The sequence below is a fragment of the Rhyacophila brunnea genome, unplaced genomic scaffold (assembly GCF_057557595.1).
Source record: "Rhyacophila brunnea isolate RB1 unplaced genomic scaffold, BYU_Rbru_1.0 scaffold_20, whole genome shotgun sequence".
In the NCBI taxonomy this organism is placed as follows: domain Eukaryota; kingdom Metazoa; phylum Arthropoda; class Insecta; order Trichoptera; family Rhyacophilidae; genus Rhyacophila; species Rhyacophila brunnea.
Genome location: NW_028232860.1, coordinates 4,451,407 through 4,595,585, shown reverse-complemented (window position 1 = coordinate 4,595,585; position 144,179 = coordinate 4,451,407). Strand labels below are relative to the sequence as shown.

The window sequence follows — 144,179 nt, the reverse complement described above, 5'->3', positions numbered from 1 at the left end:
AAAAAGACAATTTATGACATGTATGATAATATATCATATTTGTTCAGCATTTTTGTAATTCCCAATTTGGCAGAATACGATATGTCTCTAAGCCTGTACTCACTACCCTGTAAAGCTACGCACTGCGAAAGAGGCTCCAGAGTTTAACGAGTTAGAAGATTTAGATCCAACCAGTGGTGATGTTTAATGTAAAACAATTGTAAACTTTGTGTCTTTCGCGTTATACAATGTGATTTTTTTAATACAATAAAATTAAATGTTTGTCAGAACATGCAGTCTTCTTTCTTTTAAAAAAAACCTTAAAAAACAACTTAAAAAATACAATAAACAACTAAGTAATTTGATCAATTGCCAGGACATATCATGTTTTGCCTCCTGTATTAGATGGTAAAATACAATGTCATGGAAGCCTGGAGATATTTGACAATTTCAGCATTTTGTCTACAGATACCTTAATTTAAAAAATATTCCTCCATTAACAATTATTTTATACACATTTAACAATAAAGTAAGGCTTTCAAAATTAAAACTCTGATTTTTCCGAGTCCGTCAAAGTTTAAAATTGCTCTCCTGAACAATTTAGAAAAAGGGACATATTGGGGATTGCCATCTTACTACAGAATTATAGTTTGTGAGACGCAGGACCGATAATAAGTCCGATTGAAGAATGAACGTGATGCCCTTATAACGCAACTCGATAAGCATTGCATGTAATAAGTGCTAGCTAAAATTGTCGTGATTCAATAATACTCCCATAGCTTAATTGGTAAAGCATATTGGCGCGAATTCAGCAGATACAGATTCAAGTCCCGTCGGGAGTCGTATTTTTTTTCTACAAAATGATTTTTCTAGTGTGTATATGCATGAGATGTTTTCAAATTATGTATATTCAGTAAATATTTTACATTACAACACAACAAAAACAAATTTATGACGTTACCTCTACAAAATCAAACATTCAACTAAATCCCATCACATTAATTGATGGTCAGTGTCTTTCTGCAGTGTTTTCCGCTAATTATGAATCTGCCAGATATCACTTTGGCACCCTTAAGGCTATACCTCAGTTGAGGCATGGTCTAAAAAGATCATGGCTAGGCGATGCGCGGATTGTGCAAATGACGCGTGCCGAACGAAATATAATTTGTCATATAAATCCAACATGCGTCCATTTAATGTTCTGTTTATTGTTCTATCAGTAACAATAATAATATATTCATTGACATTTACAAGTGTACAAGTACATGTACAAGTAAATGGATAACGTATTTTAGTAATCTTTACACGATTTAAGAATTAACACCCCCGTCGCTATCACGGAACAAATTGACGTGTTCACAGCTCGACGTTCGCTCTCCGATTTCCAGCGAGTCCAAAATTTCGTCTCACTTATAATTGAAAATTATTTGCCGTTTCACAGAAGTAGATACCGTTTTAAGCAAACACCACCATTTTCGAAAAATAGCTATATGATACCAATAGGCTTAAAATAATGGCTATTTTATGTTATAACTATGTTTATTATGACATTTCAATTATTTATTTTAATGACGAGAAAATATAGGACATCACAATGAGATAAATAAATATTTTAGTAAGTAATTACTTTTTTTATTCAACGAATAATTCATAAAATTGAAGAATGTAACATTCTAATTGTTGAACACAATTACTTTTTTTATTCAACGAATAATAAACAAGATTTAAGAGTGTATCATTCTTATATTATTGATCACATAATTATATTCAATAATTAGAATGTTACATTCTTAAATCTTGTGAATTATTCGTTGAAAAAAAAATATTTAAAAATTATTAACAAGTTCAAGGAAGCTACAATACTAAAATATCTTGGAGTGATCCGTGACGTCGGTTAGTAATTTAAGTAATAGGTACCTACTTTGATTTAAATTACAATAACCGATAGCCAATAGTAGCTCACTAATTTAGAAAGCACTTCAGTGAGTATTATAACAGCCATTAGTTAAAATTTGTCATAATTATGTTTGGTACCTTTAGCATAGTGGTCCATGTGCGTGGGCGCGACACCCGAGTGATGCAGGTTCGATCCTGCGGGGTGTCTTGGTGTCTTACTTTATTAATTTTTTCTATTGGTTATAATATATTTTTAATAGTGTTTTCAAAATTATGTATGTTCTATATTTTAGTAAGTTTACAGGATTACGCTTTGGATACATTCCTCGATTAACCCTAGAATAAAATATTAAAATGTCGTTATTATTATCTGTAGTATATTTTTTGTAGTTATTCGTTGTTTATAAAATTGTTTATATTATGTCCTTACATTATTTAAAAGAGATTAAAGGTTGCATAAGTTTCTCTTTCTACATAGAGCTTTTCTTGAAGACATTATACCCGTGCAAGCAATTAGCCACAGCTGAAAGCCAGAAAAGTTTCAAGTGCTTCCAGCTATAAAATTAAGTACAAATGATACCAATATTGTAAACAAAGAACGCATAATATTTTAATCTCTTAAGATAAATAATGAATTGCCGACTCAAACAAAAAGTCACGCAATTAAATATATTTGACTACCCGTACATTGCATTTTTAATGATACAAATGTGATACCTATATAAAATATTTAACTATTTGACAATGTCTCTTTGAAACGAACGAAACTGTTCCTGATTAAAATAGTAATATTGACAGTCTTCTAACTTCTGCAACCACACAAAAGGAATGTACAATTTAAAAGTCATCGACGATGCAGACTACGATTTTTCGGTGAAAAACCTGATGGAACTTGTAAATAAACCGAAAGAATAACTGAGATAAAAGCTTTTGACATCAATTCTTAGTGTAATTTTTCTACGGAGAGAAAATTGAAGTAAAACTTAAATAATTACAAGATACAAAGAACTTTTTATATACAACATTTTTAAATTTTCTATTGAATTATTATGCTCAATATGCTCAAACTTGTAGGTACTTGATAAGAAGTAAATAAAAAACAAACAAACAAAAATATAGAATACTGAAATTTCATTTTAATTTCCATATAAACGCACGTATATATTAATAACTTAGTTGCTAGGACCACCCACTTAGCAACCAATAATAGTCTTTTACTTTTTACGGATTTTTCTGAAATAACTTTCCATACAAAACAGACGAAACTGAAAATGAATTCAATTCTGCTTAAAGATGGCTAAAAGTATTAAAAGAATGCATTGACATCGTGTTCTGATATATTCTAAAAGTTTCAAATGTCTAGTTAGTCGGGAAGTTAGTTAAAAACCGATTACAATATTTATACTGGACGAACAACCACCAGACAAACAACAAGAATACGAGCTAATAAAAACGTTGTAATAAAAAGGTTAAAAAGTTAAAGGGGTTTTGAATTTTTTTAGAAGGGAAAACTACAACGTATTTAACAGTTCAGGAAACATTAGTACAGTAAAACTACAAGAAAAATGTCAATATAGCAATAGCGAAGGGTGAAGGTAGGCTGTTAAGGTCCGCCATAAATAATGCACACTAAACTTTGTCAACCATACGTATTTGTTTTCATTGAAATAACACTACAATATAAAATTTATAGATGGTGTTGGTTAGTTTTTAAAATACAATTAAACGCTGCAAAAACCAAGCCATAATAGATAATACTTAGTCAAAAAATACACGTCTATCTATAAAATATGTAAAATTATACATAACTTTGGATATTTTATAGATGGAACAATATTTTTTATGTAATATACCTATTTGGTTTGGCAGGGCTTAAATGAACTTAAAAAAAATTAACCAACAATAATATACTATCTATTTTAAATCATACGGAATCAAATAAGTATGAATGAAGAACGTATGAGAAAGTATGAGTAAAGAAAGTATGTGTGCACAATTTTGTCATATCGCTCAAAATATACCAAAACTAATATGGTTTGGTTTAGCCAGGGTTTAATTGATTTTTAAAACTAACCAACACCGTCTGTAAATTGTAATCTTAGTTCAATAAAAACAAATACGTATGACTAACAAAGTTTAACGTACCCAATTTATGACGGATCTTAACAGCTTTCCTCCACCCTTCGCTACTGCAATATAGTTATACAACTTCCGTCGAGGAAATAATATATGGTCACCGTTTTCATAAACTATTATATATTTATTAAATAAAAATAATTCCAACAGATATTTTGCCACAATATTTTCCCCATTTAAACATACCTTGAATGTTCTATTTTTATGCACGACTCGAGACACGCTGCGCTGTTTTTCCCGCCAACAATTTTGGCGAAAGGGTCTTCCCGGAATATTTCCGATTCGTAAATTACGAGTCGAAACTGTTAACGATCGGGGGTTCCTCGTAAATTGCACGCTGAAAGATTTCTTTGTTAATTACACTAAGTGGTGGCCTTTCTTTTCTTTTTTTGGGCAACTTTACTTTTAAATGCTAATAAATGGATAAGGTTTCCAGACAATAGAATTCGGTACCTATATCATGAATCAACGTAAAATAGATTCATTTCTATTTTTTGTCAATTAAATTCCAATAAAATACTAAATTGAGGAACCCATGTGAAATTTATCTATTGGCCGGCTCTCATATCAAAACTCGCCACGCCTGCAACGTGTCCAATACGTCATCGTTATTCACAAAACACACATTGCCAAACGGAACGCCGCAGATTGGAAGCTAGAGGAGGCTAGAAATTAAAATCTAAGAAATTTTTCTAAGAAGGTGGCTGGAGAATAATTACAAATCATTTTTTTGCCGTGTTTTTATTTGTCTAAACTCAAGGTATAGTTTATTGCCTTTCAATTTCAATGTTTAAAATCATTCTGATAATTTTCATGTTTGGGGGGTGCTAGGGCCGTTTGCCACCCCTCTGGGTGCGCCAATGTTTTGAACTACTCAAATATCATCGTCTTTAGCAGCCCCAGAATGTCGCACTGTCTGGAGGCATCCAGAACATAAATGTCCCAACCCATGTCCGGAAATTTGTACGTATGCAGTTTGCTGTATCACGCTTCACCGTGAAATGTTGTATCGCAAATAAATGGTCGTACATTAAAGACCGTCCAACTTCTTTGGGTCGTATAGTACTGAGATAAAATTCATGTCTTAATGTCTTAAATAAAACACGGTTCTTGTCGGTTTTCAGGAAGCCAACGGCAAACAAATTTTGAAAATAGTCGATACTGGATTATTTGTTAGGTTAGGGTAGGTCAGGTTTTCATTCTTGAACTCGTGAATTTTGCTAAAATCGACCATGAAAATTGAATTACTGTTCATATTGAATCTATTAAAATTGGAGACCGTATATTATACAGTCATCTCTTTCCGATAGAAAGCTTACGGTGAAATGTTTGACGTACAATTTACATGTAACCGCCCCAACCAAGCGACATGTCTCTTCGTGATTACTTCAATCATTTTAGGTTTAATCAGGGAACTCAGAAATAATAACCGAAATACATAACGGGTGTGATGTAACACAAGCAACCAATCTCGAATGTGGAAAAATTTGAGATAAACTTAAACACGTGTGAATAATACTCTTGTCCTTTGTTCTGACAACTACTCTTGGTTTATACACTGACGCTCATTCAATATTGGTGTACCTACCTATATGAAGGTTGCAACACACACTATTTCACGTCTATAATGTATGGTTCATTTTCGTAGGACACTCACACATTCAAAACCCTGCGTCAAATGTATCATTAATCAGCTGTTCCGTGTGTTTAATTAATTTCAATAGGTTATTACCTAGTTAGGTATATAATCCGTATAGGTAAGTTGTATATTTATCAAATGTGAATAGAATCTGAAAATGCTGAAAGGCATATCTACGGTTACTACAACGATTCAAACAGAATAGTACAAAACTCGAATCAACCAGTTTTTTTAGCATATAACTATTATAGCAATCTAAGAAAAAGTCAGTAGGATAAAGCAACGCATAGTATTGATACGGTCTTTTCCTCAATATTGTATTTTTTTACCATATTCGGTCTAAAAAAGATCATTTTATGAGCCTTCACAGAGTAATGGTGGTTTTTACGAGAAATGAATGTTAGTCACTTGCTCTGATTCCAAACACGCAACGATATTATGTGCATTTACTAAACTCATTGAACCTGGCACTCAAGACATTATAAGCCGACGTGTTAGCCGCTCGATCATTGTGGGGGCAAATAAACACATAAATAATAGGTACCTATACATAGTATACAAATCACACTATGTTATTAAATGTCGACTACAATATTATTATATCTGTAAACGAATGACATATATTGTGAAGAAAATCTTTTGGCATATTTTATTGTTTCTGACTAGCTAATTATTTTGAAAAATTAACATCTTAATTTTACTATACAATTAAATTAGGTACAACTAGTATCAACAAACGGTTTAAAAGTACACATAATAATAATTAATTTCATGGCTCGTTTTACGCTCCGGGCATTAAATTTACACGTGGTTAATGGGCTTGTTATTTTATTTCCGTCTTGGAGTCAAATCATAACTTCCGGCCGCCATTAAAGTATAATTTAAACGTTCCAGCCATTTTAAATGAATGCAAGCCTTCCTCATGCGAGCGCCGTTTTCCCTAACCACGATGAAAATAAAGCTTTCCGATGTCACTTTTCTTGGAAATAAACTTCCTCCAAACTTATAATAATAATAATCATCATCTCTGTGCTGCAAATTAATACTTTCAACAAATTTAAATAATAAATGAAAACTTAAATATTATATTATTTAGAAGAACACTAACTGAGAGAGTATATCACAACCAATAGAAAAAATTTTTTTGAAAAAAGTAAGCCAACCGGTCGGGAATCGAACCCGGCATCTCCAACGGGTAAACGCCCCAAACTAGTCGCATTCAGCCATTATGCTACGGAAGACATACTAATGACGACAAATATTTAAGCTATTGGCTATTAAATACCTTCAAAAAAGTTTTTTCTATTGGTTGTGATATACTCTCTCAGTTAGTGTTCTTCTAAATAATATAATGTTCAATAATCAGAATGATATATTCTTAAATCTTGTGAATTATTCGTTTGAATAAAAGAAATAGTTAATTAAAAATTATTAGCAAGTACAAGAAGTTGCTTAAAAAATATTGGAGAAATTCCTAGACGTCGGTTAGTAATCGTTGTAATAGTAAAATAACTACCTACTTTGATTTAATAAACAAAAATCGATTGCCGAAGTAACATGATTTCGAAGAGCGCTGAGTGGTAGGTATTTAATAGCCAATAGCTTAAATATTTGTCGTCATTAGTATGTCTTCCGTAGCATAATGGCTGAATGCGACTAGTTTGGGGCGTTTACCCGTTGGAGATGCCGGGTTCGATTCCCGACCGGTTGGCTTACTTTTTTCAAAAAAGTTTTTTCTATTGGTTGTGATATACTCTCTCAGTTAGTGTTCTTCTAAATAATATAATGTTCAATAATCAGAATGATATATTCTTAAATCTTGTGAATTATTCGTTTGAATAAAAGAAATAGTTAATTAGAAAACTTAAATGCTTGTCGACCGCTGCGGTTTGGCCGATAGCTATTCATTCAACGAGAGCATTCAAACCGGTTAACCGGGTAATCACGCGTTTCTGAACTAAGTGAAAACCGGGTAATTTTACAAGGTTACCTGACCAAATTCTTAGTAAGTATCAACAATGCGAACTTTGACATGACAAAAAAATAAATATTACCTCCTTACCAAATTTGCTCACTATCCTACAATTAACGGACAATTCTAATTTCTTAGAGACAATTCAACCCGAGAGAGAAGTCACTAATAAAACTTTTTCGGAATACAAATGGAATTGCCAAAATCTTACCTCAGCATCATCATCATCAGGGACGCGACAACCCGATATGGGTCTTGGCCTCCTCCAACAGCTTTCTCCACCTGTCCCTATCTAGTGTGACCGCATTCCAATTCGGTATCCCCAGAATACAGCAGTCATCTTTGGCCTGCCTCTTCTTCTACGCCTTATTGGATTGCTGGACATCACTCTCTTTGCCAGTTCATTGTTACTCATACAGTGCACATGACCTAGACATTGCAGTCTCCCAATTTTAATTGATAGAACTGCGCTGCAATCTTCGTACAGCCCGTAGAGCTCAGCATTATAATATAATGCTATCTTCTCCTCCAATTGGTGCCGTCCCTGATCGGTTCATATATATGGCGGAGAATTTTTTTTTCAAAAATATTCAGGGCTCGGAAAAATCTTACCTACATCTAAAAAATATTTTTCAGTTTAACCGGTTACCGGTTTTTTTATGAATAACTAACCGGGTAACCACCCGGTTAGTTATTCATAAAAAAATCGGCTTACTAGGTGATATTTTCCTCCTGGTTAATTGGACGGCCTACACTGAACCTACATTATAATGAAAGCACATGGGCTTGATTTGCGTACAAATTAATCAGCTAACTATAATGTAACCAGTTATTCATGAGCACAATAATAATATGTTAATGGAAGAAATAGAAGCACGTAGACCAAATTTCAAAAATCATACATTAAGTGCGTTAAATGTAGGTATTTAATAAACCATTTCTTTTATTCAACGAATAATTCACAAGATTTAAGAATGTAACATTCCATATTCAACATACATAACTAATTAACACTTCAGATGATATACCCACTAGAAAAAATTCCATTTGACAAAAATACGATACTCGACGGATTTTAACTAGAGGTGGGAAAACTGGTCGATTTTTAAGACTAAGTATAATTACTACCAGTATAAAAATACTTAATATCAAAACTTGTTCAAAAATACTTACTAGTATTTAGGATATTATATAGAGCGTATGGCGTACCTACTTGACTTTTTAGAAGCCATTTTTACACAATTTTTCTATATAATTATTATCCATGTACACAATCACGCACAAAATTTGAATTCAGTCTATAAGTTCCAATTATAACACTAAAAAATCGAGAAACTCGACGTGACGAAACCATATAAACGTGTAAATGCGTATCAAAACTCGAGCACTAGTATCTATTCCGGGACTTGAGACTGACGTCAACTCGATATAAGTCTCATACTCAACTGGAACTAAAACTAACTCCATATAATTACTATAAGTATAAAACGACAATATCACCATTTCTTTCCTTCACTATACCAACTTTACAACTGGGGAGAAAGGGAGAGCAATGACAGTTGACTATATCATGGCTAGATATACGTGTATTATCTCGCTCGCACGCATTTAATGTCAATAGTATTGAATTATAGTCGCGGCGATGATCTCATCGCATGCGTTCGAACTTCTAACAAGTTTCTTGGAACAAGTTTATTGGGCCACACGTACTGAGTATGGGTGGTATATGCCGAGACTTGAGTACGCAAACTGGTGACAGTATTTCGAACTCACCTCTAATTTGAACCCGTAAATGATTATCAATTTTGATGACTGATGATTTTGAAAAAAATGACCTTTAGTAAATAAAAAACAATTATTCCTAAAAAGTCATTTTTGTCATCGTAAAATATATATTGAATATTATTTTATTTATGATTGTGTCTGTAGTATAATTATAATTTCTTTGTAAGTGTATTTTTTGAAAGATGTTCGAAATTCAAATAAAGTATTTGGAGAAAAATAATGAGGGGCAAAGTAGTTGCCATTTGAGAATTGAGCACATTACCCCGGGGTCGTTCATTGGCCGGCTCTCCCCCATCGCATTATTTGGCTGCCATTGGTCTATTACTCGGAAAATTCAATTGAGAATAATTTACTTTACAGCTAGCGATGAGTGAGTTGGGCCAGTGGAGGAAAATCCCGATTGAGAAAAACAGCACATTTCTTTCGAATAAATTTAATACTTAATAATAATTTGAAAAAGATTATCGTCATTGAAAACTTAGAAAGAGAGAAATTGACTGCACAGTAGTACCTTCAACTATGTGGACAACAAAGGCGGCTCTCGTGGTGCAGTGGGTAAGGCGCTGGCCTTCCGCCCGAGAGTTCTGGGTTCGATCCCGGTGAGGACACAATATTTATCTGTTTTTCTCAAAGCCTGAGTGTTTGTGATTGTCGAAAATTACTTACAACCACCTTGTACGAAAAAGCAAGGACATAGTTATTAATAATTAAAAAAAAAAAAACTATGTGGACAGCGGGACAGCGGGACAGCCATAATTGTAACATTTAAAATGAGGATCCTCAGCGTGAGGGACATAAAAATGAATAGATGTTAAAGGCTGATAAAAATCAGGTGGCAGAATATAGTATATTTCATATAAAAAACATACATTGGACTTTGATCTCATCCGCTTTAATTATATCATTCTTATCCATAAAGAATTTGTATGGCACATTGGACCTTTTCCAGGATATTGGCAATGGCACATACATTTTTTTTTTATTTGATATTTTGGTTAATTTGTATTAATTGTTTTATTCATTTTAGATATTAATTTATTCATATTTATCTGTCTATAAATATTTTCAAACTGAATTAAAAGATTCAAATTTAATATAATACACATTTTTTCTCATATTGCTATTGTTTGAGAATAAATTCTAAATGTTTTACAGCATATTTGACCTTTCATATCGTATTGTCAGATAGTAGTGGCAAAGACTCCATAATATGGTATGTATTTAAACTTTAAATAAAACCTACCTTCTTAATTAACGTATTTAAATAAAAACTTGATTATTTCATATTCTACAAAAATAATTTAATTTGCTAACGACACCATACAATTCTATCGTATATTATGTAGTAATACATTATTATAAAAATATATACAGAACCATCTGTCAAAGGTTAAAAAATGCCACAGCGCCATCTCTTTTCAACCATTGTATGTATCGGATTATTGTGCGATGAAAACCAGATTTTTTTGTATGGGCACTGGTCACTTCACGGACTTCAGCCTCGTCTACCGTAATGTATGCAGCACGGTGGACTCTAGAGGCGAAGCCTAAAATCTTTGCGGAAAATATTATCGTCCAAAATAATTAATAACAAGATAGTTTAATTAATCATATATAAATATATTTAGATTATTTTTGACGTGTATAAATGTGAATTAGAAAAATATATAAATTAAACCCAATCGCACAATTTTATATCGTCAGCAAGATATTGAAATTTTATCGATATAGTGTGTCATTGTCATTAATGTATACCCATGTATCAGTAGTCATTAAAAATATCGTATTTTCTTCTTATTTTCTGTAAGTATACCTTACAAGTGTGCTCTTTTTCTCTGATCTTCACAGCCTACCTCTTTCCAAAAATGAATCTTTACCACTGACAGATAGGGCCTTTAACAATTTAATTTTTGGCACTTACTGCTTTATTTAGTACAGGCATCCAGATAACAAAGGAAAATGTTTCGCGGAACTGCTGTAAGTCTTAGCTAGAAAATCAAGAAAAATACTATTGTCGTTTCCTTCCTTTTGGAAAATATAAGAGTTTTTTTTGGCAGCACCACTATTTTAGACGAAACGTAATATAATAAAAATATATCTTAACGTTAGGTTATCACCGATTATGAGTAAAATATTATTGGGCCTTCCTTTCATTCGTTGGCCATTACATAATATCGAATTATGTAGCGGGGAATCCACGCCGTAAATTAGTAGCGATATCTAATAACTAACAATATACAATTGCTGCCACACCATAAATAATAGAAGAAGCTATTTTTGCGATAAATAGGTAACAATATTAGATAATATAAGATAGTGGCGACGACTTATTAATTAATATAATATATTTAATCTACAATACTAAAATATCTTGGAGTGATTCATGACGTTGGTTAGTAATTAAATTAATACCTACATTGATTTAAAATACAAAAACTGATCGCCAATAGTAGCTTAATTTTAGAAAGCGCTTTGGAAAGTATTATACGAGCCATTCAGTGACGTCCCTAGATAAAATGCCGCCCCTAGGCAGCGACAAAATGCCGCTTTATTTGTTACATCCTTTCATAAATCCAATATCTAAAAAATGTGTTGTATTGATACATTAGGTACCAACAAAATATATACCTACCACTAAAACAAACAAAATTAAATTTATAAATATTTTTTTCCCCAAAAGTGGGATTTTTTTTGACGTTGGTAATACCTACATCGTGAACCCGTCAAAAAAATTACAGTCCTGTCAAACCTTTCATGTTAATTACCACATTTTATTTCCAACCAGTGAGCTGATTTTTCAATGGAAAGATATTTTTCGTTATTACTAAGTTTAGGTAGCTATTTCTATATGTACAAAATGATTATCCTCGATTTGCCGCCCTTTGAGTAACAGCCGGCCCCAAGCGACGCTCAATCTGCCTACCTCCACGGGACCTCAATGGAGCCATTAGTTTAAATTTTTCGTAATTAAGTATGGTACCTTTAGCATAGTGGTCCATGTGAGATGCAGGTTCGATTCTGCGGGGTGTCTTACTTTATTCATTTTTTTACTATTGGTTACAATATATTACACCCTACTTTTTTCAAAAAGATTTTTTCTCTTGGTTATACCTAATATATTTTCTCATAAATTATGTATGTTCAATAATTAGAATGACGCATTCTTAAATCTTGTGATTTATTCGTTGAATAAAAAAATTAATTAATTAAAAAATATATTTTAATCGCAGATTAAATTACCCAAAATCCATTAAAAATAAATAATTCTAATTATAAGCCATAATATAGTGACAATATTTAATTGGTGTACCTAAATATTAGGGATTGCAATACCAGTATCCCAGTATTTTTGATACCGAAATACCGGTTTTAAAAATCAGACAATACCAATATATTCGATATTTACAGTGGAAACAAAATTTATTAATTAAAATAAAAGGTTTACCAGGACTGTATTTTTTGTCGGGTTACGCGATTTCTGGCTTACTTCCGTGGTCCTTCGTCGTCTTTTGTGACCAGCAATGCCACATACTACAAAATAATAATATATTTTTTTTAATTTTATGAATACCGGTATTGGAATTTTCATTCGGTATTGCAATCCTTAATAAATAGAGAGCATTTTTTTAAAACCAGATCGAAAGATGTGACCAATTTTGACTTTTCAACACCATTTAACCTTTTCTTCCAATTTGTTTTTCTATCCTAGCGACTGTTCTTTTTAAAATATGTTTTTTTCTCTCTATATGACTTATTTTCTTTACAGATCACTTACCTAGATTTTTCTTACTTAGGTTCCATTTCCTGTCCATTGTATGCCCTTTCTTGCCAAATTTTGAAAGTAACAGAATCTGTATGAACAAAAGAAAGGTCAAACTCACTTTAATTTCCCAGTTATATAAAATATCATATTGCAATACTCGATAACGATTATTCGATATTTCTACAATGGTTGAATCGGTAGCTATAGAAAAGATAATATTCTATAAAATGGAGAAAAATATTTCCATTATAGCGACACCTTGACCAATTTTCATATTCCAGTAACATAATGCAATTATTATCACATAGTATTAATTTATATTGAAGTAAATGTTACTTAGTCTTATGATTAAATAATTACACCAAATTTGATCATAATTATCTTGATAACCCTTTCTTCAGTTTCATTTTCATATAATTAGGCTTCATCTACATATGTATAAAGAAGGCTTTCTTTAAAGTCTTTGATTCCTACGATCACTTTGGGTTACCATTTGGTTTGATCTGAAATTTTGAATCACTTAAATTAAGCACAAAATAAAAATTAAAATAAATTTTGACTTTTATTTAAATTTGTACATTTTTTCAAGCTGACAGATTGACAGACAAAATTTCCATCTGAGGCGGACGAAACCGGTCCAGATTTATTTATTAAAATTGGAATAAGTACTGAAAAAAAATTATGTTTTATTAAATTAAATCAATTATAGAATGCATTCCCACCATGAATTGACAGTTAACACAATGAAAAAAGAAGGAAAAAATAACAGTTGTTTCTTAATTCGGCTTTAATGCTCAACTGTGAATCGGCCTAATGCTTTCGGCTAATCTTCTTTCGTGCAAATCATTTTACACTTAATTACATTTAACCGTGGAAATTAGCATTTAGGACATGCGTTCAATAGTAATATTCCATCATATTATGAAACTTGTGTTATTTTTCACCGCCCACTTGTACAGATAGCATTTTTGAATTCTTTTAATATTATAAGACCATTCAAAAAATGCGTCATCATTCTTGTCACGTAAAAATCTTCTCTAATGGTAGTTTACAGCAGCGCTTCTCAAGCTTTATTAAGCTTGTTTTATCAAATAACTACGTTTTGAGACTTCCATTATAATTTTCATTAAACCAGTGACGACAGTGGGCAGGTCATGCGTTGCTTAGGGGCGACACACTATAATAAATGGTGGTGGTTGCGCCAAATTGTGGTGGTCGTAATTCTTACTTCCCACCTCCCTTAAATCCCAGAATTATTGTCACAAGACCAAGTGACCGGCAGTCACGGGTCATTATAGACCGTGATGCAAATAATATTTAGTTAGCCCAAGTAATATGCAACAAGCGGACGTGGGCAAGTTATTATACTTCACTATCGCTTCCTACCAACAGCGTGACTCAAAAAGAGTTAATTCAAAACCGCCGTCGCCCGTGGGTCGGCTCAAAAATATCACTGGTACGTGTTGCCGCACAGCGTTATTATACAGACTGATTCGGAAATAGTTTGTCAACCCCAGCCTGGTCAGCTTGATATAGTGTGACCGTTGTTCAAGCGATACTTCTGAATACCTGCCAAACCGTTATACCGGCTCTCATCATTCATATAATCAATCATCATCATTCATCGACCTCATTATCATCCATAAACAGTGTACCGTCAAGTGCCGCGAACCGGGTAACCTAAACAAACAAAACTGCGCGAGTGATAATACAATCAGATCACAGAGCCTTCATCAACATCATAAATCAGTCAGTGTCTGGCATTCTGTTAAATCGCCCCCACCCTGGAATCAATATCAACCTTCAAAATTATACAGTCCACTGCAAAAAACGCCACCAGGTGGCAAACGAAGGAACGGATACGAATATTATAACTTTTGAGAGCAATTGTGGTTTTCCGTAAAGCAGACAATGCAATCGATTCGTTGAAAAATGAAAGCATTCAAAATCCAGGTAACCTGTCATATGATTTCCATTTTTGTATTGTAATACCAGTAGCGGTTTATCGCAACGAAAAAAATGTTCATAGGAGGCGTTCAAACCAGTCAGAGCCTCAAACCTACACGTACCTAAAAACTCCGCTGCTTGAGACTACGTTTACTGGAAATTCTCTAACCCTCAGCAGATGATGACTAATAAATATGTCGATACCTACCGCAAATCCTGCCTGCAAATTTATTGAGTACCTACCCAATAACTTTGCATTCAATTGAGACTAAAAATGAAGAGGGATGGCATTCTAAGTATGCCAAAGGGCTGCACTTTGCCTATCACTACACCCGTCTGCATCTGCAACACTCATTTAGAATTAATTTACTCTTGTTGTCGTACTGGATCCGTTAGGATTGAGTACCTACATAAAAGTACCTACTTAGCGCTTGGCCACAGTGATAGGCGGGCAGCGTGACGGCAGTGGCGTTTACAGCTCAAACGTATAACCGTGTGTGATATACCTAAAAAAAAGACACTGTCCACGAACATTTCACACACGGTTATACGTTTGAGTTGCGCAGGTCACTGCCACGCCGCCGCCCGCTCAACCACTATGTTTTTGCACTTACGGTCTATCAGCTATCTAGAGTCCGTATTCTTTATGCTGGCGTGCGGTCCCCCCCCCCTTCTTCAGCATCTTAACACTGCATTCCTTCTCGTTCCCTTCCATTGAAAACTTGGAACAGTCGAACGCGATGACACAATGCTTTCCGTCCGCAAGCGACGTGACGTGAACGCCAGTATAAAGAATACGGACTCTAATTAAGTAAATATTGTAGTAGGTACAATACAAAAATAGGAATAATATGATAGGTTACCAGGATTTTGAATGCTTCCATTATATTTCTTAACTAAGATGTTGGCATTTTTTAACGAATCGATTGCATCGTCTGCTTCACGGTAAACCGCGACTACTCTCAAAAGTAGTAAAAATATTTGTATTCGTTCCTTTATTTGCCGCCTTTATGCATTGCATGATCTGCCTACCCCCACGGGAAGTCACTGACAACAAACGTTTTGATCAAACCAGTAAAGAGTGCTGGTTAGTTTATAAAGTGAAACTCGTACCATTCTTCTCTCTTCACTTATAACCATCTTTCTCTGCAAGGGCTTGCCGCGCACCAGAGCTTAGAAACCGCTGATTCACGTTGTTTTTCATATGTGAAAAAATAAAATCCAGTCTACACATTCCGTCGGCAAGAGAAAGTATGTATCAAAAGCTCTCATACATGTAAACAACTCACAAAGGAGATCGGTAAAAGCTCACAAGTACGTTTCAAAAGACCAAAAGCGTCTCTCCAAAGCTTTCTGCCATCCTCTATGCTCTGGTCCTTTTCAGCAACTTCACAGAGTAAAATATAACTGTCCATCCACTGGTCACTTTACCTTTACAATATATTTGTTGAAAATGTAACCATTTCGTATACAATGTTTATAATATATTTGACGGTTTACCTTGTCATGAGATTACAGTATTCAGATTAAATATACAACTAATATTTTTATTCAAATATTTTAACGAGAGTTCGATATTTCTAATACCATGGTTTTTTATCAATGATAAAAATGAATACCTACTTAACCAATTCACTGGGAAAACTTATCAGATGGTCAACATTCTTCTCGATGCGCTCAGTCATTGCCGACTCATGTAGAAAGCCGATACATTCACAACAACTGGTCCTACTTTTTCCACCCCTCCCGTAGTTGTCGATAAATGACCTGTCATTGCCTGCCTTTGTTCTATAGAGTGATCATACTGACGCGTCTGTCGTGTTCACACAGGGAATGGTTTGATTTGGATAGATGAGTTACATGATAAATAATATACTAGCATTAACAAATGTAATGCATAGCTCAATACTACATATTTTTTTGGAAATCGATATTACCACCGGTTTTTGTGTGAAGGACTAGTCTGACTTTGACAGCTGATGAATAACAGAAATGTATAATATTATTTATTAATAACACTGATAGTAAATAAATTTGATGTGAGAATTTTTTATAATTTAATTTGAAACGAGAAAGGGCGAATCAATATGTCAAGCAATCTGGGATCTGATTTTGACAGCTGAAAAGTGGACCACTCATTGCTTGTGAAAACTGTTATGCTCAGGCTTTATTGATCTAAAGATGCTGTGGCTCAGTACGTTCAATGCTCAGGGGCGTGTGCGTGTGTCTTCGTGTGCTGTGCCGTGTTGCGCCGTGCTGTAGGTACTGTGCATACCTTTGTCAGTCAAAGAGAGAATGTTTGTGTGTGCGCGCTGCGTTACAGACAGATAAATTAATACGAAAATATAACATTGTAATAATCGTTTATCTAAAAATTAAATAATAATCATAAAAAATATATGAAACTCGTAAACGTTACGGTTTTCAGTATCTTCATGCTCTCTATATGAGTATTATTACGCTTTCTCAAAATCAATTACATTACTCTCACAAATAAAATTATTATCCATATATTATCATATTATTGTTACCTATACTATATTTTTCATTCATATTGATAATAATTACAAGATAAAAATAACTTTTTATTTACGATGTTTTTAAATTTTTTGTTGAATTATTATGCTCAATATGCACAAACTTGTACTTGATATGAAGTAATTAAAAAACAAACAAACAAAATATAGAATACTGAAATGTCATTTTGACATTTCATTTTGATTTCCATAGTAACGCACGTATATATTAATAATTTACTTGCTAGGACCTCCCACTTAGCAACCAATAATAGTCTTTTACTTTTTACGGATTTTTCTGAAATAACTTTCCATACAAAACAGAATTAACTGAAAATGAATTCAATTCTGCTTAAAGATGGCTAAAAGTAGCATTGACATCGTGTTCTGATATATTCTAAAAGTTTCAAATGTCTAGCTAGTCGGGAAGTTAGTTAAAAATCGATTGCAAGATTTGTACTGGACAAACATCCACCGGACAAACAAGAATACGAGCTAATAAAAACGTTGTAAGTAAAATACATATATTTGTTTTTTTTGGAGAATTGTTATTTGGTATGCCATGAAACAAATTCATCTTACCCAGTGTGTCATCAGGTAAAAAAAAATGACAAAACTTCGTTAAAACGTACCCTCACCGTAACTTCATTCTCACTTGCAACTTGTTGCAACGTGTAAACCGCCCTACTCTTGTCCAATTAGAGTTTAGTGACAAATTCAAGAGTATGCGTATTTTTTTCTTTATTTGCTATAGTGCTACTAATATACGTTTACTTGTCAACTCATGTAAACTCTACTCAACGTTTTAAAAAGCTTAGTAGCTACCGCGACTAGCGAGTGCTATTTATTAGCCTTACCATTATAATGCCTCGGCTACGGATGTCATAACGGTGATCTGGGGAACTCTTTCAGGTATAAACCTACTCCCACGACCCCCGCTATAGTTCCTAACACTGCATATAGCACTATAACAACGTCACTTAGATAATGATGGTTATTTATACTATAATTATTAATACTAATTACATGTAAACTAGCGTTCAGTCGTGCATTTGTCATTGATCAGTGTGCATATTACCTGAGTTTCCGACAGCGAAATCTAGGCCGCAAAAATACTAATATGCATAATAATATATACAAAATTTAATTAATTATCAGAATTTATAATATTAATGCTCCCACTGTTTTTAATCACGGAGTCTGACAAAATCACGTGTTGTTTTTTCAACGTAAGGCGGCCAAGATCGACATCCGATTGTAAAGATAATTTTAAAAAACTCACCAATATTATAATAACTTCATAAACAATATTTCTTTTATTAGATGAATATCTCACAAGAATTTATAATGTAACATTCTATATTATATTGAACATACATTTTCTAGTGGGTATATTATATACGTTCATTGTAATTAGGGAATCCAATCCCGGATAATTTTCGAACCTATGAATCCCGGGATTAGTAAACATAATCCCGAAACCTTCGGGAGTGATTTTATTTATCAATCACATTCAATTAATATGTGTACAGATTTATGTTAGCGAAGTGTGTGTACCTGCACATATCACAAGGGGCATCGCCGATTGCTGACAGATAATAAATAACCATTTTTTGCTGTCACGTGCAATCGTAAGAACATCAGAAAAATAATAAATTCGTTCATTTAACCAGCTAGACGCCACTGACGTTTTGGCACGCGAACGACGTCTAACTGCCAGTGCCACGGACGTGCAGGCAGGCACTTGTTTCAACGCCGAATTTTATGAATGTTATCTTTTCTTAAATAAATAAAAACTTTACTTTCACATTATTATCTACTTATATTGCAATTTTACTTACTCTATTAAACCTGTGTATTTCCAAGATTGAACTTTTTTTTTTGACCATGTCCGATCCTAATGGGATCATATGGGCCTCCACAGAGTAGAGGTTTGTATTAACAGATTTTTGTATTTTTTACGAGAAATGAATGTCAGCCACTTTCTCAACCTATTAGGTCAATACCCTGACTCACACACAAATTGAAAAACATTATGTTGCCCACGGCGTTCTAGTCCAACGCTTAAGCCGCGGCCACCGTGGGTGTAGATTGAACATACACAATATTAACATTAAATGTCATAAATAGTATAAATTATACGAGACATTTTTTACCAATTTTATCATTGCTATTTGTATAAATAAAAAAATATATATTAACTATTGAAAGAAACGCGAATCCCGGGATCGTAAAATTGTAATCCCGAAATCCCGGGATCAAAATTTTGGCCCGGAATTGGATTCCCTAATTGAAATAACCAAGTTTTTACTAATTATGTAATGTGAAATTCTTTATTATTTTTATTTGGAATGAAACATCATTGTTGGTTATCTTTATAGGTTTTACTATTATAATATCGTGACGGTTTAATGCTATTTTTTTCTTTTATTAACATGTTTCAGAGAGAAGTATTACCCTAATAAAATATACTTGGTAATAATTAACGGTCGCGTGAGAATTTTCAGTGCTCGAATATAATGTTAAGAATTTGATTTAATATATTTTGTGTTTGTTTTATTATTTGAAAGCTTATTATTACGCGGGTAGATTTATTGCAATGTTTTTTATTAGTAACATGTTTACGTTTATACACAGAGCTACCCACTATCGCTAAAAATACAATCTTAAAATGCACGAATGCCTGTTTACTTAAAATGAATATTTAAATAATATTAAATTTTTCAGTTACGTTATTCTCACATGGAAAAATTATTTATAATAAATAATAAACATTACCGTAAAAAAAAGTCTAAATCAATTATCGCGCAAATCATTTCTTAAAATTCTCATCTTGCACCAGAGGCTAGGAGCATATCGGTATACCAGAGGTAAACTACGGTAAATCCAAAATGACAACTTCACAGGAGAGACGAATTTGTGATTTTTGGAAATTTCAACTTGTGGCATTCGTGAATGGGTAAAATTTATCTATTTATCAAAACCTTTTTGTTTGTTTACCGCTGTAGTTCGATTATAAGCTTCATTAAAAGAATTGTATGTTTTCTTACTGTTGTTTACCTCTAATAGTTATAGAGTTACAATGACATTTTTAATTTTTAACTTTTATAATAAGAGTAATATGAGTTACAGCTGTTTACCACGTATGCAGGATAAGTAATGAAGTAACAATATAACAATGACTCCATTTCACGATTTTTGGAGTTACAATAGTTTACCTCTGGTATACAGATATTATTATATACAGAGTCCTCGACGTTAAGTAGCCGTTCCAACAAGAATAATATTAAGGCCCTCCGCCGACGCAGCAACTGAAATCCAGCAAACTGGCTGGTGATGGAACTCATAAACTGGCCTGTGACTGGTACTTTGCACACAACGCTACTGGAACTCTAATCGCATAGCCTCAAACTGTCATACTGGGGCATCAGCTGTTTGTACACGATGCCGGTGTTGCGAATCGTACTAAAAATATGAAAACACGCACGCTGACGCAATTACTAGATTACATCACTCTCTTTAGTTTATTATCCTGTCCATCGAGTATTTATTAAATAATGTCTTCGAGCGGGTCAAGTGATGACGAGGCTTTGGTTCTATACCAACATTACAGATACAGGAGATAAAATAAAAGAAGATTTTGGATACATCCTTATATAGACAAAAATATAAACTGCAGGCTATTCGTTGCTGCACATGAACTACAAGAAACGGATTCCTGCCATGTATGTCCGCCGAACTTTACCAGTTCGTCAATCCAGCGGCTTTTAGGGTGACCCTGTAGTCGTTTTGTGCCCCTTGGGTACCACTGGATGACGGCATTTGTCCAGCGGCCATCCCTTCGGCAAACAATGTGCCCTGCCCATCTCCATTTCAGCTGTTTGGTAACGTCTATTACATTGCGTACTCCTATCTGCTTCCTAACCCATTCGTTTCTCTTACGATCCTTTCGCGTGATGCCCAACATACACCTCTCCATGCCTCGCTGTGCGACACGACTTTTAGCCTTTGGACATCTCTCGTGTTGAGGGTTCACGTCTCGCAGCGAGACGTGGAATAAAATAATAAATAAATATTATATAAAATAATAAGTAAATCAAATGTCCATAGTTTTTTTCACTTCCTGAACAATTTGATATTTGAGGGTTACGCTGCTTTGCCTGTACAGTGACGAATACACCAAATGCAATTTCATCAATCACAATCATTTAAACAAACTGCCTTTATTCTTGAATGATATTTCTTTACGTATATCTATGGATATTTCTCTGATCTCACTTTTTCAAGCTATTTTATGATATTACAATAAATCCTAAAGAAATTTTACTCTTTAAAAAAAACAAAGAAACGGTTTCATTTTTTTAAATCTCCAATCCGTAAGTTGTATACCTACGTCTTTATTTGCGCCGTCACTGCCATCTCTGTTGTAACCCAATAAGTGGGCCATGCAAATAGTAATCTCCATACGTGAATTGGGTAACTTCAGTTGGCTGGGCAAATACCCCGTCGTATCGGAATGAAATGAGAAGCAATATTGCTATTTAGATTAAACTCCTTACCCCGGTATTATTCCCAAATACTGTCTGCGTTTGCAACCCCTGCAGATTTTTGTTAGGTAGCTCATGACTCATTCACTTTTCTTCATTTCTCGTTGTTTTCGTGTTTCGTTTTAAATCATGACCTAATGATAATATGAAGATCTCGAAAAGTGTTGCTAAAGGTCAGTGGCGAAGGCTCCATACTAGAAGTCAACTTCAAGTATTTAATTTAAATTTAAATAAATAAATAAAATGTCCAAAATCTAAAACTATCGAGAGTCATCTATCGTCAGAATTTTAATTTAGAATTTCAAGTTTAGAATTAAAAACACATGATAAGCGCTATCTATTTTCAACTGAATGACTGAAATCTGAACGTGATAATCCAAAATCAATTTTCTATAGCTGTGACGTCACATCTCTTCTGGCAAGTCTACAAATTTGTTTTGGATTTATAAGCGCCTCAGAGTGAGCTTAAACTCTTTATGGAAATGTTTATTGTCGACGGTTGCCGCTTTAAGCAAAGAATAAGTAAATAAGATATATTTTTTAAATGGGATTCAACCACATATACCTAAATATTGATTGTTGTTAAAAATAAAAAATAGTTTATCTCGTGATTTTTATTTATCAGTTAGTTGAGTCATAGACTAAGATAATTTATTCAGTCAGCTATATCAGTTGAGATCTGATATTGTACCTAAGTCATTATTCAGTGTTTTAAATATAAAAGTATTTTAAAATGTTTAGTTTTATGGGAGTAATTATAAACTGTTGTGAAACAGCTGATACACAACCACTGATTTTTTTAAAGACAATATATGTTGAGCGTATGTTACGTTTGTACATGTTTAGAATAATACATAATTCAAACGGATTTTTTAATTTTATATCGTCAGTGAGTTTTTGAAATCTCATCGATTTAGTGTGTCGTTGTCATTTATCAGTAGTAATAGATTATCTTCTTATTTCCCATAAGTATTTTCCTGACAAGTGTGCTCTCTCCACAGCCTCCCTCTTTCCAAACGTCACCCTTCACCACTGTTAAAGGTACAGCGCAAGAATCCAGGATCCTCACATCAATATTTTTCTGTTTAAAATCTTTTTAACCCTTTATGGGCAAATTTATTTTTTTTGGCTTTCAGAAGTGAACCATAATATTTTGAAATACTTATGATATAAATGAAGTAAATTTGATAATAAAAATAAAAAATATTTATTAATAATTCAGAAAAACTAAAATTTCCATTGGTCAATAAATAAACCAATTGATATGTACGACAACAGCTTGTTCATCTATTATGCCATCAAACAATTCAAAAATATCATCTTGATTCATATTATCAAGTTCTTCAAAGGTATATGTATTTTTATTCATGTTTGCTGAAACAAAACAGAAGAAATTATAGCGACCTCTGAAATGGTTGAGGATTATTTCATGAAAAAAAGCAAAAATGTACTAAATAAATTGAAAAATTGCTAACATCCATTATTCGGCAAAACAAAAATCTGTTGATACAAAACCTCCACCCAGTGGAGGCCCATATTATGATCTTATTAGGATCGGTCATGGTTTAATAATAAATTATAGTTGTAATCAATCTGGGTGTGTTAATGTAGACCATTTACGCCATTTACGCCATTTACGGTGAAATTATCTGTATACCTACGTCTTTTCAATGAGGTTTTTTAATAACAGGTAGGTATGCAATTACAACGGCATTTCCAATTTACCACAATAAATAAGATCTTGCTCGATTAAAGCTCTTCCATGCCATTTCACGTCAAATAATTTGATTCCCAATTAAGCAAAATTCAGCCGGATTAATCCCGGTGAGCTGTTACGTCAAATTGTTACGGCGCCATTTTGTTCTAATTCAAAGCCAGCGCGCAAAATGGCGCCTTCTCGGAACGATTGCCGGGGTAAAATTAGCTTTTTGCGCGGGAACATTTAACCCGGACTAATTATGCTTTAAACTTGGAAAACGAACTGAAATTCGGTGTATATTATAAATGCCCCTCTTGCCGCCTAAAAGCAAAAATGTTGCCAGGATAAATAATGCCCGGATTTGGCCGGAAACCGCGCTCCGTAAATAACCGTTCGAGAATTTGTTTTGAAAATTATTTTCTTTTCTACGGACGGCACAGCCTTTTTCTTCCTTATTCAAATACGTATTTTGCCTCTTTAAATAAAAGCGAAATTTCCGGTTTTTGTTGACAAAAAAGTCTTCCACGAAAAGTTTGTTAAAATATCATCATACTGTGCCAAAAACAATGATTTACTGCGTAAATATGACATGTACAACAATCCTTGATCTAGTCATATATGGGTGGTTCAAAATAATCAAGTCCATTAAAATGGATAATGACTCCTGAAATATTTGGACCTAAAGCTGTTAAAACTCCTTTTGTAAAATTCAGGAATGTTTTCACTGTATCTACTTACCATATTTTGATAGTATGGATCAATTAAAATAAAAAATAGTCCAAACATAAAGTATATTCAGGCTTTATTAATATCAATAAATTAATGTTAGCAATAATACCTCTTTATACTGCTGAAGGAACTGTCAAAATGGACATGATTCACATTAAACTTGATGTCTTATCAATATTAGTATTGCCATTTATGCGGAAAATTGTAGAGATACGATTGTTATATTCACACAATATAGACATCTGTTTTAGCTGGACACTGAAACAAAAAAAAACGAATTTATGAAAATTATTGTGAACCACTCATATATTTTCTAACAATCAAACGATAGGTTAACTATCAGGAGTAATCACCGAAGTTTACAATATTAATGAATAATATATAATACAAAATCAATCTATAATTATTATTAACGATCTCCCAATAACAGGCAAAAAAAGGAAATCTTTATTAATAAATTAATACAAAAACAGATTCTAATGAATTTAAATTCGCGGTCGATAGTACAAAAACAGATAGTAGATAATACCTACCTATAACCTATCACTTTACAGGCGCATATACAGAAAATAGTTTGGAGGCGGTCAATTTCGAAAAAAAATCCATATTGAATTTTAAGGCAGTGAGAGGAGCGGAGTTAACAATGTCTAGCAGGTGCCACTGGCTTCCATATTTACCCCGCTTCTCATAGTATCAACTGCGAACCCCTTACTTTTAAGCGTACATTCCCCATACCCAGACACTCCATAATTTAATAAATCTAGCGATAAATACTTAGTCTGCGTGTACCCATCACTAAGGGCGCACGTATATGACTAAAATATTGCGAACTGTTCGTATCATAACGGTCATAACGATTAGGATCGTTAGTATTTTAGTGCTGTGTACTTACTTTTGTATTTTAAATTAATCAAAGTAGGTGTTACTTTAATTACAAGCCGATCGCCAACAGTAACTCAATTTCAAAAGCGCTTCAGAGAGCATCAAGAGACATTAGTTAAAATTTGCCACAATTAAGTATTGTGCCTATAGCATAGTGGTATATGTGCATGGGCGCAAAACTCGAGAATTCGATTCATTCTGAGTGTCTTACTTTTTTCCAAAAAAAAAAATTGTTTTCATTAGTTACAATATATTTTCTCAAAATTATTTATGTTTATTGCAATGACATTATTAATGGACAACGTACTCAATACATAAGCTAGCAAGTAAATTCGCGCATAGCGACATTTGCACATATCTAGGAAGACGTCACGCAATTTCCATTATGCGATATCACTCATCGGGAACTTATAACAATATAATCTTTATTATAATGGTGTTAGAACAGTGTTTCTAGTGTCAATGTTCATTTGAGCGAACCCGTTCGAACCAAACCATTCGGCAGATCCGACAAAAAGCATCGGGAATTTATAGCAATATCACCTTTATTGTAATGGCGTTGGAACAGATTATGCCATTCGGCAGACCAGACAAAAAAGTGAGTGTCATTTTTTTCCAGATGCTTCGTACATATTATTGTCATTGGTTTATTGGGATATTGTATTTTTCTGCTTTCTGCCAAGTGCTGATGCAAAATTAACTTAATTAATGTACCTACTCAGTTAAGGTATAATTCATAATTATCCCGGAAGCCGTAGTGATATACAGGACAGGTAGCAACAACCAATCTGGCCGACTACGATCCCCTGATGAGCACATAGCAAAATAATATTAACATTCTCAAACATACCCGCATAATTTAATTTTGCATAAACGTTATTTTAAAAACCAAGCGACACCGAAATGTTGCTCAAACTTTTTAACGAGTTTAAAACTTGTTTGTGGTTCATTTCTTGGGTAAGTAATTCAATGAATGGAATTCCCTTTCAAATGAATGAATATCGAACAGCCACTTTTAATATAATAAGCCTGGCAAATTATTTAATCAGTTTTCCGATTGCTTCATAAATATTTATGTTCCCGTTTAGACTACGTTTTACCCAAAAGCACACGAAAACTAATTATATAATTTTCAGCTATAGAGGTAGAGTTATTTCGTTCCATTTTCACATTAACTTCCTTTATGGTGCTTAACAAATGCTTGGTAAGTAGGTATATAATTCAACTGAAACTATGTATGCAAATTATTGTGTTATTATTTAATACAAATAATTAATTATTTACTTCATAAGCAATAATTTTGTTTTTAAACAGTCTAATTGAAGACCTGAGAATGAGAACTGAACAAAGACCAAATAATAGTGAATTTTACAGGAGAACCTATAAACTGATTTTAAAAATATGTGTGATTCTATCATTCAAAAAGTGAATGTAACATGATAGTTAAAGTGGTTTTAAACGGTGGTTTTTTTTAATATAAAATTACCGAAAAACCAAAGAGATTGGACTCTCTCTTTCCGAAAAACCATTTTTAGACTTTTTGGTTTTTGTCCTGTTCTCATTCTTAGGTCTTCAATTGTATTATAATAACAAACTAATTTAACATACATAACTTGAAAACACCTCAGATATATACCCACTAGAAAACAATATATTTGAAAAAAATACGAAACTCGACGGGATTTGAACCCGTATAACCATTGGTGTCACGCCAATCTGTGCATTAACTTTAGCATTAGTTATAACGTCGACTTGTTGGCGAGAGTCGGGCGTCGGGTGTCGGTTAGTCTTCTTCTTATTGTGCCATCCCCTAGCGGAGGTCGGCCACCATCAAGGCAATCTTATCTTTCTCGTCTGTTAACTTTGATTTTGATACTACGTAGAACTTCTTGGTCCTTCCCCAGCCGATTGAGAACTTCAACATTTGTCACCCGGTCAGTCGAAGGAATTTTGAGAATGCGTCTATATAGCCACATCTCGAAAACTTCAAGTCTCCGTGACATCTCTTGGTTTAGCGTCCATACTTCCATACCATAGAAAAGAATTGAGAGAACATAAAAACATACCATACGCAGTCTCAGACCTAGGTTAAGATCTCGATTGCTAAGGACGCATCTCATTTTGAGAAAGGCGCTCCTTGCGATCTCAATTCCAGTTTATATTTCCTGAGACTGGTCCCATTTCTCGGTTAGTAATTAAGTTAAATTAATATTCCTTGATTTAATACACAAAAACCGATAGTTAATAATAATGCAATTTGATAAGCATTTCATGTATCACCTACTAGTTTAAATTGTCGTCATTAGATAGGATGCTCGTAGCAAAATTGGTTAATGCACAGATTGGCGCGACACCAATGGTTATACGGGTTCAAATTCCGTTGAGTTTCGTATTTTTTTCAAATATTTTTTTTTAGTGGGTAATATATTATCTGAGGTGTTTTCAAGTTATGTATGTTCAATATAATATGGAATGTTACCATCTCAAAACCTTGTGAATTATTCATTTGAATAAAATAAATAGTTTATTAACACACTAATTATTGAAACCTCTCTTTTAACCCCTCTTCCTTCGTTGGGACAAAATTCGCATGCATCCATTCTTTCCACCAACCTCAAATCCCCAATTATTATCACAAAACCACCAGTCATGTGTCATGATCGAACGTAATGATAGTTAAGTTAAGTTACTACAAGACAGTCGAGCGCATAGGCTTGTTAAAGTTATCGCGCTCTATTTGATACGATACAAACGAGGCCGCGTTAACTACATAGTTCAAAACGTACCTGTTCGACCGTCGTTGCGCTAAATTTGATACGGTTTGAGCAAACGTCACTATCTATACTACGTCAATATCTACACGTCTATCATCCATCCTGAACTTATCATCATCATTCATTAACCTCATATGCATATCAGTGGATACCAGAAAACCTGGACTGGAATGAGGCTATAAAGAAAATGTGCCATAGTATGTGGATAGATTTTCACCATAGGGCATCATTAGAAAAGGGGAAATGGAGTAAGTCGATTCTACCAACACCACGAGAGGTGCCCTGGTTTGTAGAGTCTTCTTTGACGAGGAATGAGCTTAAGTTAATACTGAGGCTAAGAACAGGGCACACCATGGGCAAGAGATTTGATGTCCTCATGGGAAGAAGCGAATCGCAGCTCTGCGATGAATGTCATGTTTTAGAGGACATTGTACATTAACACTGCAATGCCCCAAATATGAAGTTCACAGAGTACAGCTGCGAATTGCAGATATCTATGAGAATGTCGACGAATTGAAGGGTGTCCTGGCGGTGGGTAAGACGGAAGAGTTAGGCAAAATTGTAAAGTTATTTAACAGAATAGGAGTGAGGACCTGATCGACGGATCCCCTTCTAGAAGAGAAGAGGCGATATGACAGCGAGTCGCAGTCAAAGCCTCGGTAAAATCACAAAAAAAAAAAAAAAAAAAAACCTCATATAAATCATCCATCAAAAGTTTGCCGGCCGTTTACTAGCGCATGAGTGCATGAACAACCTGTCAACATAAAGGTCAGTGTCTGGCATCCTGTGTAAACCCCCTCTCCCCCTAGATTCGTAATCTACCAACCAGCATCACCATCAAATTACAGTCCACTGCTAAAATCACCACCAACCTCTTTTCCGGGTCTCTATGCTATAATTAAATGAGCAGACTCGCATACTCGATAACTTATGCCGGTCATTGTCAGTAAACGTAAACTTTAAATTCAAATTACACGCAATAATGCAGGTACTAATTTTATCGTCTCGATCCTCTGGTTTTAGTGTTAAAAATATACGTTAAATAAAATATATTGATCAGCTTGGCCGTTACGCGAACCAGTGTTTATCCACACCACATTCTCTCATTATCATTCTTAACTTAAATAAACGTATTAAGGCGCTATAAATGAAACAACAACATACCGTCATAAATAAATATGCAATTTCTCTTTATTCGTAAAAATGAATTTTGGTTTTTTTTTGCTACTTATTGTACCGCCGTCAAACTGTTACACGACGGTAAGGCGAAATTACTTTTTATGTCAAAGCGCAGGGATTGACATCTTCTCTTTCTTTCATTCCTGTGGCAGGACGTAAATCATTCAAGTAATATGACGAGATCGCGTGAGCTTTCTCATGATTATTTTGAAAACTACTTTTAAAAAAGCTGGTTAAACAAATAAAAATTGGAATATTTATTGCGTTCTCTTCCAAATTTCAATGAAACCATAATGTTATGAACAACTGAATGTAGGTAACACGCTCTTTTATATGTTCATGATTCAATTTCTATATATCTATGATTTGATAGACGCGTTGGACATACCTGGTCTAACCTAAATCTTCAAGCCATCAAGTTCAACGCAGTTCAGTTAATCCAGAGTTAGAGACAGCGATGAGGATATGGACAAGGAGCGAACATACACCGGCAAACACATATTCTTGAGCGATTCAATAGGACAAAGAAGAAATTCCAGGTCAAAAAAATATTGGCTCAATAGAGTCACCTGAAAAATTGCAAAGTGGTCAGTATGGATGAAGTCAGGTGGAGAGAGTTCTTAGAATAAGCCAGGATAGCAGGATCCATCCAGGATTGTCGCGTTTCTGATGATAATTATGACAAATCTCCTTGCGTAAATATTATTTTGGCAGTAAATTCACAACATCCAACTCGATACGGAGTGTCTAGGACTCATGATTGTACTCGGTAAAAACCAAATGCCGCCTATTCGACGCTTGTATTCTGATGGCGCTGCTTTATGGTAGCGAATAATGGCACCTTACGAAGACTCAGAGCAACTGTATACTGAGCTTCGAAAACAGATGTTTGCGACGGATACTGGGTATGCGATGGTATGACTTTAGGAGCAATGAGGAGATAAGGGAACGCACCAAGCAGCCTCTCATTAACCTGACAGTCAAGAGGCGACGTTGGGCCTGGTTCGGCCACGTGCTGAGGATGCCAAAAGAGAACCTCAACCTGGCTTGCCTATTAATTCTTCAAGCCAACTGGATTTCGGCATCCTTGAAGGCCGCTCTATAGAGTGTATACGGCGGAGCCACAGGATGCTGGTTTAACCTGGAACGAATCAAGAAAACTGGCGAGGGACAGGAATTCTTGGAGGCGCCGCGTGGTGTCCATATGCTCCGACTAAGGGGCGGACATGGAAGAAGAAGAAATTCACAAAGTCAATATACTGTTAATTTATTATAATATTATATTGCGATAATAATTTAGTATTACACCTGATCTTCATCACAAACCGTCGGAAGCCATGAAAGCATAAAATTTCTACCTAGAGAGTAAAAATTTAATAAATATTCATATGTGAGCATTTGCATTTTAATTGATTATAAGGAGTTTACGCTGCTAACGTAAAAGCTGCTAAATGTGCAAGTCTTCACACGCGCCACGTTATGTCACCCTTTTAGTACAGCGACGATTAAAAATAAATCTTTTTAATTAATTTCAGCATTTATTTAGTTTTTTATACTGGTAATAAATTCAATTACAGTCGAACTTGGTTATTACGATCACGTAAATAGCAAAATCTCGGATGTAATAAGAAAGCATTCGTTGACATTTTAGTTAATGATTTTCTCCATACGTTTATTAACTTTTATAACGAGCTACTTCTCGGGTATACAAAGCCAAACTGTTAATTGAAAAGATGGGATTACGTTTATGATACTAGTTAAGTATCTAAGTAGGTACCTAATTGGTGTTTTCGCCAACAACATTGATAAAGTAACCACGCATATAGTAGAAATTGCATGTAAAAAATCTAAGCTTTGTGAAGTCAGTAGGTACTTACCGGCGCTGGCGGCTCAGCACTTCATTACAATAAACAACTTCTTTTGTATTTTATGAATGCCATGCTTGTTTCGGGAATTTTTATGGTGGTTTTCAGATTTTTTTATGTTCTATGCTTAAATAGAACGTGGCGCGAAAAATGTTAAATAACGAGTTATGCTTATAACGAGCAAATTCAGTCGGTCCCATCTTCCTCGTAATAACCAAGTTGGACTGTATTGTCCAAAAATTTTCGGTCAAATGTAAGATGCAATATTACTTCTTCATATTCATCAGGACTGAGGATCGTGACCATGATGATTTGTCTATCAAATAGCGTTCCCAACGGACTTCTATCGGTATTTTACGACACGCCAGGCCTGTGGCCACTGGAAGACTCCTGACACTCATAAATTGGTGCAAGTATCTGGGGCATACAATGTTTGTTTCAATATTCTAATGCTAGATCTCTAAAAAACAAGACAGTGCGGACGATATAAGCTAGGGGTAGTCAACCTGGTCCCTACTGCCCACTAGTGGTCGTTCCAGCTTTCAGGGTAAGCGGTAGGGGTTTCAAAACCATTTTCATTATGTTTCCATAAAATTCCCCGTGAATTACATTAGTAAATTTCAGAAAATATCCTATTCGTATCACCCTCGCAGAAGTTTAGTTCGCGTTACGTAAGTACTTCAGTGCTGTTAATCATATTATGACCAAAGAAAGAAACCGCCTAAATATTTCCGAAAGAGGAGACCTTCGTTTGTTCCTCACAAAGATTGAGCCAGATATCCAGTCTTCAGTTTCGAAGCATCAGCCTCAGTGATCTAATTAATTATTTAATTAATTAAATGTAATTTCATCAGACTTTCTATCCCTCAAGCGCCATAAATTTAACAGATGTTATCTTTCAGTATTAATGTATGGGTGAAAAACATAAGCCTTAAATTGTATTTGAAAGAGGTCTAAAAGAATCACAATGTGGTATGGAGGGATCATGGCCCCCACATCCTGAACCGGGCCCCCATGCTAGGATCTTTGGCGGCCCCCCTACCTATCTCTAAGAATAAAGGCAGTGTGATGCTCTACAGTAGCGTTTTTCAAATGGTCTACGCGGTAAAATTAATGTGTATATTTAGTGTTTTATGTTGTATATTATATCCATTTGAATTAAGGAGTTGTCGAGTGTCGATACATAATTAAAAAAATTCTCTTACAACGATATAATTTTAAGTAACATTATTGAAGGAATATAGCGCCGCGACGACTTTTTTTTACTATCAAAGCAAATTTGTGTTGTGTGTTTATCTCACTTATCTGGTCAACTGGCCACGCCGGGCCCCTCCTGCCCCCCCCCCCCTTGTGGGGGCCATGGGAGGGATACAATAATATGTTGATAAATCATGTTATGGAGTAATTGCAATTTGAAGTTTAACATGCCCTCTATATATTCATCATCAGCCGGGATCAATCCACTGCTGGATAAAGGCCTCCCCAAGTTTCTTCCAACTCTCTCGGTCCTGTGTCTTTCGCTGCCACGTATTTCCGCCCAACTTTACCAGTTCGTCAATCCAGTGGCCGTTTTGTGCCCCTTGGGTACCATTGGATGACGGCATTTGTCCAGCGGCCGTCCTTTCGGCGAGCAATGCACCCGCCCATCTCCATTTCAGTTGTTTGGCAACATCTATTACATCGCGTACTCCTGTCTGCTTCCTAATCCATTCGTTTCTCTTACGGTCCTCTTATGCCCAACATACCTCTCCATACCTCGCTTTGCGACTCTTAGCTTTTGGACATCTCTCGTGTTGAGGGTCCACGGCTCGCAGCCATACGAGAGGACGAGTAGCACGCATTGGTTGAACACCTGACGCTTAAGACATAATGGTAGGTCATTCTTGAAGATACTATATTAATAAGGCATAATGCTAATTTCTATATACTTCGTGTGCATATTCTATATATCGGATGACCTTGAATTTATTTTCTAACATACGTATTTATACAGTGGCGTCCCTAGACAAAATGCCGCCCCATTTTTATACAGTATTTTTTATCATCATTTCATGACTCCAATATCTAAGAAATGTGTTGTATGGATATATTACTAATAAAATATATACCGCTAAATCTAATAATTTAAATGCCATCTCTACTTCAATAGACAATATTGCGAGTCCATGGTTTCAGATACTACGTTTAAAAATACATCTTACATCTCTCAAAAATATTTCGATAAATTAATTAAGGTAAGTATGTACCTACCTATAATTCAAAAATAATTCGTAATTCTGCACGTGTCATTACTGGTCATCATGGACGTGACGTCCAAGGACAACGAGACATCGCAAACCCGAAAAAACATTACAGTCCTACTTTTATGATAAATAATACATTTTGTTTCCAACCAGTAAGCTAATTTTTTTAATGTTAATATATTTCCATTATAACTAAGTTTATGTACCTATTTCTACATATACCTAATGATTCTCCTCGATTTGACGCTCTTCGAGTAACTGCCGCCCCCAAGCGACGCTCAATCTGCCTACCCCCACAGGACCTCACTGTATTTATATATAGGACACACAATCTGTTGTCAACTCCAAATACTTAAATTATCGACTTACCAGCTTATGGCAGCAACCGCAGGATATTAAATTTTAAAAGAAATAAATGAATGAGGAAGCAAATAATAATAGTGTTACTAGTAAATATAGAACAAGATGAGATAAAAAAAACAATTTAGCAAAATTACATAGCAACGACTCAGACATACGACACTGCAGTTAGCTTGAGTCGACGCAGGTCTTACTTGATTCCAAATGCATCCGATTAGAATCCACAATTGTATAAAAAAAATACAATTGGAGATTTTAATCGGATGCATTTTGAATCAAGTTATACTTGCGTTGACGTACGCTAACTGCAGTGTCGTGTGTCTGAGCCCTAAAGTACAGCAACGAGAGATCTTTTTATTAATGGATCTAGAATAGCTGAGGTGGTATTTTATAATATTATGATCATTAGACAAGGAGGGATAAATTTAAACTTTGTATTCATATTATGGATTATGTATATAAACTAAAATCAACAAAAATATTACAGAAAAACGTTTTTCTTATCTCGTATTCTTGTTTGTCCGGTGGTTGTTTATTCAGTAAAAATCTTGCAATCGATTTTTAACTAACTACCCGACTACCTAGACATTTGAAACTTTTAGAATACATCAGAACACGATGCCAATGCACTCTTTAAATACTTTTAGCCACCTTTAAGTAGAATTGAATTTATTTTCAGTTAATTCTGTTTTGTATGAAAAGTTATTTCGGAAGAAATCCGTAATCTAATCCACTATTATTGGTTGCTAAGGGGGTGGTCCTAGCAACTTAGTTATCAATATATACGTGCGTTACTATAGAAATCAAAATGACATTTCAGTATTCTATATATTTGTTTGTTAGTTGCAAAATAGCAAAAAAATGATTTGTTGACAATTGCCTTATTTATCCTAAATTATTAATACATAGAATTGTCAAGTTTATATGATTCAACAGAAAATTTAAAAACGTGGTATATAAAAAGTTCTTTTTATCTTGTAATTGTTTTTTTTTAAATTCGTACAAACGACTCTTACTTTTTGTTAGTCGGACTGATTGTTTCTGCATATTTGCTTTCGTACAAATTATAATATTATATACGTACCCGTTTATTTTACAATGCATTATGTAATAAATCTAATATAAAATTATTCACTTAATTGTCGATTTTTTCTACTTTACACAGACCGCCCGCACTATATGCGTTAAGCTACCGCGATGAAGTTTCCCATGGGAAAAGTAGGTTTTAATGGGATATGTTACCGGGAACGGTGCCGGAGGATTTTCAGCGATCAACAGCCTGCAGGTGGCGCTCGTTGCAACTTTCTAATGCTTTACTGTACCGACAATTATTATTATATGTATAGAGATATAGAATTACAAATTAAATATCTATTTTTGTAGTGTCAAAATATAGCAAACTCGGTAAGGAGCTGACCTCAATAATAAATTCCGCATATCCGTTTTTCACTTAGTCAGTCACCCATTGACGCAAACGCCAGATAATAGCTGACTCGATTATTTCAATAAAAAGAATATTATTTTGACTGTATAAATAGCGAATAATAATTCATCGGAAATGTCACTCGAATCTAAGTACCTGGTCCGTTACTATCGCAATCTATGTACTGTCAGTTTATTTTTGTACCGATTGTAATTATGTACTTATGTACTCTTGTACTTATGCAATCATAAATAAACTCTCACTTCTCCATCATCATGAATAACCACGATCGTCTTTCATCTACAACACCATCGACCCTCACATCGACCACTCCCACATAATATGTATACATAATACATTGTCTTCATATTATATAATTATATATTATATTTATAAATGATATAATTAATGTAGATCGAGGTTTCATATCAAAAACTTTCGCTGTCATTTTGACACCACCTATTCGTATAATTAATTTAATTTAATAAAACACCATTTTTATCGTACTTATTCCACTTTTATTATATTTAATACCTGCGCATCCATTCTATACACAAGACTGCAATCGGCCGCTATTGGTGGCTATCAAGGGTAGGTTTTCATACTTTTGTATTGAATTATTATAATTTTTACAATAAGTAAATTGCGTGGACGGTGGCCGCGCGGCTTAAGCATTGGACTATAACGCCGTGGGTCCCAGGTTCGAATCCTAGGTCTGGCAAGTACACATATTGTTTTTTCAATTTGTGTGCGAGTCGCTGTATGGACCTAATAGGTTGAGCAAGTGGCTGATATCCATTTCTCATAAAAAAAAAACAAAATCTGTTAATACAAACCTCTACTCTGTGGAGGCCCATATGATCCTATTAGGATCGGACATGGTCGGGGGGAAAAAAATTGTAAATGTATTGCCATGTTTTAACAGCACCTCTCTTGACTGTGCTAACTTTTAGAGTGAGATAGACAGTGTTGACTGTTTAGACTGCTAACTTATTGTAAAAATTATAACACCTCAATACAAAAATATGATTAACTACCGTCGATAACCGCCGATAGCAGTCTCGTGTATAGAACAGAATGATGCGCTGGATCGGCTTCGCCCGCCTCAGAGGGATATTTTCAACTAAAGAATATTCAACACTTACAGGCATTTATAATAACAAATTTATAAAGTGACAAAAATAATCAACCAATACATTGAAGTATCCTAACAAATAATATTATGTCAATAACACGTCTTGGTAATTAAAATGAATAAAATTGCATATTAATATTTCAATAATACCTCATTAAAATGACACTAAAACCAAACATTCTTAATTATTTCCATAAAACAATAATATAAAGCAATAAACAATTTAATATATCAGAAAACAAATAATTTTAATTTATCATTATTTAATAACCTGAGACATTTGATTAATAATTCGTTTATAAAATTTACAATATACCTAATAAAACATTATTACCACCTGTGGGTCTATTCTATACACAAGGCGCCTATCGGCGTCTATCAACAGTAGTTTTTCATATTTATTATGTATTAAAGTGTTATAATTGTTACAATAAGTTAGCCGTCTTAACTGTTAATACTGTCTATCTCGCTCTAAAAGTTAACACAGCCAAGTTAAAGCTCTTAAAACATAGCACTTTTTGACAGTTTAGGTTTAGATGGTTAACTTATTGTAACAATAAACCACCTTAATACATAAATATGATAAACTATATGCTAGCCGATAGCCGCCTTGTGTATAGAATATACCCACTGATGGACATGTTTTTACCATTTTTGTTAATTCAGTGGCGGAGGGCGGAGGTAGGCTATTAAGATCCGACATAAATAGTGCACACTAAACTTTGTCAGTCATCCGTATTTGTTTTCATTGAAATAAGACTACAATTTACAGATGGTGTTGGTAAGTATTTAAAATTCAATGAAACACTGTGAAAACCAAAACATAATAGACAATTATCAAAAAATACTCGTCCATCTATAAAATATATAAAATTATGCAAGTAAATCATAGATAACTCTGTATATTTTATAGATAGAATAATATTTTTTATCTATTATAGTTTGGTTTAGGCAGGGCTTAATGAATTTAAAAGAATGAATTGTGTAATTTATTCATTATATTATAATGTAATTAAAATATTCGTAAAGTGTATATTATAATATTCGTGTATTCTTTCTTAATACTGAAAATGCCGGTATTTTAGGTTTTTGAAACAGGTATTTCGGTATCGATAAATAAATGAATACCAGTACTGCAAACCTTATAACCCACTAGACTCGCGATTACCAATTGGTAACATGTCCGCTTGTGAAATTGTGGATTACGGGTTGGAATTCCCAAAATTCTTAAGCTATTTTTCAATGTGTGTTTAAGCCTAGAGTATATGAATAATAGGTTGAGCAAGCGCCTAACATCCATTTCTCGTACAAACTATTAAGCCAGTAATAAATAAATGGCTTTATGAGGTGCTTATTATAGGGTAAAAAGTAAATTTTCCATCTACTTTTCTTGCAAATTTGTCTCGTGAAAAGTTAAGTTTCTTTCACGTATGATAAGAGCATACTTCAGTGAAACGGCAAATAATTTTAAGTAATAGGTGGGACGTAATTTTGCATGCGTTGCCAGTCGGAGAGCGATAGTCGACCTGTGAGCACGTCAATTTGTTTTGTGATGGCGTCGGAGGAATTAATTCTTAAATCGTGTAATAAAGATGACGTATTTGAAATGTTACGTATTTACTCGAAAAACATAACATGTCAATGAATATATTATTATTATTACTTAAATAATAATAAACATAACATTAAATGGACGCATGTTGAATTTTTATGGCAAATTATGTATTGTTCGTCAAACGTCGCTTGCACAATCTGCGCGTCGCGTAGTCACGATCGTTTTAGACCGTGCCCCAACTGAAGTATAGCCGTAACATTTTTTTTCAAAATATATGGTTAAGCTACCTATATCTATTTTTTAACTTATGATTAATGTGTATCAATAACAAGTTAAGCACTTTTAATTTAATTAATATTCTATGCTGAACAGTGGCAATTGTGAAGTAGATACCAAAATAAAAATGTTCATGGTCTTCCAAACTATAAATTTTAAAAAAATCTGTGTGGGAATTTCTATAAAGCCAATCTGATAAAACTGATTTGATGAGACACATCTATTATATCGCGAAATCTTTCTTGTATGCTTCCTTGTTCATTGGTTTCTTTTGCGGTCTTTCCGCGTTATACTTCACACTTAAGCCTACTGGATCATCAAACTGATTTTTTTCACCGAAAATTTTAGTAAAATAAATTTTATCCTAATTCATTTTATCTCTCCTAGTATTTATTTTTATTAAACAGGTACTGAAAGAGATAAAATTATTAAATATTGAATGCAGGGGCGCGCTTAGTGACATAGAGGCCCGACGTAATGACTGATTTTGAGGCCCCCCACTGTAAAAAAACAAACAAGCAAATTTAAATTTTCTCTAAATAAATTCATACGATAAAATACGTATTTAACTTTAATTAAAAAAAAAATATTTTGTATGATAAATCAGGTCGGCAAAGGTGCTAAAATCCATGTTCAGGAAATCTACTATCTATGTATAATAATATTATAATATTGGAACTATCTGCCTTAATTTTCTTCTTTATGAAATTTCCTACAAGCTTATTTTTAGAGTGCGTCCAAAATAAATTTATTCATTTTCTTTATTTTAAGACATTATAGTTATTTTCCTTTTAATAATTCGTCAACGGATTACTTTCCGACTGACTTTCTACAAGGCATGCTCACTTTTCACTCTCGAATCTCATAGGTCACTTCTGCTCTTCAAACATTGTTTGCCTGCTATCACGAGGGATGGTTTCTAATCCTGGCGTCCTGAAGAATTTAAATTTATATGCGCCTCTCAATTACATACATGGTCGCAGCCATATCCTATTCTGGGTCAGAACTGTTTCCTCGAGTCAAGCCTATCAGGCTCCATTAGCGAGGGGTGCAAGATTAGTAAATGCGCTCTCTAAAGACATTATAGACATTTTCAATGATGTACTTTACATTTTAGTTTTGAAACTTTATTCTATTGTATAAATTTGTTAATGTTTATTATTATTACTATTACAATTATTATTATTATTATTATTATTATTCTCTCTTGTGAGGGTAATATTAATTGTAAGAATATAAATCTCATGTTGTTACTGATGTTAGCATCCTTAATTTTGATTTGTTATGTCCACAATGTTTTGTTTTCTTAAATAAATAAATACAATAAATAATATGGATAAATTGACCGAAGATTTGTTATGCGGAGATGCATGACAATCGATGCGGCTGTATCGGTGTAGCTTTTGGGAACTTTATATGAACACCTTCCATATGTACGGAATGTATGGCCTTACATATTATATTATATATACCATTAGTGATATAAATTATATACTACTAACCTTGATGTTGTTCGGCTGTTTGGTTGGAGCAGATCCCAAGTTCACGCACTCACCTCCTAGTAGGTGAATGGTGGATGGCTGAGTGTCACTCTCACTGTTACACTTATGAATATGAATGATGATGATAAGTTTGTACGAATGATAAGACGCAACGTTCGCTCAGACCATATCAGATTTAGCGCTTCGCAAGTCGTACAGATATATTGTTATGTATGAGATACCCTGTGCGGGTAACACGGCGTGATAGATGGTCTAATTCAGTGGTCCCCAACCTATTTATCGCCGCGGACCGGCCAACGTTTGATAATTTTACCGCGGCCCGCTGAGGGGGGGACGTTGATTGTTTAGATTTAATAATTTTAATTTAATTGTATTTTAAAATGTCTTCAAAATAAAATACAGTTACACCAAAAATGAATATAAAGTGATTTAAAATTTTAACTCACTAAAACGCTAAATCAATGAGAACCCTGAGTTTGTTTCTTTGCAACGAGACGATTCCATCTGGAGGTAGTAGGAGACAATGACACCCGAAGTGTGTTGCTTATATCTAGTTTATTCCGTTGTTTTGTGTTGGTTGCTGTCATTGCAGAAAACCTCGCTTCACACAGATAGGATGTCGGAAATGGCAATAGGGATTTAAGTGCTGTGGTGGCAATCTCAGGGTATTCCGCCATGACTTTAATTCAGAACACCGACAATGATGTAGTTTTAAGGCCGCCGTCATTTGCAATCTCTCAGTTACCGGTTAACCTCTCGTCCATGGAAAGTCACACAAGCCCGAGAGAAATACACCACAGTAAATAAAATGGAAATAATTTAATGTCCCTTGGGCGGCCCGGTATCATTTGATCTACGGACCAGGGGTTGGGGACCCCTGGTCTAATTGACTGAGTTCGTAGGGAGGCTCGAATTGAGTTATTTGCTTGGACGACGGTCACACTGTAGCAAGTTGACACGACCGTGGTCTACAAATAACTCACTTAATCAATCCCGGTCGACTAATGACCCGTAATTGTGTTGCGACAATAATTTGGATTATAGGTAGGAGGGAAATATTGAGATGAGGGCAGCCATAATTTGCCCAACCTCTATGTTTATATAGCTCTTGGCTACATAGTTTACACGCCGCCATATATGATGTAGTCTGTCTCTGTCCCACCTACCGAATAATCTTGTTATCTTGAGATTAATAATATGGTAAGATAAGATAAATGGACAAATGTTAACTTTTATTAGTTAAGGTTTAGAATCAATTAATAATCTTATCTATAAATAAGATAATTTACGAGTCAAATATAAATCTTCCTGTAAAGTAAATATCACTTTTTAAATTAAAGGTCACTAATTTACTGCATATAATGACGTCAACCAGTGCTTAATTTTTAAGTGACCTACAATCCTGTCTTAAGAGTTAGTGTTCAAGCAATATGTACTACTTAACCAGAATGAAAGTATACGTGTGAAAGAGATCTAAAAATGACGAGTAGCACAACTTGGCATAGAAAGGTGCCTGTTGGGCATGACGCCGGAAAACTATCAAAGAAACCAATAGATAAGAAAGCCAACTAGAGTACGTGATGATAAAGGTCGCTAAACAAATGAATAGGCAATGGGCTAGATATGCCGCTTGGTGAATGGACAACCGCTGGAAAAATCCGGACATATAGTGATACGTACCCAAGGGCAGCGCTCGAAATGAACCGGAACGCACCGGAACACAGCTTCTGTTCGTAAAATTTCTGACATTATCGCTCCGTCTAGTGGAAAAATTAAATTTTGCATTCCCATTTGTGAACTAACAAAATTAATATAATTATTTACTTATTATAAAATTATTACATAAATATGTTAATATTTTCGGATAATTGTCAAGCGCTCCGGTTCGTAAAACTATCCATTTCGAGCGCTGCCCAAGGGGAACAAAACTACCAGAGTGACGCCCTAAACCGCGCTGGATTGAAAAACTCATAAAGATCGATGGATGTATGTGGCAGTGAAGAACTAGGGACACAGAAGAGTGGAGGGAACTTACGGAAGCCTTTATCCAGCAGTGAATCGACCCCCGTCTGATGATTATGATACATATTATGGAGTTATAGCACTAGACATATTTTTTGTTTTTTAAAGAACCCAACCCAAACCCCAATAATTGTTTTCACCACCGCAACAAGCCTCAACAAGAGGAGATAACGGGCAAACTGTCTACTGACAACGAACCACGAAAGCATGTCAATTCTTCTGCTATACAAAAATTACAAACCAGTTGGCGCTGTATACATGCACTACAACAGTGGCAAAGGGTGAAGTTAGGGTGTTAATATCTGATATAAAAAAATGCATACTAAACTTTGTCAGTTATACGTATTTGTTTTCATTGAACTAAGACTACAATTTTCTTTACAGCTGGTGAAGGTTAGTTTTTAAAATTCCATTAAACCCTGCAAAACCAGGCGTTAATAGATATTTTTTTCGACCATGTCCGATCCTAATAAGATCATATTATGGGCCTCCACCGAGTGAAGTTTTGTATTAACAGATTTTGTTTTTACGAGAAATGAATGTCAGCCACTTGCTGAACCCATTACGTCCAAACTCTGGCTCATACACAATTTCAAAAACAATATGACATTGTGTACTTGTCAAACCCGGAATTCGAACCTGGGACCCATGACGCTATAGGCCGACGCTTAAGCTACGCGGCCATCGTGAGCGCCATAGATAATTGTCAAAAAATACTCGTCTATCTATAAAATATCTATAATTATGACATTAAAATCATTCATCATTTTGGTTATTTTATAGGTAGAAAAATATTGTTTATATAGTAATATGGCTTGGTTTGCAGGGCTTAAGGCTATACCTCAGTTGAGGCATGGTCTAAAAAGATCGTGGCTAGGCGATGCGCGGATTGCGGGTCGCGGATGCAAATGGCGCATGCGGACCGAAATATAATTTGTCATATAAATCCAACATGCGTCCATTTAATGTTCTGTTTATAAGCGGCCGTGCATATTTACGGTTGTGCATATAAGACGGGTGGTGGTGGGCACTTTAACGTATGTTATATTGAGGGGGATCAGCACAACACTCGCCGGTATCCATCTGACACCACCGCAGAGATCCGAGGACGTTCCTTACAGGAAGACTGTAAGTGACATTGTGTACAAGACCGCATTTTCGGCATGGCAGGCGAGGTGGACCGCCTCCCCCAAGGGGCGGCACACTTACCGTTTTTTTCCAGACGTATTCTGCAGGCACCAAACTAGAAGACTCCAACCTTCGCACAGGATTAGCCAGTTCCTCACCGGCCATGGCAACTTCGCGGCCAGACTCCACGAGTTTGGCTTGATAGTAGATGGGCCGGGTTGTACCTGCGGGCATGACCACCAAGATGTTGAACACATCCTCTGGAATTGCCCGCTTATGGAATTCGAACGAGCGGGGTCCGTCCTCACACGGGCCCAATTGGTCATGGAGATCTGGTAGCAACCGAGGCCAACTTTGCGGCAGTTGAGAAATTTGCAGCGTCGTATGGGGAGCGAGATAGTCCCGACTCTTTTGTAGACTCATCCATTTCAATTCGTGACACTCAGTATGCGGGTACACAAAGCGCTTAACGTCAGCGGACAGCAGAGCCAGTCCAAAAAACAAACATTTTTTTTCTTAACTTTCTTCTTTAAGCACTACGGTGCATGGTTGCAGCATCAGTCCCGTGCGGCTCCGTCTCGGGACGGAATAGGCACTTAAAATCACTTCTTTCAGACACGTTTAAAGCGTCATAGAAAGCGGCCGTGCATATCCACGGTTGTGCATATATGACGGGTGGTGGTGGGCACTTTAACGTATGTTCTATTAGTCACAATAATAATATATTCATTGACATGTTTTCTTTTCAAAGTAAATGGGTAACGTTTTTAGTCATTTTTACACGATTTAAGAATTAATACCCCCGTCGCCATCACGAAACAAAATGACGTATTGATACCTTGACGTTCGCTCTCAGACTGCCAGCGAGTCCAAAATTTCGTCGCGCCTATAGTTGAAACACACGCGTTAACATAATTTTACTCCCTACTTTAATTATAGTTTGTCAATTTATGGCTACGGCCGCATGTTGTAGCTTAACTACTGGGGAATGCCAAAAGAAATGGCGTATTTCAAAAAAACACTACCTTATTCTTAGGTCAATAATTATTATAACGCAATTATTATTCATAAGAAATTTATCGCACTTGAATGGTCAAAGACATAGCTTATAATAAATATCTTTAGAATCATCTTCAAATGTGTTAATCTTGCCGATTTTTTTAATAATAAAATGCCTAATTCTTGTCAAATTTGGGATCACAGAGATTATCAATATAATTTTTTATCGTGAATATTTTACAAAAATTATCTCATAATAAATTATACTAATGGTTTTATAAATGCGTTTGAATATTAATAAATGTAAAAAATCTTAACACCACTGCACAGTTATGTACCGAAATATGACTATATTCTAAAATATTAGAGCGAGAGGTTTAAAAGAATACTATTTTATGTAACAAAAATACTTTATGCAGTCATCAAATGTTTAAAATAACTATAAAAGATAATAAGGCTTCAAAATTATATAAATAGATTATCTACAACGTTTAGCCTGTGGGCCTCGTAGGGGCGGCCAGGTCGAGCGGAGCCAAAAAATGTATGGGGACCACCATGAAAGCGCGGAGAGTGAGCGGTAGACAGTCTGGCCGCTCGTCGAATTTGCAGCGTTTCGAGCGGCTAGCTAGCGGTGTGTCAAACAAAATTGACTGTTCCCTCGCCCTTCCTTTCCCCGACTTCAAAAAACGTCTGCAATTGGTAGCGTTAGGTAGCCGCTGCTATGAATCTTTTGGATCACAAAATAGTTTGTGTTTTACGCGCGTCTTAGTTTGCTATTCATTTTTATTTGAAGGAAAATACCTACTAAGCCCATATTATTATAAATTACACTAGCATGTACCTATACTTTTAAGTTTTTTTTTTTTAATATGTACAGGTATAAATAATCTAATGCATTTAAGTTTTGTACTATGTATTCCATTTGAGTCGTTTTTTGCGACCCGGTTTTTGACTTACGGCATCTTCAGGCACTATGCGCACTCATCAATAGTAAATAAACACTGTCAATAAATGCAGTTAATTATATCTTATATAATAAAATTAATACAACAAAGTAGGTACCTACCTATTGAGTCAAGATTACCTACATATTGCCTGAAGATGTCGAATGCAGAGATGCAGAATTCCTCCAACTCACACGTACGTGTACATATAAAAAATAAACCACCAATATTATGTGTCATCACTGTCATCTTCAATAATAATTGGATAGGGAAATAGATACGTTGTTATTGTTATTAGGTACTTTGGTAGTATTCTTTATCAAGTCTCTAAACCCGCCACTGATATAGGTACACTGATGAAATTTATTTACGATAGTTTTAGATTTAAAATGCACATTAACCTTGATTTTGATATTAACAAGGTACACAATATGTAACAGAGCAAGGTTCCAATGAATTCGGCGAATGGCTGATAACCATTCCTCGTAGGTAACCAAGCTTTTTTGCCGGACGAACTATTTGGCGTATGTTTTTGGTCCGCGCACTATGTAAGATATAAAAAAAGTCTATGGGTATTATAGCAGGTACGTCCAAAATATTGTAATTTTGAAATCGGAAATGTCTATTTTTAACTAAATACAAATACATACCTACTATAATTACGTTATTCCTGCTCCATTGTATTTTTTTAATTATGCGGAACATAAAATGAAATATTATTATTATTATTATATTGCTGGCGACAAAATAATTTTGTTATGGGTGTAATAATAATAATGCCGATTGCTTACGCGGCAACTAATAACTTTCTTATTAATTTATTACGTCAGGTGTCATGTTTCTTGTCAAAACCATACGCGGTCAGCGCTGTGAAACCTTTTATTATTTTATTATATTATTTAATTCTGAATAAAATAATGTATAATTAATTTTTACCAGATTTTATATAATATTATTATTAACGTTTCAAAAAATGCGCTTGTGCGTTACTAAACATTTCAAAGTTTTCAATTCTTATTGTTTTTTTTAGTAGTTCGGCATTTTTTCTGGTTCGGTTAATCTTATAGGTATGCTGAGAATTCACTGTTTTTGTGAAATACGGGATTTTTACATATACAAATAAAACCCGCTTCTGTGTGGGGAATTATATACATAAACCTTTATCAATTTTGATCTAGTGACTGTCGGGCTATGTAAATTATTTATGTTTATTTACATAATATTTTCCATATTTAGCTTTGCATGTATAATAAAATGAACACTTTATAAATACACACTTGTTTACGTAGGCGAGTGTAGTCAAGATCTCAATAATTCTTCTTCTTCTTGGTCGTACACTCATGGCTGAGGATAGTGACCAAATTTGAATTTCGTCTTCCTTTGAGCGACCAAGACTTTCCATCCTTCTCGATCTTCCGCTTCTCTCAGGGCAGAATGGATGGTGCAATAATTCTTACATGATTACAAATTCACCAATACTAAAAACGTTGTGGAACCGCCATCATGTGCCGAGTTATGCCAAGTCCCAAATCAAGATAAATAAAAAAACATTATATAAACAGTTTTAAAGTTGCATATCAATTGTTTGCAAACATTTGTATAAAAACAATTCATAGATACTATTGTAAACAAATGTGCATTTTTGTTGTATTTCGCCACGAATAGAAAACGTATGCAAACGCACAAACAAACATGCGAGCGTGGACGTGTCTACAGATTTTGTTTCACTAAAAGTAACGCTGTGTGGTCTCGACGAATGTTGTTTTGATTAAATCTCATAAATCTGTATGATACGGGCTGCCCAGACTACATTTAATTGATAACAATGTGTGCAGGTGAATACGTGCGTAGACTTACAAATGTTTGTAATGTGAATTTGTTAAGCGATATCAGTTTACAAACAATGTGGGTATTTTACAAAAAGATCATACAATACCCTCTGGTTATAATCCAAACAACTCTGTTCAGGTTCACGATTTCTTTAAATATATTAAAAAAAATTTTATATTGAAAAGGTGACGTGCCACTGGCTCAAGCCGCTGGTAAAGGACGCTCCTACGTGGGACAGGCCAAGCATTTGGAGCGGATAATTAGTCTAGACTTCATCGCGCGTTGCATGAGCGTTTCCACCAGGTCCGGGAGTGTCCAGGATCATGGTTTGAAAATACAATAAAAACTCAATTTTGACCTTCGACGAGCATGTCCCCCCTTAATGAATTTAGAAAAACTGACCATCAACATATTGTGTAATATATTGTATTCTTAATTCAACGAAAATAAATAAGTATGTATGAAAAAGGGTGCACAAATTTGTCGGATAACCCAAAGATACCAAAACTATTAATTATGGTTTGGTTAGATAGGGTTTCATTATTAACCAACTGCACCTGTAAATTGTAGTCTTAGTTCAATAAAAACAAATACGTATGACTAACAAAGTTTAATGTGCTTTATTTATGTCGCATCTTAACACCTACCTCCACCCTTCACCACTGCTGTGCGGGGGATAGAGAGTGAACGTCGTTTATAGGCGGACAGCCTAATAGCATAATTGTAGCCCAATAATTATTGACGAAATATCCAAAACAAAAACCACGCGCTGAAAATGATAAAAACTAACTAGGTATCAGTAAAGTTAGTATGACTTCTTTATAGAAAGTAATATGACAATTAATTAGTATTATTAATTATTATAACCTACTAGCTGAAATACCCGGCTTCGCACAGGGTCGCTTCGTGGATACATCTATCTTAGATATTTAAAAAATAATACTTGACTATTTTTTTAATATTAAAATATCTGTGTAATACAATATGGCAATATGAAAATAATTCTAATAGGAGTAAAGGTCAAACAAAAGAACACTTAATAAATCTAATACAAAATATGCAAACGTTATTTAGAGTATCAATAATTGGTAGTAAAAAATTCAAAATTGGGTGGAACAAACAACAAACTTTGTATTAATTTTATATAATACCAATTTAAAAACCTTTGCGGGTGTGCGCACAACAACTGACAAAAGTTTCATCGCAATCGGATGAATGGTATAGGAACCATACGAATAAAAAAAGATAGAATGAAAAAGAAGAAGATGAAGAGAAGATGGTTTTTCTAATTCAGAAACCTTCGCGGGTGTGCACACAACAACTCACCAAAGTTTCATCGCAATCGGATGAATGGTATAGGAACGCATACGGGACAGACAAACAGACAGACATTCAATTTTATATATAGCCTATAATCTTTACGCAAGTGCAAGCAATAAGTTGACAAAGTTTTATCGCAATCGGATGAACGGTATGGCAGCGCATACAATACTAACAAACAAACAAACAAATATTATTTTTTATATATTAGATAACAATATTAAGGTACATAGAATTGCCTGTCACTCTGTATAATATTCTGTTTAATGTATCGTATCTTATCAACAATGACTGACATTAATTAAAATGATTATTTTTATCAAGTTAAATATTGTACAAATAATGCATTATATCATACTAAATGATAAAAATATCTTTTAACTAATTAAATACAGTTAATTATTAATGTAATGCAATACTATCGGTGGGGAATATACGTATACAAATGTTTATTTAACATGTACCTTGAACTGAAAGAATAGATTAAAACTTCACAAAAAATAATACGTATTGTCTAATACCTGAAAATTATAATGATTGATCCAATATTTCTTCCGTAGTAAGTGATGAAATTACAACGTACGAAACTACAACCAACATAATTTGAAAGCTATAAAATTATATTAATTCTGTAATCGAATCTTAAGACGGTACTTCAGTGAAACGGCAAATAATTTTCAACTATATAGGTGCGACGAAATTTTGGACTCACTGGCAACCGGAGAGCGAAAGTGGAGCTGTGAACACGTCAATTTGTTTCGTGATGGCGACGGGGGTATTAATTCTTAATCGTGTAAAGATGACTAAAAAACGTTACCCATTTACTTGAAAAAGAAAACATCTCAATGAATATATTATTATTTTTACTAATAGAACTATAAACAGAACATTAAATGGACGCATGTTGGATTTATGTGACAAATTATATTTCGTTCGGCACGCGTCATTTGCACAATCCGCGTATCGTCTAGCCACGACCTTTTTAGACCATGCCTCAACTGGAGTTGGAGAGTTGGAGAAATAACAACATTTGTCTCAGGGGAGGGGCGGTATGGCGGATTTACCAGATAAGTGATATAGATAAACACACATCACAAATTTGCTCTAATAGTAAAAAAGTCGCCTGCGGAATTATTTTCCTTCGAGGTTATAATCATTTAAAAATATGTTGTCTGAAGCAATTTTTGAGTATTATATTATATCTCCATAATTTCAGTGGGTGAATTAAAAATACAAAAAATCGTTAAAATCTACTATCTATGGTCTACAGGTTGGGTTATATTCTAAATATTATCTATGGATGTGATGTCGCAAGTAATTTTAACATAGGTACGGTACGCACACGTAGAAACTGTTCAAATTAATTGAAATTAGCATGAATAATACATTATAATTCAAAATACTAATACATTAGAGTTGGCACTCTCCATCATTTTTTGCATGGCAATTCAAATTAAATTAAAAAACAAGGGTAGACGAATTGTTTTCAATCAGGCTCAGCCGGCACAATTTTCATTTGACTAACATCAAGTAGAGTAGTTTGCGTGCCAAAATCCTTAAAGGAACTCGATAGTATCCGTAAAGGCATCTAGAAAGAGAAAAAAAAACTCTCCATCATTGAATTTACGGAGATGGTAATCGTTCAAAATGACGAAACAATAGACTAAATTTGTCGCCGTGATATCGTGACAGTACGCGACGTGCATCGCAATAGAATTACAGCTTTATTGACTTACTTATCGATCCATAGTATATATCTAATCTTATCACTTAAAACAGTGTCTACCTACAAACTGACACCAAATATTATATCTTTTGCAAATAAATTGTATTCTTCTCTGAAGTGGTCAATAATGGTTTCATCAAGCAAATGAAAATGTGAGATTAGCAGAGGAACTTGCCTAGTTCAAAACTTGAAAAATTAAAAAGAGTAGAAATATATTTTAATTAACTTGTTGGTATTCTTTTAAACATGGATTTAATAATACACATAATTATTATGGTAACCGGTTTGGTTCACTCCGTATCTTATGCCTACAAATTTCTCTAAGCAAGATTAAAAAATCAATTTATATACCTACAGATAACAGTGCTTCACAAAGTGTGATCTATAATAATTAGGTATGTATACTTAGTCTGAATCTTAGACTAATAATATTTATAGAGCAGGGGCGCACATAGCAAATGTTTTGTAGGGGGCCATTTCTAAAAATATCTATGATATTTTTTTATTGATTTGTGCCTACATTTACCCCGCCTATTAGCAGGCTCTCACAACAAAACTCATCTCGCCTACGACGTGTTGAATACGTCGATGTGACGTTATCGTTATTCACAAAACACACGTTTCCAAATAGAGCTCCACAGATTGATTGAATGCGACTGTTTTTGAAAAAAAACATCTGCTGTTGCAATCGACAAGTTGCATGCTTCTCTGGTTACTAGTCGAAGAGTCGAAGTCGCATACAAACACATACGAATTGGTCATGCCTGTACCGGTTCGCCGATCGCCGCATTCAAATATCTATACATTTCGAAGGCAACGCGAGACTATCGCTAGGTCTGAACAAGCAACACTGGGTCGCCGTTCTCGGAAGATTTTATTTATGCCTGTGCGGCACACGAGGTGAGTTTAGATGTGAGAGCCGACTTATAGCTTTTTGTCGCTTCAACCACAAATCCCTGTATTTTTCCGGGTACAATCTCTATACTCATACACTCTTCACTTTGAGTCTAGCGGCGAACACCTGGTTTACAGCTATAATTATCTACGTGTGCTCGCTTTCAAGCTATATCGACGTGTCGCATGTATATGTGATTATTGAAAACACGTGGCCTAAAGGTCATAATTATTAGAATCGTTAGTGTCCGTTTGTGTCATCTTCGCTCTTTTGTCTTTTAAACCTGCCGAATCAGAATATTAAAGCAAACATTGGATACCCCAGATTGGTGCACTCATTATTCATGAGTGCCACGGGTCTCTTAGTAGCCACATGTCTTGTGCGTCGTAGAATGCCGAAAGAAGTAGGGTCAACCTGTATCTATAAATGGCAGCTATGAGATTTTAAGCCTCGTCTTACTTATTTTGCGTATAAAAACGTATGATATTTTTCCCAAAAATGATTTTTTAGTATTTTTACCAATATATTATTATAATATCTATATACCTATATAAAAATGAATGTGTGTTTGTCTGTCCCGTATGCGTTCCTATACCATTCATCCAATTACGATGAACCTTTGGTCAGTTGTTGTGCATACACCCGCGAAGGTTTCTGAATTAGTACAATCAACTTCTTCTTCTTCTATTCGTGTGCGTTCCTATAACATTCATCCGATTGCGATGAAACTTTGTTGAGTTGTTGTGCGCACATCCACGAAGGTTTCTGAATTAGTACAACCATCTTCTTCTTCTTCATCATCACGTATGCGTTCCACATGCACAGCTGTATGTAGCCTGCTCACGCGTTGGAATTCGTGTGCGCACCAGACGGAAAAACAAAAAATAAGGTCTATCCAAACAGTGGCGTACCCAGGGGGAGGCCAAGGGGCCAAGGGGCCCTGGCACACCCCAAACATGAAAATTATCAAAATGATTGTCAACATTAAAATTGAAAGGCAATAAACTATACTTTGGGCTTAGACAAATAAAAACACGGCAAAAAAATGATTTGTAATTCTCCAGCACCCCTTTTAGAAAAATTTCTTAGATTTTAATTTCTAACACAAAAATTTTGAATTTTGAAACCTAATCTTTAATGGAACTGTCAAAAAATTTTCGGTGTCCACCCGAATTCCGGAGTGGTGTAGGTCATGGCTGGGGAGGGCTGACGGGACTCTAGCCTGGAGGTCGGGCTGACCAGATAAGTGAGATAAAAACACATCATAAATTAGCTTTAATAATAAGAAAAACTCGCCTGCGGCGCTATTATACTTTATGGCCATGAACATTTATAATTAACAATTGTGCAATATATTTTTTGATTATTATGTGTCACTCAACAGTTCCATTATTAAAGTAGATGTATTAAACACAATTTGAAAAACGTTAATGTAGTGTTTCACACTGCCTTTAATCTTAGCGGAAGGTAGGGGGCCCGCCAAATATCCTAGCCTGAGGGCCCGTTTCAGGATGTGGGGGCCATGGTGTAGGTACACCGAGTGCAATATACGAAAGACCGATAAAAGAGAAATTAGGCTGTGTTGTGTTGAATAGGTTTGTTTATAAGTTAGCTGCAATAATACTTTTTTTGTAGATTTTCAATTGGGGTCTCCTTGGGTTCCCCCAATATTAAATCCTGAGTGCGCTACTGTATCCAAAAGCACTTCAATAAACAGAATTAAAACACAAACAATTTCTTTCTTTTAGTGGCATTGCAACGCATGCCGGGTACTCGCTAGTATTATATAAGTACGAGCACCCACTTAATATTCTAAAAATTGAAGCACTGTGTTGCTGTAAATTATTGTCAATTTATGACAATGACTTATTAATAGAGAGCTAAATTTAATAAGAAAACGAATTAATAAAATTAATTTATTGACATTCATTAGTAAAACAAGGTTTAAGAACCATTGCGCCGAGTAAAAACAATCTCATATCTTTTTAAGTCGGCCGTTATACTTAGTATCAGTCTGTACAAAAAATACACAACACTAATGTTATTGATTTACCACGAATTATTTAAATTTAAACCTTTATTTTAAATTAAGTGTTAAAGTGCCACAATGAATAAATATAATCTATGTTTAGTTTTATTAAGTGTCCTAGTGTTTTCAATCGAATGTCAGAAACCGATAAGTAAGTCAAGTAATATTATAGGTTAGGAATTAAATAATTAAATTTACTTTTATATTAATTTAAGTACGATAAGGTTTTCTTCGTGCACCAAAAGCCATCATCAGTTGGAAAGTAATAATAATATTATTGTTGACTGTAGAGAGTGACGATTTCGACCACAGTGAAGTTGGTGAAGTTTGTTAGCAAAATCGACACTGTGGATCGCGCGTTTGAATGCCACAGTTCACTTTCAATAAATTAACTTGTTTTGATATGTTGTACCTTGGTGTTGTCAGTTTTTGTTTATCTTGTAATCAGCGCTTGAAATTGAAATTTTTACAAAAAGTATTAACCATTTATCTAATGTTGTGTATGTTATAAAAATAGGTGTGTTAGATTTCTTGTTATATGGGATATTTAGCTCAGACAGTCCAATTATTTATTTTTCACGAGACGGAGAGACAATTTTGGGGATCTTAGGCCCGTTTCAGACGGGACACCGGTGTCGCGCTCGATATAATATAGGAGGCCATTGTATTCAAATAAACGGATCTTTGTATTATGTTTATAAACGCCGCAGAGCTAATGAGTTAACGCATAATTTCGCGTTATAAATTAGAACATTAAACTGATTGCCGTAATAAAAAGAAGTGTATCGGCGGCTTGAGAATATAGCAACCGACGGAAAAGTGTACCGGACACGCGGTCACTCATTAGCTCTGGGGTATTTATAAACATAATACAAAGGCCCCTTTATTCGAATACAAAAGTCTCCTTATTATATACGACCGCGACACCGGTGTCCCGTCTGAAATGGGCCTTATGAACAGCGCTCCAGTGCGCTTCGATCCATTTCGAGTCCTGCTTGTAATGCATAAGGCGATCACTTTTAGTAATATAATTTTAAATTAACTACGCGTATTAAGTGTAAAATCCTTGTAGCAAAACCCTATTACTGTATTTTACTGTTGAGTTGTTATAGTTTTCATTTATCTTAACCTTTTCTATATACCTCACGATATTACTATGGCAGCATCACAACGACACACGTTGAATGTAGAGCAAAGCTCTTACTTAAATCACTGTAATACCGATAATTTGTGGCTTAGTATTTCATAACTATTCAATTAGATGTCAATGTGTGTTTTATTTTTTAAATTATACAAATCAATCGATAGTGGCTAGTAATTTGAGTAATTTAAAGTCGGGCAAGATAACTCATAAGATTTGTATGTGCGGCCTATCAATCACGGCCTCATAGAGCAAGAAAACTTGCTGAAGGCATTGAATTTTACCTAAAAAGTGACATAATTTTTACATCTCATAATATTTAGAAAAAATTGTATACCAAACAAGTAACAAAAGTCTGTAAGTCTGCCTAAATATATGAGCCGCAATCGTTAAACGTAAGTCAATAGGATACAGTACAGTCCAAAAAAAATCAAAAAAGGAGCCACTCACCGCAGCTGAATGTAGTAAAAGTTATAGATACAGATAGTATTGGTATTCTATGTTATTATTTTCGGTTATTTTTCTGACATAACCTACCGCCAATGTTTTCTCATGTGTATCATTAGTCGTACTAGGGATTGCAATACCGAATGTAAATGTGAATACTGGTTTTTCGGTATTTCTTATTGAATACCGGTATTCGTTAAAAACATTAAAAAAACAGAAGTTCTACTCATATATTATATTAAAATTTCTTTAAAACATTATTTTATAGCAAAAACCGATATACTTACTTATGTTGACATTTAAAAATATTTATTGTTTAGAATATTGTATAACTAGTGATTTTTACAAATAATTTGAATATATTGATGATTTTAACAAAAGCTCTCAAAAAGGCTAGTTCATCAAGTGCAAATAAGTGCGGCTGCAGGAAAACTTCTTAAATTCAACGCTTGTACAGTCATCATAAATAATAGAATAATTGAACATTTGTCATTTGTTTACTATTTCGAAATTATATTAAGATAATTCATCGCGGCAATTATATAATTAATATTATATTTGATCGATTGTGTTTTTTATTATTTCAGATCTGTTGTAGTTGCATTTTAGCAGCACATAATCTTTAATTCATTTTCAAAAACGCAAATTAGTGGGCTTTGTTAATACCGAAGATTCCGGTATTTTGGAATTTTAAAATCGGTATTTCGGTATTGCTAAATACTGGAATACCGGTTTTCAAATACCGGTATTGCAATCCCTAAGTAGTACCCCTGGCGCTGGGTATATTTTGACGCTCAACTTTGATAATACGATTTTCACTCCAATAATATTTCCTCTTCCAGTTTCTGATCCCCTGCAAGCTTCGCCACAAAGAGCGACCATTATTTCCGGAGGAAATCTGACTATCGAAACTATAAGATTAACTAACCACAATCATCGCGTAATCGTCTCAATATGTCGCATAGCTTCACCAAACGCAGTATTTAATATAGAAATCCCAGTGAACTCTCCATATCACGTAAGAAACTGTTATTTCTTTAGATTATACTTTGATAATATATCATGAAAAACATATGTATGTACTGATAACGTTATAACCCCTCCGTACTGAATCCTGGGTGAATATGCTCAAGCAGTCTTTCATTCCTGGGATTACAGTGGAGGTAGGGATTGCAATACCGGTATTCAATCATTTATCGATACCGAAATACCAGTTTCAAAAATTTAAAATAGCGGTATTTTCGGTATTAAGAAACCATTCGCGTATATGTTTTTCAATAATGAATTTATTGTTATTTTTTCATTACTTACTACTGTATTGAATATTAAATTTAGTGTATAAGTTGTATGCTGTCAAAACACAAATATGTATATTGACTGAAACCGACAAAGGTTAAATAATATTAAAACAAAATCCCTCAACTTAATATATGCTAGAATTGTTGCGATGAATTAACATATTTCGAAAAAGAAAACTATCGTGGCAAATATATCAAATTATTCTATAGCTATAGACCCAACATTGATACCACATCAAACAAACGTTGAATTTCACAGATATTTCTGTATCTGGATTTATATAAAATTATCAGATCTAAAATATTATGATTTCTATCTACATATACATATATACTAAGGTAAACATAATAAATGTGGGTAGTATCACTTCCCTCCATTTTGAATGTGAGTTTCAAACCGTCACTTTTATCTTTAGTATCTGGTTTTTTCGTCTGGATTCGGGATGTAAAGGTGGATAATTAACACACCGGAATTGTTTCGGAAACGACGAGTTTATTTGATGATAATATATACTAGATTACTACATTTTATATAATTTATTTTTTTGGATGACGAAATATGCGTAGCGCGCGCGAGCAGTGTTTTCTGCGTGCTGTCAAGGAAGTTTCTCCCCGCCAAAAAAACCGTCACACTTGCGAACTGTGCACAAAATGCGGCGTTGCCATACGTATTTTTTTTTTTGACAATGTTGCCGGTCAGATATTTATTAGACAGATATTAAACATTATTTAATTATTTTCGCAATCAGCCGTTATTATTTGTTGGCTTCGATACCGATTCGGGCCTCTCAAGATACACAAAGACATCTCCAAATGGGGACCATACGGGGGTGTCACAGTAGGTATATTAGGTTGCTATAAAATAGTATTTTAAATAGATTTTAATAGTTATATTTATTGATAGGTACTTTTTTCTATACTTAATACGTTTTGACAAATATCTGTATTGATACCGGTATTCAATAAGAAATACCGAAATACTGCTATTGATATATTCATTCGGTATTGCAATCCCTAAATGGAGGTGAGTTTGTAGGAAAAACAAAAACACACAAGGCTTGATATTATTTTCTTCTCTTCTTGTGATTTAAAAGGATTTTTATTATGAACACAAGAAAAAAGGAGTATTTTAAAAGGGCTAACAATTAATTATTATGAAAATTATTTGAGAATTTTTTATGCAGTTTATACGTAATCAAGGTGGAGAATGTTCGGGTTACATGTTATTAGATGTTATTGCTAGACTATTATTAATTATACGGCACTTAATAGGTTTATCCTAAACGACTTAGACTTTGTAAAGATCTAAACTGGCATTTTTATTTGGCGGGAATCCGCTGCATCGAGTATCATTGCCTATATCTGCAGCTTTGTACAAAAAAGAATTAATAATAATAATAATTTATATGGCATTCAATCACATAATACAAAGATATAAGTAGGTTGTTTTTAAAAATATACCTATTATTTAAGTTATTTAATGATTTTTGATGTGTATAAATATTTAGCAAAACACATAATTTAAACTCATCGCTCAAATTTATGTCGTCAGTGAGCTATTGAAATATCATCAATAATTTAGTGTGTCATTATGATTAGTGTGTACCTATTCATCAGTAGAAATAACGTATTCTTCTTATTTCCCGGTATACCTGACAAGTGTGCTTTTTTTCTCTGATCTCCACAGCCTACCTCTTTCCGAAAGTCCCCCTTCGCCACCGAGAGCTAAAGTAGGGATGTGTATTTTAATTGATTTTCGACATTGTACTTTAAATTTATATCAGGTTATTCCACCTATTCAAAATTATTTAAAAAAAAATAAGTTGATGGTCATCCGAAACATAATATGAAGCAATATTTGTTATTTTTATAGGAAAATCAACTTTCAAGTGACTCGCCAGACATCTTTCATATGGTAGGAAATGGACAATGCCGATTTACTGTGACATCAGTTTCCTCCAAAAGTGAGGGCAAATGGATAATCTCCGCCTATTTAGATGTTCCGGACGGCCAATGGATTCAAACAACTTCAGATATTTCGATATTACGTGAGTATGTATACTTGTGTCCGGAAACTTGTACGTATGCAGTTCTCCGTATCACACTTCACCGTGAAATGTTGTATCGGAAATATATGGCCGTATTTTAAAGACCGTCCAACCTATTTGGGTCGTATACTAGTGACATAAAATTCATGTCTAAATAAAACACCGTTCTTGTCAGTTTAGTCAGTCTGTCAGCTAGCAGCAAATAAATTTTGAAAATAGCCGATATACTGGGTTATTTGTTGGGTTAGGTTAGGTTTTCATTCTTGAATTCATGAATTTTGCCAAAATCAGCTTTGAAAATAATTGAATTAATGTTCACATTGAATCTAATAAAATTTGAGACCGTATATCATCTCATTCCGATAAGAAAGCTCACGGCGAAATGTACCATGGTGAAATGCTTTACGTACAACTTACATGAAACCAACAAAAGTTAAATAATAATAAAACAAAATCCCTCAAATATAATATAATCCCAAAAATAATTTGCTAAATTAATGAAAAGTTTACTGTAATATTAATTATTAAGTATAAAATATCGATGTCCCGGGTTGACAACGATTAAAATAATATACACCACCTCATACATGGGAGATGATTGAGAAGAGGAAGCTCCTGAAAGAATTGCGAGACAATGGTACTCGTACATACGACCTACAGCGCAGCGCGGAATACCAGACAATGGACTGCGTGGTAAAGCGTTCTGCCCGCCGCGATAAGCGATGCGCCTGATGCGATGATCTCATTCGGGATGCGGAATCTGCTGCCTGCAAGAATAATCCAAGTGCTCTCTTCCGCATCACCAGACCAATTTGCGGTAGGAAACGTCCAGTGGTCACTGCATTACGCAACTCTGACGGAGTGACAGTCACTGAACCTGCAAAGGTCCAGGAGCTATGGCGCCAACATTTCAGTGATGTCCTGAGTCGCCCACCTCCATTGCATCCCTTCGATATTCCGTCGGAGATCACTGCCCTCGGAATCACTACTGCATCGGGATTCTGCGAAGATCCTCCAACAACTGCTGAAGTTAAAGAGGCTGTCAAAAGACTGAATTGCAGGAAAGCCCCTGGAGATGATGGCATCTATGCAGAATTTCTGCTCTGCGGACTGAGCGCTGTATTGCCGTCCTTGTGTGACCTTCTGCGCGAGGTGTGGGAAAAGGAGCAGTGCCCCAAAGCCTGGAGGGATGGTACCGTTGTTACTCTGCACAAAAAGGGTAACCAACAAGACTGTTTTAATTACAGAGGAATCACTCTCCTCAGCGTTCCCGGGAAGGTGTTGGCGCAGATTCTCCTGTACAGGATTAGAAGTCCCATGCTGGACGTTTTGCGTGCGCAGCAGAGTGGATTTGTCCCGGGGAAGTCCTGCTCAGAGCATATTTCAACTCTCCGATGCCTCCTGCAACAGTACCAAGAGATGAATATACCTGTCGCCTGGTGCTTCGTGGACTATGAAAAGGCATTTGACAGTCCTCATCGTGAATCTCTGTGGCAAATTCTGCTAGGCTATGGTGTCCCACGGAAACTGGTCGCCGTGATAAGTGCTCTCTACACCAATACAGAGTGTCGCGTGAGAGCAGCCGGAACATCCTCTGACCTTTTTGAAATCACGTCAGGAGTCAAGCAAGGATGTGTACTTGCGCCCTTTCTTTTTATCATCATGATGGATTTCATAATGCGTAAGACGGTTTGCCCCGACAGTGGGATACGCCTACATCATGATGACACAAGCGATCTATGCGAAGAAAGAACTTATTCATTAAAAAATCTGTGCGACTTGGAGTATGCAGACGACGCAGTCGTGTTTGACTCGACGATCGAAAGGTTGGAGGTGACCGTGAACAGGCTAGCCGCGAACTCAATGCGTGTGGGTCTTCAGCTGAATGCCGCTAAGACCAAATCCATGTGCAGTGCTGCTTGCATCGACGCTGACACTCCTCTGCGGGTTTCTGGTCTGCCCGTCGAGCTGGTGTCCAGATTCAAATACTTGGGTGCCACGGTTGCCGATGATGGTGGTATTTCTAGTGAGCTTGGAATCCGCATGGGTGTGGCGGGCTCTGCGTTCAACCAACTTGGAGTCCCCTGGAGATCAAGGCTGTATTCTGTGAGGACCAAATGTCGTTTGTTTAAGGCGTGCGTGCTACCTGTGCTCCTGTATGGCTGTGAGACATGGCATCTTACTAAGCTTCAAGAGTCTCGGCTTTTGAGCTTTGAGAACCGATGTCTCCGCAGAATCTTAGGAGTACATTGGTACGACCGCGTTACAAACACCCGAGTTCGTGAGCAGACCCAACAGCCTTCGGTGATTGAAGTTATCACGAAGAGACGAATTACGTGGCTGGGACATGTATTCCGGATGCCGCCAAAGAGTGCGGCACTTCGTACCCTTGTGGCACAGCCTCAAGGGTTCCGTCGCCGTGGCCGGCCCTCCCTCACCCTGCAGCGATGCTACAAAAGCGACCTACGTGCTGCAGGTCTGACATGGCGGGAGGCACAGGAGTTGGCGATGGACCGAGGGAAGTGGCGCCAACTTGTGCTTGCCCTATGCCCCAATGTTGGGACGTGACAGGGTGAAAGAAGAAGAAAGAAGACATCAAAAGAGAAACGAAGGCTATGCTTCAGGTTCATGGTCTAAAAAGATCGTGACTAGCGCAGATTGTGCAAACGACGCGTGCAGAACAAAACATAATTTGTCATAAAAATTCAACATGCGTCCATTTAATGTAATGTTTATTGTTACGAGGGTGGGTCAATAAGTCCTTAGAAAAGCCGACAGGTGGCGCGACTAGTACTGTAAGCGGTTTGTTGTCATGCAGCGGCACTACCGATTCAGTATGCTGCGAAGTTTCAATCAGATTGGTCGGGTTGTTGTGTGTTTCTCGTACATTTAAAAAAAAATTGCTTGTGGAAAATGGAAAAATGGAAAATGGAGAAAATTGAGTTTAGAGCTGTTATTAAACATTTTAATATAAAAGGGTTAACAGCAAACGAAATAAAAAATGAGTTGGATTTAGTTCACGGCATATCTGCTCCTTGACTTGCAACTATTTATAACTGGTTAAATGAATTTAAACGTGGTCGTACATCAACAAAGGATGAACCATGCTCAGGACGTCCTGTAGAGGTGACTACACCAGAAATGATCAATAAAATCCACGATATGGTGTTAAGTGACCGAAGATTAAAGTTGAGTGAGATAATTGAGGTTACAGGGATCTCAAAAGGTAGCGTCATTTCTATTTTACATGACAAATTGGGCATGAAAAATATTTCTGCAAGATGGGTGCCGCGATTGCTTACAGTCGACAATAAACGCAATAGGGTGGTTGCCTCTAAAGCCCTGTTTTCGCTCATGCAACGCAATCCGGATGAATTTTTTCATCGCTTTGTGACTGTAGATGAAACATGGATACACCACTATACTCCCGAGACGAAAGAACAGTCAAAGCAGTGGATTGCGAAGGCAAACCATGTCCAAAGAAGGCGAAAACCGTAAAATCAGCTGGTAAGGTTATGGCTACTGTATTTTGGGATGCACGTGAAATTATTTTCGTTGACTATTTGGAAAAAGGAAAAACAATAACAGGGGATTATTATGCATCTTTATTGGACCAGCTAAAAAACAAAATTGAAGAAAAACGGCCTCATTTAAACAGGAAAAAAATCCTCTTTCATCAGGACAATGCCCGTGTTCACACATGTTTACGATCAATGGCTAAAATTGAAGAATTGAAGTTCGAATTGGTCGACCACCCACCGTATTCGCCAGATTTAGCCCCCAGTGACTTTTTCCTTTTCCCAAACTTAAAAAAATGGCTAAGTGGACAACGTTTTTTTTCAAATGAAGAAGTCATCGATCGGACAAATGCTTATTTTGAGGACCTTCCGAAAACTTATTTTTCTGACGGTTTAAAAAAAATTGAGAAACGTCTAACCAAGTGTATTGAGCTCCAAGGAGATTATGTTGAGAAATAAAAAAAAATACAAAAATAAAAACTGTTTTAATGCTTTTTTCTAAGGAATTATTGACCCACCCTCGTATATTAGTAATAATAATAATATTATATTCATTGACATGTTTCTTTTTAGAGTAAATGCATATCGCTTTTTTGTCATCGTTACACTATTTAAGAGTATATTCCTCCGACGCCATCACAAAATAAATTGACGTGCTCACAACTCGACTATCGCTCTCCGATTGGCAACGAGTGCGAAATTACATCCCACCTATTGTTGAAAATTATTTGCCGTTTCACTGATGTATGCTCTTACAAAATCGTTTATTGACATCTTTTTTCTACTTATTTTCTTCAGCTACTCCCAAAGAAGATACAATTCTTGAAGCAGCGATTGGATCGTCTGTCCAGTTTGACTGTGCAGAAAGCTCATCCACAAAGCCCATATCCTGCAGTATTATTAGCAATTCTGGAGAGCTTTACCGTTCCGAATGTTCCGTCAAACTTAATCCAGTTAAATTGGATGCTATAGGAAACTGGACGTGTGTTATGAATGTTGTTGGAACTATGAATCAAATCAACCATACGATTATCTTGATGGAGTCAGGTGGGTTAACACCAATAATTGAAGTTGGCTTTTACTTGAATGTGATACCACTACTGCCATCTTGTGGCAAAAGTAGGAGTTTGTTGTATCTCGTTCTCGAACTCATCGATAGAGGTTTTTTTTTAAATTTGAAATTACAGAAAAACCGTTTTTAGACTTTTTGGTTTATACCCTCTTCTCTTTCTCGGCTCTTCAATTCTACTAAAGTACCTTTTCAACCCCCATATAATGAAGAATATTTAAATTCCTTATTGTGCCTTATCCCAACATTTTTTAACAACTCGATAATACGTCAATATAGTTGCGTTGAATGTATTTAATTTACATTTTTTTTAAACTAACATACAGAAAATATTCTAAAAATTCTCAAAAATATATTATTTTATTCTCTCTAAAATTAAGCTTCAATATTATTGTGACTATGCCTACGATAGCTGAGCGACTAACGCGTCGGCTAATAATCACGTCGTGGGTGCTTTTCTTGGGTCTGGTAAATACACATACTGTACTGTTTTTCAATGTGTATTTGGAGTCAGAGTATGAATCTAATCGGTTGAGCAATTATATGCTAACATACATTTCTCGTAAAAACATAAATCTCTTAAAGGGGGACATGCTCAGCGTAGGTCAAAATCGAACTATTATTGCATTTTCAAACCATGATCCTGGACATTCCTTAAACGTTGTAGATAATCTATTTATATAATTTTGAAGCCTTATTATCCTTTATATTTATTTTAAACATTTTATGACTGCAAAAAGTATTTTTATTACATAAAATAGTGTTCTTTTAAACCTCTCGCTATAATGTTTTAGAATATAGTCATATTTCAGTACATGAATGTGCAGCGGTGTTGAGATTTTTTACATTTATTAATTTTTAAACGCATTTATAAAACCATTAGTATAATTTATGGCGAGATAATTTTTGTAAAATATTTACGATAAAAAATTATATTGATAATCTCTGTGATCCCAAATTTGACAAGATTTAGGCATTTTATTATTCAAAAAATGGGCAATATTAACACATTTGAAGATAATTCTAAAGATACTAATTATAAGCTATGTTTTTGATCATTCAAATGTTATAAACATTCTACGAATAATGATTGCTTTATAATAATTATTGAACTAAGTATAAGGTAGTGTTTTTTTGAAATACGCCATTTCTTTTGTCATTCCCCAGTGGTTAAGCTACAACATACGGCCGTATCCATAAATTGACAAACTAAAATTGAAGTAGGGAGTAAGATCATGTTAACGCGCGTGTTTGAACATGTACTGTTTGAAAAAAATAAAAAAAAATTCGGGTAGGTACATGTTCAAACACGCGCGTTAACATGATCTTACTCCCTACTTCAATTTTAGTTTGTCAATTTATGGATACGGCCGTATCGTTACGTTTTTCCGTAATTTCTTTACGGGAATATTCTGACAGTCTGTAATTATACAGGCAGGAGTATTTCTCAACATCTGCCACATATGTTAAATTAAAAATCGGTTCGCCTATCTTTAACCTTTGACATCTTGGCTGGGTTATTTCTTATTCAGTGCTACCAATTTTGGTAAGAAAATATGATTTTTCATCGAATCTACTGATATTAGTACCACTGTTTAATGGGTGACTGGCAACTGAGAGACTGGGAGACTAGCATATCACGTCTTCTCGGTTTCAGTTGCGGAGATTTTGAAACTGAGAGATTTCAGTCTTGCCATCAGCGTGCTGCCATTGAAATACATTAGCTAGATACCTACTGGAGTTTCAGTCTCGTCTTTTTTGAGTATTTACGTGAGAGGACGGCCTGAGTATCTCGCTCTCAAATTTAGCACAGCCAAGAGAGGTGCTGTTAAAACATAGCACTCATTGTAACAATCACAGCTTACTTATTGTAATTGTTACAATAAGTGCTAATACTTCGATAGTTTCCTACCATAGAAACAGCGCTCGAAATGGAAAAGCTTACGAATCGGAGCGCTCGAAAATTTTCTGAGGATGTTAACATGGTTATCAAATTTTACAAACATAAGTGTGCTAGATTTTTTGTTATACGGCATATCTAGCTCAGACGGTCAAAATATTTTAACCACGAAACGGAGCGATAACTTAACAGATTCCACGAACCGGAACGGCGCTCCGGTGCGCTCTGGTCGATTTCGAGCCCTGCGTAGAAAGCTGTTGTAGCGGCTGAAAGCAGTATTGTGTATAGAATAAATGCGCAGGACTCGAAATGGACAAAAACTCTAACACCTGTTTTTAAAACATATACTTACCTACATAAAATTGATAACTATGTAAATATTTTCGTAAAATTACTGAGCGCTCCGGTTCGTAACATTTTCCATTTCGAGTGCTGAATAACATGAAACATACTTAAATAATCACAGAAGATACCTAATTCTTTTCAGTCAAAGAAGGAGTGAACAGTTCGATAGAAATAAAAGAAAATGGCATAGTTCTTAAATGCAGTCTTATTAAATCAAAGTTCCAAGTAAGCTGGTGCAGAGCTATCTCCCCTACAGGACAAATATTTTTGCTCAGTGGGGGACTATCTTCTGGTAGATATTCTTCCAGTGTTACAAAGTAAGTCAAATTAACGTAAATAATACCAAATAGGTATTGAACATACATAATTTTTATAAACAATTCTGAGAAAATATTAATATCTAAAAAATAGAAAAAATCTATTTCAAAAAAAATTAGACACCCCACAGGAATCGAACCTGCATCTCTCGGATATCGCGCCCACGCACATAGACCACTTTGCTAAAGCTGCTATACTAATTACGACAAATTTTAACTATTTATTTAATATGTTTCTTTTTAATGTTTTCTAAAATTAAACTTTATGTTAAATAATTGTAAATTATAAAAAATGTCTCAAATTGCAAGCTTCGTATTTTTCCGCTAGGTGCCTCTGGTAAGTACAAGCCTCCCCCTCAATAGTCAATACAATAAATAATTTAAATATCATTCCATAACATTATAATATAATTTTTATAAATAGATATGGCTATTGTATAATAATATACCTATTCATTACAATTACTATAAAATAAAGAATCTGGATTATTATGCAATTACATTAATATAATTATTATTATTACCAGGTCCTATGGTCAGTATTTTTAAAATATTATATGACAAAATATAAAGAGAGTCCAATTGAAAAAAATTCAATATATTATATGAATTTATATACCATTATTTTAAGTTTAAATAATAACTGTAGTAATAATTCCGTACCAATATGGCAGAAGCATATAAGTCGTGTTTTGGCGATTTTGAGATTTGAATGCCAATATGTCAAAAAATGCCTACTTTATGTTATGGCAAAAGCATATATCTCTAAAACCTATAGATTTCTCGTAAAACGACTTGGAAAAACAATACATGTCATAAAATATCAAGCTCTAATAAGCCAAAAGCATATATCTCTGACATATACGCTTTTGCATAATATAAAATTTCAAAATCCAACAAGGCAAAAGCATATATGTCTGACATATATGCTTTTGGTATATTATAAAATTACGCATGCGCAGACTTATCTATGGTATTCTGCATTTTTGGCAGCTGTCTTTATTGAATTTATAAAATTAGCAATACAGAGGGACTGGAATATAAAGTATGCAAAAAAATGTTTCAACATGTCTTTGGAATCACTGCAAACAAAGTAAAGATACTGGATTTATTGGTAATGATAATCGTGGAAAACACGATCCCATAAACAAGAACACAAACGAAAGGGAAGACGTTACTGCACACATAAAAAGCTTTCCTAAACATGAAAGTTATTATTCACGTTGTCGCACATCCAAAGAATACCTGTCTGGGCAGCAAAACATATCAAAAATGTTTGAAATGTATTGTGATATGCAAGCGAAAAAAAATATGATTCCTGTGTCATATAGTATGTATGCTTCAATTTTTAAAAACACCGGATATACATTTAAACTACCTACCTAGCAAAAACACATGAAAAACTTTTGATACATACAATATTTAATTAAAATGTGCTACAGATTTACAAATAAAACAAAAATTGGAAACCGACAAGTTTGCAAGTGGCAGATGAAGGCTATGAATTAAAATAAAAAACGATAATACCAAAGCTCTCCAATCTGAAGGTAAAATTGCTTTTTTAGCATTCGATCTGCAGCAGTGTTTGCCAACGCCTTCTCTTAACTCAAATATAGTGTACTATAAAAGGCAATTGTATACATATAATTTGACCGTAAAAAATTGCACATCGAACCAAACCTCATGTTATATGTGGCACGAGGGAATAGCTGCAAGGGGAGTCAACGAAATAGCGTTTTGTGTGATAAGTCTTCTGAATACCTTAAGTCCAACTGTTGAAAGTGTTATTGCATCCTCTGATTCTTGTCCGGGACAAAATAAAAATAACATAATAACTGCAGCTCTATTTTACTTTGTAAGTACATCACCAACTATCCAGGTCATGGATCATAAATATTTGCTCCCAGGCCATACGCGACTTGAATGTGACACTGACCATTGACGTATTGAAAAAGCCAAGAAAACTTACAATATAGAAATTAATATTCCCCATGATTGGTATAAGTTTGTTATAACAGTAAGGGGCAAGAAATCTTTTATTGGTAAAGAGATGTCTCAGGTGAGATTTACAATTATTCAAGACTTCTTTCTAATTAGATCTTGTTTTAATTTCATAAGTTTTCTATACTAAAACATCTATTATTGTAAATGATATGTCAAAATGTTGAAAATATTTTTATGCCAAAACCTCATATGTCATTAAATGCTCAATAACTCATTGAATTACTTGATTTTCTTTTTTTATCAAATATATTTTTAAAATATACTAGTTTTTTTATAATAATAACATTAAACAATCCAATTTCCATCATATCCTGATTTGTGACACTTCTTTAAACCTTAAAAACCTTCTCCCGTAAAATGCGAAAAAATGACTTATATGCTTCTGCCATATATGTACGGAATTATTACACCGGTTTTTTTTAAATTTATATATTTATAATTATTATGATTACAGTGACATCTAGTTAAGATACTTTGAAGGTTAATTGAAATTGCAACTTAATTATTTGATTCTATTATAATCTTACGTATATGCTTCGTAATTCGGGTAATAGATGTCTCTATGATATCACAACTTTTCGTGTGACCCCCCTTAAACCCGAAACCTTTTGATAACCTGATATGCACGCTGCCAAGTACGCTATTCCAGAGATGGTTAATCTTCATTAATTACTAATATTCCTCAATTTTTTTTTCCAAAACGCCAATTATTTCTTATAAAAATTATTATTATTTATTTCGGATAAAAATACCATATTACTTTTATTATAAATTAAAAAAGGATACGTCAACTTGACCGGGATTCGAAACAGGGACCTCACGCACCCGAAGCGAAAAGTATTGTTAGATAAGATTTAAATTAATACTTTGCAAGTAACACAGATGGTCGTAATATTTATTATTATTTTTTTAAGATAAGTATGTAATATTATAATATAATTAATAAGTAATGTAATTAATAATTATGAATAAAAATATCAGTGATAGTTAGTAGGCACAACACTTAAATAAAATTTATTAATAATAACAAATATATTTTCGATTTTCTTTTACATTCTATGGTGAATACTCTACTTACTAGAGGCACCTAGTGGAAAAATACGAAGCTTGCAGCTTGAAATATTTTTTCATAGATGTATTGAAACGACCTTTAATAATTAATTCATAATTTTAATGTTTTTTTAGAGTTTAAAAAATGTGTAGGCACTTTTTTATTTATATCAAATCGAGCTTCAATAAATTTAATTATTATCGTGACCATACGCAAATTAGTTTCATTATAAATAAGGTAGATGTCGTGATATTTTTTTATAAAATCCAAGTTTTTTTAATAAATATAAAAACATTGAAATTAGTGTAAAAAGCTTTTCAACACATTTGAGAAACATTAATAAACGTGACTATTTATAACATAACATTATGTAAGAATAAAATGGGATATTATACGCATTCACATTTTACAACCTTTTTTAAAAATAATAAGTGCCTAGTATATCTCTGAAAAACAATGCTTCTAATGCTTCTAATGTTGTGTTAAAAATTGGAGACCATATATTATAGTATACATACGGTCATCTCTTTCTGATAGAAAGCTCACGGCAAACTGTTCTACGGTGAAATGTTTTACGTACAATTTACAGGTAACCAAGTGACTGAACATTTAATGTTTCTTGAATAACTAAATATCATAATAAAATTATATTATATTACAGTTTTGCAGAGCAATTATGTGCTTTAAGAATTGAGCTTCCTCTGTTTGAAAATCTGGACCATGGTCAATGGCGAATAGATCTTGGAAAGAATGTTGAAGACTTTACGGGATGTTTCATCAATCTACCAAACAACTCAAGTAAGCATTTTTTCGCCATGTTATAGGTATCTTGAAAGCAGGCAGTTTTGTAGTGTTATGGAACGACGGGATCAACTTCATATAAACACCTTTTATATTTAAGCTGGCTTTATTAGAATGTAATATTATAATATATAATAGATTATGTTTTAGAATTTTAGATAATAACAGTCTGATTTGATACAGTGATTGAATGGATGGAACAGAGGATATGAATAATTTTTCAGAATAAATAATATGATTATCTGAGTCATTACTTAATCACATTATAAAGCGTACTTAAAAATATGAACTAAATTAATAATAATTATTGTTAGTCTTTACTATCTAATATTATCAGTTTTGAACAGCGGCATACACAAGCGTTTTTACTCACCTATGGGTCATTTGATTTGCTCCCCAGTATGCGTAGATATACTAACGGTAATGCATTCACATCCTTTTTGACTACGGGCGTGAAGTTACTACGGGCGTGAAGTTACTACGGGCGTGAACTTACTACGGGCGTGAAGATCTCTTCACATAAATTTTGCTGCCTGTATGATTAGCTTCGTTCTTTAATTTAATAAACAAGTAGGTTCATTTTCTTTTTAGTAATTTCCATGTGCTTTTTCTCTACCTGGCACTTTGCATTAGAGTAAACTCAGTAAACTCAGTCAGAGCTCACTTTGAGCGTAGCAATCTAAGTCTTGGGCATCTTCTCCCAGGACACTCCCAGGCCAATTCTTAGATGCTTCACATCACCAATTGATGGGTCCCGTGATACTCTCGATTAAGACCGAGGGTGGTACGGGGCGGGTTTGGTGGAGGGAGTTTAACTTCAATATATCCTTTCTGGAACAAATTTTGTACTGCGGCGACGGGATGGGACTGAGTGATCTCACCCCGGTCAGCGAAAAATAGACACCATAGCTTTCTTAATATGTATATAGGTGGCCCCTATTGTATATAATTTAATTAATTATTTTAATACCCCGTAATCATCATTATTTACATTAGATAATTTACATTCATTGCTTTATTTATTTGTATAATAATAATAATTATCTTTATAAAATTGCGACGGGCTTAGATAGATAAAATAAATTAAACAGTTCTTTTAATCATGTAATTAAGTACCTAGGTATATTATGACAACGATAAAAATATCTAACGTGTATTTTTCATATGATAACGATGTGGGGGTGGTCCCTACGAACCCTTAAAGTAGAGCCGCCCCTATTTGTAACTAAACATCAGTGGTAATAGCCACTGGCAACGTTGTGGTAACTTTTGCTTTATTTAGCAACGTATTTTTTTCGACTTATACGAGGTATAAATGAGAACTGTGCCATTCTGGGCAGTGTTGACCTGTGTGTCCCTGATAACTGATATCTTAGAAATAGAGAGCATCAGTTGCTTATTCTCCCAAGGTGCAGATCCAACCTGCCACTAGTAATGCTAATTGAGAGGGCAATAACTATGTTCACCCAAATTGCTTCGGATGTTGATATATTCCATTTGCTTGAGGTGAGTTTGGGTGGACGCTATTTTATAAATTCTTAAAATAGGGTCTCCTTAGAAAACTCGGTGTACTTTTTTGAACTTCGATTTATATAGATGTATAATTGTATTTTCACTGCTTTTGTATGTTTATATTATGTTGTCTTTTTATATTTTCATTTTTATTGCCTTTATTACATTTTTTTATTCTTTATAATAATGTTTTATGACGTCATGTTGTGAACGTCTTTAACATATAATTTATAATGTCCACAATATGTTAAAAAATAATATTAATTAAAAATAAATTAAATTAAAAAATTGTTTGGTTGGATTATATTCTTAAGGCTATACTTCAGCTGGGGCATGGTCTAAAACGATCGTGACTGCGCAATGCGAAGATTGTGCAAACGACGCGTGCAGAACAAAACATAATTTGTCATAAAAATACAACATGCGTCCATTTAGTGTTATGTTTATTGTTCTATTTGTAATAATAATAATATATTCATTGACATGTTTTCCTTTTCAAGTAAATGGGTAACGTTTTTTTGTCATCTTTACACGATTTAAGAATTAATTCCCCCGACGCCATCACAAAACAAATTGACGTGTTCACAGCTCGACTTTCGCTCTCCGATTGGCAGCCAGTCCAAAATTTCGTCGCACCTATAGTTGAAAAATATTTGCCGTTTCACTGAAGTATGCTCTTAACAAATACATTTATCATAATATAGTATAACACTTTTGTTGTGGTACAGATATATCGCCATCGCCTGCGCCTGCCTTAAAGTCTGCCAGTTCAGCAATGGTACAGTCAGGATTGTCTCTCCGTATCCGCTGTGAAGTGCCATGGTTGGCAGCCTACTGCTATGTCCGGCGTCCTAATGGAGAATTCCTCAAGTCTGAAGGGTTTACAATCGAACGCCTGTTGCGAGTTGGTGTCTGTCTACTAACCGCAAAAGTAAGTCAGCTCTTGAGCTACAGATATTTAACCAGCACAAAGTCTCACAGCATTGTAGCATTTGGCAGTAGCAGTGGTGGTGCTTTTCGCAGTGGACTTTATAATTTGAAGGATGATGTGGAGTTCGGATCTAGGGATGGGGGCGATATTACAGACTACCAGAAACTGACCTTTATGATAATTTATGATGTCTCCGTGGTCTGGCTGCACTGTCACTTGCGCGGTATTGTTTGTTTTGGGTCACTCGGTGCGCGGCACTTAACGGTACACAGCTTATGGATGATAGTGAGGTTGATGAATGATGATGATTTGTATGATTGAAGAGGATGAGAGACGGTATCACGGCTTGGCAGGTATTCAGAAGTATCCAACGGTCCCACTATATCACGCTGACGAACTACTACTGAATCATTATTGTAATGTATTATTGAGTCAGTCACTAAGCGACGGAAAGTTATAAGAAACCCGAACGCGTCAGCTGTGTCGATTTGACTGAATGTCTCTTGCATTTACTCTCGAATTATGACCGTAACTCCGCACTTGCCTGGTCTTGTGACAATACCAAGGGATATGGATGTGGGTCGGGAAATAAGGATGGAATGCAAATATAAATGGCCAAACCAAGCGGTATTTTGAAGTAGGGTTTAGATTTAGTGTATTATTTGGGTATCACATCAGTTGAAGTACGGTCACATGGTGGAGAGTATTCAGAAGAATACTTGAGACTGTATGGATAGGTACTATCAGTGGATTTACAGCCAAGCCCCGCCTAACTAAGTCAATCTAAATTAGCAACAAAATGATGTTTATTGCCCAAACAACCTCAAATACTATTGTTTGACACCAAATTATATTATCTGTCCCCTGGGATTAAAAACATTTAGACCCTAGGGACCCTCTGCTAAAAACGGTGGCTAAAATTGGTGCTTGAATGATAAATCAGGCGAATATCGTTCAACTGAGTATCAGTTACTAAGACAGCGAATAAGAATATAAATAGAAGAAGAGGTTTTGTAGTTGTTGTTATGGGTACTTTTGATACTCTTGAGGTATCCAAGGTACTGGGGTTACGGCCAAAAGTTGGTAAGTCTCGAAATCATTTTACGGAGTAATTGCAATTTGAAGTTTGACATTTGCTCTAAAATCAAGCATAGGTAATGCTAATTTATTTGTGCTTTATGTGCATGTTCTATAATTATTATATCGGATGACCTTGATTTTTTTATAGCATACACATTTATATAAAGACACATAATCCGTTGATAACTCCAAATACCTCAATTATCGACTAACCAACTTTTGGCACCAACCCCACGATACTAGAAACCTAGGATATTACAAGTTTTATAAATAGTGGTCTATATAGGCTAAATGTACTAATTTATATCCTTTACTTGTACACCTTTTTTCACTGTTAGTTTGCTTTAAGTAACTATTGTACCTATATAGTGGATTGTAATAATCATTCCTAAAACATTTTTTGTTTAAGAATATCACATCGGATGACGCTGGAAGATGGACGTGTGGCCTATCATCAAATGATGGTACAGAAGATGTCCTATCTTACACTGATGCAAGTATTATTTTGGTATTTTCGTAGTCGAAAAAATATATGGGTAAGTATAATAAAAGCCTTTAGAATACAATTATGTCAAATACATCTTAACACTAAACTATATAATATGTAAGGATCGAGGAATTTAAATTGCCATGAAAGTGATACTTGTACCAACATTAGTGTTAGTGGAAGGTAATACTTGATGCCTTCGAAATGCGCTGTTGGCGCCGGTATTCATTAGCCAGTGGCCAGTGGTGAAGAGTGAAGATTCCATCATCATCAGTCGGGATCGATGTACTACTAGTCGAAGGCCTCCCTTAGCTCCTTCCACTACAAAGGCACTAGGCGATTATAAATATAGTCTACCTTCTTGAGATATACCTATAAATTTAAATACATAATCTAAAAACATTTCAAAAGTAAAAATACTAACATAGACATCGTCTCTAATAACTATGGAAGTTACGATTCAAAATACACTGTATCCAAAACTAATCAAATCTTCTACAAAATAAAGGCTTAGTATAATCCAAAATTGTGCTGTACCTATGCGTTTGATGTTACCTGTCCTTGAGATCTTCGAACTGACAACTTTACTATTGAGCTTACTGGCACTTTGCTCTGAGAGATGAAGATGGCCGTGAGGGGTACTGATTCGTAATGACAACAGTTCAGGTTATTCACAATCCTCATTGATACCGAGAAGAATGGGTGGAGAACTCACATGTAGACTGGCAGGTTCTTCACAAGTACCACTTCGATTGAGGGATGTGTGACGTCATTACGGGATATGATTATAATTATGGATAACACATATTTTTGATTTAACAGCCTGCGCAGACTAGATTTATTTACACTAAATTATACAGGTTAGAAATACATTGACGGGTATTATATCATAGATTACATTGTAGATTACAACAGAGAAGACACGTTATTATTACTGGCCATTGCCGCAACACTTTTAATTTATTCGAAGCAAACACTGATGCGGGTTAATATATTTAGGCGTATCGCTGGGATCAACACCGAAACACTTTATCGGGCACGTGATCCGTTTGAGGGTGGTCGCACGAATTATTATTAACACGATAATGGGAAAAGAGATTCACTGATTTACAACGTCGAGAAAAGCGCGGTATTTTTCGCGTGGAAGAACACCGCCCGGCTATGCCGAGCGCGCAGCCCGTGGCACACGGCTCCTTTTGCTTTCACCGCACAATCTCCACTGTCTCCTTTATCTGCCACGAACCTATGGGTGGTGAGACAGGAGGGAGGGGCAGAGGGATGAAACAACTTACGGTAAATTTTTGTTTGTCTCCCGGCAAGTTACCATTTCCTAGTAGCTGGGCTTAGGTACTCGCCCTTTTTGCCGCTGTTGAAATGTGCCGTGATGATGTTATTTCGTAAATCAGGGGTGGTGAACCCTAATTCGAAGGCGTTTGATTAGGTTGCGGATTTGTGATTTGAAACTGCGGGCCAGGGGTTTTTTCGTCTGGTGACATCATCTATGAGGGAACGATCTAGAAGAAGAAAAATAATAAAATTAAAAATGATTTGTAAAACACTATTTATTTACAAAAATCGACTAAGGTGACTTGTTTTAACATGAGTCTGAAATGTTAAAAATGATAGGTTTTTGATGTATTTTGATTTCAAAAAGAATTAAAATTACGTTGAAGCCTTCAAGTGTAAATACGGCGCTGAATACTAGTTAAATAAATTTACAGGTAACGGTGGTGACAGAAGCCTTGTACAGTCCTCAACGTCTGTTGACACCAGGCTGGGGAGAGGGCGCTTTCCTGCTTTGCCGGTCTGTGGAAGAAAAACCTTTAAAATACTGTCGTTTCATATCTCCTACTGGAAAAGGATACGCCTTTAAGCCAAATATTTCTTCTGATGCCAGGTATGCAATCAATAACCTATAATTATCTAATATGTATAAAAATCAATATTTGTTTGTTTGTTTGTGTGTTTGTGTGTTTGTTCGTATTTTATGCGATGCCATACCGTTCATCCGATTGCGATAAAACTTTGTCAACTTATTGTAAAAATGAATGTCTGTCTGTCTGTCTGTCTATCAGTCTGTCTGTCTGTCAGTCTGTCTGTCTGTCCCGTATGCGTTCCTATACCATTCATCCGATTGCGATGAAATTTTGATCAGTTGTTGTGCGCATGCCCGCAAAGGTTTCTGAATTAGTACAACCATCATCATCTTCTTCTATTCTATCTACTTCTATTCGTATGCGTTCTTATACCAAATTTGGAAAATCCATGCTTTCATCACATGGACAACTGTATGTGGCCTGCTGATATGTTGGAAAACCTTCTGATTTATTCATGTACGCACCAGACGGAAAAACAAAAAATATTGTGTAGTAATCCAAAAGCACTTCAACAAACAGAATTAAAACAAAGAGTGGCATTGCAACACAATATGCCGGGTACTCACTAGTAATGTATAAATTGTATTTTTTTTCTACTCCGCTTACTGAAAAAAAAGTAGATATTATATAGCAGTAGCGAGGGGTGGAGATAGGCTGCTAAGATTCGACATAAATAGTTCACACTCCCATTTTTCAGTCTTACTTATTTTTTTTCATTGAACTAAGAATTCAAATTGCAGATGGTGCTGGCTATTTTGAAATTCAATTTAACCCTGCCTAAACCAAACCATAATATCTTTTATTTTGTTAACTGTCAATTCATGGTGGAACTGCATTGTAGTGTTGTTTTTATTTAATAAAACGCAATTTTTTATAGTACTTATTCCACTTTTAATTAATATATTAGTACCGGTTTCGTCCGCCTCAGTGGGACATTTTCAACTGTCCCACTGAAAATGTCCCACTGACAGTTGAAAATGTCCCACTGAGGCGGACGAAACCGGTCCTAATATATTAATTAAAAGTGGAATAAGTACCATAAAAAATTGCGTTTTATTAAATAAAAACAAACCATAATAGTTCAGGTATGCTATGAGTGATCCGACAAAAATAGTGCACACTTTTTCTGTCATATTTATTCGTTTAATAATGGATGCATATTACATAATATGGTTTAGGTTTGTTTTTTTAAATTTCATTAAGCCTGCCTAACCAAACCATAATTGTTTAAAAAAAATCATCCATCTATAAAAATATCTAAAATTATGTATTGCTTAATGGCATAATTTTAGATATTTATAGATAAACGAATATTTTTTTACTATTATCTACTATGATTTATTGGATTAGGTAGAGTTTAATAATTGAATTTAAAAAAAAAACTAATCAATTTAATACTATCTACACGTTTTAGTCTTATGAAAACAATTAATACGTGTGACTGACAAAGTACTTTAATGAGCACTATTTAGGTCGGATCTTAACAGCCTACCTTCACCCTTCACCACTGATATAATATTATAATATGTACCTAGCTAATAGTTCTTTTTCTTTTTTTCTTTTGACCATGTCCGATCCTAATAGGATCATATGGGCCTCCACAGAGTAGAGGTTTGTATTAACAGATTTTATTTTTACGAAAAATGAATGTCACCCACTTTCTCAACCTATTAGGTCCATACTCTGACTCATACACTAATTGAAAAACAATTTGTGTACTTGCCAGACCCAGGATTCGAACCTGGGGCCCTCGACACTATAGACCGGCCCTTAAGACGATACATCAGTGAAACGGCAAATAATTTTCAATTATAGGCGCGACGAAATTTTGGACTTGCTGGCATTCGGGGAGAGAACGTCGAGCTGGGAACACGTCAATTTGTTTTGTGATGGCGACGGGGGTATTAATTCTTAAATTGTGTAAAGATGACTAAAACGTTACCCATTTACTTGAAAAAGAAAACATGTCAATGAATATATTATTATTGATACTAATAGAACATACGTTAAAGTGCCCACCACCACCCGTCATATATGCACAACCGTGGATATGCACGGCCGCTTTCTATGACGCCTTAAACGTGTCTGAAAGAAGTGATTTTAAGTGTTCATTCCGTCCCGAGACGGAGCCGCACGGGACTGATGCTGCAACCATGCACCGTAGTGTTTAAAGAAGAAAGTTAAGAAAGAAAATGTTTTTTGTTTTTTGAATAAACAGAACATTAAATGGACGCATGTTGGATTTATATGACAAATTATATTTCGTTCGGCATGCGTCATTTGCACCCGCGACTCGCAATCCGCGCATCGCCTAGCCACGATCTTTTTAGACCGTGCCTCAACTGAGGTATAGCCTTAAGCCACGCGGCCATCGTGGGTGTAATAGTTAAACAGTCATAACTCAGAACAATAAAAAAAATCATAACTAACACAATATAACAGATAAGTCCAACTTGAAGTTGGCAGTGACTTCTACACTCTAATGCTGTCATTCTTTAACTTGATTGTTTGTATTATTAAAAAATTAAAACCAGCGACCGAGGCTACGTAGATGGAATATGAATTTAAATTTTAATTGATTTTAGTTTTTCACTATAACATTATAATATTTTCAACAGGCACTGTGCGCACTCGCCGATGGCAAACACACATTTATAACCTGAAAGAAATGTAGTAGCTACAAGTAATAAGCAATCCCGCGAACATAACGAATTGTATTCAAAATTCAAAGGAATCTGCAGATACTTCTGTTAAAAAAATAATTTCCTCCTTTGTACCTAATTGAATATCGTATAAAGTTAATTCATTTTTACATAGCCATTTTATTTTATTTCTTCTTTCTTGTGAGAGTAATATTTACTATGTATTAGACAAGCTGTTAGCAAGGACGTATAAGCGATGCCAACAGAGAACCTAGCGGAAAAATACGAAGCTTGCAATTTGAGATTTTTTTTGATAATTTACAATTTCAACTGTGTTAATTTTATTATGTACATTTTTTTTTAATTCAAAGATAAACTTACAATTCTAAAAATTTGAATTTGTTGTAGGGTCACATCTTATTCTTACATTATATTGTATGGTGATATTTATTATTAAAATTTCGTTTATTAAGTTTTCAATTTTTTTGACGTTTAAATTTGTGTCTAATTCATGGTTTTATTATTTTTTATATACCTATTCATTTTAAAAAACATCAATTTTTATAAAAATATAAGTGTGTATAACTTGAAATCCCTTCCGCGAAAATTTTGCCGCTAGGTTCTCTGTTGACATATATGACTAGAGCGTTATGGGTCCCAGGTTCGAATTCTGGGTCTGGCAAGTAGGTACACATAATATTGTTTTTCAATTTGTGTATGAGTCAGGGTATGGACCTAATAGGTTGAGCAAGTGGCTGACATCCATTTCTCGTAAAAAAAAAACAGTATCTGTTAATACAAACCTCCTATAGGCCCGTAATAATATGATCTTATTAGGATCGGACATGGTCGGAAGAAAGTAAAGTAGACACAAATTCGTGTAGCCACTTCATTAGAAAAAAATCGTCATTTTAATTTTAAAAAATCGGTGTGTTTACTTATGTACGCGCGTTAGAAGTTATACTTCTTTGGCGTAACAAAACAAAAACAAAACTTGTGATAACATAGATTCTTCGACTAGCTCTTAATTATATTGTTAAATTATACACTCAAGAAAAAGTACCGCTTATTGGAACGCCGTTGGTTTATTTATATACACTTTAACTTATATTACTAGATTATATAATTATTTATCGTTGTTTTTATTTTTAAAGTAACAACTGCCACTATGACGTTTAACAGTTTGTTTACGTAAGGAATTGCAAATGGTCGACAATAATAAATTCGCTGCCTAGCAACGGAACAATTCTAAACTATAATATTATACTCTATAATCGTCACGATTGAGGTACCATTCTGTGACGTAATGGTAGTGCGTTCGGCTTTTAACCGAACAATTCGCGACCCGAGAACTACAAGGTTCTAAGTGTCGATTTTTGGCCAAACTAAAGTAATGATGAGGAAGTCTTCCAAGTCACATTATCTACATAATATATTAATATGAAGTCGATATTTCTTATATTTTTTCATTAAACCCCAATACTACCGAGTTCTATGTGCACTTTACACAATATCTGGGATACTACAGAGTTATATCATAATCTAAAAAGATCCGTCGTTCTACAAAGTTCTATGTGATTTGACATTTCGCGGTTGTGGAAACATTTAAAGCTGTTAAAATGGTTTTAATTTTCAATTTATTATTACGACTTCATGCAGTGTCTTTAACTATATAAACCACGAGTATTTACATAAACTACTATAGCTTCGAGATACATAACCTCAAAAAAATGTTTCGTGATATTTGATATCAACAGTAAATTGTGAACTTACTTCTAGATGAATTATAATATTATGAAACGTAAGTAAGCTTCAATTATATTATCTTAATTTTTTTAAATTTTGTTACAAACGCCGTTACAGTTACATATTCACAAACCGTTAATTATAATTTACATAATTAATTGTTTTCATAATTTGAATGTCGAACGAACATTGTACATTTTATTCTTCGACCTTTTGTTAATAATAATGTCTAAATATTAATAGTATTGCATTCATTGACTTTATGTTTCAGGTTTAATCTGTGGATCTATTCTATACTTATCGACCGCTAAAGTGATAAAGTGATAAATATTATCAAACTTAGGGTAGGTTTAACAGCACCTCTCTTGCTGCTGTAAAAATGTAGCACTTATTGCAACAATTATAACCAACATATTGCAATTGTTACACTTTATACATACTTTGATATAAACCTATCCTAAGTTTTGTAATATTTATCACTTTATCACTTTATCGGTCGATTAGTATAGAATAGACCCACTTACAGTGATATAAATGTTTGAGATGTCTCAAATCTCAGTAGATGAGGTGAAGAAATGGATATGTATTATACAATCCATATTCCTGAGAATTTCCTAGAGATTGAGTATATTAATTATACAATATCATTATGATATTATGATGTAATGATGGATCTGAAAGATATGCCTCTTCTTGGCTTGAAGTTTATTCTAAAACTGAGGCGAATAATTATTTAATAGAAGATTTTTACACAACATTCCCTCAGCCATTAGTAACAACAATCGTGTATAAAAAATTAAGAGAACAGGCCAGTTGAAATTGAACCATCAACATTGGGCTTGTTGCATCAACAATAGTTTTGTATTTTATATTATATTTTCAACATATTTTTCATTTTAAAATGGTAATAAACACAAAATAGAAAAAAATATTTAAGTTTTTCCGAATTTCCCATTTTCCCAACAATTTCCATACATTTTCTCCGGAAAAAAATATTATATTCGATAACTTTCAAGAATTTTATTTATTTTTAGATGAATAGTGAAACTATGTATCCTGAATCACTAGGATTTCCATACAAATTTCAGTTAGAACCTTGTAGTAAAGGCGATTTGTTTGAGTTTCAGGTGGACATGGTTCTAACTGAATTTATGACATGTAAAATTAGCTATTAAAAACTAGTTTTAACGTAGTTTTTTTGACAGGTACACCATAGCAGTACCATCATTGATATATTCAATCAAAAAAATAATTGAAAACATTCACAATTTACAAAATACAAGCGTTCAAAACTTCAACAGCCCATAACTTTTTTGCTGCAGTTGTCCACTTAGAACCCTGTAGTTCTCGGGTCGCGAATTGTTGGTTCGAATCCAATCGAGTGTTTTTTGTGTGAAAAAATAAATTATGTGTTACATATCACACGCCAAAAATACACTCTGATCTGATTTTCCAAACGCGCCTAAAGACGTATAACTTCAATAAAAACGAAAATATAAAAAGTCCTGACTATTTGCAATACAATATGTAGCTGTCAGTATATTATTGATCAAATATCTATTTTTAATGTATCAAATTATTCAACAGCAATAATAAATTCCCAGCGACTCATATGCCGGTAAAAAAACTCATTACCTGTGTCAACAGATTGATTGGCGATATTAAATACGATATTGCAATGGAAAATTAGTCTAATCCATTCCCATAGTATCATATTATATTATGACTGTAATAATAAATAAAATTCACAGCTACTCGTATTTAAGCCGCTGACTCGTTCAATATAATTATGTACTAGAATATAATGTTGAGGTTTTACTTTTGACTGTTTAAATTACGAATACTGATTTATCAAAATGTCACTCGAATATACGTTCCCAGTCTGTTACCATCGCAGTCTCTATATCGCTTCGCCCAACATCTGATTGTACCGAGATGCGGACCTCGAATCCGTACCTATCATAAGTTTAGTATTGTAACATAATTGCTGTAATATACCATTGTACCAACCCTTACGCTTAATAAAATTCGCTCCTGCATTATACATCTTCGACTTTTTCATCATCATCCTCAACACCATAACCTACGACATATCGAAGTGATAACCCACGCATCGAACACTACATACACTACATAAAATTGGGTAAAATAACGTAAAATCACAGCTATTTTAGAGTAGGTTTCGTGAAAATGGTCGAATTCTCAGTCGACAGTGTGTTTGTAAATTTAATTATTGATGAATGAGTATTCGTTCGTTTAATATAGCCGAAAATAAATAATAATATAATATATACGTAGGTGACCTACCGAATTTTAAATTAAAAATAAAAGGACTGCATTCTAAGTCTCTCCAGCAAGATAATAATAACGAATGTGGTATTGCGGTCACAGACCGGACGTTATTCTCCGAATTCTTAACATTTTTTTTTTGATGCAGCTAATGTCATTTACAACAACAACAATAATCGTGAATTTTAGCGCGGCGATATAAACAATGAAATAATTAAATTATCATTGGTGATAAATTCGACTTTTTTTGATAAATACAGATTGTCTTACTGGGGAATGGGGCTAAACAGTGGTGAATGCGGAATAAGAATCAAAGACATCAAATCTGAAGATGTCGGTGACTGGACCTGTGCGGTCACCTTCGACTCTTGGTCACAAGAAGACATGGTCACTATCACGTTAGCCAAACCTGGTTAGTATTTACACCTCAAAGCAGTCTTTCCCAATCGCCGGTCCATTAATAAGTTGTCGTCCATTTTCAGCCAAAAATTCGAATTAAGTACTATTATTATTGTTCTAATAATCTAATACCACTATGCGTTTACCCTAATAACACTAATTACACGAGAATGAGAGAACTGGGCGCCAGGACAATCGGGCGCCGCACTGTCGAATGAAATAAATATATAAGTACGTTCGCTACGATTTTATACAAAAAGTAGACGAGGAATTTTCATATCTACTACTTAGTAATTTTAATTCATTTTACTCTTAACATAATGTTTTTATTGCGGATTGAGAAATATTATGCCTGAGGCATTAGGTATATAAAAATAAAATATCTCTCTTCTCGTTGTAACTTAAATATAATATGCACAATTTAATCATTATTTACGTATGCATATTTAAATTCTCACCAAGCATTAATACAAATATAATAATTTAAATATTAAATATATATTTAAAAAGTAGTTACTTAAGTGCCTACCTATAATTCACGAACGTCTATTTATTTTATTTTCGAATTTTATTCGATTGCGTCACGCCCAGTTGTCCCAGCGCCAAATTGTCTTAGACCTAATTATACTAATGCCCTATAGATTGTAGAATTGCATAATAAGGTTGTACTCAACTAAGTAGATGTTGTGTCTAAAGGATGTAAGCTGCAAATGCCGACTTATTATCTAAATTTAGATATCAATTTTTAAAAAAAGATAGAAAAATGAAGGAATTGACGTGGGAAAATACTTAACCATCATTTTTGTTGGGTTTTTTTTTTAAATAATTCAATAATTGGTATAAGATTAAGTACTTTTATAAAAACAACATTATTAACTATCATGCACTTCAAGATTATATTTTTTTTAATCTTAACTTTAACCGAAAATCACAAAAACGTTTTTGAGCCCCTGTAAAGTTGTTACGACCTTTTTCAGTTTCAACACTGTGTTCGGTATGTACGCTTGATTGCATGAACGGGAGGTATTAAACATGTCAATAGAAGGACTATTAGAGAGAAAATGAATCCTTGGTATTGATACCCTAGAACCGGGATGATCACATGTTAGTAGCGAAGGGTACACATTAAACTTTGTTAGTCATACGTATTTGTTTTTATTGAACTAATACTACAATCTAAAGATTGTGTTGGTTACTTTTTAAAAATCAATTAAACCCTGCCTAAACTAAGCCATAATAGTCTAGGTACATTTTGGACTATCCGATAAAATTGTGCAAACTTTTTCATTCATACTTATTTGTTTTCGTTGAATTAGAAATACATATTATTACACGTCATGTTCTTGGTTTATTTTTTTTAATCCATTTAGCCGTGCCTAAACGAAACTACAATAGATAAAACATATTATTCTATCATTAAAATATCAAAACTGATATTTTATGGATAGACAAGTATTTTCTGACTATTATCTATTATGGTTTGGTTTCGCAGGGTTAAATTGAATTTTAAAAACTAACCAACACCATCTGTAAATTGTAGTCTTCGTTCAATGAAAACAAATATGATGACTGACAAAGTTTAATGTGCACTATTTATGACAGATCTTTATAGCCTACCTCCACCCTTCGCCACTGCATGCTAATAATAATAATTATTGGCCGCACTACTTTATTTATTAAATTCTGTTTCAGTTCCACCCGTGGCTTTCACCGTAGGCATGTCCTTCACTGCAATACTAATTTGCTCAATCATTGTTGCATTGGGTTACGCGGCCTATCGACGAAAGACTTTGAGGGCTCGAGTAGTCTCTGAGAATAGTAGACTCTCTGAGTCAAGACCATCAACTGAATCTGTCGCCGGCATCAGACAATCAGACTACTATCCGCTGTTCAGCCGTGACTCTGCCGTTACTTTGAGATCTATCACTGGAAGAAACAATGACCATTGAATCAGAGAGCACTTCGATACTTTAGATCTATAAGGAAATAACTCAAATTGTACCTAACAAACCTTGTTCTAAGATAATAGTTTTTGAAATTTTTGCAAAATTTCTCATTTCAACGATAAAACCTTGTTTTTTATAGTTTAAGGCATTTCCTCTACCTACCAGAGGCACCTAGCGAAAAAATACGAAGCTTGCAATTTGAGACATTTTTTTTGATAATTTACAATTTAAACGAGCATGGACCGGAATGCACATATGGGCATGACCATCAAGGTGCTGAACACGTCCTTTGGGACTGCCCATTGATGGGATCCGACCGAACGGAGCTGTTTGCCAGAGTCCGTCCACACACGGGCCCGATTGGCCATGCCGACTTGATAATATCAACCAAGGCCAACTTCAAGGCATTTGAAAAATTTGTCGTGTCATATGAAGACGGAATAATTCCGATCCCTCCTTAGATTCATCATTTTCAACTCCTGACTCCTCTGTTTCGCCAGAGTTTCAGTACACAGGTACAGAGGACACTTCATGTCATTAAAGATAAATGACGGCAGAGCAAATTAATATTCTTTTTATTTTCTAAAACTCTTTCTTTAAGGGGACGCTCTACAGAATTGCCCTTGAGAATTGAAAATATGATTTTTTTACATGTGGTCCGGAATTGTTGCTCTACTGGTAATATTCAAAGGTCGCCGACAATGCTTTGGTCTAAAGTAAATAATGTTATCTTAATTAAATTTAAATCATAAACACTGTCAAAGTGAATAAAGAATGGGGTGACCAAAAAATGATATCTTCTAATATAAGTGAATGTTACTAAATTCAATTTGTTAATCAGCTGTTTGGTGGCAAGTAATTGCAACCAATATGATGGATAGCCACGATATAAACTTAATAATATATTAATAATGTTTTAACCTGAAATTGTCCGAGAACTAAATATACGAAGGATGTTGAAATACATATTATCTACCTACATTTTTATTTCATGTGCTATCCAAAAAAACATTATTAATGAATAGTATTTATTTTGAATGTGTAAGACCTATCACATAATTATTAAAAAAAATAGGTACATATTGTTTAATTCTAATGCATATTTTAAAAAAAACGTGGAATATAGTTTATTATAAAAAGAAAGTGACTTTTTATTACTTACCCAATTGGTTTAAATCTAGTCTGACACTTTTACAAACAAGTAACGCAACTTTACTTTTAATTGGTAGGTACAATAATTATTGTATTTTGTTGGTAAGTAAAGCCAATGCAAGAAATAATTTATACTTATAAAAAATGATTATTAACGTGGTCACCCACAGATTACTTTTTTTATTCAAAGCTAGCGGATCCCTGAGAACAAGACAAAAAAAACTGCCGACAGTCACCCAGGGCTGTCGAAGACGTCTAACTTGTTTTTATGATAAATTGTTTTTAATTGTGTGCAATTTGGCCGAAAAATATAATATATACAGTTGCTTACCATTCGGTTATCCAATGAGCTGGGTTTTGTTTACTCTTCTGCCGACATCCTACAGTTTTATTTTTTATCTTGCCCATCTCGCGTGAGGCTATCTGATATTATACAAGTCACACAGTACAACAGTGTTTAAATCTAATATGTAATTGCACCGGTTTAATTAAAAACTATAACAAAATTAACATTTTAATGATTTACAGATTTTCCTATGTTATATCAACTTAATAGCAATTTTGATGAGACCAGATACATACGAGGGTGGGTCAATAAGTCCTTAGAAAAGCCGAAAGGTGGCGCGACTAGTACTGTAAGCGGTTTGTTTTCATGCAGCGGCACTACCGATTCAGTATGCTGCGAAGTTTCAATCAGATTGGTCGGGTTGTTGTGTGTTTCTCGTACATTTAAAAAAAAAATTTGCTTGTGGAAAATGGAAAAATGGAAAATGGAGAAAATTGAGTTTAGAGCTGTTATTAAAAATTTTAATATAAAAGGGTTAACAGCAAAGGAAATAAAAAATGAGTTGGATTTAGTTCACGGCATATCTGCTCCTTCACTTCCAACTATTTATAACTGGTTAAATGAATTTAAACGTGGTCGTACATCAACAAAGGATGAACCACGCTCAGGACGTCCTGTAGAGGTGACTACACCAGAAATGATCAATAAAATCCACGATATGGTGTTAAGTGACCAAAGATTAAAGTTGAGTGAGATAATTGAGGTTACAGGGATCTCAAAAGGTAACGTCATTTCTATTTTACATGACAAATTGGGTATGAAAAAAATTTCTGCAAGATGGGTGCCGCGTTTGCTCACAGTCGACAATAAACGCAATAGGGTGGTGGCCTCTAAAGCCCTGTTGTCGCTCATGCAACGCAATCCGGATGAATTTTTTCGTCGCTTTGTGACTGTAGATGAAACATGGATACACCACTATACTCCCGAGACGAAAGAACAGTCAAAGCAGTGGATTGCGAAAGGCGAACCATGTCCAAAGAAGGCGAAAACCGTAAAATCAGCTGGTAAGGTTATGGCTACTGTATTTTGGGATGCACGTGGAATTATTTTCGTTGACTATTTGGAAAAAGGAAAAACAATAACAGGGGATTATTATGCATCTTTATTGGACCAGCTAAAAAACAAAATTGAAGAAAAACGGCCTCATTTAAACAGGAAAAAAATCCTCTTTCATCAGGATAATGCCCGTGTTCACACATGTTTACGATCAATGGCTAAAATTGAAGAATTGAAGTTCGAATTGGTCGACCACCCACCGTATTCGCCAGATTTAGCCCCCAGTGACTTTTTCCTTTTCCCAAACTTAAAAAAATGGCTAAGTGGACAACGTTTTTTTTCAAATGAAGAAGTCATCGATCGGATAAATGCTTATTTTGAGGACCTTCCGAAAACTTATTTTTCTGACGGTTTAAAAAAAATTGAGAAACGTCTAACCAAGTGTATTGAGCTCCAAGGAGATTATGTAGAGAAATAAAAAAAAAATACAAAAATAAAAACTGTTTTAATGCTTTTTTCTAAGGAATTATTGACCCACCCTCGTATTACGATATATCCAAAATACACATCATCAGATAATATGTGAAATATTTTGATAAGCAAAAAAATAAGAACAATACAAAAATAACATAACATAATCAGCTAGTCTTTTCATAATTATTTTAGATGAATGTTGTATGACTTTTGACGCTTGGAAGTATGTAATTATTCCATCTGTATAGTAAGCTATTTTCTATTGCTATTTGATATTATTATTTTGACAGCCCTGTATTCCATCGGCCGGCACAGCTTACGTAGAATACATGTTATGTTTGAAGGTAATAATAATAATAATGATTATTCATTCGACCAAGAATTGTAATTAATAAGTATTGCGTTTCTTAAAATAGATCCCCGATGGTAAGAGGTTTTTGAGGTTAGACTGAATTAAAATGACGTCCTTTCAATGCTGAGATTACTCTCTGAATGAACTATGAATGACCTTGTTGCTGTTTGGCCCACTCTTAAGCACTAAGATGCGTGGTTGCTACATCGGTCATGTGCAGCATCGCTTCGGGTCAAGGAAGTGTGGCACTAAAATCTTTTCATTCTGACGTCAAAGATAAACTTACAATATAAAAAAATATTTTAAAATGTGAATTACATTATATTTACATATTATTACTTATTATTACATATTATTTTATGGTCATATCTATTACTAAAATTTAGTTAATTAAGTTTTCTATAATTTTATGAAGAGATTTTTGACTAATTCATAGTTTTAATATTTTTTTAATTTATTTTAAAAAACATCGATTTTTACAAAAATATTAATGTGTACCTATAACTTAAAATTCTTTTTATTTATTATAGAAAACTTAATAAACTAAATTTTAATAATAAATATGACTATAAAATAATATCTAATAATAATATGGGATCCTGTAACGAATTGACTTTGACTTATGAAATATTTTTCTTGTTAATGATACATATTTATTAATTTAATACAGTATAAAATAAATAATGGTAGATTATCAAAAAAATGTTTTAAATTACAATCTTCGTCTTTTTCCGCTATGTGCCTCATAATCAACCCAGACATTCCCATTTATAATCTAATAATAATTATTTGATTATTGACCCATTGAAGAAATATTTGATTTTTTTATTGTTGAATCATAAAAAAGAGACATTTCTACATCGAATGGCATTATTACCTCAAAACCTTGAAATTTTTAGTTTTTTTTTTCCATAGAATTGTGTTAAGTTGGTAAGTATGCATGAAATTCGACGGTTATTTTTTTAGTCTGTAGATAACTATATTTACCTTTAGTCTGGATCCGAATCCCTCCCCCTTGTATGTCCACCTGTTAAAATTCGTGTATATGTCAAAATACTTTACTCATGCAAATCAGCATATAAATTTTGACGATATCAAATATCCAAACAATTTTTAATCTGATAGCAGTGTTTGCAGATGTTTTGTATGAGACAATAGCTAACAAACATTTGGTATTGTATTATGTGTGTAGGAAATATGAATACCTAGTTATCGAATATTTTGAAGTAATCTTCTGTTGATACAAATAAACAAATGATGTATTAAAACTATTTCTAAAAAATATATATATTATTCCATAGTAATAATGTGGTTTTGTATTTTGCTTCTGATGAAAACATGTGCAATTGCAATGACAAACGAGGAAATGTTCACGAGAAAATGAAAGTTATCGACTGTTCACATAAGCCCAGTCGCACATTGAAAATCGTCTCGACTGGGATACTAGTCATAAATCAAAACTGAGTGCATCGTGCATATTTCTTATGTGCATATAGCAAGGCCGTGCGAGGGCATTGAAGTTAATCCCTCCAAACCAAAACCCGCCCCGTACCACACTCGGTCTTAATCGAGCGTATCACGGGACCCTACAGTGGTGATGTGAAGCATCTATTTCAATTTTGCCTGGGAATGCCCTGTTAGAAAATACCCAAGACTGAGGTTGCTACACTCAAAGTGAGCTCTGACTGAGATTAAAGAATTTACTCTAACACAAGGTGCCAGGAAGAGAAAAGCACGTCATGGAAATTACGAAAAAAAAATGAATTTAAGGTAGGTATATATAACAAAGAAAACGAAGCTAATCATACGGACAGCAAAAATTATGTGAAGAGATCTTTACGCCCGCAGTAAGACGCCGCACAGTTTTTGAATGCAAGATAATTGGCCTCAGTATCAACCAAGTCGGACGGCCCGATAGTCCCAACAGCTGGTTCGACCGGCCTGAGCATCTCCTCCCGTTCGGAGCACATACTCAGACATTCCCAGAGGATGTGGTTGGCATCCTGTATTTCCCCTCCGCATGGACATGTCGGATGGCTTGCCAGCGAACCCACAGTGTCTTATCACAAATTGACTAGTGTGATGGTCAGGAGTCAAATATTTGGTTATCTCCAATCGCCAGTTGATGTCTGGAAAAACATATAAGTGTGCCGGCCCTTGGTAGATTCATTCCACCGTCGCTGCCATGTCTTCCACGCCGCGTCAATCTGCGAGGACAGAGACGTCACTCATCGAGCCAAAATGAATGATGAAGTGCGACATTTCGGGATTATATCTACGCTGCATGTACTGGCATGTAGGGTGAAAATAGTAGCATGTGCCTCCAGATGTTTTTTTCAAACAAAAATGTTGTATTACAGTAATGTGCGAATGTTCATAACAATCTTATGGACCTTCGCAGACTGCTCGAATAAAACATTTGATAACGTCTATTTTCTGAATAACGATGACGTCACATCGTCATATTCAACACGTTGCAGACAAGACAAGCTTAGTTTTCACTTTTTTTTAGTAGTTAGTAATTGAAAAAAAATGGGCTTAACTGCAATCAAGCATAGAGTTAAAGTGCATGTCCGTAGGGAATAAGCTTAAGTTTTATCATAAAAAAAGTATATCCTCGAAGATAAAGGACCAAAATTAAAACGACTGGCAATGTGCATTACAGCAGCATTTTCGACTATATATCGCTGCGAATCATTCTTTTCGAAATTAAATGTACTTACCTACTAAAAACGAAGTGTCGCAGCAAGTTGCTCGATGAAAACACGACCAATCAACTGCGATGCACGTCAGCTAAATTACCAGTCGATATGAAAAAGATATCAAAAATATACAAAGACAAGACGTGTCACATTAATAATTATAAGGTAATAAAATATTTTGAATAAGTTCTTTGTTTTATTTTTTTATATGTGTGGCTCACCTAAGCTCAGTAATATTTTTTTTGGCCCATTAAACGATTTGGGATGGGCACCCCTAGACTTTAAACTGTCAAAATTGCTATGTTTTAACAGCCCCTATCTTGGCAGTTTTAACTTTTAGAGCGAAATAGTAAGTTTTGACAGTTTACACGGCTAACTTATTGTAACAATTTTTGTACCTCAATACATAATGATAAACTACCGTCGATAGCCATCGATAGCTGCCTTGTGTGTAGAACACACCAACAGTTTTTTTTTAAAACAAAAATGTTGTATTCCAACGGAGGGTCATTAGGTAACGCGTATTTTGTAAATATCAACAACAAAGTCGCATCGGCATATTCGACGTATTGCAGTTGACACAAGTTTAGATGTGCGAGCCGGCTAATTTGACAGTAATGCTTGAAATTGTAGACATTCGTTGTGTTACAAACATTTTTATAATCTATTTTCGGTCAGATGTAATGGTATGTAGGTTTTTACTAGGATTTAATTTAAACATTAGCATGTTGTAGTCCTCACAAATATAAATAATGCACTTAAAATTAATATTACAAATTGTGTTGTCAATTTAAGTGACTTTTTTAATTAAGACACTTTTGCATTACCATTTCTTCATCATTTACCGCGTCACATATAGGGGAAGGTATGCTATTTCGTACCACTTCGTACTTAACTCCCTTTATTTATCGATTGAAAAGAGTCTGGAAGATGAAAGAGGATTTAAATGAAAGATTATCAAATTACAGATAATATTTTATTAAAAAAAACTTTTTTAATAACTGCAACATATTAAAATATCAAGTTTAAAAAAAGGCTTTCGGTACGATTTGATGAACTGGTAGGATAAATCGTACCACAAGTTCGGTAAATCGTACCTAGGTTCAACATTTCAAATTTTTAAACAGAAAAATAAAATATCTTTGACCATAATTGGCAAAATACCATTGGTAGTATTTTCTTGTCGATGTCATCTGAAATGATAACATGAAAACAGTTTATCACAAAACAACTAATGATTTCTTGCAGTTAGATAAATCGTACCGGTACGACTTACCAAATCATGGGTGATACGATTTATCCAACTCTGAGTTTTGTGAAATTAATCTTACCAAAACATAACCTATATAATTTAAAACATTTTTACGGTGACTCAATATTAAACTGTATTAACATGTTAGCAAAACCTTGTTTGAGAAAAAACTAAAAGACTTACCTTCACCCACGAAATCACGTGCAACGCACGCAAGATCCGAAAAAGCTAGACGAAGAATGCAAAAAATCGAAATACTCAATAACAAACGCATGCGTGCATTAAACATAAATCAAACATGACAAGTCAACTTTACTTTACTATGAACTTGGTTGCGCTTTGCTGAATGTTACTAGTCTTAAAAAATGTTGGCTAGTTTTAAATATATTGAGGTGGTACGATATAGCATACCCTAATTACAAGTACCTAGTGTATTATTTTATAATATAAACCATGTAACCCTATTATCAACGCCCATTAATTTTTATAGGTATTCATTTCAAACATCCTCTGAACTCTTGACTCTGAATTCCAGTATTTTATAATTTGTACTTGTGCTCTTTCGAAACGAATAAAATTATAAGTTAATCTTCAAAAGCCTTTAATTGATCTACCTACCACTCCTGTTACTGAGATAACCACATAACACAAGGATCTGAAGTCTTCTCAATTTTCTATGTTTTTTTTATTAAGGGGGGACATGCTCAGCGTTGGTCAAAATGGAGCTCTTGTTCTATTTTCAAACCGATTTTTTTTAAACGGTACATGTTCAAACACGCGCGTTAATATCATTTTACTCCGTATTTCAATTATAGTTTGTCAATTTATGGCTATGGCCGTATGTTGTAGCTTAACCACTGGGGAATGCCAAAAGAAATGGCGTATTTAAAAAAAACACTACCCTATTCTTAGGTCAATAATTATTATAAAGCAATCATTATTCGTACAATATTTATCACACTTGAATGGTCAAAAACATAGCTTATAATTAGTATCTTTAGAATTATCTTTAAATGTGTTAATCTTGCCCATTTTTTGAATAATAAAATGCCCAATTCTTGTCAAATTTGGGATCACAGAGATTATCAATATAATTTTTTATCGTAAATATTTCACTAAAATTATCTCGTCATAAATTATACTGATGGTTTTATAAATGCGTTTATAAATTAATTAATATAAAAAATCTTAACACCACTTCACATGGACGTACTGAAATATGACTATATTCTAAAACATTAGAGCGAGAGGTTTAAAAGAATACTATTTTATGTAATAAAAATACTTTATGCAGTCATCAAATGTTTAAAATAAATATAAAGGATAATAAGGCTTCAAAATTATGTAAATAGATTATCTACAACGTTTAAGTAATGTCCAGGATCATGTTTTGAAAATAACATAAAAGCTGCAGTTTGACGTACACTGAGCATGTGGGCCGTTAAGAATTGCAAAAACAATCACAATTTCACAATTCGAAGAACTATTTGAGCTGGTCGATTATTTCAAGACATGACCGTAGTATATTTATTTAAATTTATCAACGTCTTCACATTACGTATTACATCAGTCTGTTTAAAAATAAAACAATGTGAGTAATTCATTTTATTGACATTCATTAGTTGGCAACAGTAAACTAAAAACAATCTAATATATTTTTAAAGTCATTAGCCTACTGTCTGTCAGTGTGTGAAAACGTTTACCTTATACGACATGCTATTTATTTGGCAAAATCTATTTTAAATACTTTTTAAATAAAAAAAAACAATTTAACTACTTACTAAACTTTTTAAAGTGGCAATGGATAAATATTTTTGTTTAGTGTGGCTTAGTGTCGTAGTTTCAGTTGAATGTAAGTATATTATGTATGATAGAAATAAAATAATAAATAAAAATATATTCAGTGCCTTATTTTAGCAGTGTGATATGATTATGTAATATATGTATAAATAGCAAGTATTTTATTAAAATATTGTCAATTATTTAATACCAGCGGCAAGTAATAATGGTAATTGGTAAGTATTAATATATTAAATATGAAAGTAATTAAATAAGCATACCGAATTATTTAAATACCTAATGGTAGGTATACAAATTAGTTTGTCAGAATATAATCTAATTTGGACAGTTTTTTTTTGCAGAAACAACTTATTTTTCAGCTTTCGTATCATGTTAAATTTAGTAAGATAGTATTCGTTTTGGCCAGCTCTTCAGAACAGGTTGTGCTTTGGCTGTTACTACTAAATAGTGGGTATTTATTGTTTTTCTATAAGATCTCATTCCTTACCCCCATTTCGTTGGTGTAACCTCAGAATTACGTACGTTCGTACATAGTGTAAATTAATCATTTCACAAAGTTCATCTTGCGGTTTGGCCAATTACACTTATTCAATCCATAACATGAGCTCAATTATGTACGCCTTTTTTCAATAATATTTCTCGTGATGTTAAAGGTGTTCAAACTATGTACAGCTTGTTATTTCTCTAAAAGCACCGCACTGCATACACAACACTGCAAATCGTCGCAGGCTACGGTGCCATAAGAGGGCTCGCACATCAGAACTCGCCGCATGCGTCTTACGACGAATTCGTCGATGTGACGTCATCGGAAACCAAGAAACAAACGTTATCAAATGGAGCTTCGCAGATTGGCCGATGCAACTGCAACGTGAGACGATCCGCAGATGCAACATGTCGCATTTGCTACAGCCTGCATGTTGATATCCAAAAAAGTCGACTCCACGCAAGCGCACAATCGATGGATCGGCCATTTCTCTCCAGACTGTCGCCGAGTTTGACGTTTCCCGTACATCGATAAAAATGGCAGACGAAAGAAGCAACATCACATTCGTGCAGGAAATAGAAAAATACAAATGCATTTATGATTATTTGACGATTTGATGATTAATTGACGGATGAATCCAATATTTTCGCCTTCTACTTAAATGTCTGCGGTACCAATACATAATAATTGCTGTTTCCGCGTCTGATGACATATTTGCACAATGCGTTGTCTAGCTAGAGTATAATTTTGACGTTTCGGGGTACGCGCGAATGCTGCAGCGGCAAACGTCGAATGTCGATGCCGCTAGGCAGATGTGCGAGGTTGGTTGTACTAATGCAACATTCGCCGGCAGTCTCAGAAGGTTTGATTTATGGCCGTCAGGCACACAAGGCGACTTGTGATGTGCGAGCCGGCTAACGCATAACCATACATGTTAAATTGTACCTACGTATTGTCACCTCCAATGGGAGAACCTAACCGAAAAAAAAAATATTTTTTTAAACGGTACCTACATGTTCAAACACGCGCGTAAATTTTACTCCCTACTTCAGTTGTTTGTCAATTTATGACTACGGCCGTATATTGTAGCTTAACCACTGGGGGATGACAACAGAAATAGCGTATTTCAAAAAAAAAACACTACCTTATTCTTAGGTCAATAATTATTATAAAGCAATCATTATTCGTACAATATTTATCACACTTGAATGGTCAAAGACATAGCTTATAATAAGTATCTTTAGAATTACCTTCAAATGTGTTAATCTTGCCCATTTTTTGAATAATAAAATGCCTAAATCTTGTCAAATTTTGGATCACAGAGATTATCAATATAATTTTTTATCGTAAATATTTTACTAAAATTATCTCATTATAAATTATAATAATGGTTTTATAAATGAGTTTAAAAATTAATAAATGTAAAAAATCTTAACACCACTGCACATTCATGTACCGAAATATGACTATATAATATTCTAAAACATTAGAGCGAAAGGTTTAAAAGAATACTATTTTATGTAATAAAAATACTTTATGCAGTCATCAAATGTTTAAAATAAATATAAAGGATAATAAGGCTTCAAAATTATATAAATAGATTGTCTACAACGTTTAAGGTATGTCCAGGATCATGCTTTGAAAATAACTCCATTTTGACCCACGCTGAGCATGTCCGCCCTTAACTCTTATATTTTTTTCTGTTACAGCCCAGAGTGACATACAAGCCTATCCATCAAGTTTAACAGTTTTTTCTGGAGGAAATTTTTCTATTGAACTAACATCAATTGATTTCAACTTTGACACTATCGACAGGTGTCGTATATTATCACCACGAAATCGATTATATATACACAATATGTTTGTGAACTCTACATATAGAGTGAGTTATATTAATCTTTTTTAAGCAAGTTTTACCAATGAATTAATGCTTTCTTTAATGATACTGTTAATAGCTCGGAATTACATAATATTGGTGGTAAAATGATTTGATTTCGCAATCAGATATGCAAGAGAATATTTTCGCAGACTGAAATAATATTGTTACTAGCCAATATATTACGCGATTTGCGCATGAACAATTATGCATATCATTCAAGCCCTGAATAAAATGTATTTCCAGCATTACGATGTATAACAATCAAATCACGTAAGCATACGTGAGCTCGCGGTATGATTACGGAAGCTATGGGTAAAAAGTGTGCAATGTCATTTTACTTCGCATTCAAATTGTTATAAGACAGATGCTACCATCCTGTAGCACATTTTGAGCCGAAAACGAATAGTGTCAGACAAAATCTGCCATAATCATCAGAACTACATTAGGATCGCGTCTCGCGTTTCACACGATATCACCAACCTCACGGGTCATAGAATTTTTTTTTCTGAAGATTTAAACAATTTTTAGTCATGCGCTCTCATGCATCTATGGTTTTAGAGGTTTGGAAGGGGATTAAAATTGTCACGTAATTCACCTAATGTTTTTTTACGTTGTCAGTTTTTATTATTGATCGTTATGATTGTTATACCACGTGCGCTTTCATGACGTGACGGTAATGTGTTTCTAGCATTAGTGATATCTAGTAAAATCTAGTAACTGAATTACGAGACATACAATAAAAAATAATAACATATTTACACACTGCTATGTTTTATAAAAATCGATGTTTTCAAAATATATATTAAAAAAACATCAAAATTATGAATTAGTCAAAAAAAATATATACCTATTTATTATTATTAATAATAAACATAATCATAAAGTAATAAGAACTTTTTTTAAAATTGTAAGTTCACTTTTAACTTTAATACTAATTTATTCGACAAAACTATGTTTAATTGTAATGCTGTTAGATAGAGGTTTATACGTATTTATTTGATCATCATTATATCATCATAAATTATCAAAGATATTCTCAAACTTCAATCTTCATATTTTCCCGCTATATGCCTCTGGTAGGCGTATTCACCTTAAAGCGCGAACCAAATTGAGGTGAATGTCGCGGACTATCACGTGACGTCACAGTAAGCTGCCGCCACGGGGAAAAAGTGTGTTATGTCGTTGTTTTTGGTATTTAAAATATTATCAGACTGCTGCTCCCATCCCGTAGCACATTTTGAACTTTTAAACGAACATTGTAAGTTGGCAAAATCTGCCGAAATCACTGAAACAACAATGAGGTCACCTCACGTTGAATTGCACTGCACCGACAACTGCATTAAACATTTTTATCATATTCAACATGCCTACACTTTTCGAATGTCATGTCAAAATTACGTTCTTTTTGTTTTTAGCGGTTGGCACAATGTTTTTTCGATAAGAATGTTGTCTTTTATCTATGTTCTGCAGGTTGGGTTCAGTTCAAAATATTATCTTTGGATGTCATGACGCAAGTATTTTAATGTACGCACACGTAGAAACTGTTAAAATGAACTGAAATTAGCATGAATAATGAATAATAATAATTTAAATTACTAATACATTATAGTAGGCACTTCATCAGTGTCATTCTTCAGTGAATTTACAGAGATGGTGATGGTTCAAAATATTCTGCAAAATTACGAAACTATAGACTAATTTTTTCGCCGCGACAGCGTGACAGTAGGCGACATGCACCATGACGCGCACCTCAATTTGATTCGCGCTTTATGGATGGCCAATATTATAAAATTAATCCCTAAATAATTCCACTTTGGTCGATAATGCCGTGTACCAAATTCGCTGCTCTGTAATACAACCGTTTAATTACCTAACCCACTTTTATGGTATTTTAAATAAAAATACAAAATGTTTGCTGTTCAAATAAGCAATAATTAATATTTAGCCAAATTACTTAACTAGGTAGGTATATTGTGTATATTTTGGATTCCATGAAAAAACAGAACAGTGACAAAACAGAACGACGATATATATAACTATGACCTTTCAGGAAAACTATAAATTTAATATTGAAATTGTCCTATCTCTATTATGTTGATAGATTTTTAATAGCACAAATTTTCAATACGCCATAATTAATCAAATTATATACCTAATTTTTGCATTCCTAATCGCTAGAAAGCCTCAAATAAACGGGACTTAAAAAATAATGTTTCATTTTTGCCCTGGCTGTTCTGTTTTGTCACTGTTCTGTTTTGTCATGTTTTGTTTTGTCCGGTTACATTATAATGTATATATATATTATATATTTTGTATTCCTTCAATTCTTTTCTACGCTTTCAATTATTTTGTTATTTTTATAGGAACAACGAGTTTCAGCTGACGGACGCGATACTTTTCATATGGTGGGTAACAAGCGATGCCGATTTAGTGTGACGTCGGCTTCTACTATAAGCGAGGGCAGGTGGACAATTTTGACCAACACTATTAACCAAGACTCTATTATGAGTGATTCATATATAACTGTACCATGTGAGTAGATACATAAATAATATGGTAATTAATTTTGTAATGTGGATTATAAAAAATACACATTTCTGAATACATAATAAGCAGTGGTGTGCTGTTCATAATATATAATTATGCGGAAGAAGGTCATCACTGATATAATTAATTATTTTAAGATATAGTCACAGTCCAAGCCAATTATTGTCGTAACCATAAAAACTATAAAATTGTTCAGGAATTGATAAAAACTGTGGGCTTTGGATTTGCTTATTATTTTATATCGGTACTTATATTATTTTATTTAAAATTGAGAATTTTCTTTTATTGACACACCATTGGCTTACGTTTAGCGGGTTTCAGCATTTGGCTATCAAATTACGGTAATTGTGCCGCAGAGGTGGACACGAGCTTTTATATTATTTTTTTTTACGAAAACCTGAGAAATGCGTGAAAAAGTGAAATTTCAGAGACATGATAAATGCGCGAATGGGACGTAAACCCGGGACATGCAGGGTTTGATTCCTTTCCGGGATGGCTTACCTTTTTCAAAAAAGAATTTTTCTTTTGGTTATAATATTATATTTTCTCAGAAAGTTTTTTCAAAATTATGTATGTTCAATAATTAGGATGGTACATTCTTAAATCTTGTGAATTATTCGTTGAATAAAAGAAATAGTTAATTATAATTTATTCTTAGTTATCAATTTAAATTGTCTATCGTTAATAACAATAATTCAACATTGGGTCTATTCTATACTTATCGACCGCTAAAGTGATAAATAGACCGGGAATATACGGGCAACTTCGTGTTGCTACTGCTGGCAGTAAACGAGCAGCCGAGTATAGCAACTCGTGCTGCCGACCAAGACAACTTATGTTGCCGTGCTTGGCAGCAAATGCGTCAGCGGGAGCTGGAGTTTACGAACGAATCTCGACTCATATCCAAAATGAATGTTGAAGGAGAAGCTGTGTTGTTCATAAATGTGTTGTTGCTTGTGCTTTTAGTACGTAACAGAAGACGTAGAAAAGCTTGCAGATTTTGGATACATCCTATCATGTCTCAAAGGTCTGGGCATGGTGAATGTCATACTCTATTTATGCAACTACGGCACATTTTACCAATAAATCACATTTTAGATTTCAAATGCACTCATTGTTTTTTATGTCACTTATAAAAGCGTCCGTGTCAAAATTATTGTCGTCCATATTTTGCAAAAACTCGGATTGGAATGACGGTGCGCATGACTAGGCGCCAGGCGTTGAGAGAGGTGGGAGGGGCTGAGTTGCTATACCGGGCAGTGCTAGAGCTGCCGAGTGTATTTTTGACGCGGCGACAAATTAACTGCCTCAACTCGGCGGTTTCGGGCAGCGCGTCGACTGCAGCCACCGAGGTCGGCAGCAGAGAGTTGCTGTGTATGCGTCCGTTATGAGTTTTGTATGAAAAATTGGGGTTCTCCGAGTTGCCACTGCCGGCAGCAGCAACACGAAGTTGCCCGTATATTCCCGGCCCATATTTATGTGGTAGTATAATAATAATTATTGTTAGGTACAATAAGTTAGCCGTCTAAACTAGTGCTTTCCAAACTTTGTGTTACTACGCTTCCCTTTTAAAAAAAATTATCTTGACGCCTCCCCCCCTTTTATTTCATTAAACAATATAGACACATTTTTTCTTTGGCAGACCCACCTACCTATCGCTGAGGTTAAGGGCAGTGTGGTGCTCTAATGTAGTGTTTCCTAAATTATACACGAGAGTTATCATTTATTTAAGTATATCAATCATCATATAGGTACCACGTCAAATTGAAACGCAAAACCACATATTTAACGTATTGAAAAATCCTGTAAAAACGCAGCGCCGCAGGCGACTTTTTTTAGTATTAACAAAATAATATGATTTTAATGCATTAGCAAACTAACCAATAACTCAGTAAATAGATTTTTGTTTGCTTCAATATATCTGGCGCAGAAATCAATTAAAAGTGGAAACATGGCGAACTTATTTTGTTTGTAATTTTGATTTCCAAAGCACCAATTTTTATGAATGCCTTCACTTTATCTTTTTAAATCAGTGAATGCATTAATTGTCCTTGCATTGATTTATTCACTCAATCTTTTTTTAAATTTCAACCAAATAGACAATTTTAACAAAAAAATTAGCTTAGACATTTTTCCTCAAATTGCAACATTATGATTTGACCCTTTATTTCATCTTTTTAACGAGATATCCAGCGCGCATCACAATAGGATAGAAGTGAGGTATTATAAAATTAGTCTCTATATTTTCAGACAGGTTTGCAAACAACCTTTTATAGGACTGTTTTTTATGTAATTTATAACTAGCGGCCGCAACATGCAAGATCTACAATATACCCTAACGTTAAAGATTCAAATCGTTATTACAAGTCCATTGCATATCACGGCATTATTTCAGACAAAATTTATCAAGAAATTAAACATAGCGTCAACCTAGGATTCAAAACTAATAATAATCTAGGATTAAACTTAAAAATAGTAAAGATAAAATCAAAAAACTGGAGAAAAGCGGAGTTTATAAAATAACATGTGACACATGTTAGTAGTCTATTGTAACGAATGCTGTAAGGTATATAAAGTAATTGGAGGGAAAAGTATCACCTCCTCGTCATAAAAAATTTATAAAATACCACCCTACAATTTTCATTAACATCGGCCTAGCTCAGTCCAAAAATATACGGTAAAGCAATGAAAATCCTCTGTAGAAAACAAACATACTTGTTAGGTCGTGAGAACAGTTGTAAACGCTCACTTGTCAACGAGGTCCTCCAGTACACCTTTAAGGAAATAATTATCTAGAGCAAAGATATAAGGGGCGCCATGCCGAGATTTCTCCAACGGAGTGTACATTACACTAGGGAATAAATCAAGGCAACAATGAAAATAAATAAAAAGATTTGTTTTGAGTAGGAACCAAGTCCACAAACATAGGTTTATTCAACATGGTTAGCAAATGACACGTGGTCCAAACCACCAATATACTAAAAGTGAAACAGTTATAATCGAACAATGCCTGGCCTATATCCTACAAGAAACAGTTTCTGTGGGGTATTATTAAGAGATAAACAAAATGAGGTTAAAACCCTAGAACAGCAAAATATGATACGTGTAACAAAATACCGGAAGATGGCCTCCATGTGGCCGGTGTCCGAAGCCGACACAGAAGTCCCGTGCAACACGTCTTCACTCGTCACTGTCTGGTAATGTCCTGCCATCCGCCCAGTCGAACAACGTCTCGTTTCACGTTGCATAGGTGCCAACGTAAAAAATATATTCTCCTCCAGACTTGCACGCGAACTATGCTGAATTTCATTGGCATGGTGCTGCCATTGTGTTTATAACGCATTTATTCAAATATAACTGAATAAATAACGTCACACTATGCTACATTAGTCAATCTGGCAGGCCTATAAAAACTTGTTTCGAAGAACACCTCCGGTCTTTCAGGAATAGTAAAACAGATTCTCAGTTCGCTAAACATTTGATATCAAATTCGCATAGCATCAGTAATAACATAACGCCAGAATGTTAGCATATAATATGTAACAAATGTCTAAAATTAAATTTACTCGAACAAAACGCATTTTTTTTTGTAGTACTTATTCCACTTTTAATCAATAGATTAGAACCGGTTTTGTCCGCCTCAGATGGACATTTTCAACATTGAGTTGAACATTGAGTTGAAAATGTCCCTCTGAGGCGGACGAAACGGGTCCTAATCTATTGATTAAAAGTGGAATAAGTACTACAAAAAAATTACGTTTTATTAAATAAAAACAACAATACAATGCAGTTCCATCATGAATTGACAGTTAATAAAAAAAAATGTACTCGAACAGTTAAATTAATCGCGAATTATCCAAATGTAATCAGATAGTTGATGAAAATTTGGTAATGCATTCGTCGCCACAATTAAATATAATTTAAGCACATGATTAACACAATAATTATACTAATAATATTTTAATTGATTAATAATGTCAAGAAATAGCCAAAGCACTCGAACATTGTACTTTCGATAAATTTTGATATCCATTAAAAAACCCACGTAGGGTTTTCAAAGTATTAATAATATTACAATTAATAATAAGTATACAAAGTCATAATATTGTTGGAACCATTAAGAAAATGTATTCTGTCTCTATCTATACGTATAGTATTTAAGCAACGGCAAACGGCCTATCTGAATAGTCTTGATAATGGTGTTACAACTGAAATAGCTATCAACAAAACCTTTTTTAAAAACCTGTAGAATTTAATAATAATTATATTTTCATTTCTTGTAAAATGAAATTCTACCAAGTAAATGTTAACTCAATTAATAAAGTAATATAACATAAATAATTTGAAAACATATCGGATATGACACCCGACGGAAGGTGTACCCATATGAAGTGAATTCGCGCCAACGTTCTTTGCCAATTAAGCAATGGGTGTCCTATCTAAATAAAATGAAATAATCTAATAGTTTTACATTATTTGTCTATCAAATTATGCTAATTTTTGCTAATATAGGTTTTTAGGCTAAATTATGGCCTTTGTGTTTGAAAAGCAAGGAATCAATTACCTTAATTACTAACGTAATATTTTCAAAGAATTCTTTTCTTAAAATTTCTAATACGTTTAATAATAATACTGATATCTTCTCAAATTATGTATATTCAATATAAAGAATGTTATATTCTCAAATCTTGTAAATTATTCGTTGAATTAAAAAATATTTTATAAAAATAATAGGTATACCTACTTAAGTGAATATATTATATAATACATTAAAAGTATATTTTCTATAAAGAGTAACAGAATCATGGGAATACTTATTTTTTCCAAACGATTTTCTTCAGATCATCCAATACCAGAGAAAATCCTTGAAGCAGAGATTGGATCGTCTGTGCTCTTTGACTGCGCAGAAAGTTCCTCCTCAAAACCTAACGTCTGCAGCATTTTTAGCAATTCTGGAGAGCTTTACAGTTCCGAGTGCTCCTTCAGACTTGATCCAATGAGAGTGATTGATATTGGAAACTGGACGTGCGTTATGGATGTTGCTGGGTCTATGAATCAGATCAATCACAGGATTATCTTGGTAGAGTCAGGTAGGATAAGCATGAATTATTGCCTATTATATAATATGCCGCATTAAATGATATTTTTAGGTTATCATTGAGTGCGATGCGTCTGAGCAATATTGTTTCAATTGCACGCATATCTTGCTCGATTTAGGTATTCACATGTGTTCCATACCAGTTGTATCGTGGCGTCTCCTGCATTACATACATTATACAATACTGCCCGATTACAGCTAGGACAGCGATGGCGAACCTTTTTATGCATATGTGACAATGAGAATTATTCTATTTTCGCCACGACTCCAAGGAACCATCCAAAATAACATTTCGCATTCACGCGATTACCCAAAGACTCCAAATACATAATTTGTAACAAGTAATTTTAATATGAAAACCACTTAAAATTCCTTTTTATAATTGTAACCGATTTGAACAATCATATTTAATTCTTTTCAGTCAAAGGAGTTAAGAGTTCAGTAGAAATAGAAGATAATAGTATAATTCTTAAATGCAGTCTTACTAAAACAACTCTCAAAGTCAATTGGTGTAGAGCCATCTCACCCAAAGGAAAAACAATTTTACTGAATGAAGGACTAACTACTGGTAAATATTCTTCCAGTATTGCAAAGTAAGTTAATTCAATTTTTTTTTTATTTGGAATACTTTTTCTACCTACAGAGAATTAATAGTAACTGAAATACCTAACGGGTGTAAAGTATCAGGCAAGCGATCACGAGTGTGGAAGAATATAGGATATTGGTGTATTTTAAGGTTGCAACACACTCTATTTCATGCCTATAATGTGTGTTTCATTTTCACACTCACATTGACACTCACACATTCAAACCCTGCTTCAAAATGTAGCGTAATGGGGTATAGCTAATGTGACCAGACGTCCCGTTTTCAAGCGGCGTATCCCGGTGTCCCCGAACACAGCTTCAGGACGCCAAAATATCCCGTTTTCGAAAAGAAAGAAACTTGTGACCAAGATACAGAAATATTTGATGAGTATTCACTTTTTTCTAATTACATTAAACCGCAAAAAGTGTCTGAATGGAACACTGGGAATGTTTCAACCGAAAGTCGTTCGGTGGAGTTCACTTTCTGATCGTATCGTATGACATGATCGACCTACATACATTTTTATTTCAATTTATTTATTTTTTAACATATTTTGGACATTACAAATTATAAGTTTAATACGTTCACAACATTGCATTTAGAAACAAAGATATATAAATATAACAGTATTACATAAAAAAAGAGATAGATGAGTAGATAAATTAGATAGGTACAAGGAAGTACACCGGGTGAGTTAAGCAGACCCTATTTTAAGAATTTATAAAACAACGTCCATCTAAACTCATTCTCACGTAGGTGGAATATATCAACACCCGAATATATCGTATATATATAATATATCGTGATGATCGCTATCAAATGCATTGGAAATATCTGTATACACAGGATAAATTTTAATTGACTTGTCCATATAATTTGGAATACAATAATTATTATACACTATAATATGATACAAATAACTTTCTTGGAGCTGAGAGAACTGTTATTGGCCTGATCTCGGATCTAGATCTCTTTTTGTGAAGTGGCCCGAAGTAGGCGTTCTCAAGCATCAGTAAAACAGTAAGATAATTTGCTTATAATATATATATTTAAGCGGAAGGGATAATAAATGTTCATAAAATGTATAATATTACTTTTAAATAAACTGTTAATATTGTATTATATTTCAGCCTAGGAGCGCAATTGTGTGCATTAAGAATTGAGTATCCTCTGGATGTAAATTTGGACCATGGCCAATGGAGAATAGACATTGGAAATAGCGCTGATGATTTTACCGGATGTTTCATCATGCTACCGAACATCCCACGTAAGCATTGTTTCACCGTAGGTTTGTACAGACTGAGCGAGCTGTAGAAAATATACGTAAAAGCCTCGCGAAGCAAAATTCTCAGTCAGTCAGTACGCGACTCGAATATCTCCGTATAAAGAATGTACAGAGGTGGTAGATATGGTTCTTCCATCAGCTTACCACTTTGACTGCTGACCATTACATCAGCCAATTATTAACTGGACACTATGGGTTCACTGCTAAGGTTTATTGGACTTGGATTTGTCACGAAAAACTACAGGATGCAAGCCATATCCTCTAGGAATGTCCGAAAATGTATACGGGAAGAAAAGAGTTGCCCAAATCGGTCCAACGAGCTGTCATCGGCTCATCGGGACATCCAGCTTAGTCTCCAGAAAGCCAGCTTTATTGATTTAAAAATATTGCGGGTTCTTACCGCGGACGTGAAGATTTTTTCAGATAGCCTATCATTTATTTTTTATTAATTCACCGCACCTTCCATGGGCACTTTTTGTTAAAAATAGTCGCAGTAAAATCAGTCAAAGCACGCTAGCCTTGGTTAGCCGCCCACAAAAGCCAAGCGGCTTACGCATCGGCTTATAATAATTTGGGTCCCAGGTTTGAATTTTATTCTGGGTCTGGCAAATACACATATTGTTTTCCATTTTGTGTCTGCAATCAGAGTATGGACTTAAGAGGTTAAGCAAGTGGTTAACATTCATTTCTCCTCAAAACAAAAATCTGATTATACAAACCTCCACTCTGTAGAGGCCCATTATTATGATCTTATTAGGATGAAAAATTGTCAAAAAAAATCTGCTTCTGAGACATTCCCGGGCGTAAAAAACTGCTGATGCTTCGCAACAAACGTTTTGCCAAATGATACGCTCGATTAAGACCGAGTGTGGTGCGCGGAAGTTTGGTTTGGAGGGGTTCATGTTTGTTCGAGCAAATAGCTGCGAATATAACATCATATCTCCCATACATGCGGCTGGCTACACCCATAATCAAAGTTTTTAACAAAGGAAGGTCTGACCAATCAGAAAGCAAACAATCAACCACAACTTTCAATGATTTTTATCTCATAACTAGATTTCTGCTCACAGTAACATCTACTTGTATGATGATAAAATGTATGTCAAGCCATCTTAATCTTTTGTATTATACACTAAGTAACTGTAATATATTATGTATTTTAATATTTTAGTACTTACAACATTTTTTAAATTCAGATATCAACATACCATCGCCTAAACCTACTTTCGTGTCTACCGGTTCAGCAATAGTGAAGTCAGGATCATCTCTCCGCATCCGATGTGAAGTGCCATGGCCAGCATCCTACTGCTACGTTCGGCGTCCTAATGGACAATTAGTTAAGAATGAAGGGCATCCATTCGAACGCCGGTTGCGCGTGGGAGTTTGTCTCCTAACCGCAGAGGTAAGGCAATTCTGGAACTAACAATATTACATTTAATCATAGGCACACCGTATCTCTTATTTATATAAATAAAATGGATTTCAAGTAATTCACATTTATATTTTTATAAAAATCTATCTTTTTTTAAATGAATATAAAAAAAACTTAAAAACTATAAATTAGTCAAATATCTTTACAGTACAATATGAAAAACTTAATAAAGAAAATTTTAATAATAAAAATGACCATAAAATAATTAATTAATTATTAGTATATTATAATAATAAGATGCGATCGTTTAATAAATTAAGAGCATACATAAGTGAAACGGCAAATATTTTTCAACAGTATGTGAAACGAAATTTTGCAGTCGCCGCCAGTCAGAAAACGATAGTCGACCTGTGAGCACGTCAATTTCTTTTGTGATGGCGTCGGAGGAATGTATTCTTAAATCGTGTAAAGGTGACTAAAAAACGTTCCGCATGTACTTGAAAAAGAAAACATGTCAATGAATATACTTACTATTATTACGAATATAATAATAAACATAACATTAAAAGGACGCGTGTTGAATTTTTATGACAAATATATTTCGTTCGGCTCGCGTCATTTGCACAATCCGCGCATCGCCTAGTCACGATCTTTTTAGACCATGCCTCAGCTGAGGTATAAGCCTTAATGTTTTATAACGACTATAAGTTTATTTATTTTTCTTGCTAATGCTTTTGATATGTATTAATACGCATTTATTTAATAAATTATCATTATCAACCACTTTATTTAATAAATTATCAAAAAAATGTCTCAAATTGCAGGCTTCGTGTTTTTCCGCTAGATTCCTTTGCTGGGTATTCACTTTAATAATACATCCGTGTCTATAATAAATAATATTCTTTTTTGTTTAGAATGTCATTTCTGATGACGCTGGAATATGGACGTGTGGATTATCCTCGAATGATGGTACAGAAGATGTCCTCTTCTACACTAATGCAAGTGTTATTTTACTTTATTTTGATATTTTGTTAAAGATTATTGGTATTGTTCATCGAGCTGACAATATGTAGGTATATAAATAGATATTATAATAATACCGGATATAATAAAACTGCCTTAAAATAAAACGAAATGAAGCCAAATTTTCAAAAAGGCTGGATTTATTGGCAGATTTTGGAAACATAATAAATGGCTATACAATTACTACATAGTATCAGTGAAAAAATAAGTAGGTAACTATTATAATAAATACGAGTATGGCGTATAGATCTATAAGTTAACCACTGAGTGAGGTCGCTATAAATGCTCGAACATTTTACATAATTACTAACACTGGCTGAGCCAGCCGTCTTTGCTAGAAAATAGATTCGGATTATCATCCTCACCATATAGTGGTGGAATTTAATATAATAATAAAATAATGATACGCTTTTACTTAAGGGGGGACATGCTCGTCGAAGGTCAAAATTGAGTTTTTATTGTATTTTCAAACCATGATCCTGGACACTCCTTAAACGTTGTAGATGATCTATTTATATATGTTTGAAGCCTTATTATCCTTTATAGTTATTTTAAACATTTGATGACTGCATGAAGTATTTTTGTTACATAAAATAGTATTCTTTTAAACCTCTCGGTCTAATGTTTTAGAATATAGTCATATTTCGGTACATAACTGTGCAGTGGTGTTAAGATTTTTTACATTTATTAATTTTTAAACGCATTTATAAAACCATTAGCATAATTTATTATGACATAATTTTTGTAAAATATTCACGATAAAAAATTATATTGATAATCTCTGTGATCCCAAATTTGACAAGAATTAGGCATTTTATTATTCAAAAAATCGGCAAGATTAACACATTTCAAGATGATTCTAAAGATATTTATTATAAGCTATGTCATTGATCATTCAAGTGTGATAAACATCTTATGAATAATGATTGCTTTATAATAATTATTGACCTAAGAATAAGGTAGTGTTTTTTTGAAATACGCCATTTCTTTTGTCATTCCTCAGTGGTTAAGCTACAACATACGGCCGTAGCCATAAATTGACAAACTATAATTGAAGTAGGGAGTAAAATGATATTGACGCGCGTGTTTGAACATGTACCGTTTAAAAAAAAATAAAAAAAAATTCGGTTAGGTACATGTTCAAACACGCGCGTTAACATAATTTTACTCCCTATTTTAACTATAGTTTGTCATTTTATGGCTACGGCCGTATGTTGTAGCTTAACCACTAGGGAATGACAAAAGAAATGGCGTATTTTAAAAAAACACTACCTTATTCTTAGGTCAATAATTATTATAAAGCAATCATTATTCATAAGATTTTTATCACACTTGAATGTTTAAAGACATAGCTTATAATAAGTATCTTTAGAATCATCTTCAAATGTGTTAATCTTGCCGATTTTTTGAATAATAAAATGCCTAATTCTTGTCAAATTTAGGATCACAGAGATTATCAAAATAATTTTTTATCGTGAATATTTTACAAAAATTATCTCGTAATAAATTATACTAATGGTTTTATAAATGCGTTTAAAAATTAATAAATGTAAAAAATCTTAACACCACTGCACAGTTATGTACCGAAATATGACTATATTCTAAAACATTAGAGCGAGAGGTTTAAAAGAATACTATTTTATGTAACAAAAATACTTCATGCAGTCATCAAATGTTTAAAATAACTATAAAGGATAATAAGGCTTCAAAATTATATAAATAGATTATCTACAACGTTTAAGGAGTGTCCAGGATCATGGTTTGAAAATACAATAAAAACTCAATTTTGACCTTCGACGAGCATGTCCCCCCTTAAGATAGGTGCTTGATTACCCATTTTAACAGTACGGCTTTTGCTTGAATGTCAGTTGGCATGATTTTTTTGCGAATTTGACACTTTAGCGAGGATAGTTTTATTTTTCGGACATTTAGATTGTTGCGGTAAAAAATATTAATTTTATTTTTAGATTAAGCAAGAACCAAGTGAGTCGGTAAAAATTTTAACTATAATATCCCGTCAAAGTATTTTATTATAATTCTATAATTCTATTGGCTTATAGTTCAGCAATCACCCAACTGAAAAAATCTAAAAGAGGAAATGAAAATGTGATCGGAACTATATCATTGTTATTATGCTGTGAATTACATGGAATTTAGTAATTGATATCGATTTGTTTGGTTTTAAGCAGTCCAGCTTTAATATAAATTCATGTCCCAGTGGGTCTATTCTATGCTTATCGACCGCTAAAGTGATAAAGTGATAAATATTATCAAACTTAGGGTAGGTTTGTATCAAAATATTAGCACTTATTGTAACAATTACACGAAGTTGTTTTTATTGTTGCAATAAGTGCTATATTTTAACAGCACCTATCTTGCTGCTGTTAAAATATCGCACTTATTGCAACAATAAAAACCAGCTTCGCGTAATTGTTACAATAAGTGCTAATATTTTGATACAAACCTACCCTAAGTTTGATACTATTTATCAATTTAGTGTTCGATAAGTATAGAATAGACCCACAGAATTACTTTAAAGATGCCTAGTTGACCAGCTTATGATACGATATTTTCTCCTCTTATCACTTTCTAAGAAATGTCCATAAAAAGTAAATAAAATAGTATTATTAGATACTTATATCCATATTACAATATTATTGCAATAAATAAGGAAAATAATTACCGGTAAAACGGAGTACGTCTGTCATCTATGTTTATAATCGAATCGCTAAATTACAAGCAGTTTCTTATTTGTTTCACAAATAAATACCAGTTTCGTATTTTCAGATTATATTATCGTAGTGAGATAACTGCAATTCATATATTTTTCAATTTATTTTTGAGACCCTGGACTATGTCCCATTTAGACCTATGGTAGTTTTAATAATGACCTCGGTACGAAAAAGGAGAAAAGTAACCAAAGTATCAAATAAAATGTGCAATAAATAAATAATATAATAGGATAAATTTAATAATACGCAATCGTCATAATCAAATTATTACAGGTGAAAGTATTGACCGAAGCCTTGTACAGTCCAACACCTATTTTAACGGCAGTATGGGACGTAAACTCATTCCTACTTTGTCGATCGCCGGAAGAAAGACCTTTAAAATACTGCCGCTTCATAACCCCTACAGGAAAAGGATACTCCATTCAGCCAAATATCTCTTCTGATGCCAGGTATGAAAACATGTGTCCAACCTCTCGGCTCTGCTAAGTCACACTGAGTACCTACCTATGCCTTTTTGAAGTCTGTTCTTTTTAAGCCCATTTCATCCGGAATCAAAGCGATTTTTTTCAGGTGATACAAATGCATCAAAAAGGGTTACTTAAAGTATTTTTTAACAATATAAAGCAGTGATATCAATCCTTGTACCCCATCAATAACCCAAAAATTATCCCAAAAAGTACCTCAAAAAAGTATCCCATTTGCGAAAAAATATCCATAATATTATGGTATTTATAAAATATTGTAACGGCTGTTAAAGGGGATTAACCAAATCAAGACTTCCGGGTACATTATCCATATCTAGACGCTCACTCCGCACTTTAACTCTAACGATAAACAACCCCTAAAATAAAGTTAGTATATAATAATATAAAAGGTAGATCATTGCGCTATTCTAACAATATTAATGAACAGCAAAGAAAATTGCGCAGCAGGCGACATTTTAAGTATAAAGAGTTAACTTTAGAGAAACTAGTGAAAATACGTATCTACAAGATCAGTGCTTTTCATTTTTTTCATACCATGGCCAACGAAATCAGAAAAAAATCCAAGGCTCCCCTCCCGAAAATTTTTAGTCTTTATTGACCAAGAGTAGGTACTTTATTCACCATTAATTATTATGAAAGCTGCATTTTTATTAAAAATAATAGAACATTTCGTTTACTTGCGAGTAAAACGAAAATTAATAAAAAAACAAAAAAAAATAACTTCAAATCTATTACAGCTTCCGCCGACAAAAATAAATTTAATGATAGGGGTGTGATTGCATATTTTTATATAATAAATCAATATTCGGTACAATGTTTGAAATGCTAATTTGCAGGGTTTGCTCCAAAGTCTCTGTTGAAAGACACGACCTGTTTTTATTTTTTATTACCAGTAATATAGAAAAATAAGCTGTTTTGCATAGGTATGTTGTCGCAAAAGTAATTATGATTGACAATGCTGCTTTTGCGATTGAAGGATATTCTTGCTGTCGCCTTATCCAAAATTCTGCAAGATTTATTTCATTAAATTCAACTTCATTGGAATTATCTGATCTCATATCAATTAATTCTTCTTAAACTGCCCACGTAAAATTATCATAATTATAATAGAAAAAAAAATGGTGTTCTTATACAATAATAATTGTACTTTTGAATTTCATTTCAGTTTGCGAAATATTTTTGTTGAAAAATAGTTGTGATTCGGCAATGTGATTAAGTATAATAGTTTTAATTGAAGTCGAGAGTGATATTTTACTGGTGGTAGAAAACTCATTCAAGCATCAAAACATATATGTGCATCCTTCATTAATACCTTTTAGATTATTTATTCATTTCGAATAAAGTATTAATTGTGATCGTGTGAAACTTTCACCTCAATATTTTGACTGATTTGTATCAGGTATCATCCAGTGATCACGAAAAATTATGGTAATTATTATATTACTAAGGTTACTCGATGGTCAAATCATCCGGGTCTCGATCCTCAGTCTTGAAATCCTGACGAAAAAGAAGAAAAAGTTATCCTCCATTCACTTTAATTTGTGTTGGATGTTTTTCATTCCTAGGAAGAGGTCGGGACCGGCTCCTACAGACCATCAATGTTTGTATTCCTTGATAATATGACCGAGAAAATAGCTTGTAATGACTTAAAAAATGAAAATCAGAAAATAAGCTAAAATGCTATGCTATGCTATGCATTGTAAATATTTAGGAACATGGGTCAAAGAGAAATTGGATCAGTCTCAAGAAAAAAATGCTATAATTGAGATCGTAAGGAGTGTCTTTCTCATAATGAGATGCCTTCTTGAGACCTTAACCTAGATCTGAGACTGCGTATGTTACGATGTTATGTTCTCTCAATTCTTGTCTATGGTATGGAAGTTTGGACGATAAACCAAGGGCTGTCACAGAGTATTGACGTTTTCGAGATATGGCTGTATAGAAGCATCCTCAAAATTTATTGGACTTACCGGTAACAAATGTTGAAGTTCTCAATCGAATGGTAAAAGAGCAACAAGTTCAGCCTACTATTGTCACCAGACATAAAAAAAAAGACCCCGGCGCGACAATTTCAAATTCCGAATCAACGACTTAACATCAATATCGAAACACCTCCCCGACTAAAAGGTTGCACAGCCCTACCTTACGAACAATATTACAAACAGTATCTTTCAAAACGACGATGTGAATCTCGGGTACACACGGTAACAAAGGAAAGTACCTGCCTGCAACCAATCGTTATCAACAAATTTCAAAGTGCCCGCGAAACTAAATTAAATAATGTGCAAACGCGTCCATGTGAAAAAGAATGCAAAGTGAAGTGTTGTCTATTCGAATGCCGCGTGCTCGCTGGCCACCGACATGCTTCGCGCAGTCCCTGTCATTCATATGTTACTTTACCTCAGTCATGCTGAACCTTTGTATTCCTAACCTGTATAATTTAGTGTGAATAAATCCAGCCTGCGCAGGGCTGACAAATAAGAATAATATGTGTTATCTGTAATCATACCCCGTGATGTTACACACACCCCCAATCAAAAATAATACTGATGAAGATTCTACCACCGACATACACGTGAGTTCACCCTCTCCTTCTTCTTCCCGGTATTACTATCAAAACCAGAAAACTACAGTATCTCGGTAACATTGTGAGAGAACAAAGGTTAGGGTTACGGTGGATGACGTCGCATTTCATGGTTTAAGAACGAGTGCAGCTTAACTGAACTGTTCTGTATATCCAATAGAATTTAAAATTCAAATTCCATCAAGTACATTCGGTCGATAGTATTAATATGTTCTGTATTTGATGATAAATTCGACACTTTGTAATTTCAGATTTTCTTACTGGGGATTGGGACTAGACAGGGGTGAATGCGGAATAAAAATTGGTAGGATCTACTCTGGTGACATTGGTGCCTGGACCTGTACGGTTACCTTCAAATCTCGGTTCCAGGAAGATAATGTCACCATCACAGTTTCCGACTACCCAGGTAGTGTGCACTGTAACACAATTGGACATAGTTATGCAGAAAGTAGCTAGTCCACAAAAAATAAAAAAAAGATATGATATAGATCAGATGCGAGGCTTTCTCTACGTTCTGCTGAAAATAGCCAAGCCGCAAAAAAATATTCTTGAATTAAAATACTATTTACAATTTTACATTTTTAATATCATGTTGTTGCTAAAGTGCCATTATCTCAGCTCGACATTATTGTGGACTGGATACATTCTACATAACTTCGTTTAATTCTTTTTTGTTGCCGTAGAATCTATAATATTATTAGTCTAGTCTATATATATATATATATATATGTCTAAAAAATTCAAAAATAAAGTACCTATGGAATTTAAGAAATCTCGGTCCTATAAAATGTGCGAAAAGTTGCTCAAGCGATAATTTAAGTAGGAGTTAACAACGGAATATAATAATATATCTATTTTATATTAATCTAGAAAAAAAAATCAAGGTCATCCGATAATTAATATATAGAGCATGCACATAAAGCACTAAGAAACTAGCATTGTGCCTGATTTTAGAGGGCATGTCAAACTTCAAATTGCAATTACTCCATAATATGATTTCGAGACTTAACTTTTGGCTGTACGATATTATATAAATTTAAAAAATGGTTATACTGGTTTGATAGTCGATATGAATAAAGGAATAATTAATGATGTTTTCTATTATTATTTCATCCAATTTGGTCGTTAAGAAAAATATGACACCAGTTTTTTTTTGAAAAATCAGTTGGTAGGCTGTAGTTCAAACAATTGTTTACTCTTAAGACCCTTAATTATTGCTTATATTCCCTTATTTCTTTAATTCTGTTTCAGTTTGAACAATTGGCTTTCACTGTAGACATGTTCCTTATGGCAATACTAATATTTTTCATTTCTTATTGCCTTAGACTACCTCTCTCACCTGAAGGCTCAAGCTCCCTCCAAGAATAGCAGACTTTCTGAACCAACACCAACAGCATAATCCCCCATCAGGCACAGGCTTAGACTATATATACATCGGCACAGGCACCAGGACTACTATTCGCTGTACAGCCGAAACTCACTCCAAAATCCATGAGTGGAATAAACAATGATCATTAATCTATTAATTGAGATAGATTATATAAGTACCAATAAATCCACAATTTATCACTTCAGTATAGATACTTCCTTATACATCATTGGCGAAGAGTGGAAGTAGGCTGTAAAGATTCGACATAAATAGTCCACACTAAGCTTAGTCAGTCACACGTATTTGTTATCATTGAATTTTAAGACAACAGATTGCAGATAGTGTTGGTAAGTTTTTATATCCATTTCTCTGCGTAAACCAAGCCATAAAAGATAATAATCAAAAAATATACATTTATCTATAAAATATTTCAAATTATGCCATTAAATCATATATAATTTTAGATGTTTGGTTTAGATTAGACTGATTAGAGGTTTAGTTTGGGCAATTATATGAATTTTAAAAAACTAACCAACACCATCTGCAATTGAAAAAAATTAGGTATGACTGACAAAATGTACACTATTTTTGTCACATCTTCACAGCCTGCCTCCACTATAATGATTTTGTTTAGGCAGGGGTTAATTGAATTTTAAAAAATAACCAGTACCTACTTATCATCTGCAATTTACATTATTAGTTCTATGAAAACAAATAAGTATTAGGTACCTACTGAAAGAGTTTAGTGTGCAATATTTATGTTAAGTCTTAACAACCTACTTCCACCTGTCGCCACTGTTATTCATGCTAAGTACTTTGGTCACATATATAAGATTATCAATATTAGTCACTCTGGTAATAATTATTAATACCTACCATATTATAACAATAAAATTTCTACTGTTTTTTATAAGTATGTATCGATTTTTTCCTCCATACCAGAACTGACTAATAATAATTTATCATTGTGGTATTTTTGACAAATTCAGAATTTATATAGGCATTATATTTTTTAAATCTGTATGTACAATAGTACAATATGAATAAAATTTCTGTTAGAAATTATAAATATATTATCTAGATTCTAGATAATAATATTATAGTCTTCTAGTTCTAATCGACAATATTTAATTTACAAAATTTATTTAAAACCTTTATATGGTGTGAAATATACATGTTTAATTAACTTCTAGAATTTTATCTTATTTCATTATATTTACGTAATTGTCTTTTGTTAGTATTAAACTTAGTATAGACATACCTACGTCTTATATACTAGACCAGAATTTCTTTACCATTCGAATTGTAGTCATAGTATTGGTTTCACTACCCAAGATTAAAATGGATATTTTTTTTTATTTTTATAATAAAAAGTTCAGTATCGTATTGATAATCATATTAAATCCTAATATAACTTTATTGTGTTCTATTTACGTCAAAATTAATATGACATTACTACCTAAATAATATATTTGAGGGTGGAAGGAAGTCCGCAGACAAGTGCAATGTGTCAATAGTAGTTAAGTTACAGTTAAGAAAACCTAGAAATAAGTACATCTTAATAACTAATCTTAAAGTGCATTGCAAACCTAAAATATACAACAATATAAATATTTTACAATCAGTAAAACGCTGCCGTGCGAACTGACATATGAGCATTTTTCCGCAGGCCGGAGGAATGCTCACGTGTCGGATTTCATTTGTCGTATCGCAGGAATTAACAAGTAAATGGGACATTTCTGCTACTTTGTCGTGAGAAATCAATTATTTAAATTGTGTCATAGTCAAATTTCGCAGACAAAATTCTAAGAAACAATCCGCGGTGTGGGAAACTGACAAGCGGTCAATCAACCGACGCCGTGTTTGATATTCCTTTGTCTACCTTTGCTATTTAAACCAATGACACAATACGACAACTAACTAGTACCTTAAATTCATTCAACCTAATCACACGCTTCTCGCTTCAACGTAAAGATAATTTTTATTACAAACACTATCTTCGTAAATCTAATTTATAAACTTTGCATTGTAACAAACTGTAATTTGAATTTGTAATTTGTGTTAAGGGATAATAAATTTTGGGCTACTTTAATACGCATCAAAACCTTCTGATTCTATTCATTACCTACCCCTCATCACACCATCCCTTACCACATATTTGAAGAGACCATGCGCGCACACAAAGTTTTCAGGTCCGGACCCCGATTACGTATTGTAAGTTGTACGTATTACATTAATTCGCCATAACACAATTCGCCGTGAGCTTTCTTATCGGAAAGAGATGACCGTATACTATACGATCATCTCTGATTTTGGAAAAATTCATTAATTCAAGTATGAAAACCAAACATAACCTAAATAACGTAATATAACCTAACACATAATCCAGTATATCGGCTATTTTCAAAATTTGTTTGCCGCTGGCTTTCTGTAAGTAAACCGATAAGAACCATGTTATATTTAGACATGAATTTTCTCTCATATTATACGATAACAAGAAGTTGGACGGTCTTTAATATTATGACCATATATTATTTCCGATACAACATTTTACGGTGAAGTGTGATTACATGAATTTAGTAAATTATATTTTACATGTTTATTGTTTTTCTCAATAATACTGCATTTTTTGTAATATTAAAAGTTTCGACAGTTTCTGATACCGGGCCTAGGACGATTTGGCACCGGACAACTGGACGCCACGGAATTCGAATATAAATAGACGTTAGGTACTTATATGTACTTTAAAAAATATTTAATATTATTATTTATATTTAAATTATTATATTATGATTTAATTGGTGAGAATGTAAATATGCAGATGTAAACAATGATTTAATCATGCATATGTTTAAGTTCCAACGAAAAAGGAGTTTTTTATTTTATATAAAGCCTTAGGCATGGTAATTCTCAATCCGCAATAAATAATGCATTATGTTAAGAGTAAAATGAATTAAAACTACTAAGTAGTAGATATAAACTGATTAAACCTCGTCTATGTTCTGTATACGTATCTACGACAGTACGGCGTCCAATTATCCGGAGTCCAGTCGCCCCATTCCCCTGATACAAATTATTGATAATCTTTATTTCAATATGACGGACCTTACACAATGATTAAGAGCCCCTGTTATACATTAAAATGTTGCAGATAATATAAAATAAATAATAAAATATAATAATAAGTAAGTAAAAATATATTATATTTATAATTACATAGTTTATGTTGCCAAGTTAAATGACAGTATTGATTAAGATACCTTCACACAATCATTAAACTTTGGGCCGAGCCATTTTGAGCGCTGGATATACCAATAGAATATGACAAGAAAATATACATTACAAAATATAAGAAATACTCCACATAAACATTAGTTGTATCATTTATTTATTGTATTGACCTCCCTTTATAGTCCGGTTATATTAGAGTTTTATCTCAAAATAATTCCCCTATAATATAATTGGAGACTATACATATTATGCATAATACTATTAACTATCATTAATTTATTCATTCACTCATCAATGGGAGGTATGATGTAGGGCGTAGTTCATTACATGCAGATATTTAAATAATATCACAGTCACAGTAACACAAAATTACATTGTCAAGATAACAGAAACTACAGAAGCAGCGATGTCCCGTGGGGTAGGCAGGTCACGCGTTGCATATGGGCTGGACATTATAAAGGGCGTTTAATGAAGAAACTAATACAAATATTACAATCTATGAAAGCAATGACGGTTCATTAGAATGTATTGACATCTTAGTTTTAAAAGAACTTAATCGAAGCATAAAAAATGCTAAATATTGTTTTATTGCATACATAATAATATTTTAATGGCGATTTATCGCACAAACAATATTTACGAGGGTGCCACCAAACATGTAAGCCCTACAGATCTCCATGTACCTAACACCACTATTATTGGTTTAATAATTAATATATTATAAAAAATAGTTAAGTAATATGTACCTAACGAATTTTCAGGCAATTGGAAACTAAAAATAAAACTAGACGGCATTTTAAGTTTTTAAGGGCGGCACTTTGCCTATGGATATCATTATAATATAGAAGCAACAGTAAAGCTTTAATCGGTGCCAGCAAATGTTCATTAGGACGGCAGACCATAATTCCCTGGAAAGGCATACATGATGCAGGTTTCAACATCATGTTAAATGTTTTGGCTTTCACTGTACTCACATAAAGAAGAAATCGAGTACCTACATCCGCGCAGTTTGCAGCTTATGCCTTCGATGTGTTCTTTGAGAAGTTGGACTCCTGGAAACTCATCATAGACGCATTTTTTACTCCAGCTACCTGCCAGAATCAGCTCTTCTCTAGAAAGGCGTTCTAGATTTTAGTTTACATATGGGCAGATGAAACAAATTAATGTAAAGTCAGAGTTTAGAAGGTTCATAGAGTCGCTGTGTCGTGCCTGAGTTTTAGTGGAAGTATATTTAATTGGTAGTATAGTAGAGGAGAATATTCACTCATAATCCACATGGTTGAATTTAATTTTCGTTTAAGAGTGAGCATAACCTCTATCAATGAAATACGAAAACTGTATATTAATGAATTTTAATAATAATTTTTATTTTAAATAATATATCCTAAAACAATATAGGTACCTACTTAAAGTTTTTTTCAATTGTTTTCAAATTGTGCGTTCGTTGAATCAATTCATTTGTGGTTATTTTTCGTAAACGTAACTAGGTAGTTTAAACGTAGCTTACCAAATTCTATAGGAATCTCCTGGCCGGCTGTGAAAACCAAGAATATTATTATTAATTCTGTATAAAAATATTATTGTTTGTTAGATTTCAAGTGTAAGTGAAGTTATTATACATATATCTAATAATAGCTTTTTTATCTTGCCATGATTGCAGCGTTTCCGTTGACTGGACATTACCCCACTCGATAATGATAAAAATAGTAAGTAAGTAAGGTAAGAAATATACTGCTATCACGCCACGGGCAAAAAGTGTACAATGTCGCTTTAACTCATTTAGTGCTAACACCGCGACTGGCGCGTTTGGAGCAGTTGGCCATTCCATATAATTAACGCGCTATTTAAATGTGGTAAAAAAAATGTAATTAAAACTTCAGCAGTAATTGTGTTATTAATGGTGTTACATACATAAGTGTAACAGAACCTTACTGAAGTTACCTCATACATGTCATTTCCTAACACCAACCTCACCGGAGATAGATATTTTTTCTGTAAATATATACAAATGTGGAAATGTGAAACAAACGCCAATTATGGAATATAAAAAAGACGTGTACATTATAATATATATAATAATATATTATGAAAAATACCTACCTATATAGTTTTTTAACACTACAACAGGTTGAATGGCCAAGTGACAGCAGTGAGGTAGTCTTGACTTAGGATCTTCTTTAATGTTGTTGGGGCTCATCTACGCTAGGCATCATCCCCTTCGTCTCTGTTTTTTGGTCGCTGGTAGGGTTTCGCTTGCTTCTACGTGGTGATGTGAATTATCCGGTCCTTGATGAGGGCCGGGAGATGCTGCAGCCTCCAGGGTCAAGTGTTGTTTTCCATACAATCCATTCTGTGGCGATGTGAATTTCCCGGTTCTTGAGGAGGACCGGGAGAGGCTGCTGTCTCCTGGTTCAAGTGTTGTAGTATTTTGAAATATTTATATTGAAAATAATAAATATTATTTTCAAAATATAATAGTAAAGAGCTTTCAAAATATAATAGTAAAGAGCTTAGTGAGGTAGTAGAAGTGAAACGATCATGTAAACCGCCAGGCTTTGAGAAAATCACCTGCATTTATTGTGACCTCACTGGTAATCAAGCCCGGAGCCCCTGGACGAGTGCCCAGTACCTTATGAACTCGTAATTGGTCCCAAATATGCTTTGATACTTAAATTCACAGGATTGGATAATTTACTTCGACTAAAATTTGATATTTAATTATTCATCTCACATATCACCGTATCAAAGCAGACATTTTAATAAAGAATTAGCTGTAAGAACATGTGGAAAGATACTTCCTATTCAATTGTTCTGTGTGTGTACTACGTTATGTAAACGTAAAGCAACAGACTTCAAATCAGTACGCGAGCCGCTATTTTGTTCGTTACCTATACAACCTCACGTGCAAACGTTCGAATTGAAAATCGAACTGCCTTGAAAAATCATATTATGAAATGCATTTAATGCTAGAAATACCTTACCATTAATCGTCCAATAATAAAAACTTACAACGTACATAATAAATGTGTCAATAACCTACTCGTATCATTTTTACCCCCCTTACAAACCTATAAAATAAAAAATACAGGAAAGCACGTGAGTCGACTATGTGTAAACTTCTAACTTAAAATTTTAAAAAAAGGTCAATCACCCGTGATTTTAGTGTTGTGGCGTGATACGCGTGAGGTGAGTACGAGAACAAAAGGTCAATCACCCGCGATACGCGTGAGGTGACATTGTTTATAATTCTGGTCCATTGTGGAAGATTTTTCTTATTTTGTATTTCGTTCAAAATATGCTAAGGAAAGAGAACATCAGTCTTATAATATTTCAAAAACTTACCAGTCAAAACGACATAGTACTATTTTTGCGCGTGACGTGAGTTTATCGCGAGCGTACGTGCGCTCGCGTGACGTGGTCATAATATTATGTTTCTAGTATAAGAATTATTCTATCTAGAGTCAACATATTTTCCTTTTAATTCTGATTTATTCGCTAATAAATACCTTTTGAAAAGCTTGTGGTATTTTAATAAAAAAATAAACTGCCTTAAGGGGGGACATGCTCAGCGTAGGTCAAAGCGGAGCTTTTATTCTATTTTCTGAAGTAGGGAGTAAGAACGTGTTAACGCGTGCGTTTGAACATGTACCTCACCGAAAAAAAAAATCTTTTTTTTTTAACGGTACATGTTCAAACACGCGCGTTATCATGATCTTACTCCCTATTTCAGTTTTAGTTTGTCAATTTATGGCCATGGCCGTATGTTGTTGCTTAACCACTGGGGAATGCCAAAAGAAATGGCGTATTTCAAAAAAACACTACCTTATTCTTAGGTCAATATTAATTATAAAGCAATCATTATTCGTACAATGTTTATCACACTTGAATGGTCAAAGACATATCTTATAATAAATATCTTTAGAATTATCTTTAATTGTGTTAATCTTGCCCATTTTTTGAATAATAAAATGCCTAATTCTTGTCTAATTTGGGATCACAGAGATTATTAATATAATATTTTATCGTAAATATTTCACTATAATAATGTCGACATAAACTATACTGATGGTTTTATAAATGCGTTTAAAAATTAATAAATGTAAAAAATTTTAACACCACTGCACATTTATGTACTGAAATATGACTATATTCTAAAACATTAGAGCGAGAGGTTTAAAAGAATACTATTTTATGTAATAAAAATACTTTATGCAGTCATCAAATGTTTAAAATAAATATAAAGGATAATAAGGCTTCAAAATTATGTAAATAGATTATCTTCAACGTTTAAGGAATGTCCAGGATCATGCTTTGAAAATAGCATAAAAGCTCCATTTTGACGTACATAAGATTTTATAATTATACTTTTTATTATTTTTACTAATATGAGTCATACTATCTCATTTTATATAAATAAGGCTACTAATATAAATTATTATACTAAAGCGCATGCACTATTTATACAGAAATACAATAATTTTAATATTGTTTTATATTTCAGCCTAGAAGCGCAATTGTGTGCATTAAGAATTGAGTTTCCTCTGGATGTAAATTTGGAAAATTATTCTAAAACATTAGAGCGAGAGGTTTAAAATAATACTATTTTAGGTAAAAAAATTCTTTATGCAGTCATCAAATGTTTAAAATAAATATAAAGGATAATAAGGCTTCAAAATTATATAAATAGATTATCTACAACGTTTAAGGAATGTCCAGGATGATGCTTTGAAAATAGAATAAATGCTCCATTTTGACCCACGCTGAGCACGTCCGCCCTTGTTTTTCTTTATTTAACTACCTTGAACCAGCAGCTATTTTTTCATCAATTAATCAAATTCTTATTCAGTCATTTAAAAATACAACACGTGAATCCGTTTCGGATCCCTTCGTAACAATTCTTGAAATAAGTGATGAAATTTTACCGAATTTACCAATCGAATATCTACAAGTCATGACAATAGTATATTTCTAAGTATTATGTCATGCTTTAAATTTGTCAACGTGATATCATATGAGTTCACTTTACATATCGTTATCAGTGTTATCACTAACAGTCTGTTTCTGGCCTAATTCATGCCGAAAAAATATAACAATGTGAGTAATTCATTTTATCGACATTCATTAGTATTGGCAACAGGAAAATAAAAACAATCTAATATATTTTTGAAGTCATTAGCTTACTGTCCATCAATGTGTGAAAACGTTAACCTTATAAGTCGTGCTATCTATTTTACAAAAAACTATTTATAATACTTGTTAAATGAAAAGTTCAATTTAACTACTACTACTAGTGTACACTATTTAAAGTAGCAATGGATAAATATTTTTGTTTAGTTTGGCTTAGTGTCATAGTTTCAGTTGAATGTAAGTATATTATGTATGACATAAATAAAATAATAAATAATATATTCAGTGCTATATTTTAGTCTTAGTGCGATATAATTAATTTGGGCTTCAAATTAATTGGTAAATATAATATATTATATGCGCATATATAGCAAGTATTTTATAAAAACAGTGCCAATTATTTAATATCAACGGCAAGTAAAAATGATTATTGATAAATATTAAAATTATCTACGTATATGAAAGTATTTTTATAAACATAGGGAATTATTTAAAAACCTAATGGTTGGTATAAAAAATAGTTTGACAGAATATAATCTAATTTGGACAGATTTTTTTTCTGCAATAATAACTAATTTATTTAGCAGCTTTTGTATCATGTTTAATTTAGTATGATAGTATTCGTCTTGACTGGCTATTTAGATCAGGTTGTGCTTTGGCTAAAAACCAACCTAAAAAGTATTTATTTATTGTTTTTCTCTAGTATCTCATCCCTTACGCCCATTTGATTGATGTTACTTAAGAATTATGTATGTAGTGTAAATTAACCATTTCACAATTTTTTTCTTACGGTTTCACCACATACACTTATTTCAGTAAATTAAAGATATCCATGCGTGAGCTCAATTTTATTATGTATCTACGCCTGTTTGCAATAATTGCGGTGATGTTGAAGGTATTCAAACTATAGTGCGAAAACATCTTCTTGGCTATGTATTGACACTTGCTCTACTTCTATACTAAGTTAATTCTTATATTTTTTTTTCTGTTACAGCCCAGAGTGACTTACAAGCCTATCCATCAAGTTTAACAGTTTTTTCTGGAGGAAATTTTTCTATTGAACTAACATCAATTGATTTCAATTTTGATACTATCTACATGTGTAATATACGGACATCACAATACCACTTAAATATAGACATGCCTGTGAACTCTGCGTATAAAGTGAGTATAATAATTATTTATGTTGAAATCTTTTTTAAGCAAGTTTTATGAATGAATTAATGCTTTCTTTAATGATACTGCCGAAATTATGTAATATTTGAAGTGAAATGATTTTATTTCGCTTATGCGGAATTCGCAAGTGAATATTTTCGTAGACTGAAATAAAAAATTTACTAGCCAGCACATGAGATTTACGCATACAAAATGTGTTGCTACATTTCAACCACATCACGTGAACATAAGTGAGCTCGCGGTAAGAGCAATATCGTTTTCCTTGGCATTTTAAAATGTTAACAGACAAAATGATGGTACCACCTGTAGTAAATGTTGAGCCGAAAACGAATAGTGTGAGACAAAATGTGCTATAATGATTAGAACCACATTAAGGTCACCTCACGCGTATCAAACCATATCTTCACTATTATTTTTTTTATTTTCTGACAATTTACACATTTTTTAGTCACGCGCTCTCATACATATTTTTTTATTTAGTGTCGCTAGATTTCAAAATCAGCCAAATCCATAGTGGATGAATAGGAGAAAAACAGCATTTTTGTTTTCTCAACTTACCTACACAGTCACGAGGGTAAAAGTTTATATTATTTCGAGTATAGAATATTTAAAATAAATAAGTTCCACATTTCGATAATGCAGAAATGTTATAAAGCGGTAGTTCTTCAGCAATTATTCACAAAAAAGTCAAAAATACCTAAAGGTGGACTTGGCTGATTTTGAAATCTAGCGACAATGGTTTTAGTGGTTTAGAATGTGACTCAAATTACAGGTTATTTACACAGATTGGTTTTGTACGTTCTCAGTTTTTATTATTGATCGTTCTGATTGTTATAGCACGTGAGATTACGTGACGTGACGTTAATATGTTTCTAGGATTAGTGACATCAAGTTACTGAATTAGGAGATATAAAATAATAAATAATAAGATATAATCTGGAAGAAAATCGATGGTTTTAAAATAAATATTATAAAACATAAAATTATGAAAAATTTATAAACATAACATATTTGGAGTTTATATTTGATCCTCTCAAGAGTTGCTGTTTTTGCTAAACTATCAAATTCCTCATCCCCCAGAATTCCAATATGTGAAGGAATCCAGACTCCATATGTCCAGGCAGACGATGTAACATAGGGGCAGCAGTTATCCAAAAAGCGACACACCGGAGGAATCTTATATATTATTTATCAAACGCATTTTTTTGTAGTACGTATTCTACTTTTAATCAATAAATTAGGACCGGTTTCGTCCGCCTCAGAGGGATATTTTCAACTGAAAGTTTTCAGTTGTTCTAATTCATTGATAAAAGTGGAATAAGTACTACAAAAAAATGCGTTTTAATAAATTAAACAACAATACTATGCAGTTCCACCATAAATTGACAGTTAACAAAATAAAAGAAAATTTACGAAATTAATAATACAATAATCAATAATTCCAACAATATATTTTATAAATATAATATCGGGGGAGATATTTTCAGTCTGGGTCTTCTTCTTCTTCTTCTTAGTACTCTGGTATATTTGTATTCCTTCAATTCTTTTCTCATATTTAGGCCAAGCACCGCTAAAAGTTTTGTTATTTTCATAGGAACAACGAGTTTCAGCACATTCTTACGGAAATGACACTTTTCATATGGTGGGTAACAGGCGATGCCGATTTTCTGTGACGTCGGCTTCTGTTGGGAACAGTGGCCAATGGACAATTTTGGCAAAAACCGTTAACCAAGAATATTTGAGTTATTCATATATAGATATACTAGGTGAGTAGATACATAAAAATAATAATTAATTTTGTAATGTGGAATATAAACATACACATGACTTAATAATAATCAGTGGTGTGCGGTTCATATAAATATTATGATGCGGAAGAGGGCCACCTTTGTTAATAAATAATTATTCTAAGATAATCTAAATTACTAATAAGACACCAAAAACTATTATAAGTATATACTGTGTGTTTTCACTGCATGTTTGATTTATTCTTTTGGTAACATTTTGAGGTTTCTGTTGTTAATGACAATAAATTGGCTTAATTCATCATGAATGTCATTCGAATTATTTCTAACTATTAATTATTATTATTGAAATATTATTTTTTAATTAAAGCAGCTTAAGTACGTGCCGAAATAGGATTATATTAATAAGTAATATTGTTGTATATTGCCATGATTATTATTAAACTAAGTGAAATTAGTATTACGTCATAATAATATTGTATTTTATATTAATTTATGCAATGTAGGTATTTCCACCACGAATTTTAATAAACAATCTATAAACATGTAAAAAATCATAAAGCTCCATGAAGTTTTTAATTGTTCTGGGGCGTAATGTCTTAACATCAACTATTATAGAACGAGCGGTTTCTCTTCCCACGGTTTCAAGAAGTGGAAAATTTGGCAATAATTTTAGTTTGAACAACACTGATATTCTAAGAGATTGTTAGACATGGGGCAAAATTGTCTTCATTTTTATGTAACATTAATAATCATGCTTAATAATTAATAGCCATTGAAAAAGTCAAACAAAGTAATATTTTATAACATAGGTACATAATTTAAAAAATTACGCCCGACGGAACATGTACCCATATGTATTGAATAGGAGGTTCATTGTAGGTATATAGTGACACCCACGATGGCCGCATGGCTTAAACGCCGGCTTAATGAGTGAGGGTCCCAGGTTAAAATCTTGGGTCTGGTAAGTACACATATTGTTTCTCAATTCGTGTATGAGATTGATATGCGAGTGTATAGAGTATGGACCTAATAGGTTGAGCAAGTGGCTGACATCCATTTTTCATAAAAATCTGTTATTACAAACCTCCACTCTGTAGAGGCCCATATTATGATCTTATTAGGATCGGACATGGTCGGAAAAAAATATAGTAGGTATACAGATTATTCTATAAAGAGTAACAAAATCATAGGAATATTTATTTTTTCCAAACTATTTTCTTCAGACCCTCCCAGAGCAGAAAAAATCCTTGAAGCAGAGATTGGATCGTCTGTGCTCTTTGACTGCGCAGAAAGTTCCTCCTCAAAACCCAACGTCTGCAGCATTTTTAGCAATTCTGGAGAGCTTTACAGTTCCGAGTGCTCCTTCAGACTTGATCCAGTCAGAGTGAATAATATTGGAAACTGGACGTGCGTTATGAATTTTGCTGAGTCTATAAATCAGATCAACCACACGATTATCTTGGTGGAGTCAGGTGGGATAAGCATGAATTCTATTAAGTACTGCTTATAATATAATATGTCGCATTAAATGATATTTTTAGGTTATCATTGAGTGCGATGCGTCTGAGCAATATTGTGTCAATTGCACGTATGTCGTGCTCGATTTGGATATTCACATTTGTTCTAAACTAGTTGTGTCGTGGACGTCTCCTGCATTGCATTCACTGTACAATAGGTACTGCTTGTGTATAGCTAGGACAGCAGTGGCAAACCTTTATATGCGTATGTGCCAATAGGAATTATTCTATTTTGGCCACGACTCCAAGGAACCATCCTAAATAACATTTCGCGTCGGGGACAATCGAAACAGACAATGGGCTTGTTAGTAATTTGGCCTTTACGCCAAAGACATTTTAATGTGTAACAAACTATGAAATTTTCTTCAGTGATTTTAATATGACAACCACTTAAAAGTCCTTTTTATAATTGGAACCTATTTGAATAATCATATATAATTCTTTTCAGTCAAAGGAGTTAAGAGTTCAGTAGAAATAGAAGAAAATAGTATATTTCTTAAATGTAGCCTTATTAAAACAACTCTCAAAGTCAATTGGTGCAGAGTGATCTCTCCTACAGGAAAAATAATCTTAATCAATAATGGACTAACTACTGGTAGATATTCGTCTAGTGTTACAAAGTAAGTTACATCAATATTTTTTTTATTTGGAATACTTTTTCTACCTTTTACTATAAACATAATCGTTATAACAGTTTCATCTTACGACATTACCAGATGGCAATACAATATTAATTTTAATAAACTATTTCTTTTATACAACGAATAATTCACAAGATTTAAGAATGTAAAATCTTTTATTGAACATTTGAAAATATGTCAGATATATAATTATATAACTACTAAAAAGAATCTTTTTAAAATAATTCGACACCAAGCAAGACTAGAACCCACATCCATTGGATTCGTACCAATATGCTTCCTACCTCATTGCGACGAAATTAATTAGTAAGGTTCGGTGACAATACAGAACAAGACAAAACAGAACAAGACAAAACAGAACACGACAAAACAGACCGATTTTTTTTTTATTTTTTTTTAAACGGTACATATTCAAACACGCGCGTTAATATCATTTTACTCCCTACTTCAATTATAGTTTGTCAATTTATGGCTACGGCCGTATATTGTAGCTTAACTACTGGGGAATGACAAAAGAAATGGCGTATTTAAAAAAAACACTACCTTATTCTTAGGTCAATAATTATTATAAAGCAATCATTATTCATAAGATGTTTATCACACTTGAATGGTCAAAGACATAGCTTATAATAAATATCTTTAAAATTATCTTCAAATGTGTTAATCTTGCCGATTTTTTGAATAATAAAATGCCTAATTCTTGTCAAATTTGGGATCACAGAGATTATCAAAATAATTTTTTATCGTGAATATTTTACAAAAATTATCTCGTAATAAATTATACTAATGGTATTATAAATGCGTTTAAAAATTAATAAATGTAAAAAATTTTAACACCACTGCACAGTTATGTACCGAAATATGACTATATTCTAAAACATTAGAGCGAGAGGTTTAAAAGAATACTATTTTATGTAACAAAAATACTTTATGCAGTCATCAAATGTTTAAAATAACTATAAAGAATAATAAGGCTTCAAAATTATATACATAGATTATCTACAACAGTTAAGGAGTGTCCAGGATCATGTTTTGAAAATACAATAAAAACTCAATTTTGACCTACGACGAGTACGTGGGCCGTTAAAACTATTTTTTCTGTTATATTTTTGCTTTTATTTTATTTTCCAAAAAAATTGATAAAAAAATCAATCCCGAAATCTCGGGATTCATAGGTATCGAAAATAGCTCGGGATCCCGGGATTGGAATCCCTAGTGAGGACTGATCTCAGCAGTGTTCTGTGTATTATTATCTGAATATTTATGTTCCCAGATTATTCTTTGGATTACAAATATTTAAAGATTCCAAAGTAAAACTTGTTGGCTATATTATGTATATATTTATTGTATATATTATTACTGATATATCCATTAAAAAATCAAGGCGCCAAAAAACCGACCTTTTGGCTATAACTGAAACAGTTAATTCAAATTTTGACTATCCCGAGCTCTTTAGCAGGGAATCCAATACCGGGATCCCGGGATCCCGAACTATTTTCGATACCTATGAATTTTGGATTGGTAAACAAAATCCCGAAACTTTCGGGATTGATTTTTTTATCAATTTTTATGAAAAATAAAATAAAAACGAAAATATAACAGAAAATATACTTTTAATAACATACAACTACATTAGAAATAAGCTGAGTTTGAATGAAGTTTGATTAAAAACTCATGTGTTGACAATTCATTTTATATTTTTACATAAATAAATAAAAATGAGAAAGATTGGAAAAAAAATATTACTTCGCACTTTTAACAAAGTGATTCCGCCATGATCTCCTACGTTTTACGACAGTTTCATATTTGGCTGACTAATTAGATTTATGAAACGGAACGGCCATAAACCACGATTTACTTTACTATTTTAAATCTCGCTGACTCATTCATTAAGTTTTTATTATCAGAAACAGCAATCTCATATAATAAATGTAAACACTAAACACAATATTGATTCTACGGAATTTAATAAATGAAAATAGTTTAGATTTGTAAATAGTTTAACATAAATTAAAAAATCCACATAATATTTACGATGAAGGTAACATCCGTGAAGTGAATTTGAGAAATACAATAAATAAATCAAAAATATTTAGTTAGGCGTTTCAGCCTCAGCTTTCATCTTTTTATAGAAAGTAAATCATCGCGCAATACCAGAAAATTCTACTCTGGAGACCCATTGGTCACAGGGGGAATCACCGGATAATACATAACCATATTTTGCTGCCTTGCGCAATCGTAACATAAAAATAATAAATCCGTTTATTTAAATGAATTTAGAGGACGTAAAATATTAAATAGAAAAAGTAGAGCTTGTAAGAGAGTAGAGAGTAAAAAGTAGAGCTAGCTAGAGTAAATTATTATAGGTACTAGATTTATTTTTTACCGATTTTATCAATGTTATTTTTGTATATTTATATAAAAATTTAATATTAACTATTGAAAAAAATACCAATCCCGGGACCAGTACCAGGATCCCGGGATCGTCGAATTGTAATCCCAAAATCCCGGGATCAAAATTTTGGCTCGGGATTGGATTCCTAGTCTTGAGTATAATCCAGTTTCGTGTCCCCACTCGACACACGAAATATGGTCACCCATTTGAAGCATTTTTCAATATTAAGGAATTATTCTTTTCTATCAGTTCGTCTATTAACACGCCGATCACCGCATTCAAATATCTATACATTTCGAAGGCTATGCGTGACTGTCGCTAGGTAGATGTGCGCGTACTTCACAAGCAACACTGGATCTCAGTTCTCGAAAGGTTTGTTCGGTACACGAGACGAGTTTTGATGTAAGAGTCGGCTTAGGGATCCAAGATAATTTGCTTAAATCAAAAATTTATTTAAGCTGAAGGGATAATAATTATTTTCATAAGATTTTATAATATTACTTTTTATTATTTTTACTAATATAAGTCATTAGTCTCATAATATCATATAAATAAGGCTACCTATATAAATTATTGTACTCTATTTATACACAGATACAATTTTAATATTGTATTATATTTCAGCCTAGGAGAACAATTGTGTGCTTTAAGAATTGAGTTTCCTCTGGATGTAAATTTGGACCATGGCCAATGGAGAATAGACATTGGAAATAGCGCTGATGATTTTACCGGATGTTTCATCAAGCTACCGAATATCCCACGTAAGCAATAAGCATTGTTTCACAATAAATATTGCCAGACCACTTTACGTAGGTACCGTTCACTTCGCGCCAAATGGTTCCACGTCCCCGAACCCAACCAAGTTATTAAATAAATTACGTACACGATGCTACCAATCCAAGCACGCATGGTTCGGAGTGGTCCATTTCGAAAAAAATATCCATAATAAGTTATTTATATAATATTTATAAGTAGTTATGACCAAGTGTGACTTATAATTACATCTTGGTTTTGTTTAGTAAATAAATGAGTTTTTATTAAAAAAATATCTTTAGTCTATCTCGATTACATATCAGTAAAAAAAACACGTTTTTTTATTTTAGTCTTTGGTGCATATAAGATAATTTCTAAAATCCAGAGACTGACACGATATTTTGAAATTCTTATTAAAATGGGTCTATAGTATGGACCCATTATTTAATGGTTCCCAAAGTGGTTCCTACGGCCCCCTAGGGATCCTTGTGACCACTGAGGGGGTCTGTGGCAAATTAAAACCTGGTCAAAAAATCTGCTCCTGAGACATTCTATGGCTTAAAAAACTGCTGATGCTTCACAATCAAAATTAGGACCTCGTGATACGCTTGATAAAAACAAAGTGGTTCGGGGAAGATTAGTTTGGGGGGGGGTCTATGATTGTTTTTCCAGCTAACTTTCCAGATAACTGCAAATATAATATGGTCTTATATTTCGAACGCATGTTGTTGGCTACATACACCCTTCAAAAAGGTGATTCACAAAGAAAGATCTGACCAATCAGAAAACGAACAATCAACCACACAACTCTCAATAACTTTAATCTCAAAACTAGATTTCTGTTAACAGTAACATTTACTTTTATGATGATAAAATGTATGTTAAGCCATTTCATCTTTTCTATTATATTCTAATTAGCTATAAGTAGATATATATTTTAATAAGAACAACATTTTTTAAATTCAGATATTAACATACCAACGCCTAAGCCTACTTTCGTGTCTACCGGTTCAGCAATAGTGAAGTCAGGATCATCTCTCCGTATCCGATGTGAAGTTCCATGGCCAGCATCCTACTGCTACGTTCGGCGTCCTAATGGACAATTAGTCAAGAATGAAGGGCAGCCATTCGAACGCCGGTTGCGCGTGGGAGTTTGTCTCCTAACCGCAGAGGTAAGTCAATTCTGGAACTAATCATATTAAATTGAACCATTAAGTACACAGTGGGTATCACTTATTAATGTAGGTGCATTGGGGTAATTCCGACAGGAATTTCTATGAGATGACTAGAGGTTATATATTTCGGTTAATTATTCAAAGTGTTTTATATTTACTGCCATTATTGTTTTACCCCGGTGTACTTAAAGAAAAGATGTATGATACATATATATTAGATTTTGGAATATATAGTTGGGTTCTTTAAATTGAGAATTTGAAATATTGAGTCATTTTTTTTTTGGCATTGGGGGAATTACGAACTATCTTGGGGTAATTCCGAAATTATTCAAAAGTTGATTTTATTGCACTTTGACCAAATGTTTACCTTTCTTTTTCGACCGTAATTACTCCTAACACAAAATATCATCAATTTTGTTGATAGTATCCATAATCCCTAACTTTTGATACTTACTATTAGTTCGGAATTACCCCAAAAAAAGGTAGTGGTTCTCAACATTTCAGTTAAGTTCTTAGGATTATAGGGATTGTGGAACGGGATGGAGCAGATCAGGTTTATTCCCGGTTGTCACTACCAGTTTTGTTCCCACCGGTGACAAATAATGAGAAAAAATATCCCAATATGACACAAGTACCTACCACCTTAAATCAATAAAATAAAGACGAGGAAAATCAAAGAAAGTGGTAATTTTAAAAATCAATTTTTATTTCTTTCTTATTTCTTATTTGACTACCTTGATAGAACAATATTTTTTATAAAGATATCTTTTGTTTACTTACTGTTTTTTGCATAGCAAAATAAACTTTCTTCATACCCATACAATTAAATTAGTCAACATTAAAAATGTTAAATCAAAGTCGGAACTTGTCTTTTTAATCATTTTCATCTACTTTTATGGCATAAACTTATAATTTATTCCTGCTAGCAAACCTAAAACTAAAATGCGGGCTACACTGTTAAAAAAATATAACAGAATTGCTTAAGACATGGTCTGAAAGCCTCACATATACATAATAATGATCTATTGGTTTGGTACGCAATCAGTCAAAATAAATTCTATATTTATCATTACATAAGTAATATTCTTTTTCATCAGCACTGTTTTTCGTATATCTTCTTCATTATTAATGACTCTGGAACGTTGCTACTATCTTTTCTTTTGGTCGTAATAAAGGTTAGCTGCTGCTGTGGTCTCAGAGTTTTTAAAAGTTGATAGAGAAGTATGTTTCCTCATGTTTTATTATTTCTTCTATGAACCCAATATAGTATCTCTTTTTTTCTGATTGAATATCTGACAAGCACTGAATCATTTAATTTGTAATTTTCCTTCATAGCAGGGTCCTTTTCTTGAGTTTTGTATACTATATCTTTATTTTTCAGTTTTAGTAGCAGTTGTTCATCTTTGTCTTTTTCTTTTGAGTCTTCTCTAGTTGTCATATTTTTTCCCTTTATAAAAACATCAACGTTGTCTCTGTCATCTCTTTCAATGTGTCTTTTCTCTTCATTTTTATGTCTGTTTTATCCGCTTGATTTTCTTTATCTTTACTTTTTTGCCAACACCTTTACTCTTAGTACAGAGAGAATTTGAATCGTTGTTGGTGAGTATCTTTTCGTCAGTTAAACTTTCACCATATTTCACATCTTTTGTTTTTTTTTGTGACCTTACCAGAATTCCGAGATATGTAAGTTGGGGTAATTACGAATCAGCAAAAATGGCGCGAAAAACACTTCTCCGAAAAAACTTGATGGTATGCACGCATTGTTGACACTAGCGACTAGCGAGGACTGACGAGGCGAGCACAATGAACATGGCGTCTAGACTAAATGTTGCCAATAGGAAAATATCGCTTCGATTAGTAGAATTTTTAAACTTTCGGAATATACCTATATTCGGAATTACCCCAATGCACTTAAATAAAATGAATTAAAAGTTATATTTACACATTTATATTTTAAAAAAAATCAATGTTTTTTAAAATAAATATAAAAACGTCAAAACTATGAATAATAATTAATCAAATATCTTTACAGTACAATAAAACATGACCATAAAATAAAAGCATGGGATCGTTTATCGAATTCATGTTTTATAACGATTTTTTTCAACTGCAAGTTTATTTTTGACTTGAAAAAATAAAAATATTTTTCTTGCCAATGTTTATAGATACCTACGCATTTCTTTAAATAAAAAAAATACTTTAGAATGTAAATTATCAAAAAAATGTCTCAAATTGCTGGCTTCGTATTTTTTCCGCTAGATGCCTTTGCTGGGTGGAGTATTCACTTTAATAATACATCCTATATAATATTCTTTTTTGTTTAGAATGTCATTTCTGATGATGCTGGAAAATGGACGTGCGGATTATCCTCGAATAACAGTACTGAAGATGTCCTCTCCTATACTATTGCAAGTGTTATTTTACTTTATGTTGATATTTTGATAACGATTATAGGTATTGGTCATCGAGACGATAATATGCAGGTTTATAAATAGGTATATATTATAATATACTTACTGAGTATAATAAAACTGCATTACAATAAAACGAAATGAAGCCTAATTTTCAAAAAGGCAGGAATTATTGATTGATTTTGGTAACATAATAAATTACTATACAATTACTAGTACCAGTAAAAAAATAAGTAGGTAACTATTATAATATACGAGTATGACGTATAGATCTATAAGTTAACCACTGAGTGAGGTCGCTATAAATGCTCTAACATTTTACATAATTACTAACACTGGCTGAGCCAGCCGTTTTTGCTAGTAAATAGATTCGGATTATCATCCTAACCATATAGTGGTGGAATTTAAAATAATAATAAAATAATGATACGCTTTTACTTGAGATACTTGATTACCCATTTTAACAGTACGGTTTTTGCTTTAGGGCGGACTTTTGCTCTAATGTCTGTTGAGATGATTTTTTTTGCTGATTTGACGATACTTTAGCGAGGATAGTTTTATTTTTCGGACAATTAGATTATTGTAGTAAAAAATATTTATTTTATTTTTGGATTGAGCATGAACCTAGTGGGTCGGTAAAATTGTTAACTATTTATCGTCAAAGTATTTTAATATAATTCTGTTGGCATATGGTTCAGCAATCGCCCAACAGAAAAAAATCTAATTGGGAAAATGAAAACGTGATCGAAACTATATCATTGTTATTGGGCCGTGAAATTACATGGAATTTAGTAATTAATATCGATTTGTTCGATTTTACCCAGTCCAGCATTAATACAGTTCAAACCCCAGAATTACCTTAAAGATGCCTAGTTGGACAGCTTATGACACGATATTTTCTCCTCTATCACTTTCACATGAATGTCAATAAAAATTAAATGAAATAGTATTATTAGATACTTACATCCAAATCACAATATCATTGCAAAAAATAAGTAATCAATTGCCGGTAAAACGTGCTACATCTGTCATCTATGATTATAATCGAATCTCTAAATGACAATCATTCTCCTATTAGTTTGACAAATAAATGCCAGTACTTACCGTATTTTCAGAATACAATAATATCGTAGTGAGGAAATATCATTTTTATACTTTAAACGTTTTGCACACCAGTGTGCCGATTTCAAATTCAATAGTATTCTTGAATAATAATTGTGATTTATTATACTTCGAGTAGGTTTCTACATAGAAAAATTACACGTTATTACTATTTTTAATTTATGACAGATTGGGGAAAATATGAAAAATAATAGTGTGAGATAGACATTACAATTTTGAAAATAATATATGTTTGATTATGTCAATTTGTTTATGATTATGCTCGATTCCAATTAAAGAGATTTTGGGAGGGCACAAATCGAAGTGAAAATGTTCAAAAATCAAGAAAATGTCCATTAAACATTAATTAAGCGTGTTTTCCAAGTGGTTATTACGGAGTTTCCATATTTTTTATACCGTAATCAGTGTTGTCAGCTGTCATTCATATAAATGTGCCAGATAGGGTAAGAAAATAAGCCAGATGGCAGAAAAAAACTCGAAAAGATAAGATATAGTTTTCCTTCTTTTTCAAGAACAAAGATTCTTAACTCCTAACAAAGAAGAATAATTTTGGATTTTACAACTAATAAAATATTATTAAAAATTAATTCATGTAAGAAATTTAGTCCTCATTTTGTATGCCACATTCATTATATTAATTATATAATATAAGATACAAAAGACCAGCAGTTAATTTGTATGCAATTCTAGCATTATTATAAGAAGTTTGAAGCTGTTTTAGGTATCGAAAAACGCTGGGTTAAATGTCATACGCCAGATGCAAAATTTTAAATTTGATAATAGAGGAATTGAACGAGATCAATATTGATCAAGGATGCTGGTATCTTTTTAAATTGGGGCAAACTGCAATTCATATAGTTTTCAATTTACTTTTGAGACCCTGGACTATTTTGTCCCATTTAGATCTAAGGTACTTTTGAGAATGACCTCGGTACGAGAAAGGACAAAGTTATCCCAAGTATCAAATAAAATGACGTGCAATAACTAAAAAAGAACATAATAGGATAAATTGAATAATACCAACTCGTCATCATCAAATTACAGGTGATAGTGGTGACCGAAGACTTGTTCAGTCCAACACCCATTTTAACCCAAGGATTGACAAGTAACCCATTCCTGGTTTGTCGATCAACGGAAGAACGACCTATAAAATACTGCCGCTTTATAGCCCCTACTGGAAAAGGATACGCCATTCAGCCAAATATGTCTTCTGATGCCAGGTATGAAAACATACGTGTCCGATCTCTCGGCTTTGCTGGGTCACACTGAGTAGGTACCTTTGCTTTTTTGTACTCTGCGGCATGACGTCTTCTTTTTAAGCCCATTCTATCCGGAATCAAATGCGATTTTTTTAGGCGAGTTAAAAAAAATCGAATTTCACAAAAAATATTATTTATAACTTTATATATTTATAACTGCGGATAAAGAGGTGGTTAACCAAATCTAGCATTTAGAGTATACATTCCATATCTAGACACCCACTCCGGACTTTAAGTCTAACGATAAACAGCCCCTAAAATATAGTTAGTAAGAATATAATATAAAAGTTATATCGTTGCGCTATTATAAATTATAATATTATACATAATCTATACCTATTAATCAACAGCAAAGAAAATTGCGCAACATGTGACATTTTAAGCATATAGATCAGGGGGGGGCATACTGCGGCCCGCTGGGTATTTTTTTGCGGCCCGATATCATTCATTGTACTTCTGATAACGAATAACTTTTTATATATATTTTTTTTAAATATTGACAATAGATCAAAATTTTTTTAGCAATAGTACGCGATTCATTTTCAATATATATTGATAGTGTACCGACAGAGCTACAATTTGAGATTATTGATCTGCAGTGTGACACTGATTTAAGAGAATTGTATCGTCGTGAAGAAATCTCGAAATTTTACAATGCCCTTAATTCAAACAAATTCAACCAACGTAAAGATTATACAAGAAAAATGTTTTTTATTTTTGGATCATCCTATATATGTGAACAAACATTTTCGATCTTGAACCTCAATAAAAATTCTTTACGATCAAATATCTCCGATGCCCATTTACAAGCAGTTTTGAGAATATCAACACAAAATTAACACCTGAATTTAAAAAAATGTTAAAAAAAGTACAACAGTTTCATTCTTCTCATTAATTTTTTTGTAATGTTTATTTTTCGTGATAATACAGAGTGTATATCTAAAAATGGTATTTTACTTGGGGCCCGCCGCTCATTTTGAATTCTTAAATTTGGCCCTCCAGCCAAAAAGTTTCCCCCCCCCCCCACCCTGATATAGAGTATACTTTAGAGAAACAAATGAAAATACGTATCTACTAGAGCAGTGCTTCTGAATTTTTTTCATACCACGGACCCCAAAATCAGAAAAAAAATCCAAGGCAAGAAGGGAGGGACCTCTTCAAATTTTTTTATCATTAGTGACCAATACTAATTTATTTACCATTAACTATTATTATAGCTGCATTTTTATTAAAAATAAAAGAACATTTCATTTACTTGAGTTTAAAGCAAAAATTAAAAAAAAAAAACAAAAATTAATTTCAAATTTATTATAAGCTACAGCCGACAAAAACAATTTAATGAGAGGGTGTGATTGCATATTTTTATATAATAAATCAGTATCCGGTACACTGTTTGAAATGCTAATTCGCAGGGTTTGCTCAAACTTTCCGTTGAAAGACGAGACCTGTGTTTAATTTTTATTACCAGTAAACATAGATTTAATATAATTCCAGTAAAGATGAAAATGCTGTTTTTCAAACAATGCTGCTTTAACGATGGACGGATATTCTTACAGTCGCATTATCCAAAATTCAGCAAGACTTCTTTCATTAAATTCGACTTCAAGGGAATTATCTGATCTAATATCAATCATTTGTTTTTGAACTGCCCACGTAATAATATGATCCTATTTTAAGGAAGTAAATGATGTTAAGATATGATATACAATAAATATTGTAATTTTAAATTTCATTTAAGTTTGGGAAATATTTGTTGAAAAATCGTTGTGATTCGGCAACGTGGTCAAGTATAACACTTTTGAAGTCGATTATAGATTTAATTCATAAACTTCTACCTTGAGATTTTGACTGACTTGTATCAGGTATCGTCCAGTGACTACGACCAGCCACGGTACTTATTATATTACTTAGGTTGCTCGGCAGCCAAATCACACGGGTCACAATCCTCAGTCTTGAAATTCCAACGAGTTATATTTTATTATTATTTATTCTAATATGTTGCATTTTTTCATTCCTGGGAGGGGGTCCGGACCGTTCCAACAGACCATCAATGTTTGTAATAATTGATAATATTACTGAAAAAATAGCTTGTTGTGACTCATGTCATATTTGTGTTGCTCACCCAAACTATAATAGTATAATGATATACTATGCATTATAAATATTTAGGAATACGGGTCAAAGAGAAATAGAACCAGTCTCAAGAAAAATAACTATATTGAGATTGCAAGAAGTACCTTTATTAATATGAGATGCCTCCATAACAATTGAGACATTAGCCTAGGTCTGAGACTGCGTATGGTACGATGTTATGTTCTCTCAATTCTTTTATTTGGTATGGAAGTATGGACGAAAAACTAAGAGCTGTCACGGAGTGTTGATGTGAGTGAAATGTGGCTGTATAGACGCATTCTCAAAATTCCTTGGACTGACCGAGTGACAAATATTGAAGTAAAGGAGCGAAAAGTTCTGCGTACTATCAAAATCAGAAAACTACAGTATCTCGGCCACATTATGAGACGCCAAAAGTGCAGCATTCCACAACTTGTCATCTAAGGCAAGATCAACGGTAAGAGTTGCAGAGGACCACGCAGCATTTCGTGGCTTAAGAACGAGTGCAGCTTCACTGAACTATTCTGTATTATTTGATGATAAATTCGACGCTTTGTAATTTCAGATTTTCTTACTGGGGTATGGGGCTAGAGAGGGGTGAATGTGGAATATCGTTCGATAAGATCTACTCTGAAGACATCGGTGTCTGGACCTGCGCGGTCACCTTCAAATCTCGGTTCCAGGAAGACACTGTCACCATGAAAATTACTGAAAACACTGAAACAGGTAGTTTGCACTGTATAATATTAAGTACACACGCACGTTCTTGCTCGATTGTTTTACGGTCATTCCAATATGTCTCAACGTGTGCACCATCTGGCTCGATGGTTTTTTGTTCGACATCGACCAAATTACAAATTATCAAACAAATTATCCGAGAAAGATTGAAGGTCCGTAATTCTTGCTCGTTGTAATTTGAGTGAGGGAGTGAAGACGCACCGGCAAGGCTCGTGTGGCCTCGTTCTCACTCGTGGTCGAAGTCGTGGCGGTGCGACGGTGGCCTCACAGCGTCTTGTGTCAAGTTGCTCGACTGTGTTGATACAACGACAAGCATGCTTCCAAGTCAACATGCTCGATCGAGCAAAACCGTCGAGAAAGAACGTACGTGGGTACTAGGCTTAATAAATATTTTTTGAATCTATAATATTCTTAGTCTAGTTTCAATTTTGTGCCTTAGTTATAAAGTATGGAATGTGAGAAAGTCGATAATTTATATATTTAGAGTTAACAACGGAGTATGTATCTATTTTATATAAATATGTGAGTATGCTAGAAAAAAAATATGACCATTTAGTAGAGCCAGATAGAAAATGTACATAAAGCACTAAGAAATTAGCATTATGCCAGATTTTACAGAGCATGTCAAACTCTAAATTGCAATTATGTACCCCATAACATGATTTCGAGTACGATGTACGAAATATAAATTTCCAAAATTGTTATAGAGGTTTGATAAACGATATGAATAAAGGAATAATAATGAAGTTTTCTATAATTATTTCATCCAATTTGGTCGTTAATAAAAATATGACACCATTTTTTTTAAAACACAACAATTATTTACTCCTAAGCCCCTCAATTATTCCTGACATTATCGTATTTCTTTAATTCTGTTTCAGTTCCAAAAAGTAAATGGCTTTCATAGTAGACATGTTCTTTATAACAAAACTAATATTTTTCATTTCCTGTTGCCTTAGACTACTTCCGTCACCTGAAGGCTCGAGCTCCCTCCAAGAATAGAAGACTTTCTGAACTTAAACCAGCAGCATAATCTTCTATCAGGCATAGGCACAAGCACTAGGACTACTATCTGCTGTACCTACAACAGCAGAGACTCACTCCAAGATCAATGAGTGGAATAAACAATGATCATTGTTCTATTAATTGAGATAGATAATATAAGTACATATAAATCCACAATTTAGCATTTCTTATCTATTGGTGGCGAAGAGTAGAGGGAGGCTGTTAAGATCCGACACAAATAGTGCACACTGAACTTTGTCAGTAGGTACCTAATACTTATTGGTATTCATTGAACTAAGACTACAAATTGCAGATAGTGTTGGTTAGTTTTTAAAATTCAATTAAACACTTCCTAGACCGAGCCATAATTAATAATACTCGCTCAAAAAATATTCATCTATACATATAAGTTGTACGTTTTGCATTTGGTCATCACTGATGTTGGCAAAATTCATGAATTCAAGAATGAAAATCTAACCTAACCCAACCTAACTTAACGTAACCAAACCTAACAAATAATCCAATATATCGGCTATTTTCAAAATTTGTTTGCCACTGGTTTCCTGCAAGTAAATCGACAAGAACCGTGTATATTAGACATCAAATTTATCTCAGTATTATACGACCCAAAGAGGTTGGACGGTCTTTAATATACGACCATATATTATTTCCGATACAACATTCACGGTGAAGTGTAATACGGCGAACTGCATACGTATAAATTTTTGGACACGCCGGTCCCCTCCCCAGAAACGGAAAAAAATAGATAAATATCATTTTAGTTGGTGGCTTATGAAATATTGTTGTATGTTAAGGCAATGCTATCTTTTAATTGTTCTGTACTTAATAATGTTTTTAAGAAATCCCCATTATTTTGCTAAATAGTACCTAATCATACCACTTGATTACATGAATTTAGTATATATTTATCATGATTACTGGTTTTCACGGAAACACTGCATTTTTGTAATATTAAAAGTTTCGATAGTTTCTGATACCAAGTACCTATTGATAATTTTTATTTCAATATGACGGACCTTACACAAAGATTAAAAGCCCCTGTTATACATTAAAATGTTGCAGATAACAAAAATTGTTAAGTAAAAATATATAATATATTGAATCACATAGTAATTATGTTGCCAAGTTAAACGACGGTATTGATTAAGATACTTTCACACAATCGTTAATGAAAAAACTTTTAATAGTTAATATAAAAAATATTTTTTATTTTTGTAGAATACAAAAAGAATGAGATTCGACCATTTTTTGTCTGAGTTTTGAAAATTTACTTTAAAATAAACATCTCAAATTACTTTATAATAAATAATACTTCAAAACATAATTTCTGTCATTTATTCATTGTGTTTACCCAATATAATAAAATATAAAAGATATCAACAATAAGAATCCTAAAATATGATTAATTAAATTATTTGATTATGTTTGCAGTCACAAAACAATTGTAGCTTAATGAACTGCTGATTGAAATGGTTGAAAAAACAACTGTTGCTTCATGCAATATAGTTGGAAGCGCACGGCATGAATGTCGCTTACGTGAAGAACTTTGAATAGGTATATTGTCTCAAGTTGATAATTAATTGTACGGAATGGGAAGAGTCGCTCAAGTCAGATTTTTCGACCTGGTCGCCACAAAAGCCAATTTTATTGTATCTAGAAAATTTGGGGCGTCATTCTGTTAACGTCAAGATTTATATACTTACATTGCTCAGGATTTTTCCATGAGCTTTTGTTATTTTTATTACAATTTAATATGTTTGCTTCTATGCGCTCTTATCTCCCGTGGTCACTCTTAACTTAAAGTCATGTAAATTCAGTTAAAACATTCTTGAGTGCACGGTGACCTCAGTCTTGGGTATTTCATTTATATAATATACCAATAGAATATGACAACAAAATTCACCTACATTGCAAACGAATATAATAAATAATTAATAACATTAGTTTTATCATTCATTTATTGTATTGAACCCCCCTTTATTATCCAGTCATATTAAAATTTTATTTCAAAATAATTCCCCTATTATAGTTGGAGACTTTACATATTATGGATAATGATAATGCCTATCATTTATTTATTTACTCATCAATGGATGCAGGATGTAGGGCGTAAGCGATAACATGGAGATATTTAAATAATAGCACAGTCACAGTAACACAAAATCACATTGTCAAGGTTACAGAAACTACAGAAGCAGCGATATCTCGTGGGGTAGGCAGATCATGCGTTGCATAATGGTGGCACATTATTTAGGGCTTCGAATAAAGCAACGAAAATATCACAACTTTTGAGAGCAGTCGCGGTTCATTAAAAAGTATTGACATCTCAGTTTCAAAATTACTAATTAATCGAAGCATAAAAAATCTAATAACATTATGTATTGTGATACATAATATTTTAATGGCGGTTTATCGCACAAACAACATTCACGAGGGTGCTACCAAACATGTAAGCCCTACAGATATCCACGTACCTAACACTAACGTTATTGGTTTCGTGGAAATGTTCTAATTTTCAGTAGATAGTGTGTACGACAATTTAAATATTTTTAATGTATTTTTCCATTTAAGATAGCCGAAAATACATATTTAATAGTTAAGTAAGTACCCATTTAATTTTTGAAAATTGAAAGTAGACGGAATTCTAAGTTTGTTTAAGGACTGCACTTTGCTTATGAATGGACGTCACTATTATACAGAACCACCGGTAAAGCACCAATCTGTGCCAGCGCATGTTCATTAGGACGGCAGACAATAATTCCCTGGGAAGGCATACATGAAGCAGGTCTCAATATTCTCCGCACTCGCATACCGAAGAAGTCAAATACATCAGCAGCGTATGCAGTTAATGCCTACGATGTATTTTCGGAGAAGTTGGGCTTCTGGGAAATCATCATTGACGTATTTCTTACCCCAACTACCTGCCAGAATCAGCTCCTAGACTTAGAAAAGCGTTCTAGATTTTAGTTAACATATGGACGAAGAAAACAAATCAAAGTAAAGTTGGAGTCTTAGATTATAGAAAAATATAGATAGAGCGATAGTGAGTGTTTGTTCCTGAACAGATGACGAAGTTTTTCTCGTGCTTGGGTCGACCCCGCCACGCGTCCTTCACGCCCCTTTCAAGGGTTTTTCGGAAATACGTGACAGTGTGCGTAAACATTTGCTTGGCGTAGTGTTGTCAGATTTCGAATGATTTTACAGGCGATTTATTTTTATATTATATTAATAAATATAAGCAGAGTGAATTTTGGTAATACGAAATATATTTAGGTAACACACAATCTCAAAAATACGATTAATATTTATTACATTCCTATAGTGTTCGGAGAAATAAAAAAAACATGTTTTCATAAAATTTTATTCATTATTAATCAAATAATACATTCAATTAACGATTCAAACATATTTGCTACATAAATTATGTAGCAGGTACCTACCTACTAAGAAGTATAAGTAAATAAAAATATAAAGCGTCAATTACATTGAGCTACTTTACGAGCTGTTTGTTGGCAAATTTAAAAGCGGGCGATTCAGCTACTGCGATTGTGACAAAACTTTCCATTCGCTGAGAAGCCACAAGCCAGCGACTATTTTGACAGAACGTAGTTCGTTTTTTCACCGGGAGGTTGCTACTGCGCAGACGCAGTAGGCCCACACGCCGGCGTGTAGCGTGTAAAGTTGACC

The 144,179-nt window shown here is 33.7% G+C and overlaps 3 protein-coding genes across 4 annotated transcripts; all 3 read left to right on the top strand.

Annotated features, from left to right (window-relative positions):
• Positions 1–44,506: 44,506 nt before the first annotated feature.
• Positions 44,507–84,677, top strand: LOC147071110 (uncharacterized). Its single transcript, XM_085948528.1, has 12 exons — positions 44,507–44,660; positions 46,911–47,051; positions 55,126–55,301; positions 57,455–57,629; positions 61,946–62,194; positions 64,604–64,778; positions 68,495–68,631; positions 70,875–71,077; positions 71,401–71,430; positions 74,366–74,541; positions 81,459–81,610; positions 83,290–84,677. Exons 1-12 carry the CDS (start codon positions 44,507–44,509, stop codon positions 83,544–83,546), a joined length of 2,025 nt encoding a protein of 674 aa, XP_085804654.1. The 3' UTR covers positions 83,547–84,677.
• Positions 84,678–92,481: 7,804 nt separating this feature from the next.
• Positions 92,482–115,202, top strand: LOC147071109 (uncharacterized). The gene is made up of 11 exons (XM_085948276.1): positions 92,482–92,669; positions 94,811–94,983; positions 97,344–97,512; positions 102,369–102,617; positions 103,047–103,218; positions 104,342–104,478; positions 105,693–105,898; positions 106,783–106,866; positions 109,897–110,072; positions 112,944–113,098; positions 114,018–115,202. The coding sequence occupies exons 1-11, from the start codon at positions 92,618–92,620 to the stop codon at positions 114,089–114,091; spliced, it is 1,647 nt and encodes a 548-aa protein (XP_085804402.1). The 5' UTR covers positions 92,482–92,617; the 3' UTR covers positions 114,092–115,202.
• Positions 115,203–122,449: 7,247 nt separating this feature from the next.
• On the top strand, positions 122,450–141,807 carry LOC147071108 (uncharacterized). Of its 2 annotated transcripts, XM_085948274.1 has the most exons (11): positions 122,450–122,656; positions 123,414–123,583; positions 125,190–125,361; positions 126,567–126,815; positions 127,309–127,480; positions 130,521–130,657; positions 131,616–131,821; positions 134,149–134,232; positions 136,402–136,577; positions 139,294–139,454; positions 140,426–141,807. In XM_085948274.1, exons 1-11 carry the CDS (start codon positions 122,605–122,607, stop codon positions 140,497–140,499), a joined length of 1,653 nt encoding a protein of 550 aa, XP_085804400.1. In that variant the 5' UTR covers positions 122,450–122,604; the 3' UTR covers positions 140,500–141,807. The 2 variants fall into 2 exon arrangements, with proteins under 2 accessions (XP_085804400.1, XP_085804401.1); XM_085948275.1 differs by lacking the exon at positions 134,149–134,232 and having other exon boundaries at positions 140,426–141,227.
• Positions 141,808–144,179: the final 2,372 nt, after the last annotated feature.

What these genes read in the sequence shown, in the direction of transcription:
- LOC147071108 (XM_085948274.1), top strand. Translation starts at nt 122,605, where the DNA reads ATGGATAAATATTTTTGTTTAGTTTGGCTTAGTGTCATAGTTTCAGTT. An exon ending in TGTCATAGTTTCAGTTGAAT is followed by an intron (nt 122,657 to 123,413) that starts GTAAGTATATTA and finishes TTTCTGTTACAG; the next exon opens with CCCAGAGTGACTTACAAGCC. An exon ending in TTCATATATAGATATACTAG is followed by an intron (nt 125,362 to 126,566) that starts GTGAGTAGATAC and finishes TATTTTCTTCAG; the next exon opens with ACCCTCCCAGAGCAGAAAAA.
- LOC147071109 (XM_085948276.1), top strand. Translation starts at nt 92,618, where the DNA reads ATGGATAAATATTTTTGTTTAGTGTGGCTTAGTGTCGTAGTTTCAGTT. An exon ending in TTGTGAACTCTACATATAGA is followed by an intron (nt 94,984 to 97,343) that starts GTGAGTTATATT and finishes TTATTTTTATAG; the next exon opens with GAACAACGAGTTTCAGCTGA. An exon ending in TATTCTTCCAGTATTGCAAA is followed by an intron (nt 103,219 to 104,341) that starts GTAAGTTAATTC and finishes ATTATATTTCAG; the next exon opens with CCTAGGAGCGCAATTGTGTG.
- LOC147071110 (XM_085948528.1), top strand. Translation starts at nt 44,507, where the DNA reads ATGAAAGCGCGGAGAGTGAGCGGTAGACAGTCTGGCCGCTCGTCGAAT. An exon ending in ACGGTATCACGGCTTGGCAG is followed by an intron (nt 71,431 to 74,365) that starts GTATTCAGAAGT and finishes ATAAATTTACAG; the next exon opens with GTAACGGTGGTGACAGAAGC. An exon ending in AATATTTCTTCTGATGCCAG is followed by an intron (nt 74,542 to 81,458) that starts GTATGCAATCAA and finishes TGATAAATACAG; the next exon opens with ATTGTCTTACTGGGGAATGG.